Genomic DNA, 144,179 nt, shown 5'->3' with positions numbered 1-144,179 from the left:
ACTGTCCGACCAGATAACCATCCGAACGGGTTATCATCCGCATAACTGACCGTCCGATCGGATTGCCATCCGACCGGACTACCATTCGACCCATCAACGCTTATTTTACGCGTCACTTATCGTTATGCTATCATTCTAATCAGGCTAACCTTACTCTCAAGCGCTCCCTTCAATCCATCCAACCGCTGTGAGTATACTCGATCCCTTTTTGCTTTATGCACTTTTGGGTGTTACATACGTTACTTATACAAAATCACAATCGAACACACTACGCAATACTTTAAACGCTAACCGTTACTGCATGTATTACGTAACTAAATGAATGCTTGTTGTTATGTTTACACGTGGAATGCTGTCTACCTGCCTTAACGACGATAGTACTATAGTTTGGACTCAGCACCCGTTCACACGGGGGTTGTTAAGGACAATTATTTGCATGGATTACGGTGGTGATCATGTATTACGAACTGCCTTGGGCAGTCAACCCGCAGTCATTGGTATCGATAGATCCATGTCAATAATTAACATGCTTCGTTTTCCTCTATGTACGTGCTGGTTACACGTAAACTATTTCGAATTCTATATGCTACTATCAAACGTGTATGCTCACCTTTACACTATGTGTACTGACTTTTATTTTAACGCATGTGACAGGTATTTAGGATGCTTAGCTGCTAGGAAAGCGAGGCTATAATAAGTTTCTAGAGGCCAACAAATAGCTGTCTGTACTAATGTAACCAAGAGTCTCTAGAAGCAGATAAACAATTGCTCTATTTGAAAATCTGAGTTGTCGGAATAGAACTATTTGCCTAGAATTTGTCTGTAATAATTTGTTTACCTTTTGAGGCATGGTATGGGACATGTTACTTTAAATTGAATGGTAATGATAATTGTTATGGAAACTTCTGGATAATCTTTTTCGCTCAGTGCTACGCCCCGATGATTCCGCCATCGGTTGGGGTGTGACATTACACATGCTACGTATATGTCGTGCATGCGGTGGCAACATCATGTTTGTGACAAGTTTATTATTTATATTAATATAATGAATAATTAATCATGATAGTAGTGTATAACACATAGCATAACATTGCACAAGGATGTTTTAAAAAATTTAATGCTTGTAAAATAGTTTGTGAACATCATCAAAATAGCATGTGACTAGTAGTCTAAAAGTTGAGCTACATAACTATTTTGCATTTGTCCTTCATTCATGCCTTTAACATGAACCAGAGTGTTTTCATTTTTTATTGTGAGTTTAGGCTTGGTGGTGTAGAATAAAGTTTTTAGGGCTTTATCACGACACACTAGTATTACATATGCATCATATAAAGGAAAGGCTTTATCGTTAACTCATATGGTGTGAGACAACGCTCCCTTTAAAACAATATAATAAAGAAAAAGGAAATCATAAAAAAGAATAAGTTTGATTGGTAGGAATCAATGGGCCCCACATGTTGGCTCCTTTGGCGCTCGTTTAAGGGTTGACTAACCACCATAGCGCCCCCTAAAATCGCCACAGTGTGGTGTTTGGGGCGTTATAGGACGCTAGCCCACACCTGGTAATCTTAGAAGAACTACGTTGGGAGGTTAGCTGCTAAGAGACCAACTTAAAATTTGTATGTAGTGACTCGACAGTTAAGTTGGCCAAGTAAAGATGTCGAGTTAAGAGCAACAAAAACAAAGGGGTCCAAAAACCAAATGATTATAACTTATTCATATAATAATACTTGTTTAAAATAAAATTCACCTTATTAAAGAGCATTTTATTTTATTTTCTTTAATTTGAATAGACTATTGCTATAGTTTTCTTAATTTTTAGTTTTTTAGGATACGTGATTACATATGTAATATAAATCATTATGTGATTACACATTCAATATGATTTGTTATAATTGATGTTATTAAAGTTATGCTTATTACTTAATTGTTTGTGCTTTATTATTTGATTAAATATGTAATATACTGCATTATGTGTTTATTAGGCCATCCGTAGTCATAAAGCCCCTTGTGGGGCATTATGCGATACGTGTCGTGCCACGTCACAGAAGGGCTTTATGGGGCGTTATATCACTAGAGCCCGTCGTCATAAAGCCCCTACCCATCATTACCTAATTATTAATTTTTGTTTTTATTAATTAATTATAAAAAACAATGCTTTATTTTGATTGGTCAAAGGTTGAAAAGCAAAGCCCATAACACCGTGAAATATATGGCGCCTCCCCCCTTTTTTTCCCCATAACGCCGCCCGTCGCGGTGTGCGGGACGTTATGGATGAAAAAAGCCACATATGGCGCCCCACTACAGGGGGTCTTATTGGTTGATTGGTTAATGTTTTGTATTGCATTGCATTTATACTTAATACTTAATTAAATCTAAACTATTAGGTATTATGTGAAATATTATGTATTACATGTTTGGTTTTTTGTTATTGTTATGGTTAGTACGTAATTACTTAGTGGGTCTTCACATAAATACTATAATGAAATCCCGTAATGGATATTCAAAATAATGTAATCACGTAATAATACATAGTTAACTATTGTTATGTAATTACATACTGATACATAATCACATAACGTTACACTTGTTAAAAAATAAAATGCAAATTACGTAATTACATACCGGAACATAATCACATACTTGTTAAAAAAATAAAATGCAAATTACGTAATTACATACCGGAACATAATCACGTACCCAAACCCTAATTGTTCGACACCCGAAACTCTTACCTTCAATAGATGGCCGGAAAAGACGCAAAGAAGAAATAACAAACACTAACGGCCAGAAGGGGTGGTACCGACGGTGGAAAAAGGGAGTGTGTGGGAGCTTCGGATCAAATGGGTATGTAGACAACCCAAGACAAATTTATATATCAAAAGGGTTTACAACTCAAATAACACAAAATACAACAAATTTAAGCACAAACAACCACTAATATAAGAGGTATAAACAACTTATGCCTAGATGTATTGCTAATTACTAGTCTAAATCTAATAATAGGAGAAGTGAAATGAATAGTAAATGTAATGTGTGGGCCGTGCTTATTGGACAAAAAATTAGCATACATGGCTTTCTCACGCGTGGTAAGAAGGCCACGTGTCTGTTTTCTATCATTAGAAAGATAGGTATTTGGAGATAACAGAGAAAAGAAGACATTAGGGAACGCAGTAGAGAGAGAAAGATAAACGGTGGTGGTTGTTCAGACATCACCTACCACCGCTTACCATACCAACAAAGAGATTATCCTTCACTTTCAAAACCGTTTTTCCAAGTTTCACCCATATAGAAAAACCCTAACATCTTCTCTGGTCTCTAAAACGATAATGTCATCGACGATGAACGCATATCAGTTCGCAGATCTGGTGGCAGGTGACGAACACAGGCAGTGAACTAAGGTTTCTTCACACCCTTTTTTGGAGCTTTGGGCAATCAATGTTGAACCGCTAAATCAGGTACACCATTAGTTGGTACTGTTCTTTGCTTTGATTTGTTGAGTTTTATAAACCTGAAGTCTTCAATTTCACAGTCTGCAAAGTCGACGTTCTATCCGAACCGTTCCCACCGCATGTGCACACGTCATCCTTCGACGGTCTGGCTACTACGGTTGTGACCATCCAGCCGTCATTGTCCACTGCACAAGGTTTGTTTTTTACCTTTTCCAAAATGTTTTTTATTTTTATTTAATTAAAATTAGATGTGATTATGTGAATTCGGTGATTGAATTGGTTATTTAAACTTGAAACTTGATTGAAAATTGATGCTTAAGAGTTGGAATCTTGACCATACTTGATCAAAACTTGAATACAACCCACTTCCAATTACGCAATTACTTTTCGATCAATATTGAAGACCATAGCAACCCAGATCCATTTTGGAATGACCCCTTAATGTTTACCACTACAAAGCTACCTTTTTACTGATATGTTTACCTACGAATTTTCATGGGACAAACCCTTTAACATTCTTTAAAAGATTTCTTTCATATATAGATTGTTTGAATAAACGATATATACCAGTTTGAATTTGGGTAGTTCTAATTGAACTTGATTTGCTCATGTAACTCAATGGCTATAATGTTACACAATTCTTCATTTTAAATTTTCATGCATGTTCTTAACGGTAGGTGTTTTATGTATTGCATCACATCTCAATTATTATAGGCAGCTCCCTGCAACAGAACATCAGTTGTAATATCAATATTGAAAAAATAACTGAGCGATCCAATTATTATAGTGGAACTGGAATGAATAGTTTTATAATACTGGGACCATTTGGAAATAATCTAAAGATTTATTTTTGGATGTTAAACCACACAATGCAGAAAAGGTGAAGAGGATTAGCAACACTGGACAACATCGATCAATAACAATCTGCGGGGTAGTGGAAACGAAAACTTCTACTTGCCGCCCTTGCCCGCGACGCCGGTTGGACCGTTGAACGGTACCACTATTCCCCAATCCCCACCCTATTCTAAATTTGTGGCATAGTATTTTCCTCTTTGAGTTTATATTCATCCATTAGGGTTCTTAATTGTTTTAGTTGAAGCTATTTTATGTTATGGTTATGAATCATCTGTTGAATTCAAATGAAAATTGTTTTCACTCAACATCTCATGCATTTGGAAGGGCGTCAACATTCGACAAAGCAAGCATCTGATGGACAAATGCCGACGCATACCCTCCACCAAACAAAGTATCTGGTGGACTTGCACTAAGTGACACCACCATTTGTAGATCAAAATCTACCCTGTCTAGATAAGTCAGGTTAGTTGGTTAGACGTGCACACCTCTATGCAAGAGGTTTCCAAATGTAATTCATGTTCAGTTTATTTCTTCCCAAAAAAACATTTGCATTCAATTAGGTAAAATAGTGAAACCTATGGACTAAAAACCGTGTGCGCTGTCAACTAGGTATTTGAAATCAAGGGGACACAAAAGATGACCATGCTATGGTAACAACTGGTACAACATTTTTTTCACTAATCATACGGAGAGTCACTAATTGAACCAACTTCTGTATACATACATTTTTTATGTATGTGTGTGCATATATATACACCCACACAACTTTTCATAGCATCGTGCGACAAAATAAGAAAGAACTGGATATTTGGGTTAGGAGCAAAATGTATTGTAGTCGAAAAAATTTGGATCAAATTGAGTTTTTTGATCCATATTTTTATCAGCACTGTAGGGTATGTATGAACTATGAATTATGATTATATAAACACTCCTTGCTTCACATTTGAGACATTGTTATTTTTTGCAGTGGTTGGACAACTGCTAGGCAAGAAAAACTATAGAAAGACCATCTCCAACATTTTATAGTCACTTTGACTTTTTAGTCAACTTTATATAGTGTTACTTCCATGATTCAAACATGCAGTTGGTACTTCAATGGTCTGCTGAGATTACAATCTTATTGTGGATTAAGGTTCGGGCGATCGATGGTGTGAAATGTGATGGTATGGAACAAGGGAACACATCCCGGTCACCTATGGTTCAGGTGTTGAAGGTACCGACGATTAAGAAGGCGATGATGGTGGTTCTGGTTTAATTTGTTAAATGTTATTTGTGGCTGCTGTAAGTTGATTTAATAACTATTAGTACTTTTTTTAAAGTACACCTGATAACAGTTTGGAAGAAATGAACATAGTTGGTACAAAATGCAAAACAAGGAAGTCATATGGCAAGTCGTCAGGCATGAACACTATAGCTTTATGAGACCAAGTGAGTATTTGGGCTATGCCTAGCAACTCACTTTATGTTGACCTTAACATGTTTGTTTACATATTTCTTCTTCCGGCAAAAGTTACAATCTTTATACCTCAATTGTAGTTTTTAGTATCACAACATTTTGAAGTCGAACCTTCTTTATTCTGATTATAGAAGTCATAATATGTGTGCAGATGGATTGATTGATACTATTGTGCAGATTGATGAGAATGTAGGAAGCTGTGAATTTGTCACTTGGGAACCATTTCTCTTACCCTTTCGTTGAAACGACAACGATAATAGAACACTTTCCTACGAATAGGTAAAATCCAAGTCACTTCACGTGAATAATGAAAGAAACAAAATGATATGTGCTTAGAGTAATGTTTTCGGGACAAATTGTATAGGATATATGTAACATCCCGAAAATATAAAACTTTATAATAATATATAGTTTAAATAAATGAGAAATTACCCTCTAGAAATCTGTAACTTAGTTAACTAACAAGTCCAAATTTAAGTTACAATGGGGTTAAAACAAACAAAAGCAATGTTAATAAGTTGAGGGGCCAATATTGTCAAAAATGGAACTTAATTTACTAAAATAGTAAAACATAAATCAAACCTGTCACAACTGAGCAGAACCCGCAACAATCTTGATTTCTCACTTCGTTCCTCTCACTTGACGCTTGTCAAATTTCGGGACGAAATTTCTTTCAAGTTGGGGATGATGTGACAACCCGAACCTTACCGAGCCTTTCAGGTTAGCATCGTCGTCTTAACAATCCTAAGATCCTCATCATTTTATTCCATTATGCACTATTTTGTTGTACGTATTAACTTACACCCAATTCATGTACATTGAGCATTGGGCCGATAATTAACATAGCTGGGCCGAACACTAATTCATTGGGCCGGTAGCTAGTATAGCAATAAACAGGCGCCAACACTTATCTAGTTGGGCCGAACACTATTTCATTGTACATTGGGTCGTTAACTAGCTTGCACACATATTGGGCTTTCATATAACACACTTATGCTAAACCTTGGTAGTCACGTATGGAGGAATCCAAATAGGATTATATTAGATCGGTTGGTTGGGAGCTAGAGTATAAATCACGTATATACTCTAATTCTATCTTTGACTAGTTTAAAACCATAACAAACTCTACCCTATCTCTCTCAAACCTGCGTACGGCCACAGGAGAAACCCCCTCCCCTTCTCGAAGCCTGCTAGTGTATCTCTTACGCTTTGGTTAGTGATGTTATATTGCTTTTGATTGTATTATACATGATGTGTGGGACTGTTTCTTGATTAATGGTTGATAGATCAGGGATATATGCTAATAATATGTTGTGTATAATCGTGAACTATGAATGATATATGCTAATAACACGACTGTTTCTTGATACGTATTATAATCGATGCTTGATAAGGTAATTAATTATATGTTGTGTATGATACGTGATGCTTAGGATCCATGCTAGAACTATGAACGATAAATGGATCAGGATAGGTCACGGTTTCAGTTAGGTTATGGCCGGAATATAACATTAGCTATTCGATTCGATATTCTTTATTCGGATGATTAACATTAATGAGCCAATTATTATCATATAGCATGTCGAGCAAGTGTTGTTTGGATCGATTAGATTGTTCCTGTTAGTGATGATGAACTAAAGTTAATTGTGATGTTCTAAGAATAGGTGAATATGCCACTTATTTGGGCCCTATATGAGTATTTGATGAACTAATTAACTTGTTTGAAAACTTTGGGATATATAATGCGAACCGAGTATTGATGCTGTTATTATTGCGTGCAACAATTCAAGAAAGAAATAAGGGTTAATAGTGGGCTGTTATAAAGAAATAGACTGATGAGTATAAGATGATACATGTCCACATATAGCATAAACAAGCAATAATGATGTATGTGATTTGATAATAGTGGTGTTCATGTGTTTGGTAATATGATATTGAATTACTTGAATGTGGGAAGTTGTTTATTAATCATGTGATATGTTTGACTTGAATTAATATAGGATAATACTAAACCTAACTAACTGATGTGAATTGGACTTTGGTTAAATAAATAGTGGGACTATAAGACACTTGGATGTATTCTGGAACATGATCGTTCATGAAACAAATAGGAAGCCAAGGGGGTTTGGGCTATGTGTTAAGTCTTGGGCTGAACGAATGATATTTGGGCTGCACTTAAATGGGGCAGCGCTTAAAGCATAGTTGGGCCGGGTTGGTTTGGGTTATAGGCTATGAACAAATTGTGGTCAAGCTGACCCGGGTCACACACGCACCTACGCCGGTAAGGCCGGTGGGCCGCACTTTAAATGGATAGACGTAATGAACTTGTAATGGGAATATGCGTTGGATTGAGTTTAATATTGGGCCGGTTGATGTTATATGGATTATTTAGTTCACTGATCTTATGTTGAATAATTATTGTTCTTGCTTGAATTGTGCTTAACTGTTATACGTGCCATACGTGACAACCACTGATGTGGTCTATGTGTAAACAAACTGTAAAACTGATCATTACCAAACACTCTCCTAGGTCGCGAGTATTGAATAAATTAACAAGTGAAATATTCTGCCGAGCAAATCAAGGTGAGTTCATTGCATTTTCTCAAGCATGCGTCCCGGTGGTTTGGGACAACTGGTAAACATTTGGAAGGGAAACATTGGGTAAATAACTTAATCGGTTTTGGTTATTGCCTGGAGGGCAATGGGGGTGATTAGTTGATAGCGCTATTAGGTGGGAAACCTCACACCGGGCCGTAAGGACGGGCGTGAACTAATTATCTGGATAGGGCTATGGTTGTTAGAGGCACACTCCTCGGATACATATGGGCACTCTCCCTAGGGTATCTAACGAAGGCAACATAGCAAACGGTCGTTAAGGGGTACCCACTCCCCGGATACATATGGGCACATTCCCTAGGGTATCTAGCATGAGCAACATTGTATCGCAGTGTTAAATCGTATTAACATACATATGGTAACATAACTTGTTAACAAAACCTTGAACTCACCAGCGTAGTCTGACACACTTGTTTACATGCTTGTAGGTAATTACTGAAGGAACTTGGGAGCTTGCCGTCTGATGCTGCTGGAGTGGTTATGGTCATGATTAACAATTACATTGATTTGGTTCGATACATTTACACACTTATACATTTATGCTTCCGCTCAATACTTTGGTTTTGGTTTAACTTTTCAACGTTACATTTATTTCAATTGGGTATTTCAATACATTATAACTTGTGTTTGATATGATTGGTGGCTCCCTGTTGAATCGTTACACCTCCATTAGGGACACGCCCTAGGTGATAAATTGGGGGTGTGACAGTTTGGTATCAGAGCCACTGGTTATAGAGAACTCGGTTTTAAAAATTGTTTTCATAAAACCAGACTATAACCGAATTGATCCAAACGATGACCATGGCACTCAGCTTCAGACTGCAAGGTTCGTTCCTCCTTAGCTTATGCATTATATGCCTAGTAAACGTAACCATATTTACAGCATGCGCGATACGACATGGTAGGCATCATGACACATTGATAGTGTAACCTAACACTTGCATCTAGTAAATTCTAATCTTGTTGGTAGTGCTTATTTTGTGTTGATTGGGGTGGGAGAAACTTCAAACATAAGTTAAGAAGCATCGAGAGGAGCATGCAAACCGCCTTATTATCATGGGTGCACACATAATAATAACGCGTGGTGCATGTAAATCCCAATGAGGCTTAACGAGTGTAAGAGGGGTTCTTCCCTGTTTGTGTATGAACATGGTAGTTAATCGTCCCTAACATGATAAACCTGAACACTTTTCTCGTTCTCGACTCCTAAATTTGTCCCCTTCCCCTATTATAGAACCCTGAGTGGACGAGGAAACGGACGTAGCGACTGTTGATTGAAACCTTGTGTGCTTACTCTTTCTGTCACTTTTTTTTCCTTTCTGCGTTAATACCCTCTTTTGGTACGTTGTGAGTGTGCATTCTTTCGTTTAACTTGCGTTACGTCACCAACTCGACAGGCATGTCTGCACCGTCCGCATCTTTCGACCAATCCCGGGCGCCAGGGAAGGCACCCGCTGCTACTCACTCACCCCCGCGTCAGATGGAGACGCGTGCTGCTTATAGGAAGAGACTCGCACAGGGCGGGGAGTCGTCCTCCCGACCTACGCATGTACTACCAGTTAACTCCCTCAGCGCTCAGGCCGAGTCGGCTGTGAGTAAGGCCCTCCGAGATTATAACCAGATTCTAATAGGACAAAACCAAGTCTTAATGGAGCAAAATCAGAAATTACTAAGAAAGGTTGATACCCTAGGAGGGCGAGTGGAAGCTCAAGAGAAGCAGATACAGGAACTTAATAGGAGAACTACTGACTTGAAGGCAGAAGCCCTAAAAGGGCGTGAGGTACAAGGTCTGATACTGAGAGACGCTCGAGTGGATCATGAAAGGCTTAACTCGCATGCCGAAAGGATAGGTATGATGGATTGGAGGGTCCATCAATTGGAGGAAGCCCGCTTCGCACCTGAACCCGAGCCAGCCCCAGTCCCGGCACCTCCCGAACCAGAGGCGGAAGAGTCTGATGAAGAGTCGGAAGAGGAGGAAGAAGAGCCAGAGGAAGTCTCGGATAATGACGGAGACGATGATGATGGTAGTGACCTCGGGGATGGTGACGTGGACGACTGACTCATCTTTCAATCGTTTATCTAGTTATTTTTCTTTCAGTTGTTTTCGTATAAACAATCATGGTGATTAAAACTTTTGCGGATATTCGATGTAGTGACTTATATGGTTTAATTTGAATGGGTTTCTTATTTTATCGTTTAAAGGATATTTCTTGTACTGAGTCGTCACCTTACCTCTTTTTACCCTTGCACCACAAGAGTCACATCTTTGACTCTACGATAGTTACCTTAATTATGGTAAACCTCTCGCTGGCCTTTGTACTACCCGGTGCCTATTGGTTGATGCAATGCCTCTTGTTCGAGTTCGTTGGAACTCCCGTCGTGGCCCAGAGTTCACCTGATAACAAGTAAATCAAAGGAAACGCAAGTATCCCCAGTTGTGCAATGAACGTAAGTCTACTACTGAAACTACAATGGAATTTCGGGACGAAATTCCCAATCAACGGGGGAAGGATGTGACACCCCAAGAAAAACCAGGAAACCACGCAACTTAGCTAGCTTCCTTAGTAACCACGTGCTAAATTTCGGGACGAAATTTCTTTCAAGTTGGGGATGATGTCACAACTGAGCAGAACCCGCAACAATCTTGATTTCTCACTTCGTTCCTCTCACTTGACGCTTGTCAAATTTCGGGACGAAATTTCTTTCAAGTTGGGGATGATGTGACAACCCGAACCTTACCGAGCCTTTCAGGTTAGCATCGTCGTCTTAACAATCCTAAGATCCTCATCATTTTATTCCATTGTGCACTATTTTGTTGTACGTATTAACTTACACCCAATTCATGTACATTGAGCATTGGGCCGATAATTAACATAGCTGGGCCGAACACTAATTCATTGGGCCGGTAGCTAGTATAGCAATAAACAGGCGCCAACACTTATGTAGTTGGGCCGAACACTATTTCATTGTACATTGGGCCGTTAACTAGCTTGCACACATATTGGGCTTTCATATAACACACTTATGCTAAACCTTGGTAGTCACGTATGGAGGAATCCAAATAGGATTATATTAGATCGGTTGGTTGGGAGCTAGAGTATAAATCACGTATATACTCTAATTCTATCTTTGACTAGTTTAAAACCATAACAAACTCTACCCTATCTCTCTCAAACCTGCGTACGGCCACAGGAGAAACCCCCTCCCCTTCTCGAAGCCTGCTAGTGTATCTCTTACGCTTTGGTTAGTGATGTTATATTGCTTTTGATTGTATTATACATGATGTGTGGGACTGTTTCTTGATTAATGGTTGATAGATCAGGGATATATGCTAATAATATGTTGTGTATAATCGTGAACTATGAATGATATATGCTAATAACACGACTGTTTCTTGATACGTATTATAATCGATGCTTGATAAGGTAATTAATTATATGTTGTGTATGATACGTGATGCTTAGGATCCATGCTAGAATTATGAACGATAAATGGATTAGGATAGGTCACGGTTTCAGTTAGGTTATGGCCGGAATATAACATTAGCTATTCGATTCGATATTCTTTATTCGGATGATTAACATTAATGAGCCAATTATTATCATATAGCATGTCGAGCAAGTGTTGTTTGGATCGATTAGATTGTTCCTGTTAGTGATGATGAACTAAAGTTAATTGTGATGTTCTAAGAATAGGTGAATATGCCACTTATTTGGGCCCTATATGAGTATTTGATGAACTAATTAACTTGTTTGAAAACTTTGGGATATATAATGCGAACCGAGTATTGATGCTGTTATTATTGCGTGCAACAATTCAAGAAAGAAATAAGGGTTAATAGTGGGCTGTTATAAAGAAATAGACTGATGAGTATAAGATGATACATGTCTACATATAGCATAAACAAGCAATAATGATGTATGTGATTTGATAATAGTGGTGTTCATGTGTTTGGTAATATGATATTGAATTACTTGAATGTGGGAAGTTGTTTATTAATCATGTGATATGTTTGACTTGAATTAATATAGGATAATACTAAACCTAACTAACTGATGTGAATTGGACTTTGGTTAAATAAATAGTGGGACTATAAGACACTTGGATGTATTCTGGAACATGATCGTTCATGAAACAAATAGGAAGCCAAGGGGGTTTGGGCTATGTGTTAAGTCTTGGGCTGAACGAATGATATTTGGGATGCACTTAAATGGGGCAGCGCTTAAAGCATAGTTGGGCCGGGTTGGTTTGGGTTATAGGCTATGAACAAATTGTGGTCAAGCTGACCCGGGTCACACACGCACCTACGCCGGTAAGGCCGGTGGGCCGCACTTTAAATGGATAGACGTAATGAACTTGTAATGGGAATATGCGTTGGATTGAGTTTAATATTGGGCCGGTTGATGTTATATGGATTATTTAGTTCACTGATCTTATGTTGAATAATTATTGTTCTTGCTTGAATTGTGCTTAACTGTTATACGTGCCATACGTGACAACCACTGATGTGGTCTATGTGTAAACAAACTGTAAAACTGATCATTACCAAACACTCTCCTAGGTCGCGAGTATTGAATAAATTAACAAGTGAAATATTCTGCCGAGCAAATCAAGGTGAGTTCATTGCATTTTCTCAAGCATGCGTCCCGGTGGTTTGGGACAACTGGTAAACATTTGGAAGGGAAACATTGGGTAAATAACTTAATCGGTTTTGGTTATTGCCTGGAGGGCAATGGGGGTGATTAGTTGATAGCGCTATTAGGTGGGAAACCTCACACCGGGCCGTAAGGACGGGCGTGAACTAATTATCTGGATAGGGCTATGGTTGTTAGAGGCACACTCCTCGGATACATATGGGCACTCTCCCTAGGGTATCTAACGAAGGCAACATAGCAAACGGTCGTTAAGGGGTACCCACTCCCCGGATACATATGGGCACATTCCCTAGGGTATCTAGCATGAGCAACATTGTATCGCAGTGTTAAATCGTTTTAACATACATATGGTAACATAACTTGTTAACAAAACCTTGAACTCACCAGCGTAGTCTGACACACTTGTTTACATGCTTGTAGGTAATTACTGAAGGAACTTGGGAGCTTGCCGTCTGATGCTGCTGGAGTGGTTATGGTCATGATTAACAATTACATTGATTTGGTTCGATACATTTACACACTTATACATTTATGCTTCCGCTCAATACTTTGGTTTTGGTTTAACTTTTCAACGTTACATTTATTTCAATTGGGTATTTCAATACATTATAACTTGTGTTTGATATGATTGGTGGCTCCCTGTTGAATCGTTACACCTCCATTAGGGACACGCCCTAGGTGATAAATTGGGGGTGTGACAAAACCCCTCATTTGAGAGGCCTGATCGACTAGAACCACCCCATGGGCGACACCCACCCTTTCAAACCCTAGTTCACAAGAAATGCTGCAAATTGAAGGCCTTAATCAGTTAGAAATCGAAATCCAAGCATAGAATCGTGATCACCTCGTCAAAGGGATCCTAAGGTATGTCAAATTAGGTCATTTTGATGCAACTCGAATACTTACATATGAATGAAAATTTATGTTTAGCTTAAATTGGTGGTAGAAATTGTGAGATTGGGAGTAATATGAAGTTTGGGGACAAACCCTAGATAAATTCTTGCCCAATCTTTGCATGATGATAGTATGAATCAAAATCACTAAAGTGGGTGATTACAATGTTAGAAGAACTTGGTAAACACTAGGGTTTAGGTTCTTGCCTAGTGTAATTTGAGATTTTGAAATAGTCTCTAGGATTGTTGATGCTAATAATATGTGTATGTTGTAAAAATTGAGTTAAGTGGAATGATAGATTCAAGTTATGAAATTAAATTAGATCATGTAGAAAGTTGACCCGCTAGGTGTTCGATGAAACGCCTAAATTAGGGTCAAAATGTTAAAGGTTTGATAAAACGCAGATTTGAATGTGTTAATTAAATGATGCGTTAAAGCTTAAGAAAGAGTTCTAAACTTGTTGTAAATTGAACTCTTTAGGCAAGGAATCCGGGACGTCGAGCGGACACGCCGGAGGAGATACACGCGGAAAAGGAGTGCTTTAAAGGTACGCGACTTTATTTTCGTTAAGTTGTGCATATTTGTTGAGTTTAAAGAATAGATAGAATTGAAGCTTGAAAGATACGTTTGATGCATTCTAAAGTGGCGTAGTTCACTTGAACATCAAACGGGTCAATATAAGGATTTGGGAAAGGGTTTGACTTGTTAATTAAGTGATGTTTCACTAAATAGTCAAACGGGTCGAGTAATGGAGTAAATAGTAGTGTTGATGTCCAATTACTTGGCAAAAACGATATCAAGCGTAAGTGTAATAAACCACGGAATTGGTAAGGTAACACGAGTGGTGTTAAGCCCCGGATGTTGGGTGAAAAACGCCTCAAGGTTACTAGTGCACGGTAGCAAGTCCGTGTATTTAAAATGAGCCAAATATCCAAACGGAGCTTTTAGTGACTAAGTCCGTAAACCAAGTTTTTCGCAAAATAATTATGGTAGCCACGTCGGTAATTTAAATACGGTCGTGTAGGAAAAAGAATCACTAAAAACGGACTTACGGGTCAAAAGTTATGGCACATTGAAGTTAAGATTGGAAAATACTTGGAGCTGGGTACATACAGCAATCAGCAATGAACATTCTGTGAAAAACAGGGCGTCGCGCGATGCCAAGGCCCTACGCGTCACGCGACGCCCCTGATCCGGAAAAATTTTATTTTTTTGATGTGTTTGATGTTTGGAACTTGATTATATCCATAATAGCTTCACTAAAACACATGTTTGTTGTGATTTTGACCTTAGGTGACTTGGAACTTATCGGAAGATGGTCGAGATAACTTTTGAAGAACCGAACACTATCTCCAAGCTTCCGCATCAGTTTATCTTTTAATGAATTATGTGTTGGCAAATGTAAACAATTAATAATTAGTTTTCGAATGTTTTAACTTAGTACTAAGTTGTCTAAACTTTTGTAACTTATGAATTCCATGTAAGGAATTTTCGTTATTTAAGTGTGTTTTTACTTAAATGTTTTAAGTTGTTATTATAATTAAGTATATTCAAACGGGGGTTACAATATATGCGTGTAATTGTTCGGTATAAGGTAAATTGTAAAATCGAGAGTTTAACAATTTTGTCAAGATATGAGTCACAGAGTGGGTTTCTCTTGGCTTTTGGATTATGACATAACTATGTTCCTCTAACTAACTGACTGAGTGTTATTTAATTGTAGATGGGTTACAAATATTTGGTTATTCAATTGTTTAGACCCCAGAGAAAAAATGGTGAAGGCGACTGTGATTCTTAGCATCAGTGAGGGTGTTGGTGGCGCTAATTTTTTAGTCAAGTGGCATAAGGTAATAATAGGAATGCACTCTAAATCTTGATGTTGTGTGGAGCTTTAGTTAATTTACTTAACTAATGTCCCAGGTGCTTCTACTACCATTACCGGAGACCTTGGTGGCCTCAAATTTGGACCTCATGATTTCCATGTTCATGCACTTGGTGACACGACCAATGGGTGATGTCAACTGGTATGTGTTCCTCAAGGAAATAATCTAAAAACATTGGCTTATTTCCGTTGATGCACTGATGTCTGTTAACTTTGTCTTTATCAAGTCTTGTATTGTACTAGATAGATCAGGGCACGGAAATCGAGAAATAGTGTTTTAGGGTAAATCCGCACGAAATTACACTTGTGTAATTTCGCACGGAATTAAGGTTTCACACGAAATTACTAATTCCGCACGGAATTAGTAATATCTCATGAACTTGTAATTTTGCATGTACAGTTTCGTGCGGAATTACATCCCCTATAAATACCTGATGTCCCTGATTCATTACGTACGGAATTAGTGTGTGAAGAGCTGAGGTGCTGCCGAATTTTTGTCAGAATTGTTTGTAAAAGCTTAGGAAATCAATCAGAGAAGATAATTAGAAAGGAACAAGCTGTTTGACATCGTTTACATTGATTCCGCCTTTGTATTTGATGATGAACTACTCAAACTGACTGTTTAGGGTCACACGACGATCCAACAAGTGGTATCAGAGCTCAAGACGAGGAGTTCATACCAATTCAGCTTGATTTCACCGGATTCTCTCACTTCTACTCATTCTTTTCTGATTTGGACAAGTTTGAACGGACAAAATGGCCTGAAATTCACATATATCAAGCGAAACATATTTTTAACTAATCCTTGAAAGTATTGGACATTAATTCGAAAAAAAATTAGATAAAACTTGTAATTCCGTTTGAAAACAGAATCAAAAATGATGACGTCACTCTAATTTCGTTTGAACTGAATCATTAATTCCGCACGGAATTAACCATATTGTTCTAATTTCGCTTGAAAATTTCACACAAGATTTAATTCCGCTTGAATCATTCAAACGGAATTACTAATTCCGCACCAAGAGATTAATTTCGTTTGAAAGTGATCTAATTCCGCACGGAATTAGATATTGTTTGGTAATTCCGTTTGAAATCTATTTCCGTGTGAAAGTAATCTCGTTTGAAGGCTAATTTCGTTTGAAGTTTACAATTCCGTGTGAACTAATTTTGTTTGAAATTCAATTTTTCAAAATTCCAAAAATTTTTCTAAGTGTTTGTTGACTGTTTTAGGTACTTGAAAGATTGATGATTTCATGAATCCATTTAGTGACGTGTTTGCATTTACTAGTGGTTCGGGAGATGGTACATCAAGCAACACGAATGAAACTACACCAACACCGAGTGCGAAGAAAATTCTTCAGGACGCTAAGAGTGTAGACAGTGCATACGTAACATACAACAAGCCGCCCAAGTTGATGGCTATTGAAGATTACAACCGGTGGGCTACGAGATTCGAAGAATGGCTTAAAGCATTTGCGTATCCCAGTTGGAGAAGTTTAAAAAATGGATTTGATATGGGGAGAGATGATTATGAGAACTTAGAGGAAAATCAGATTGAAAAATATGTTGCTGAACAGAAGTGTATTGCCCTACTTCACCAATCTGTCTGAGATGACATTATCGCACTGATCGAGTACAAAAATTCGAGAGACCTTTGGGAAAAATTGAAAATAAAATGTATTCGTAGTGCTGAAATAGTTAAGAACAAAAAGAAACTGTTACGTAAAGAGTTTGATTTGTTTGGTTGTTTAAAGAACGAGTCTGTTTCCAAGATGATCGAAAGATTTGGGCATCTGAAGATGGAGCTTGCTAGACATGAAATCATTTACACTCAAGAAGAGCTGGTAGACAAATTGTTTGACGCACTTCCAAATGAGCAAGACTGGCAATATTTTGCATTGATGCTGAAGAATACGATAAAGCCAACTGATTTGAAAGTTGATATGCTTATAGAAAGACTTGAAAGCCATGAATTGGAGATCAAGAAATCCAGCAAAGTCAATAACTCATCTTATCAGCAGAATGTGGAGTTGTATTACAGAGGCAGTGTGATTCCAAAGACTACATCTCCAAAGACAGCCTTTTCAGCAGAAAGTTCAAACATAGTGAATCAAGAAACCCCTAGCAGCGGCTATCATAGTGGTTCTTCATCAAATACTTCAAATCAATCTGCATCAAAGAATTTATTTCAATGCAACATTGCTGTCGATTTGAAGAATGGTCAGAATTTCAGTGAAGAGTCTGCTAAACAACAGATGGTATTTTAGCATCTGTGTTGGAATCCTACGAAAGTCTCGTAGCAGGAAAGATAGGCAACACCAACCTAACAAAAGAAGATTACGATCAAATCGATCCTGAGGAGATGGAGCTGATCGATATAAGGTGGTGTATGGCTAGTGCAGTGAGGAGAGTGCAGCGATCATGGAGATTATAGGAAAACAGTCTATTGGTGGACCTTCTACCAAGTTAGGCTTTGACAAGTCAAAAGTGACGTGTTTCAAGTGTAAACAGAAAGGTCACTTTAAGCGTGAGTGCAGAAATGCTTACACTGATGAGACTGCAAATCCTTTTCGAGAGGATTATTACAAGAGAACGATCTATCATCAGAATAAAGCAGAACCTCCCAGGATGAAGCAGATAGAGGAGGCATCCAAAGAAAAATCCAGGGCACTTGCAGTTTTTCATGACGATGAAGGTTATGATTGGAGTGATGTTTTGCGTGAGGAAGACGCAGTTGGTTATGCCTTTGCAGCAACAAAGATTGTTCCATTTAAAGATAAGAGAACTGAAGAAGTAAAGTATGTGAACAGGAAGGATACAGCTCGATTCATGAAAGCCAAAATCTATCGTATATTTCAGGAAGCAAAGAAGGCAAGGCGATGGGATCCTGATAGATAATGTTATCTTGATCCTAATGGTAACATAGCTGTGGATCCAGATACTGTTGATCTTAAAGTTCTCACCAAACAAATTGTTGATGAAAAAGAAGCCAGACAGAAAGAATGGTGGGGAGGAGGAGAAGCCGTTGAGAAAGAAAAAGAGAAAGAGACAGCAAAAGAACCGGAGCCAAAGAAGATTTATGATGGAATCATTGATACATCACAAGAACTCACCGCTAAAAATTTGAAGAAGATGGCTGACAAGGTTCTTGCTGTAAAAGAACTAGAGGTAGTTTCTGGTTCTGGAACTGAGTCCAAAGATAAGGTCAGTTCAAATGATACACATGTGTCAGGTAAGAATGGTAAATCTGAGAACAACTGCAAAAATTGCATGAAAGAGTGCAAAGTTTGTAGTACAGTTGCTTACCTCAGTGGTAAGAAGGTTGAAGAACTGACTGGTAGAGTCAGAAGTGTTGAGGATCAGATCTTAAACCGTGATAAACTGTTGAAAGCTTCGAATGACAAACTAAAAGAATTAACTGAGAAAATTGAAAACGATAAAAATGACGTAGAAAGAACTAGGAATGAAAATGAAAAATTGATTCTTGAAAATCGTCAGATTTCAGAAAAATTTGAGAAGCTTAAACAAACGGTTAAAGATGCTGATGAAAGAAATGGTAAGACAGACAAAGAAAATCTTCAACTAACAGGTGTTCTTAGAGTTAAGGAAGAGTTAATCAACCAGCAACTGGATGAAATTGCTAAGTTGAAGCTTCTATTTCAAGAAGCTAAAATTGAAAATGAGCGAATCCAGTTGAAATTGAAAAGTTACAACTCCGCAAGCTTTGTTTTCCAACACATTGTTCCCAAACCCATCGGGAAAAACAAAGCAGGCGAAGATGTCTTTTCTGATGGAACAGGGGTGGGGTATCATCAAGTTCCACCACCAGTTTTAAACAATTATTCAAAGAAATAATCAGGGCTGGTTAATGATGAAGATGATCATGAAGTGAAACTTCCGGACACATTTGATGTCACATTCACTTCATTTTTCGATGAAGATAGTGTCCAATCTGAAGTTGTGAAAAGTGTGGTTGAAAAAGTTTTAAAGTCTGAAAGTGATACTACTGAGGAAGATGAATGTTTCTTAGACAAATACATTCCGAAACCAAATTCCAAAAACAACTTAAATGAAGAACCTACTCTTGTCATGTACAAGATGTCGCGATCGGATAAGTTGTATTCGGATTCTGAGTTTCCACTAGAGAATGTTAATGTTGCTAAATTGACAAATGTGTTCAAATTGATTGAAGTTGATCTGTCTGAAGTAAAAAGTTTAAATCAAACAAAGAGGCAAATGAATTTTGAAAAAGATAAAGCTTACTACAAGAAGCCTGTTGTTCCACCGCGTTTTTATAACAACAATCAAAACAGATGGTCAGGTGGTTATCAGGGTGGTAAGAAGTTTCAAAGAAAGAATTTTCAAAACAAGAAGTTTGTTGAGAAGAAAGTGTTTGTGAAAAGGTCAAGTTCGAGTTCACTTTCTGATGAAGAATCCAAAATCTTTTCAAAATCAAACAAAGAGTTCTTTGAGAAGAAGGCCTCACAGCCTCAGTCTGAAGGCACAAGTCAGGCAGTTGACACCCGAACATGCTTCAAATGCAATCAAGTTGGACATATTGCACGAAAGTGTACCAACTTGAAGTCTAAGACTGAAGTTGTTGAGTTCCAGAAAAGGAAAGTTGATAGGAAAGGAAAAGCTCCAATGATTGTTGAGAAAAAAGTTTTGAAAAATGACAGCACTGAAATCAAAACTGAACCTGTTAAGAATGAGGTAACTAAAAACAACAAGTTTTATAAACGGGTTGCATCAACTCAACAAACATGGAAGCCAAAAGTGGTTGAAAAGAAAACAAGTTCTCCAAAACCAAAGGTTTCAGAGTCAGAAAAACAATCATCTTCTACCACACCGGTAAAGATGAATGTTCCTTTGGATTATTATATGAAATTTGAGAAAGAATTGCAAAAGTCTGAGAAGAAAGACGTTCCAAAGAAAGACCAACCATCTGGTCAACCTCAGAAAGATGAGTTTTTCTTATACAAAGAGGTTGAGGTTGGGTCTGAAGAAAGTTTGAAGATTGATGATAAGAATTTTCCACCATTGATCATCAAAAGAACTGTTCTTGATGTCCAGTTACCTGAGTCGATAGAGGCTTGGGTAGCACCAAAATCTAACTAAATATTTTTGATGTGTGCAGGAGCTTCCAAGATCCGTTTCGCGGTGGATTATGGATAGTGGAGCTTCTCGGCACATGACGGGGAAGAAGACCCCGCTGTACGATGTTAGAGGGTTTAATGGAGGTTATGTAGGTTTTGCAGGAAATCAAGGAGGTAGAATTATTGGAGAAGGAACATTATCCAATGGAATTGTAACATTTGAAATAGTTAACTACATTGCTGAGCTGGAGAATAGTCTACTGAGTATTTCACAGATATGTGATAGGATGTATACAACGCACTTCACAGACAAAGAGTGTTTGATCTTGAAACCAGGATTTGTTGTTCCCGAAGAATGGATTATCATGAGAGCACCAAGAGTCAATGATCTGTACGTGTTGGACATGAGTGTTGCTACTACAACCACGGGTCAAGCTCATTGTTTTATGTCTAGAGCAACAGAGAAAGAATCACAGTTGTGGCACAGAAAAATGGGTCATATACATTTGCGAAAAATGAATCACCTGGTGCATAATGATTTGGTTACTTGTGTTCATGTGAAAGGTTTTCATCTTGAGGGGGAGTGCATTAGCTGCATCAAAGGAAAGCAAAAGAAAAAATCACACCCCAGGAAGAAAGAAAATTCAATCTCAAGACCTTTAGAGAGACTACATATGGATTTGTTTGGTCCAGTGAACGTCAAAAGTATTACTGGAGATCTATATTGTCTTGTAGTCACAGATGATTATTCAAGATTTTCTTGGGTATCATTCTGAAGTCGAAAGATGAGACGTTTAATAGTTTGATGGCTTTGTTCAGAAAGATTGAAAATCTGTACCATGCACGAATCAGAAGAATCATAAGTGACAATGGTACTGAGTTCAAGAATATCAAGATGGAAGAATATTGTGATGAAAGAGGTATATTGCATGAATTTAGTGCTCCTTATACTCTGCAACAGAATGGAGTAGCTGAAAGAAAGAACAGGACGCTAATCGAAACGGCCAGAACGATGCTTGCTGATTCAAAGCTGCCAGTTAATTTTTGGGCAGAAGCAGTGTCAGCCACATGCTATACGCTCAACCGGGTTCTCACTGTCAAGAAATTCAACAAGACGTGTTTCGAGCTGATCAATAACCGCAAGCCGAACCTGAAGTATTTAGAATCGTTTGGGTCTCCCTGCACAGTTCTAGAGCCTTTTGGTAAATTTGGTCCAAAGAGTATCGAGGGAATATTTGTGGATTATTCAAGTTGATGTGCGTGAAGTGTGTTATAATTTAGATGTATATTTTAAGCCCTTTTTACACTTTTAGCCAAGTTTTAAATTTATAAACACGATATTTATTAACACTAAACACACATATGGGCAAGTGCACCCATCGTGGACGTAGTATAGTGTTGGTAAGATACCGAGGTCGTCCAAGGACACAAGAGCTTTTAGTATCGGTTTATCCTCAACGTCTAATCAAATCAAAATGTTAAAAAAAGATTTTAAACTAAAAAAATAAAACTAACTAAAATGCTGAAAATAAAAATAAAAATAAAAACAGATAGACAAGATGAATCACTTGGATCCGACTCGTGTGTTAGTGTAACCTTTGATTATTTTTGCACTTTTGCACTTGTTTAAGAGATTATCTTAGTTATTGTAGTAGGCCCCTCTTTTGAAGGCGACGTTACCCTCAACCCAATAGTTTGAGTCAGCAAGGATACAATCCTAAAGGGTCGGATTATTGAAAGATAATTAATTAAGTTATTAATGCATAATGTGGTAGGCCCCTCTTTTGAAGGCGACATTACCCTCAGCTAAGTAGTCTGAGTCAGCAGGGATACAGTCCTAAGTAGCTGGGTTAAAGTTTTAATAGTAGTTTAACTTATGAGGGGATCAAAGAGTTTGGACCCCCGCCATCCAATACCTTTGGGTATTGAAGGAGGTCCTACTAAATTTGACCCAGGTCCCTTGCAGGATCTCTAAACTGAACAATGGCAAGACTCTTACCAAACCGTTCCCTTAACCCCTGACCAGGTAGCCAACGTACCTCCATATAGACCGTGGAGATATGAATGGTGAAAATCTTTTATTTTATATAGACAGTAAAATAATGTCAAGACACCACGGACAAACGATAAGGAAGAATCACCTTCAACATAAGAAACTAGTAACTAAAGTCATTAACACAAAACCAATTAAAAAGTGCAAAAGATTAAAAATAAAAAGTATTACACTAAACACTTGTCTTCACCAAGTGATGTAAGAGACTTAGGCAAACATGGCCTTTAATTGTCAAGAACTCTTACGATCAATCTTGGATCCCGAGACGACTCACACACTCTATGATGGATAATGGATGATGGTGGTGGATGATGGTGTTATGGTGGTGGTGGGTGGTGGGTGAAGTGTGAGAGAGGTGGTGTGCAGCACGGGGCCGTGTTGGGTGGACACGACCCGTGCTGAGCCTACTGTAATGGGAGATCGTTGTTGGATTGCTTTGTTTTAGTGCATGGGGCGATGTTTCTCGTTTCCCTTGTTATCCTTCACCATCCAGAGTGTGTTTTATTTCTTATAACACCATTCAAACCTTAAAACCATCCATTCATTAAAAATCATAGAGAGGATTACATAGTCCTAGATATTACTAAGTTAGATAAGTAAGCACAAGAAGCATAAACCATGGAGTTCTAGCCTACAAGTTATTTTAATTAGAAAAATTTCCAAAAAGCTAATAGTCTTAGTTGGTTGTGGCTTCATAGAACTCCTTCTTCCGGGCATCGACTCCTCATATGTCGGCGAGCCACTCCTCTATCTCCCTTGGGAGGAGAAAAGATGGCTCGTTAGCGTTGGTTTGAGGAGGTGCAACTTCCACCGGGACTTCTTGTAGATCTTCAAGGGGAGGTTCCGTTGGAATGTCATCCCATCCGGTCAGGTTGTTGACTCCAAGTGCTAGGTTACAATCCTCTTGAGGGAGGACGGGTTCCATTGGAGGTGTTACAAGAATGTTTAACCTTTGGTGCAGTAGGTTAATTTCTTGAAAACTATTTTCCAGCCCCACCGTAAGATAGTTTATACGGTCAGTTAGGATTTCCTCAACCGAAGTCATCTCATCGAGAGCTTCCCGAAGTGCCATGACATAGTGTACAAGGGTAGCTTCAATGGAAGGCCTCCTTCCTCTTCTACTGTTTGTTGAATGCGCGGAAGATGTTCCACTGTTTTCACTTGACATTCTACGAAAATAAACCGAAAACAGCTTATTTTTATGAAACAGTATTTTGGACACGGCCCCGTGCTCATTGAACACGGCCCCGTGTTCATCTTTCTGCAGAGTTTTGTAAGAAGAAATTTTGAAGTTTTAAGTTATTCCTCTAACGTATGAAGCCCGGTTGAGCAATATTAACTTAAAACCATGTTGTTCAACTTGTTTTTAACAAGATTTCTTGAACAAAACTCAATAATCCCTTCATCAAAGCTTGAAACCTTAAGCTTTAATGGAGGTTTATGGAGAAAGATGAAGAAGAAGGAAATGGATAAAAGAGGAAAGGACAAGATGTTTGTTGGAACCTTCTTTTAGAACATACCTAGGATGGTAGGAGAGAAGATCCCTTCAAATCTCTGTCCCTAAATGGTCCAAAAGTGCAGAATTCTTGGCTGAATTTATAGAAAACGACAGCGCGCTGGACACGGCCCCGTGTCGGCTGGACACGACCCCGTATGCAGGTAGGATCCTGACACAGTTTGTCCGTATTCTGACGTAAAAGTCAGAAGGGAATCTTTTGGTGGACACGGGGGCGTGTTGGCTGGACACGGCCCCGTGTCGAAGGGCTGTTTATGAAGTTTGTCTATTGTTTTAAGGAACTTATCTGGATCGGGTGGTTCCTTACTGGATGGAACAACCCCAAAGTGCCTAAGATACCTTAATTGACCTAGGTTAAGACGAGAACGCAAGAGGTTGTCGGTGAGGGTGATTCCTATGCTATATGTAGGTGGACAAGTCCAACCCTTTTTCGGGCTCTCGTTAAAGAAGGTGTATGTCGAATCGCTCAGGTCTATGTATGCATCGAACGAAGTCGATGGAGAGTCCTTCACGGCACAATCGACACAGGGACGACTATCGTCCAAGTCTTTGCTAGAGTCGAAGGTATTATCATGAGCAACGAGGTTGTTTGAATGCGATCCCAACACTTCTTCTTGGTTATTGTCTTGAGATGAATTTAGAAAATCCATCCTAAGTTCTTTTAACCAATTAAGAATCAGATCTTCTAGTTGAAATAGTTTATCAAGAAGCATTTCTCCTAAAATATCTGGTTGGGCGCCTTCGAGGGAGAGATAAGGATTATTTTTACGTTCGCCCTTCTTAAGGATACAGGGAAACGATGGGTCTATATAGTGGGGCTTATAGTTTAGAAAATAACATTCTAATTCTTTATGTCCGCCTACACATAATTGACACCATGTACCATAAGAGTGCAGAAAGTAAAAAAAATCGTCATCACTTATTTTTGTGTCAGAATTTACCAACCGCCGGGATCTTACGGTTCTGTTTTCAGCAACTGAATCTTGGGCACGGGGGCGTGTTGAGTGGGCACGGCCCCGTGTTTAGCTTACTGTCTGACTTAAAACAGGATTGCCAGTTTCAAAGATTGGGCACGGGGCGTGTTCAGCGGGCACGGCCCGTGCTGAGTTCTGCAGAAGCTGAAAAATTTAAGAAAATCTAAAACAAATAAAAAAAATGATTAGGCCGTGGATTCCTAACTTTCTTAAAATCCTTGTGTCCCCGGCAACGGCGCCAAAAACTTGATGTGCGTGAAGTGTGTTATAATTTAGATGTATATTTTAAGCCCTTTTTACACTTTTAGCCAAGTTTTAAATTTATAAACACGATATTTACTAACACTAAACACACATATGGGCAAGTGCACCCATCGTGGACGTAGTATAGTGTTGGTAAGATACCGAGGTCGTCCAAAGACACAAGAGCTTTTAGTACCGGTTTATCCTCAACGTCTAATCAAATCAAAATGTTAGAAAAAGATTTTAAACTAAGAAAATAAAACTAACTAAAATGCTGAAAATAAAAATAAAAATAAAAACAGATAGACAAGATGAATCACTTGGATCCGACTCGTGTGTAAGTGTAACCTTTGATTATTTTCGCACTTTTGCACTTGTTTAAGAGATTATCTTAGTTATTGTAGTAGGCCCCTCTTTTGAAGGCGACGTTACCCTCAACCCAGTAGTTTGAGTCAGCAAGGATACAATCCTAAAGGGTCGGATTATTGAAAGATAATTAATTAAGTTATTAATGCATAATGTGGTAGGCCCCTCTTTTGAAGGCGACGTTACCCTCAGCTAAGTATTCTGATTCAGCAGGGATACAGTCCTAAGTAGCTGGGTTAAAGTTTTAATAGTAGTTTAACTTATGAGGGGATCAAAGAGTTTGGACCCCCGCCATCCAATACCTTTGGGTATTGAAGGAGGTCCTACTAAATTTGACCCAGGTCCCCTGCAGGATCTCTAAACGCTGAACAATGGCAAGACTCTTACCAAACCGTTCCCTTAACCCCCGACCAGGTAGCCAACATACCTCCATATAGACCGTGGAGTATGAATGGTGAAAATCTTTTATTTTATATAGACAATAAAATAATGTCAAGACACCACGGACAAACGATAAGGAAGAATCACCTTCAACATAAGAAACTAGTAATTAAAGTCATTAATACAAAACCAATTAAAAAGTGCAAAAGATTAAAAATAAAAAGTATTACACTAAACACTTGTCTTCACTAAGTGATGTAAGAGACTTAGGCAAACATGGCCTTTGATTGTCAAGAACTCTTACGATCAATCTTGGATCCCGAGACGACTCACACACTCTATGATGGATAATGGATGATGGTGGTGGATGATGGTGTTATGGTGGTGGTGGGTGGTGGGTGAAGTGTGAGAGAGGTGGTGTGCCAAGGGATGAGTTGAAATGTCTCCAAGCACTCCTATTTATAGGCTGAACAGAAGCTCGGGCACGGTCCCGTGTCCATCCTTGTCTCTCTCCTCATTAATTGTAATTCGCAATTACAATAAATGCGCCTGCAGGAGTCTGACCACGCCCCCGTGTCCACTGGGCACGGCCCCGTGGTGGGCAATAGAAGCTTCTAAAGGTTTGTCTTTTCTGCTGCTTCTTGGGCACGGCCCCGTGCTCGCTGAGCACGGGGCGTGTTCAGTCTTCTGTTTCCTTGGTTTTGCTTGGGAAGATGCTGTTGAGGGGTCGGGCATTCCACTTTTGTTCCTTTTCTTGTATTTATGTTAGATTTTGCTGTCTTTTTACTTCTTTTGTTAATTTGAGCTTGATGCGTGGTTGAAAACCGGCGTTCGTTAATGTTTAAGTTGATGTTTTTACTTGGATTTTAATCTCGAATAGCCTACTTTTAATTAAATTTGTGTTTTGCAGGTTTAATGAAGTTTAAGGAGCTTTTCGGGAGCTTTACGGGTCACCGGATCGAAAACCAGAGCACTGGGATGCGAAACGGGTCAACCGGACTCAAGAAATGGACGAAACAGAAAACCCAACATCTGGGCACCATCGCCGACGCCCATAGGGGCCGTCGCCGACGGTTTGCACATATGTCCGTCGCCCAGAATCGTCCGTAGACAGCAACATACCCCATCGGCTGAAAACGAAGAAGCAGGCACCGTCGCCGACGGGGCTTCAGGCCGTCGGCGACGGCTTCTAAATGTTGGCGACGCTGTTTTGTTCGTTTGGGGGTTTGGAACAATCAAAAATGGTTGGTGGGACATTATTTCGGGGGTTACACACTATTCTCAAGTTTGAACATCATCTGGGAGCCTAATCTCACCAACCATTCATCTCGAATTCCATCTATCACTATATCCAATCCGGAATCAAGGAATCATCATCACCATCTACACAATCAATCATTCATTCCACAAACCCTAATCTTTCCACCATCATCATCCATCACCAACCTTCATCATTCACCAATCATCCAATTAAGCTTCAAGATGACTCCATCCGCATTCCAAACCTCCGGTGATCAAGTTGCATCAACCATGAGCGGCTAATCATCTCGGTTTCACCCCGGTGTAGGTAGTTGTTAATTTTAGGGTTTCGAATTGTTCTTGTTTTAACTTAGTGACAATTTGTATTTGATTTTTGAAACTCTTGATAATAGTGTTACATTTGTTGCGAATTCGTGAATTGTCGAGCGATGTTAAAAGTTATGACTTCACGAAACGGTGATATGTAATTGTGCATTATCATTGTTAGGATTTACTTGTGTTGATTACAAAGTGTCTTTTTGTCCGTTCTTCGGGGCGTTGATAGTTAGTAGCACCTAAGTCACGGTACACTAAATCCGTTAATCAAATGCATTTGAGTTGAAACTAAAACTTGTAGAAATCCTAGGTTAACAATTACCGAAACCGGGTGTGATTCCTTTTTATTATTATTGTTCTCGTATCCAAATTTCTTGCAATCGTTAAGTGGTAGTTGTTAATTAAGTAATTCAATTTCAGTAGTCCAAATTCACATATTTCTACTAAACAAAAAAATACAAAAATATCTGGCAAGCTTCATAATTGTGACAAGTCTTTATAATTCAGTCAAATCCATACACAAACCACATACTCTTCGTGGATCGACCCCTTACTACCACTAACACATTGTTAAGGGTAATTTGGGCTTATAAATATTATCTTTGACCGGAGCGCGACACTCCGATCAAATTTTGGCGTTGTTGCCGGGGAGTGCGTGCGCTTTGTGTTTGGATATTGTTTGAATTTTTTTTGTGATTAACTGTTTAACTTGTTTAGCTTTCTTTTTGTATTGTCTTTTTCCTTGTTACGCGGGGTGTGTTACTTGTGCAGGTTACAGGTAGTGCATGCGTACACGAAATTCCGGGAGGACTTCACCTTTAGTCTACGAACCGGAAATCGAAAGACTCGCAAGAAGGAACCTAGCAAGCCGGTTAGAAGCAACTCTTGCTTCTAATCAAACCAACCAAACACCACCACTCACACCGACCCTTGAAACCGATTCAATGGCAAACCACAACTCCAACCAAGACTTTAATCCTAACCAAAATCTCCATCCAAATCAATTCCAATCCCGAGGAACTTTTTATCCCGCTCAAAACACCCAACCTATACCTCAAGAGCAACCGGGTGGTAACACCAACGCAAGACCACCCACTCCACCTTTCCGAAACCAAAATACCAACAACACCCAACGAACACCTCAACAACAAACCCTTCACCGACAAGCATCGTTACCTGTCAACCTTGATGATCGGAATGTCAACTCCGATCGTAGAGGTAACCGTGATCGCGGCAATCCCGCAAATGAAGACCCGTTTTTCAACATCGACGATTTAAGGAATGCAATCCCCGATGATGAACCATATAGTGTTCCCGGTTATCAATCGCCGGAACACGTAAGCATTCATACAGAAAATTCGGACGATGGGGGGTATTACGATGATCGGGCTAATGATGATGAAGATTGGGGCTACGTGAATAGGGGAAACGTCTACAACGCTAGAAGGTATGACGATGAGGAATTTGGTTACCAAAACGCCAATTATGTTGGGGACGATGAATCGGTTACGGAGGTGGAAGAAATGATGGTTATGGGAACAACTGTCAACCACGAAACAATAACCAACGGAACCAGAATGATGGGTTTTACAACAACAATAACAACAATGCAAACCCTAACCGGATTCCTCGTTTCGTGGGAGGTGGTAACCCAAGGGATAATCGAAGGGGGGATCAAAGAGGTGAAAGAAGGGATAATCGAAGACTGGTCGATCAAGAGGTTAATGGTCCACAACGTCGTCAACAACCTCCACGGGGAGTAAATGACCGTTTCCGCCCGATAGTGACCGAGAATAATTCTCCGATAGTATGCGAAAGGAGGATGTTTGATTGTAAACCGCATTACATCAACATACTTCCTCACTTCAATGGGAGGTCCAATGATGAGCCGTACACACATTTAACGGAGTTCTCTTCCATTTGTGATACTATTGGGGGGCACAATTTCGCACTAGAGGAAGTTAAGCTTCGGTTATTTCAATTTTCGTTGAAAGACAAGGCAAAACAGTGGTTCCTCACACTTCCGGCCAACAGTATTCGAACTTGGGAACAAATGCAACAAGCATTTTTGGATGAATACTATTCTATGGCAAAGACCGACGATGCTAGAGATGAAATTCGGTCGTTTCGTCAACTTTCGAGTGAGCCTTTACATGAAGCATTCACCCGATTCAAAGAGCTAATGAGGAGATGCCCACATCACCAAATAGAAAAATGGGAGTTGGTAAAATGCTTTGTACGGGGTTTGGATGATGCAACTTGGAATCGTCTCGAGACAACAAGCAATGGTACACTCTTGAGCAATCATGAAGATGATGATTGAGAATTTTTGGAAAGGATGAGCAAACGATCCAAGGAAAAAGAATCGGCCGATAGAGCAAAAAGACATCCAGTTTCCCGGTCACTCCCCGATCTCGATTCCAAAGACCGGATTTCCACCTTAGAACGGGAAATGGCCCAACTGAAAAAGAAGAAAGAGGTAAATGCGGTTCAGTTTGCGGTTTGTGAAGAATGTGGAGATATTGGGCATGCGACCGAGCAATGCTCAATGGGGTCGAGTGGTTACACCGAAGAGGTCAATCAAGTGTATGGAGATAGAAAACAATATGACATGAACTCCAACACTTACCATCCGCGTTTGAGAAATCACCCCAATTTCCGGTATGGCAACGCTTCAAATCAAATGAACCCGAATTTCCAATCGGGTAATCAAGGAGGAAGTGGGTCATCATATCAAAACCGTCAAGGTGGTAACCAAGGAGGTTACCAACGAAATTACAACCAAGGGTACCAAGGTGGGTACCAAAAGAATTACAATAACCAAGGCGGTAACGGAAGTGGGTCGAACAATCAAACTGGTGGCGATGATTTGAGTGCCAAGATGGATGCTTTGCTAAACATGCAAAAGGAGACTCACAGTGATGTTAAAGAGATAAAGAAGGCAAACGAGATTCGAGACAAAGCACACGAGGCATTGGCGAAACAAGTGGGTCAACTAGCGGAAGAAGTGGCCCAATTAAAGGGAGGCATGGGGAAGCTTCCAAGTGACACCACCATAAACCCTAAGCATCAAGGGTCGAGTTCGAGGAACACACGTGAGGTACCAATTAATAAAATTACTTTACGTAGTGGTCGAGTTGTTGATAATGGTGTCAAAACACCACCACCCCAATTTGTTGAAGGGGTGGTGGAAGATGCTAGTGATGAGGAGCTTGAGGATGGTCAAACGGGTCAAAATAAAAATGATTTGAAAAAGAATAATGTTACTCCCGTTGCGTCCATCCCCGTCCCCAAGGCTAAGGAAAAGGGTGTGGAGGCTAATACCGCCCCTTATCCCGAAGCATTGAAGGGACCGATGAAAAAAGTTGTAAACAAAAGAGGTCCACAACAAGAAGAGTTGTTGGAAATTTTCAAACAAGTCAAAATTAATTTACCTCTTTTGGATGCAATTAAACAAGTACCGTCGTATGCTAAGTACTTGAAAGATTTGTGTACCCAAAAACGAACTCACAAATTTCCAAAAAAAAAAATTAGATTTAACCAAAAACGTGAGTTCGATTCTTTCGGGTGCACTTCCACCTAAGCTCCAAGATCCGGGTGCGCCTATCATTTCAATTCAAGTGGGCGATTTTAAAATCAACTGGGCACTTCTAGATCTTGGTGCTAGTGTAAGCATTCTACCGGGTAGTTTGTATGACCAATACGAGTTTGGTCCACTTCAATCGTCAAACACTACCGTGGTGTTAGCCGATTTGACACCTAAACTACCCCGTGGAATTGTTTCGGATCTGATAGTGAAAATCGAGGATTTTTACTATCCGGTGGACTTTCTTGTACTTGATTATGTGGCCAAGGACCCAACCAAACAACCTACGGTGATTTTGGGTCGACCGTTCTTAGCAACTGCAAATGCTCAAATTGATTGCAGAACGGGAACGGTTGACATGACATTTGGAAACCGGAGGTTGAGGTTGCATGTTTTTTCCAGACTTATGAGCCCTCCAGTTGATGATGAATGCTATATGGCAGAAATTGTTGACACGTGTATACCTCTTTGCGACACAGTCGTTTATGGGGAAAACACAATGGAGGATTGTTATATGTTTGACAGGTCACAGGTGGAGGTGGAACAAAGCATGGACGAGGAAGTAAGGAGTTTGGAGGTGCTTGCGGTTAGAGAAGGAAAACCGACATGGACGTACCAAGTTGAAAGCTTACCGGAGAGCATTGATACTAAATTGAAGCCGTCTTTAATAGAGCCTCCGGAAGTGGAGTTGAAAGCATTGCCAAAGCATCTCAAGTATGCTTATGTCGGAGAAGGCAATACTCTCCCGGTTATCATTGCATCAAATTTAACTGCGGAGCAAGAGAAAAAGTTGATGGAAGTGTTGGTCATCAATCGGGCGGCGATTGGATGGACCATTGCGGATTTGAAGGGTATTAGTCCCTCGGTGGTGATGCACAAAATCATCACGGAAGAGAATGTGACTCCCGTTCGAGATGCACAAAGGCGGTTAAATCCGAACATGCGGGAGGTCGTGAAGAAAGAGGTGTTGAAGTGGCTTGATGCGGGTATCATTTACCCAATCTCAGATAGCCAATGGGTGAGCCCAACACAGACGGTTCCCAAGAAAGCCGGTATACAAGTCGTTAAAAATGACGCAGGTGAAGAGGTAGCTACCCGGCCGGTAACCGGGTGGCGAATTTGTATTGATTATAGGAAGTTGAATACTGCAACTTCCAAAGATCATTTTCCTTTACCTTTTATTGATCAAATAGTTGAGAAATTGTCGGGGCAAAAATTTTATTGCTTCTTAGATGGTTATTCCGGTTATAACCAAATTGCCATCCATCCGGAAGATCAATCAAAGACTACATTTACATGTCCCTACGGTACTTTCGCATTTAGGCGGATGCCGTTTGGATTATGTAATGCTCCCGCCACCTTCCAAAGGTGCATGATGAGTATCTTCTCCGATATGGTGGGAAAGTCTTTGGAAATCTTCATGGATGATTTCTCAATTTTTGGATCATCTTTTGAGACTTGTTTGGACCAACTAGATAAAGTGTTAAAGAGATGTGTTGAAACTAGTTTGGTTCTAAGTTGGGAAAAGAGCCATTTTATGGTTCAAGAGGGAATTGTGTTGGGGCACGTGGTGTCAAGTCGTGGGATAGAGGTTGATCGTGCTAAGGTACAAGTCATATCTACTTTACCATATCCCACGACTGTTAAAGGTGTTAGGTCGTTTTTAGGTCATGCGGGGTTTTATCGGCGGTTTATTAAGGGTTTTAGTGATATAACAAAGCCTTTATGTAATTTGTTGCTAAAAGACCAACCGTTTGATTTCAATGAAAATTGCCAAAATGCTTTTAACAATTTAAAAGAGAAGTTAGTGGAGGCCCCAATCTTGCAATCACCAAATTGGTCTTTACCTTTTGAGATTATGTGCGATGCAAGTGATTATGCGGTGGGGTCCGTGTTGGGACAACGGGTTGACAAGAAACCCGTTGCCATATACTACGCAAGTAAGACTCTTTCGGATGCACAATTGAACTACACAACCACCGAAAAAGAGTTATTTGCGGTGGTATATGCATTGGATAAATTTCAGTCTTATATATGGGGTAGTAAAGTGATTATTTACTCGGATCACACTGCATTTAGGTACCTCATGGAGAAGAAAGATGCGAAACCGAGATTAATCCGATGGGTGTTGTTGCTCCAAGAGTTTGATTTGAAGATACGGGACAAGAAGGGCATTGAGAATGTGGTAGCGGACCACTTGTCCCGGTTGATGGTAGAAGATGATCCGAGAGCCTTAGAAATCAATGAGTCTTTCCCAGATGAGCATATAATGAAATTAGATAAATTGCCATGGTATGCTAACATTGTCAATTATCTTGTTACAGGTGATATGCCGGCACATTGGGATAGACGGAAAAAGCAACACTTCATGTCCCAAATCAAATACTATCGGTTGGAAGAACCGCATTTGTGGAAGGAGTGTGCGGATCAAGTTATAAGGAGATGCATTGATGACGAAGAGATTCCGAGCGTGTTGCAGCATCTACACTCGTTTGCATGTGGTGGTCACTTTAGTGGTCACAAAACGGGTCACAAAGTGTTGAATAGTGGCCTTTATTGGCCTACTATTTTCAAAGATGCAAACGAGTTTGCCAAAAATTGCATCGAGTGCCAAAAATTAGGGGGTATCTCAAAAAGGGATGAGATGCCCATGCAACCAATCCTTGTAGTCGATGTTTTCGATGTATGGGGTATTGATTTCATGGGCCCATTCCCCAATTCCTATGGCAATTTGTATATCTTGGTGGCCGTTGACTATGTGTCAAAGTGGGTCGAAGCAATAGCCACCAAGACAAACGACCATTCCGTAGTATGTAATTTTGTCCAAACTAGTATTTTCTCAAGGTTTGGGATTCCTCGTGTCATTATAAGTGATGGAGGATCCCATTTTAAAAATTTTCGGTTTGGAAAACTTCTAAAGCGGTTTGGTGTTGACCATAGGATTGCCACCCCCTATCACCCGCAAACAAGCGGGCAAGTTGAGGTGTCGACTAGGCAAATCAAACAGATTTTGCAAAAGACCGTTCGGGCGGACCGTAAAGATTGGTCAATTAAATTGAACGATGCTTTATGGGCCTACCGAACGGCACATAAGACACCCATAGGCACTACACCTTACCGGTTGGTCTACGGTAAAAACTGCCATTTACCGGTTGAACTTGTGCACAAATCGTTATGGGCTATTAAAGAGGTTAATGTGCAATATGATGATGCAGGTAAGGAACGGAAGCTCAAGTTGTGTGAATTGGAGGAGCTAAGGGAGATGGCATATGAATACGCATCTCAATACAAGGACGGAATGAAGAGAGCGCATGATGCCAAGTTGAGGAAGAAAGAATTTGAAGTAGGTCAAAAGGTGTGGCTCTACAATTCAAAGCTCAAATTCTTTCCCGGAAAGCTCCGAAGCAAATGGATGGGACCCTATGTTGTCACTCGGGTCGGGCAATTGGGTGATGTTACTATCGAGGACCCAAAGGACGGGGTACGGCAAACGGTAAATGGTAATCGGCTAAAACCGTTTCTCGAGGGTAACGAGAAAGTGGATGCAAACAAGGAATCGGTAAGCTTTGTGGCAAGTTTCCCGATTTATGAAGTCGAATGAAAAGGACCGGTAACAATTCTTGTAAAGTTATGTACAATTATTTAATTGTTTGTGTGTTTTGAGGTTAATCGTTTCCATTTCCTACTAACCTTTGTAATTGTGTGAAGTCCGGACATCATAAACGGGTCTTGAAGACAAAAGGTATGTTTACAGACTTATTTGTGTGTATTAGGGACAATACACGACTTTTCGGGGGGTGGTAGGGCCGTTAACGATTTTCGCATTTCAAAATTTTAACTTATAAAAATTTACAAAAAGATGTTTTAATATTTTTTAGGATTTTTATATGTACATAATCCCTTAATAAAAGTTAATAAAAATTCTCTTTTCTTTAAAAAAAATAAAAATAAAAAAAATAAAAATAAAAAAATAAAAAAATAAAATAAAAAATTGCATTTAGGGGAACCGTCGCCGACGGTATACCCTGGCGTCGCCCACGGTCCCTTTAATTCACCGTAGCCACCATTTGTCCGTAGACAGCGAGTTAGGCCGTCGCCTGAGGTCCCAAATTCATTAACCGTCGCCGACGGACTCCTTCACCGTCGCCGACGGTGTCTCAATGTCTGGCCGACGCTGGTTCGTTTTTTGTGGCTCACATTTGTATCCAAACTCTTATTTGGTACTTAAACTTGACCCGAAATCTCTTTTGACCACATACTTGACCCGAAATCAACCCAATATCACTCCCAAATCAGATCTATACGTTTTCCTCTTTCTCTCTCTTGCATTCTAATCTTCCCCAATTCCTCTCTAGAACCCTAAATCTTCTCTTCTTCATTAATTCCTTAAATCTCAACCAAATCACTTGCTTCTTGAGCCTATCCTGAGTGATTTTCAGAGAGGAACAAAACCCCCATAACAAATTTCATTAATTCTTGCTCGATTGCAAGATTTCTGGACGCGTGTTTTAGGGTTCTGAAGAGTGTTCATCCAAGTTTCTTGTTTTACACTTTTCTTTAGTTCTTCTTGTCAATCTTCATCAAAGGTATGACTTTTCACTTAAATTATGCTTTAATTGCATATGTGTTGTTGATTTCTTCCGAAATTTTAAGCTTATTGTTTAAGAGTAGGTTGTTTATCACAATGTAGTATGTGTTAGTATGAATTTAAGGATGTTTGTTTGATTTGGATGGATTTGAGCATGTGTTAGTTTTAGTGGGGTAATTACACTAGAATTTTGGCATGATTGAACATAGTGGTAATGTTGAACATTGTTGAAACCATGATTTTCTTTTAAAAAATCTTAGGATTAAGCATGTTTAATTGATATAGATGTTAAAATGAGCAATTTTGAAAATCTGAAAACGCGACTTTACATCTAAATTTTGATTAACATTCAACATTACGTGTTATGCTCAAAGTTTGAGATTGATAGAAAATTTGGGGTATACTAATTGTTGTTATCTTTGTCTTGTGATTGTAGCCATGTTCCGAGGGGGAAAGAAAGCAAAGACTTCCGGTCAAGGTTCATCTTCGGGAGCCGGTTCGGGCTCCGGGGTATATCAAAGACGTTGGGAACAACTTAGTAACGTAGAAGAGGGTGATGGGCAACTTGAAAGACAAGATTGGAAGTGGGAAGAGGCTAAGAACAGTGGGTCGGCCTCGGCATGGAAGGAAGAGAAAACAAAGGCTCTTTCTAGATACAATAATAAGAGGTTGGAAGCCAAGATGTGGAAGATGAAAATGGTTATGGGCATTTCAAAACCCGTACCCGACAGGGCGGTTTGTTAACGTACGGTGGATGTTGAAGAGTTTAGGAAGATTGGTATAGTGCAAAGGTTTGAGAAACTTGGTTGGGAATGGGTGATTGACTGGTGTGATGACATCACCACTCGCGTATACTTGGGGGCAGTTTGTGAGTGGCTATCCACCCTTCGTTTTGAAAACTCTGATAGACCGGCTCATAGGTGGAAGTTGATTGGTAACATTAGAAAAGCTCAAATGGTCATGTCCTTCGAGCATATGAATGCTATTGCGAGGTTTGATTCACTTGGGGTCGATGCGTATGACTATTATGGGTATGATCAGTTTTTGGACAACAAGAAAAACGATGCGGACCCAGTGAGGCTTTTAGAGGATACATTACCCGGTTCTGGGGGTGCAGGTAATGCAAGGGCAGATTTGTCTCTGATGGGAAAGATATTGCAAGGTATCTCGTTGGAGAACATTATGGTACGGTTTGGAGACCGTGGAACGGTGAAGGCACCCGACTGTCGGGTTGTGCATGCATTGTTATATGGGACGCCTAAGCTCTCGTGGCGTCAAATTGTTATGATTAACACCTGGGACACACGGGAATCATTTAAGCGCAAAATGATTCCTTACGCAAGGTTGATCAGTGCCATGATTCTCCAACAAGATGCATTACCTCAAGACTCACTATGGGTATCCAAGCCCATTGATCAATTCAACTTCGCCTCTATGAGGCGACATTGGAACATAACCGTGAAAGCTTTTGGGCATTTGCACACGGTTGAAGATGAGCAAGGGGATAGTTATCGTTTCAACGACAAAGAGGGTGATGAAGAAGGTGATGAAGAAGGGGGCGATGAGGAGATGCCCGATGTTGAGGAGGACATTGATCCTTCCGGTCCACGGGGACCGAGGCGTAGGTACAGGAAGAAGCATAGGGAAATCTCTGCCAATGTGGCAGATTTTGTGAATCAAAGGCAAATACCGTCGTATCGGTTGTGGAACCGTGGGGATCAAGCGATCTATGACAATGTGTCGGCGGGTATTGGTGAAGCAAGAGAGTACCATGCTAGTCGGAAGGAATGGGAAGAGGCGCAAGGGGCGTACTCACAACAACAATGGGGTTTTCAATCATCTTTCCGCGAGAGGGTGGAAAAGCAGTTGGAGGAACAACAGCTGCAAAATGCGTTGCACCAATCACAAATGGAACGCATGATACAGCTGCAAGAAGAGGAAAGGGCCAGCAAACAAGCATGGGAGGAAGAGGATGCTAGGCGCCGGAATGCACAGGCAGAGTTGGACCAACGCCGATGGGGGGCGTTGGCTTTCTCCAACCAGATGGCGATTAATAATTTCAAGGTGCTCCATGACCAAGAACGCCATCAACGAGATTATCAAGTCGGGCTTCCTTATGCTGAACATTCGGGGTGGACCGATTACCCCAACCTTCCTCACCCGCAAGGGCCATCCGATCCAACCCCTCATTGGCCCGAAGCAGTCAGCTCGAGTTTTGTTCCGATGTCGTACCAACCGCCACCTCAACAAGAGTCAAGCCCGATGGATAACTATAGGGATATGTTTGAGGCCCTTACTGGTTATCCGTACCAGCCAAAGCCGCCCGTGAACCCGAATGAGAGATATCAGCGGTAGAGGCGAGGTACGTTTTTTGTTGTTGTTGTATATTATTACTTTGTTTTTGTTGTTTTTCATTTTGTTATTTAAATTATCGTCTAGTTAAATGAACTTTGTGGGTGTGTTCCCTATATAACCCTCACGAGACCTCTCGTCCTCCCAAGCTATTGGGGGGTTTAAAAGGGCTTGTTGCATAAGCTAAATGCAACCGTGATTCCTACGAAAGTGAGTTAGGTTTGTTGTTGTTGTAAAATTTTTTTTCCACAAAAATCAAAGTAAAATAATGCATGACTTGGTAATATGTTCATAAAAAGGGTAGAACTACGTACTAACAAATTTTGATGGTTGTGAGAAGCATGCTTCTACACAAGGATTAGAATTTGTAGGTACAACATGTTTGCGGGACAACCATTTTTATGAAGAGACGAAGGATATGAGCATCAAGCGATAAAAATCAAGTGCATGTGTTTCTTTTTACTTTGATTGGTAGTTTAGAATAAGTGGATTGTAATGTGTATTTTAATTTCCGGGGTGAAAAGTTGGGAAGGTTAGTCGTGTCACATCCCTTGTGCATTGCTAAAACTCTAGTTCTTACACATTGAGGACAATATGTACTTCAAGTGTGGGGATGGGGGAGTAGTAAAAAATTTTCGATTTTGACCCGTTCATTTAAACACTACACATTAAGGACAATGTTTACCTCGAGTGTGGGGATGGGGGAAAATTTCAAAAAATTTTCAAAATTGTCTTGTTTTCAAAGCAATCTCAAAAGCACAAGTAACCAAATCAACGAGGGATGTCACAACCCATTTGGTCGTTTGTCATGGTCAAGTTCAAATTAATAAGCATAACGGGTATTTAGCGGGTGGTATTTGGGAATAATTCGCCTAAGGAACTAGCAATGTATGCATATCACATATCATACCCTTATACGTGAGGTTTGAGCCACTTATATATCATAGATTCACATTTACATGTTTCTTTGTTTGAGTGGGCCATTAGTCGCGTATTGTAGAACTTGCAACTTTTGATACGTTTGAGACTATAGACCAAATACAAGCACGAGAATGATTAAGGCATTAGGTAAACCTTTTTCTCTTTAAACCATTTTTCTATCCTTACCCGAACAAACTCCTTAGTTGCCCATTTTTGAGCCTAAACCTTTCGTTTGACCACCCTATAGCCCATAAACCTGAAACCTTTTCTTTTTAAACTCGTGTGATGAACATTCGATTATAGGAGCTTAAGTTTGTATAGTTGTTATGATTCGTTCAAAAAAAATGTGAAAAAGAATTGAAAATTGTTGAAGAAAAACACAAAAAGAAGCGTTAGTAGTTGTCGAATAAAAGGGTAAAAGATTATTGCCCATAGTTGATGTTTATAGTTTACTTTTGTTTAGGATAGTCTTTTGTAATAAAAAAAAAATCGAATTTTTCATCACTTTAGCCACTTTAAAAATATCCTATTTCCTACCCTTCGCCTAGCCCCGTTACAACCCTTCAAAGACCTTTTGACTTGTGCTTAGTATTTGTGTTCGATAGTGGAGAATGATTGAGTTGCAAGCCTATGCGGGTACGTGTTCTAATCGGTTTTGAGCGATTAATTGTTGAAATGCTAATACATTATACATGTTAGCAAATTTTAAGCCGAGTGGAGAGCACATTGTGAGGGATATGCATGAGTTGTTAGTTTTACGGGCGGGTTAGTCTTGGATAACTATGAGTATATGTGATTATTCACTTAACCGGTAAATATGTGAAATTTGTAAAGAGTTTGAACTTTTGTATGACAATAGACCTTAACTCTGTCTCGGGAATGGGATGTGCATTTGTTGTTCAACCCACGCGAAAGTGAAAAACAGATTTGCTTGAGGACAAGCAAAAGACAAGTGTGGGGATGTGATGCGTGGTTGAAAACCGGCGTTCGTTAATGTTTAAGTTGATGTTTTTACTTGGCTTTTAATCTCGAATAGCCTACTTTTAATTAAATTTGTGTTTTGTAGGTTTAATGAAGTTTGAGGAGCTTTTCGAGAGCTTTACGGGTCACCGGATCGAAAACCGGAGCACTGGGATGCGAAACGGGTCAACCGGACTCAAGAAATGGACGAAACAGAAAACCCAACATCTGGGCACCGTCGCCGACGCCCATAGGGGCCGTCGCCGACGGTTTGCACATATGTCCGTCGCCCAGAATCGTCCGTAGACAGCAACATAGCCCGTCGGCTGAAAACGAAGAAGCAGGCACCGTCGCCGACGGGGCTTCAGGCCGTCGGCGACGGCTTCTAAATGTTGGCGACGCTGTTTTGTTCGTTTGGGGGTTTGGAACAATAAAAAATGGTTGGTGGGACATTATTTTGGGGGTTACACACTATTCTCAAGTTTGAACATCATCTGGGAGCCTAATCTCACCAACCATTCATCTCGAATTCCATCTATCACTACATCCAATCCGGAATCAAGGAATCATCATCACCATCTACACAATCAATCATTCATTCCACAAACCCTAATCTTTCCACCATCATCATCCATCACCAACCTTCATCATTCACCAATCATCCAATTAAGCTTCAAGATGACTCCATCCGCATTCCAAACCTCCGGTGATCAAGTTGCATCAACCATGAGCGGCTAATCATCTCGGTTTCACCCCGGTGTAGGTAGTTGTTAATTTTAGGGTTTCGAATTGTTCTTGTTTTAACTTAGTGACAATTTGTATTTGATTTTTGAAACTCTTGATAATAGTGTTACATTTGTTGCGAATTCGTGAATTGTCGAGCGATGTTAAATGTTATGACTTTACGAAACGGTGATATGTAATTGTGCATTATCATTGTTAGGATTTACTTGTGTTGATTACAAAGTGTCTTTTTGTCCGTTCTTCGGGGTGTTGATAGTTAGTAGCACCTAAGTCACGGTACACTAAATCCGTTAATCAAATGCATTTGAGTTGAAACTAAAACTTGTAGAAATCCTAGGTTAACAATTACCGAAACCGGGTGTGATTCCTTTTTATTATTATTGTTCTCGTATCCAAATTTCTTGCAATCGTTAAGTAGTAGTTGTTAATTAAGTAATTCAATTTCAGTAGTCCAAATTCACATATTTCTACTAAACAAAAAAATACAAAAATAGCTAGCAAGCTTCATAATTGTGACAAGTCTTTATAATTCAGTCAAATCCATACACAAACCACATACTCTTCGTGGATCGACCCCTTACTACCACTAACACATTGTTAAGGGTAATTTGGGCTTATAAATATTATCTTTGACCGGAGCGCGACACTCCGATCAGAGCTCATTTAATCCTGAAATACAAAAGGAAGACAAAAACACACTTTTTCCAACATTAGTACTAAAAAATGGTTAGTTTTATGTCACATTTGATATAATTTATATGTTGCATTTTGCGCATATCAAACTTGATAAAAACTGAGCCGTATTACTTTAATATATTATTGGTTTAGATTAGAAAGGTAAGTATATGTGTGTAAAAATAAACATTATATATTGACTATATTGTCATAAATTAACCAAATTCGTTATAAGATGTTCATATCATACCTCAAATCATACTAATATTACATTGCCAACAAATGAACTACAATGCAAATGTTGAATTTAAGTGCTTGTTTGATGCATATATGGAGTAGCTTGTGTGTTTGTCATATCATGTCGAAAAAAAAAAACTTTGTGAAATAATAGTAGACATCGGGTATTCTCCATATAACATTACTTTGACGAAATGATTATCGTTAACAAAGCCGGTTAAGATACATGTTCATGCAACATTTTAACTTTTGTTAATCTAATCTAATTTAACTATATAATAAAAGAAATCATTTTTGAGACATTTGTCATCATATTAGGTCATGTCTTATGAATAATTATTATTTTAGTTAATCTCTTCTAATTAATTATAGATAATCCTTCTACAAAATATTATTTAGTTTAATTATTACTTTTATATTTATCTATTTACTTCAAATTTAAACTTAGTTATCTAATTTGATGTTAGAGTAAATTGCGATTTTGGTCATTATGGTTATATCACTTTTATCATTTTAGCCCAAAAAGAAATTTTTTAACATCTGAGCCCTCAAAGTCTTTTTTTCTAACCCTTTTAAACCCCCAACGTCTTTTTTTTAACCCTTTTGGCCCCTGAAAGTGAATGGATGGGGTTAGTATTAGAGGCCAAAAAGGTTAGAAAAAAAAAACATTGGGGGCTCAGATGTTAAAAGATTCATTTATTTTATGATTTTCTCACCTCACTTCCAAACTTATCTTATATTAATTAAACAAATAAATGAATAATGAGCTAATATTAAATTTCATCCTACTTTAAATTTTGAATACCATTCTTCTATTTTTCTAATAAAATATTATTCTAAAATTTAAATTGTTAATTTAAGATATTTTAAATAAAACAAATTATTTATCACGAAACCAAACTTTGTCTTAATATATGAAATATTTTTATTTTCATTACTAAAAAATTATTATATAAATTTTATTACATAATTTATAAATCAATTTGTCGGAATTGGTACCAACATTTTATCACTCAAATAGATGCTAATTTGCTTCTTGAATAACATATATTCTTTTCAAGAACCATCTTCACAATCATCATATCCATCGCGTAATCGAGTATTATCCATTAGCATATTGAAATATATGACTTTTTTTATTATTGGTATATAAAATTAGATTTATTAAACCCGTGTAATACACGTGGTTTTTTAAAGATATACCTTTTTTATTATTTACTATATTGAATTACATTTATTCGACCCGTGTAATACATGAGATTTTTTAAGATATAACTTTTTTATTATTTGATATATAAAATTAGATTTATTTAATTCGTACACTACATGAGGTTTTTTTTAAGATATGTATTTTTTATTATTTAGTATGGAAAATTACATTTATTCAACCCGTGCAATACACATATTTTTAAAAATGTAATTTTTTTATTATTTGGTATATACAATTACATTTATTCAAACCGTGTAATAAATGAGGATTTTTAAAGATGTATTATTTTATTATTTGGTAAACAATATTACATTTATTCAACCCGTGTAATACACGTTGTTTTAAAGATATAACTTTTTTATTTGATATATAAAATTATATTTATTCAACCCGTAAATATGGTTCTTATAGATATAACTTTTTATTATTTAATGTATAAAGTTATATTTATTAAACTCGTGCAATAAAGGGGGTTTTAAAGATATATTGTTTTATTATTTAATATATAAAATTTATTTATTTGACCCGTATAATACATGGGGTTATAACCTAGTATGATTTAAAAATTGTTATATATAAAATTATAGAGCATTCAATACGAGTAGATTTTTAATTTACATATTAAAAGTTATAAAAGAAAAATAAATTTCAGTAATAAAAAATAAAATAATAAAAAACAGCGGTAAAGGTGAAAAAAGTGCAATGTAAACAATGGGGGTTTCACTTTTCACATTTCCCTATGGTTATGGTTTGTTATAAGAATGTGAAATGAAAAATAAAAATAAAATAAAACGATGAAGTGAAGTTAAATGATTTGTTTGTATATTAATTAATAATTTAAAAAAAAACTACACATATCCCAGCAACCATCTTAGCCTTCTTACTTCTAACACCTAGCACCCTCTAATCACGCCCAAGAGGGGCAATGTCCTACGCACACATACCTACCCTTTTTAAACGGCTTAAATTACACTAGCTTTGTCTTTGGCATGGCTCAAACTCTTAACGTCAAAGAGAGCAACACTTTAACTTCAATAACTTTGCCAATTAAACCCAACCGGCAACCCCCATATATTGGCACCACGCTCCCTTTGACATCCCACAAGAGTTGTTTCTCACCATGTGCTAAACAGTGGCGGAACTAGAACATTAATTCAGGGGTATCCCAAAAAAAAAAATTCACTGTGCAATCATACAATATAAAAAAAAACGACAATAAATAAATAAAGTAAAACAAATATCTAAAAGACATAGTTTAACAACGAAAAAAATAAAAGTATAAACATACAATGAGTTTTTTCCCAAACTACTGTTGGCGGAAACAGTATTTACCATTTTGGTGTTCCTTCAAAATTATTTACCAAAATGGTGTTTTTCTTCATTTTGTCTTTGCCTTTTCTTTTAATCAACATAAAAAAACTTAATAGTTTTTTTTTTTCTATTCAAAAGAATAACAATGTTGTTTCTTTCTTTTCCTTGTTAACTCTATTTATTTACATGAATAAAATTATTTCTTTCTTTTTCCTTGTCGACTCTCTGTTTATTTACATATTAATATCACCTTTTAAAAACTTAAACTTAAACATCTACAAAACAATAATTCTTTGTTTTCCAGAGTATATTTCTCATCCAGTGAATATAAATAATATTGTAATTACATTAGTAAGTCAAGAAAACAGTGAAATGACGTGGTAAAACTATGAAGTCTCATTACAATAAAGTCATCAAGTAATCATTTTTTTTTATCATATCACTAAGTTAATATTGAAGAATAAATTCATTGTTCAAAAGTTCAAAACCACGTATTTCTTGACTTCCTAAAAGTAATACAATTTGTAGTATAAGTTTCACTGCATTTTTTAGAATCAACCATTTTGATTTTAAAATTGTTTTTTCTTGCTATCTCAACCTAAGAATGTTAGCATAAGTTTCACTGAGGTTATTGTTTGATTAGTGTTTTTGTATGTTTCTTATTTCATTGTTTAAACTTCACTATATGATCTTCTAGTTTGTCTTTTACATGGGTTGGTTGATGAAAAATTTATAACGAGATGGAATAAGGTTATTATATCGATTTAATAGAAAAAAATTAATAAGTTTTTTATGTTGATTAAAAGAAAAAGGTAAATACAAAACAAATAAAACATTAATAGGTTGATTGAAAAAAAAAACATATTTAGTTGTTTGAAAATAAAAGCTATAATTACAAAATAAAAATACGGACATTGGATTGATTGAATAGAAAATTAATGAGTTTATTATGTTGGCTAAAAGAAAAGTAAATACAAAATACATGAAAACACCATTTTGGTAAATAGTTTTGAAGGAACACCAAAATGGTAAATACTTTTTCTACCAACACTTTTTTGGGAAAAAACTCAATATACAATCTTCAAAGGCTGGGCTATTATTTAGTTATTTGGGCTTATTATTTAGTTTCTAATTGGGCTTATTATTGATTTGTATCATCATCATCACCAGCTGGGCTTATTATTGGGTTGTAAATTTTTTTTTGAGGGGTGTCCTCGTAGTTGTTTAGAGGTGTCCTTTATATAAAAATCGAAAAAAATAAAAAAAATTTACACTACTAGTAAAAAGTTGAACCGTAACCCGGGTTACGCCTGGATATAAGCCAGGTCCGCCCCTGGTGCTAAACCAATACAAGGGTTAGTAATTCTGTTTCGTGTGTGAATCCTATATAACTTGAGAAAATGGTAATTTAACTAACTAGTAATTTCCCAATAATTTTCAAAACTTTATTATCATTTGACTGAGAGGGCTACAAGAGCCTACAGTAACAGTAGGTTACAGCTTTTAGGTAACAGACGCGGCGTATTGGACACACTTCACCCTCCAACATGAAGAATACTTTCTATATTTGCATGCATAAACGATACACCTCCTATTTTCTCTCTCTCTCTCGTACATATTTCCAAAATTCATAAATCCTAACACAATTACAATTCTTAATTTCTTTTCTTTTACAATAATTATAATTATAATAATTTCATAAACCATCTATAAAAACCCACATAATCTTCCTTCTTCGTATATGAAAACCCCAACAAACCCTCCCTATTTTCACTCGCTCAATCTCTCACATATCTTAAAACCCCTACAACAATAATAATAATAATTTCTTTCTTCCTTCCTTCCGATGAACAATCAAAGAAACACCCAAATGTATCAAACCCCACCGTCACCCGCGGCGAGATTAAACAATCTCCGGCAGCCGTCCCTCAATCTCCCATCATCACTCGACATTGATCAGACTCTATACGATTCTTTCTCCAACCTCAATCTCTCCGAAACCAACGATCACCACCACCACGTGTCCCTGCCGGAGACTCTTGATTACTCGTACGGCGGCGAGGGTTTCAATTTCATTAACCCCATTGTTCCCACTAACAGCAGGAGGAGGTTAGAAGATATTGTTAGGGCTTCAAACGGCGTTAACTATAATCAAAGGGTTTATTCCGGTGTGGCCCACTCCACCACTCGTACGGTGGACCCGTTTCTTCATCAGAGAGCATCTTCTTCTGGTCTTGACCCACGGTTTGACTTTGACTTTGACCCATGGTCTTACTTGCTCGCCAAGGAACGTTTATTCCATACACAACAACAACTACAACACCTCAATGCCGTAATTTCTGAAGAAAATAATAATATTAATAGTAATATTAATATTAATAATTTGCAAAACCACCAGTATTTGAGATTGGCGAGTTTGCATCAGTTAAGGGGAATGATTTGTTTTCTTGCAAAAGATCAACATGGGTGTCGGATCTTACAATCGAAATTTGAAGCTCCAACAAAAGAGGACGTTGAACTTGTGTTGTACGAGGTGGCGGGTTCAGTTGCTGATTTAATGAAAGATCAGTACGGAAATTATATAATGCAGAAGCTTGTTTGTGTGTGTAATGATGTGCAGAAAGGGTTGATTGTTCGTGAGTTGACTGAAAGATCGGTTGATGTAATTCTTGTTTGTATGAGTCCCTATGGGTATGTTTTGTTTTGTTTTGTTTTATAATTTGGTTTGTTTGTGTGTTTTGTGGGTAATGTTTGTGTTGGTGGTTTTGTAGGACACGAGCAGTTCAGAAGCTATTGGAGAATTTGAATTCGCGGGTTCAGATTATGATGGTGATCCGGGGGTTACACCGCGGTGCAGCCCAATTGGCGAACGATCCGAATGGTCACCACGTCCTGCAGTATTGTTTGATTCACTATGATTGTGATTTTAACCAGGTATTGTTTTGTTTTTGTGTCATCTTGTTATCTTGATTCTTTTATAATAATAATAATATGTGGTACTGTTTGTTTTTGTGTCAACTTGTTTTCTTGATTTTTCTACTATGCCTAGAATTTATTTCTTTACTGCAACCTAGTAGGATTGTTGTTAATGTGAATATATATAATAAGGGTGAAGAGAAAACATGATATTAAAAAGGGGTTGTAAACTTGTGAAAGATCTTTTCATGTGTTTTTAGATGTATACTTGATTGCAATTACATAAATTAGTACCTTCAAAGCTCTTCATGACTTTTGATTACATTGATCATGATACTTTTATGCGATTTGTCTCGTTTTAATTGTTTTCCATAGATATATAATTTTGTTAAATTTCTGTTGTTAACTAAGTTTATATATGTATATTTTTCGTTCATTTGTTCAATCTAGTTTCTTATTAAAGACATGGTGATTATTTGAGTATTTAAATAATAAAACTGACTTAGTATTTTGCATTTTGCAGCCGATTCTTGATCAGATAGCAAATAATTGTTTCAAAGTTGCAACAGATAGAAGTGGTTGTTGTGTCCTGCAGGCGTGTGTGGAACACTCGCGTGGTGAAGTGAGGAATCGCCTGCTTGCTGAGATCATGGCGAATGCGATCCCAATAGCCGAAGATCCTTTTGGGTATGCATTTTTAAACCCTTGTCTACAAGTTTCTAATTATAGGTGGCAATTTCGACCTTCGGGTTGTTCTTCATTAAAAAAGGCCAAATAAAGAAAGTATTTGTTAAAACTAAAAGGGTAACAAGTAACAGTCCCCAAATATTAACTCACACAACTTTCAAAATTGTTTTATTTGAAGATTACCTTAACATATGATCATGTTTATTAGACAAATAGTTAATTATGATTAGTTAGAGGGTGTAGATGTAAATATATTCCTTATATATTCCTGTAACCTATTCTGATTATACAACAATTGAATACAATACGTCTTTACCAAGTTTATCTTGGTATCAGAGCCAAGAATCCCTAACCCTAGCTGCCGACTTCCTTCTTCATCGGCTACAGCCGATCGCCCTCTTCTTCCACCCTAAATTGATCATCGGCAATCCTCAAACATGTCAACCGATATTATTGCCTTCACTCAAGTCGAGAAAACTGCACACAATTCTCACAAGTTCGGTTTCACATTGTCACCAACAAATTATGGCTTCTGGAAACTCATGATTCAACCGTTCCTCGTTACTAATGGCCTGTTCGGATACATTGATGGTTCAATTCCTTGCCCTCCATCTGTGATCGCAGCTTCTGGAAAAGAAAAAGAGGCACCTGTATCATCCACTGTGAACCCTAATTATGATGCATGGCTTGCAAACGATGCTCATGTACGTATGCTTCTTCTCTCTACAATCTCAGAGGCTGCTTTTCAACATGTACAAGGTACAACTTCACGTGACCTTTGGCTTTCCCTTGAACGTGCTTATGCCCCACACACCTCGTCTCGGGAATTTACGTTAAAAACACAATTGTTGAAGATTCAAATGAAAGGGGATGAATCCTCTGCTGCTTATTTGGCCAGAGCACATGAATATGCTACTGCTCTTGCCAATATCGGCCAGCCAATGCCGGAAAAGGATATTATCATGCTTGTTGTTGCAGGTCTTCGTGAAGAATACAATGGAGTCAAACAAAATCTCCTTGCTAGAGAATTTACAGCCGTCTTTTCAGAGCTTCCTGGTCTTCTTGCTGATCACGAGTTCCTGATTAAGAAACCCGTTCCTGATGTTTCTCCGGCTCAGGCTTTTACGGCTACTACAGCAGCCCAACCCTCTCCAGCATCAAATGACACTATTCAAGCTCTTCAACAGATTGCTGGACGTCTTGGTTTTCAGCTACAACCAACCACTGGTTTGTCTCCGGCTCCTACGCCACAGCCCTTTTACACAAACAGATCGGGTCCTAACAATCGGGGCCGCGGGGGTCGTGGTCGTGGAGGCCGGGGCGGCAACAATCGCTCACAGGTGAACAACAACCGCAATCAAGGTCAGTTTAGTTGGGCTTCAAATCAGAATACAGTTTATGGCACTTGCAACAGGTGTGGTATTGGTCACTTGCCATCTCAGTGTCCAAACCGGGATCCGTCTACCATCAGATCACGACAGCCTTCAGCTAACTATGCTGATTTTCGTTCCCAATCTGACACACCTGCTTGGCTCAATGACACAGGTTCCAACAATCATGTAGCACCAGACATGTCGGGTTTTGACTCAGCTACGCCTTACTTTGGTGAGGATAATCTGCACGTTGGTGACGGTAAATCTCTGCCCATTTTACACATTGGTTCAGCCAAAATTTTTTCACCCTCACGAACCTTTCATCTTAAAGATGTCCTTCATGTTCCAAAAATCAAACGGCACCTTCTTTCTGTTCAAAAATTTTGTCATGATAATAATGTTTATTTTGAATTTCACTCTACTTTCTTTGCTGTGAAGGACAAGTCTACACACACTACCCTCCTCACGGGTCCAAGTGACGGTGGTCTTTATACTATCCGGTTTCCCTCTGCTCAACCACTTCCCAGAGTTGCTTTCTCCACGTATCGGGCTTCGACAACCACATGGCATCAACGCCTTGGACATCCACATTCTCAACTGTTTAGTTCTATGCTTTCTAGCTTTCATTTACCTGTTTCAGACAAGAATTTTGACTTTAATTGTTCTTCTTGTTTAGTTGGAAAATCTTCCAAACTTCATTTGTTATCTTCGGATTATCACAGTTCTCATGTACTTGACTTAGTTTTTTGTGATGTTTGGGGGCCTTCGGGTGTTTCCTCTTTTGATGGTCATAACTATTTTCTCTTATGTGTTGATCATTTTTCCAAATACATGTGGTTGTTTCCTCTAAAACGGAAATCTGAGGTTTTCGAAACCTTTAAACGTTTTGTTACCATGGCCGAGAGACAATTTTCCTCCAAGGTAAAATCCGTACAAACAGATTGGGGAGGGGAGTTTCGTAATCTTTCCTCCTTCTTTGCCTCCATTGGCATCATTCATCGTCTCTCCTGTCCGCACACTAGCGAACAGAATGGGACAGTTGAGAGACGTCACCGCCATGTTGTTGAAACGGGGCTCACTCTCATGGCTCAAGCTCATGTTCCACAACGGTTTTGGCACTTTGCCTATGACACTGCCGTGTATCTCATTAACCGAATGCCCTCTCGCAATAACTCCAACATATCTCCTTTCGAGCACCTTTTTAAACATAAGCCTGATTTTTCCTTCCTTCGTGTCTTTGGCTGTTTGTGCTTTCCTTATCTTCGTCCATACAACCCACACAAGATGGATCTTCGATCCACTCCTTGTATCTTTCTTGGCTACAGCACCTCTCATCATGGGTATCGGTGCTTTGATCCCGAATCTGATCGTATTTATATTGCCCGTCATGTTCGATTCATTGAACATGTTTTTCCGTTTTCAAAACAAACTTCAAACACTTCCCCGGTACCCGACCCCACTCCCTATGTCTCGGCCTATCCTACACCCGATCTCTCTACAACTACACAACCTACCCCGCCACCACAATCATCCCCAACACTCAACTCACCACCACAACCTCCCGATTCTACACCACCGTCGTCCAATCAACCCACTTCTACACCACCTACACCACCACCGCCCCCACCACCACCACCACCACCACCGCCGCCTCCTGCCTACACTTACTCACGAAAGTCCACTCGCTCTTCCACCACCTCGGCCTTTGATCAATATTCTACAAACAAAGCTGCTCCTATCCCTCCATTATCTACTACTCCACCGCCACCTTCTTCCACCACCACTAGAACCCGTCCACCAAATCTTCGTTCCAACCCCAAGCAAACTAAGCCTTACAATGCCTCTTTCCACACCTCCACTGTCGAATCCGAACCTACTACTTTTACCGTCGCTAATGCAGACCCAAACTGGCGTAAGGCTATGGCTGAGGAGTACTCGTCTCTTGTGCGTCATGGTACTTGGACTCTTGTTCCTTATGATCCTCGTTCAAATGTTGTTGATTGCAAATGGGTCTACAGACTTAAAAAGGATCAACATGGTTGTGTTCAACGTCACAAGGCACGCCTTGTAGCCAAAGGTTTTCATCAGCAACATGGTATTGACTACACGGAAACGTTTAGTCCGGTGGTAAAGGCTACTACTATCCGTGTAGTTTTGTCTCTTGCGGTTCAACACAAATGGCCATTACGTCAACTTGACGTCCAGACCGCCTTCTTGTATGGTGATTTGAAAGAAACAGTGTACTTGAAACAACCACCGGGTTTCGTTGATCCACGCTATCCTAATCATGTGTGTCGGTTACGCAAGTCTCTATACGGTCTCAAGCAAGCTCCGAGGGCGTGGTTTCATAGATTATCCTCGGCTCTTTTGGCACTCGGGTTTAAAGGATCAAACACCGATCCTTCCTTATTTATTTATTGCGCCTCTGACACCGTCCTATATATGTTGGTCTACGTTGATGATATTATATTAACAGGAAACAAACCCGAGGCTATTGATCATGTGGTTCGACGTCTTGGCAGCACCTTTGACATTAAGGACATGGGGCCACTGTCTTATTTTTTGGGTATCTTGGTCACGCGTAAAGATGGTGATCTCCACCTCTCTCAACAGAATTATATAAAGGAACTGCTGGCTCGTGCAAATCTGTCTCACGCCAAACCAGTTTCCTGATATCTGTACTTTTCTTTTTGGGATTCCTGCATAAAATCTCATAGTGCTTTTCTTTCATCAATTCCTGCATAAAATCTCGTAGTGCTTTTCTTTCATCGGTCTTATTAATTGTACCTCTTGTCGGTCTCTAAAGTTTAGGTTATTTTCTAATCGGAAAAGTTATCATTTTTATACATACGTTGTCATAAGATACAAATCTACCATATTTATACATAAATTTAACTTTTCATATAAAACTTATCAATTTCGACGGCCATCCTTCGCATTCAAAATTTTGACATTTAAAAAGAGGACATTAGATATTAATCTAACATACTTATACAAAAATCTAACATTTTTATACAAGTATTATCAATTTTGACCGCCGCCCTTTTACATACATAAATACATGTATTATCAATATGGTATGTGTTTGGTGGGTCACGGTTCAAGTTGACTTCAAGTCTTGTTTCAGGCCAAAACCTTTTGGCCTGTTGCCCAACCCGCTCATCTTGCCATCTCAATATTTTTTCCTTATGTCATCTTGGTGTTGAAAGGCTAACTTTTCTCTCTATTTTGTGTAGCAACTATGTGCTGCAGCACATGGTGGGGTTACAGTCACCCGAGTTAACAGAAGTGCTAGTTAGCCAACTGCAAGGGAATTTCGCATATCTCTCGCAAAACAAATACGCGAGTAATGTCGTCGAGAAATGTTTGATTGAATCTGAGCCTGATATAGCAACCAAAATCATTCTTGAGTTGGTTAAAAGCCCAAATGCCCCATCCCTTCTTGTAGATCCCTATGGGAATTTTGTCATCCAGTCTGCACTAAAGGTTTCGAGGGTAAGTTATTTATTCTAAATATTATTAATATTATTTTTTATATGATATTCTAGTTAATTAACGGATTTTGTTCATTAATTAGGGGATTGCAAAGGAGTGCCTGCGCGAGCTGATATTAAGAAACGTCAATTCGATGCAGAGCAATCTTTATGGTAAAAAGATACTGGAAAAGGTTGAAAAGAAGAGAACCATATACAAGTAAAAGATTCAGAGTGCAAGAATTATGTGAATAGTGTTTTGTAATCTGGTCGTAAGCTTTTTGTTTGTTTTATATGTATTTGTTGTGGTTCTTATAGGGTGTAAATCTTGGTGTTTTGAGATTTTGGCTGACTGCAGAGATGATTATTTTAAGGATATATAAATATTGACCTATTAAGGAATATATTGCAATAATAATAATGAGATTGCTGGTACAAGTTTTTGGATTCTCATACATGGTATCAATCAATACATATCTGTTTTGAACAAATATATAAAAATGGTTGGTCTATGCCACAGATTGTTTTTATTTTCTTGTGGATACTGCACACACACACACGTACACACACATATTTCATGTGTGTACTTAAAGAAAATTCTTCTATGTCGTTCTATGTACTTTACATGCCTAATATTAACATGACACTTTTGATGCTAAATAATTAAAACAAGTTAACGCCAACCCACGCGTTGTGGCGGAATATTGATTTAAAAAGTCTTTAGTATCACATGTGAATATTCCTTTGTATAAGCAAAACATTGATTCCTAGCCTACATCGTTGGTCTAAATCAACATACACATTAGGCACAACCCCAATACATAATAATCAACATACATAATATTAGGAACAACCATAAACAATCAATTTGGTTTTAAGTTGAACAAAGATTGAGTTTCAAAAAAAGAGAATATGAATAGAATTTGGAGGAGATTAAAGGGTTTGTTGAGATAATAATATACCAATACGGGGAAATTAAGAGAAATGTTATAACAATTAATTTACATTAAGATTGAAAAGCTAAGTCCAACTATCATCGTGTATTACAACCACGCTATAATTTAGATACAATAGCACCAACCTCTAATTATAAATTCATCCAAATAAACTAACAAAATAAATTAAAAAACACACAATTTACTAATTGGAAACAATATTAGAAATGACATGGATCATTGCTTTGCTTATAATTGTTTAGAAAACACAAAGTTTACTAATGGAAAACAGTATTATAGAATTTAATATCATCCCACATTTCTCATATATGGTCATTGCTATATCCTAATGTTATATCATATATAATACTTAACAATTGACAATCATCCCGTGATTTCTCACCTCAACCTGAATCTCACTTCCTATCACTCTCTCTTGCTACATTCCCGCACCACCCCAAAGCGGCGGCTGAGCCATAGTCGCATAATAATCATAATCATTATTTATCGTCATCATCCACATCGACCCATGACTACAACATTAACACCGGAGCCCCAAAACTTGCTTCTTCTCCACCTTATCCTCCTTATCCTTCTCTTTTGAACCGCCCCCTTTCTTAAAAAAAACCCTGATCTTTATCAGACTTTTTCTATTCTTCAAACTTCCTAAAATAGCGTACACCTTTGTGTTGTTAATCGCTATCGAATCATCATTTCGACTTCCACCTCCCACAATTTTCCTTCAAAAACTCACTACCAAACTTCACCAAATCAATAATCTCAAACATCTAAACAAAACCTCAGGGTTTTGTTATGTTTTATAGGAACTTATGTGTGCCTGTGCAATATACACAATTATGTATTCTAATCAAACTGGTTTGCAATGGTGAATCGCTAATAAAAACCTAATTGGGTTGTTAAGATTTAAGAAACATATAAAAATAGTTAAAGAATTGCCATCAACTACCATGCAAAAGCAAGCACATGCAAGAAATATCTTTTGTATATTTCAAAATACGGAAAAAAAACTTTCAATCTACAGTTAAAAAACTAAAGTAAACTTCTTTTCTAAGTAAAGAGATTTGAATGAGTGAGTCAAATAGGCAGTAAAAATGTTTTGATACAAACACATAAAAACACTGAGTGATCAAAATAAATCATGAGATCTAATTAAAAAAAAACTTCATCAAGAAACACATCATCATGAACATAAGTATAATTGTAGTCTCATAAATAAATATTAGAACATCCTACCCAATCAATAACAATCCCCCACAAAACAGAAACTATAAATCATGTGTAGAATTGTATTAACCATATAAAAGCAAATAGAAACGAAGATTAGATCAATTTACACCCAATAAATAACGATCACCCATAAAGAATTAGAAACCATTTCGTTATGGAAACGTAAACGACATTAATATAAAATTAAATAGTGATGTAAGAAACTAACACACACTTGTAGAAATGACATCGATATGAAACGATCTGGATTATTTTACTGTTCGGGGCAGGTTTTGAGATTATTTAGGAAGGGTTTAGGGGATATTAAAGATGATGGCAATTTCAGTGTTCCGTATCGGTGGAAGTGATGGCAGTTATTAAAAATTACCCCCCATTTGATTTGAATTTATTGTGTCTTATTGATGAAGCAACGCGATGATCAGCCGGTGGTGATCGGATTTTGGAATATTGAAGAAGGGGTTGGGTTAAGAAGATGCGGACGTTTTCCTATTTAATAAAATTTGTTATGTAATATGGGAATATTCAGAATGTGGAAGGAATTGTGAGTTCCGTAACTTCTGTTGGTGAATGTAGAATAAACAAAGAAACGACACAAACCTTAGTATAAAAAAAATTGAAACGACACAACCCTTAGTATTAAAAAAAAAGAAACGACACAACTTAAGTTCATATTTCTATAAGAGTACAATATAGTAAAAAGTCATAACTTTTCATTCTAGAGAGGCACTAAAACAAATTAGTACGTATGTATGATTCCAAAGAGGCAACCTAAGTTGCTTTTTATATTAAGTAATGGGTATGTATGTGTGGTTTTTTAAAAGTCACAACTTTTCATTCTAGAGAGGCAACCCAAGTTGCTTTTTGTAGGGTTATATAATATATGAAACTTAGGGTTGAGATCCTGTACAAACAGTGCTAATTATAAGAACCGTAAGAACAGATCTGAACCATTGTTAATTTAAATCAAGGGTTGATATTGATTATAAATAAAACTCTTATAATTAAAAATTACTACTAACAAATTAGGGGTAATTTTGTAAAATTGCTAGTCATTTGACCATTTTCTATTAAATACAAATTCCACCAAGGTTTTTTAAACTAAAATAACTTTTATATACTTCATTATTTTTTTTAAAAATATATACCATAAAATCAAGTATTTTTTTATCTTTAATATGAGTACCATATTGCTATACCTTTTTGTATTTATAAAAGTGTTTTTTAAAAAAAGTTAACAAAAGGTGTTTTATATTTGTGCTAATAAGGTGCTGATTATGTGTTAATTACAAAATAATACAAACAAACACCAAAAGTAGATATAATCAGCACATCTGGTGTGCTGATAATGGAGAACGATTGAAGATGTTGTGCTAATGTCGTTTATGTTGATAATGGAGAACGATTCGAGGACGATGTGCTGATAATGAAGAACGATTAATGATGTTGTGCTAATTATATAGTGTTGTGCTGATTATATTTTTTGTAATTATTTTTAATTAGTTATAAATAAATATGGTCAAAAAGTCTAAATTACCCCTAAACTAATTTTTTATTGATGGACACTTGTCAATTATGTATTGGTTCTTATGGTTCTTACAAACTTAAGTGTTTGTATTTGATCCCATTCCATGAAACTTATTATGATAACAGACATATAAACGACGATGGTTTACATCAATATTTTCATAAATTACAATGGATTATAAATATTTTATTTCTCAACAACTTTTCATCTGAAGCAACTGATAAGTTTATTTATATATCATGATCAATATCTTACATAAAAATACGATAAACACCAAGGACGAGTTTTCATGGGCATTTGGGGCGGCCTTTAGAATTCTTTTTGTCCCTATAACATGGGCACTCGTCTTTGTTTCCATATGTCCCTGAAGGCACACAGTGACAATCTTTACAACATATCCCACAATATTTGAGACATCTATCCTGTCTTCCTGCCTTTGAACACCTCACCGCACACTTCGAGTCGCAAAAACCTATTACAATACCATATATAATCATGTTATCTATATTGTTACAGTAGAAACAAAACAAAAAATAAGATAAATAAGGTACAAGTTGTTAGGGGAAGGTTCAAATGAAAACCATTAGTTATTGTAAAAACTAGAAAACTAACTAAAACCCATTAAAAAGGAGGGGGAAGACTTTTAATGAAGGAGGGGTAAAATTGGAACAAAAAATATATAATTTTTCAAATATTTCCCATTTCTCCATACGTTATCATTTTAAAACAAAAATGGCACCATAAGATCACAAATTTTCTTATCTTTCATTTAAGTATATTCGAGCGTATTTTTTATGACATAAAAAAAGATTTACGGTGTCGTCTTATTTTCAATACTATTATTATAGTAGTGCACATGTGCAATATAACATGTACTACAATGTGCATTACATGCTTAAAATTAGTTTTTTGATTCTAGTTTAGCTTTTAGGGTTAGTTTTTTTTGGAGGTTTAGGATTAGGATTAGGTTTTTGGGTGTGTGGGGGGGGGGGGAGGGGGGTTTAGGTTTTTGGGGGGTGGGGGTGGGGGGGGGTTAGGTTTTTTTCGGGTTTATGTTTAGGGTTTAGTTTTAGGTTTTCGGGAGGGTGGGGGGTTTAGGTTTTGGGGGGGGGGGGGTTAGGCTTTTGGTGGGAGGGTGAATTTAGGTTTTTTTTTTGTGGGGGGGGGGGGTAGGGGGTTTAGGTTTTTGGGGGGTGTCGGTGGGAGATGGGTTAAGTGGTTTAGGCTTTTCGTATTAGTGCACATGTGCAGTACAACCAAAAAAATTTTTTTTTTTTTTTGAAATTTTTTTCCATATATAAAAAGTAGCGATTTTTCTAAAAAAAAAATTGTAAAAAAAAAAAAAAAAATTTTGTATGTTTTTTAGGTTTTTTTAGGCTTTTTTAGTTAGTTTTCGAGTTTTCACAATAAAAGTGGTTTTCATTTGAACCATCCCCCAAGTTGTTATTATGTTATAGATCAATATAGTAGAGGATCTTACTTGAACCAGCAGCTATGGTAGTTTGAAGGAGAGAAGAGCTCAAGAGTACAAGTGCCAGAAACACAAATGTTGCAACGGTTGGCTTCATTGTGAATTATGTTACAACTTAGAAGTCACAGAATGTTTGTGGGCGAGTTTCGTGGGAGAATGGGGATATATTTATAGGGGTGGAGAAGGTTGGTAAAATAATTTAGAATATTTACATAAATGATCCCTCCATAATTTCCAATCTTAATTTGGCCCTCTGTTTGTGTATGTTGATGTCATTGGTTAATCAAGGGTGTTATAGTTTGTGTATGTTCATGTCAATGTCATTGGATAATGAAGAAAGTTGTACAAAATGTGACTCGCGATAAATAAGAAGCAAAACCTGGTGGCGGATGCATTTTTTTTATAGTTAACTAGTTATAACAATCGTCGTCGCGTTGCGGCGAACTTTTTTTGTTAGTTAGTCTGTGTTTATATGTGTTTGAAATCACTACGAACGCGTTGGACACGGAATCGTTTACAAGAATAAAAAGAAAATGTATAAAAAAAACACTAAAAAATAACCGAAAGAAAATCAACTAAAAAAGTTGTATGGTGATGATGTTATTCGGTAGAAGCCCGTAGTCAGAGATGAGCAAATAGTAATGGGTACCGGTACCGAATTTCCTGACCTGAAAGATCCTAAGTACCAGTTCAATACTGACTTTTGGCGTTCCTAGTACCGGTTCGCTACAGGTTTTTACCTTCATATATCGATACCGTAACCGGTATTTTCGGTATCAGTTGGCACCGAGCTCATCCCTACCCTTGAAACTAAAAAAAAGTTGTATGATACCGTTGGTGTTCGTATGGTACTCGTGATCCCAGGGATGAGCAAATGCTACTGGGTAACAGTACCAAATTTCTCGAACTAAAAGATTATCAAACTCAATCCGGTACCAACTTTTGGCGTTTTATTTACCAGACTGGTGCTGGTTTGTACCTTCATGTACCGATAACGAACCGGTATTTTACCGATAACAAACCGGTATTTTTTATACAAGTACCGATTAACACCAAGCTTATCAGACTTAAAAAGTAAAGAGGATAACAATTATTATAATACTAAGATAATAAAACTATTAAAAATTATATTACAGTTTGTTTACATTCGTAAATTAATATATAGGAGAATTACATGAATTGTTGTGTTTGTTTAGTCAAAATTATGCCACTTTTTAGAGGCGGTTGTAATTTTCTATGAAAATTTGGAGTTGTGGTGGTTGAAGAATGAAGATGGATGTGAGTAATGTAAAGTCGTACCACATGTGACTTGCGATACATATGAAGCAAAATCTAGTTGCGGATGCATTATTTATATAGTTAATTATATAAATTCTTGAGTTTGTTTAGTCAAAATTATGCTACCGTGTTGAGGTTATCTTAATCTTTTAAGAAATTTTTGAATTGTGGTTGTTGAAGGTGGCCATGATAATTAATTGTGGATAAAAACACAGAAAATGTCTTTTTTCTAAAACACAAAAGATGTTTTTTTTTCTAACACGCAATGTACTAAAAACAAAAAAAAATCATTTTATAAACGTAATGGACTAAAAATACAAAGAAATCTTTTTTTTTTTCTAAAACGTAATGTAATAAAAACACAAACGAAGTGTTTATTCTAAAACGCAATTGACTAGAAACACAAAGAAATGTGTTTTTTTCTAAAACACAATGTATTAAAAACACAAAAGAAGATGTTTATTATAAAACGCAAATGACTAAAAACATACAAAAATGTGTTTTAACTAAAACGCAATGTACTAAAAACACAAAGAAATGTCTTTTTCCTAAAGCGCAATTGACTAAAAACACAATAAAAGGTGTTGTTTCTAAAACGCAATGAACTAAAAATACAAAAAAAATGTTTTTTTCATTCATTTGTAAAACGTAATAACTCAATTCAAAAACCCAAATCGTAAAATGCAATTCAAATTTTTCTTAAATAGATCGAAGCCGATTTCTTTAGATTTCTTCAACGATTGACGAAATTTGAATGCTAGAAAAACTTATCAGCGATCGAATCGATGGCATCGAGTGATCGCATCAAAATTACTGGAAAAAAAAATGAGATATTGTATGAAATTAAACTGAGTTTCTTCAAAAAAGTTGAACACGTTGATTGGGTGTTTGAATCATTGATTGATGACGAAAATCGCACTATAATGTAGTGATTATTGATATAGAAAGTGAAGAAAATGTTGAAGATTGTGGGTTTTGAAAATGGTATGTTTTGAAGTTGTAGGGGAAGAAGAAGGGAAACTATTGGATAAAATTGACTAAAATACACTTTTTTTTTATTTTTAAATTTTGTCAAATGTCATAAACTTAATGTTTTCTATCCTTCCTAGCGAGAGTGTACTTTCTATTTGACTATCTCCCTTAATCATAAACAATATTTCATAATTTTAATAAATGATAATGACGATTTTATCTTGTATTTATACAAAGACGGGGACGGTTATAAATGCAATTTATAGTTGATAAGGGTAACAACAAAAGGTTTTGAGGATCAGTTTTAAAAATTCTGGTATGATGTACCATATAAGGTTGTTTGATTCTTGTCGGGAATTTACAACAGAATTTGGTGGACAGCAGAAAACTGTGGACGTTTCGCATTAAAAACTAGCACCATCCACCACTTTGCTTTTCCTTCCTTATCTAGTATTCTCATTTTATCTTTTATATTTTTGCAACCGTGAATTATACATATTTTATTGGTTCATATCAATGCTTTCCTTTTATCTTTTATATTTTAAAAAGTATACATAATTTTATTGATTGATATCAATGCTCTTCTTATCTAATCGGCATATTGTACATGAAATCTAGTTACCAGAAGATTCTATACAGAACACTAAATATTGTGAGAATACATAGAACATAATGAATCATCCTTTTTTAATCTTAAAACCCTAAAATGTAAATGAAAATGTTATTAATGGAAGATTTATTGTTTCTCATACTTGAATTCAAAACAAAATATGGAAAATTTTCAGTTTTTATTTAACCTACACATATATAGGTTAGGTTAGGTTAAATTACCTACATATATGTATGTTATGTGTATGTGAAAATATATGGGTTTTTTATGTATATATAATACATATATGAATGTAAGAATTAAGAAACATAAAATTTTAAAAATATGAACATTAAATCATAAAATTTCGTAATTTAGAGTTGTTTATTTTGTTTTCACAATAATTAGTGTTTTGTAATGGTCACGTTCTATCTAGATACTAAATTACTAATATTAGTAATTTAGAGTTGTTCATGACTGTTTTTGCAGGGTCAGGCATCCAAATCGCACAGTTGTGCAAATCCAAAATCGCGGATAACTTATCGAGTGTAGTGTACAAAATCGTGTGGCGATGAAGCGACTTTTGGATCTCCTGGGTGAGCATAGTAACATGCCACCCGACTTCCTTCTGTTGCTTAATCACACCCATTTCTCTACCAAGATCCCTAGTCTTCTTCCTCAACATAAACTCTCTAACTTTAACTTTCAAGAGCAAAGGTACGAGAGTAACCAAGGTAATTGCGGATGCAAAGGAGACCAAGGCGGTTAGGAACTTGAAGACGGTGAGATGGGTTGAAGGTGGAGGTTGTGGTGGTGGTGGGTTAGAGATGGGGAAGAACAAGATGAGGGGTGGCTCATCTCTTTTTATTTTTTTTATTTTTTAATTATTCGGGGACAATTTAGTCATGTTACAAAGATTTAACTGGAAAATTTAACAACGTTTAGTGTTAAGGACCCCAAGTTTAAAAACTGCAACCACTGGGACCAAGTGTGTAATTAGGTAACCCTTGGGACCAATTCTGCAATTTTCGCAAACCATAGGGACCAACGATACATTTAACTCGAAAATTAATTTAACAACCCATTTATATATATTTTTTTAAATTAATGAACACAAATTATTAGAGAAAATTAAAATTAAATGATAGATAGGATTTTATTAAGAAAAATGTCACACCCCAACCGATGGCGGAAACATCGGAGTGAGACGAAGAAAGATTGCTGATCACACATAATGCTAATTGTGACAATAGAATTAAAGATAAATTGATTTCATTCATAAATAAATGTTACAATACATTAAAAAATACAAGAAAACAATACAACATCAAATATGAAATTTATACAACGTATTTGACCTAAGACGTCTAAGTGAGTATCTATGCATCTTTGCTAGTCCGTTTTCATAGCATCATCAATCCTCAACCTGTAACATGTTTAAAATACAATTCAATGCAAAAGCAAAGGCGAGTATACAAGTTTAGGAATATGTATAAGTATAAAAGTTTAAAACGAATCCACATGGCAACTTAGCTTATACAAGATCAACCTAACATGGCATGCAATATTTCTAGCCAATCCTATGTTTACGCAAGAAAGTTTAGTTAATTCGACATGACCACAAGTTTAAGGGGGGCGGTGCGTTTGTAACACCTCGAAATTTTGCGTCAAATAATGTATTGACACGTGTCTTGAGTTTACACGTGGTGTTAAATACTGAATAAAGGACTAAAGTTGACAAACATTGAAAGTATGTAAATTCGAGGGTTAAAAATGTCAACGAGGGATAAATATACTGTACAGTAACCCTAAATGATGCTCATACCTTCAGACGGATAAATCATGGATCGTACGGAACGAATTGTGGAAGAAAGTGAGGAATTACAAACTGCAGGGGCCAAATGTGTCAACATGTTTAAGTTATACCTCTGAGTGACCTTTGGGCATACCCACGGCTTTGTAATGATAAATTATACTCACTAGAATGCGCGATATAAATTTCGTGAAGTTCCGATTCAAAACGAGAAAGTTATGATCGAATTCGTTAAAAAGGGTTAAAAGCGTCAAACATTGAAAGATAAGACTTTTCGGGTAATAATAAATTAACCAAGGGTTAATATGTTGGGTAGAAGTTCCGAGGCCCTTATACGCAAATAATCGAGGCCCAAATCGCAAAGTTACCCCTTCGAAACCGAAAGGCCAGGGCAATAATGGCAAAAGATTTGAAAATCTTGAAATACAGTCCTCAGGCGGGCCGTGTCGAAGAAAGCAAGAAGCTTACGCGGGCCGCGAGCCAGGTGTAGATTCGTTTGCTGACAACAGGATCCAGGCGACCCGCGTAAGGGAAGCCTGATCCTTCACGCGGGCCGCGTCAAGGCGCCAGATGCAGAATTCGGGGACAGGTTCACTGTTTGCTTGTGCAATTATGGCAGCATGGGCGCCCCCTAAACGACCCCTAGCACCCAGGGACACATGTTGATGATCAAGGAACCTTTGTAGCCTTAGTTGTGATAATCTTGTGCTTCCATTTTCACTATAAAAGGCCATGTAGTGCACACATTGTAACCACACCTCAAACCTGCTTTCTTGATCACTTCTGGAGCTCAAGAGCATTCTTCTAACATCTCTGGTCGTGTACCAAGCTTCTGTAAGTTTGCCTAACCCTTTGTGGTTTAGTTTTTACATAGTTTTAGCTTAAAAGTCAATCTGTCATAATTAACGATTGGCTTTACGATAAATCACAAATGGTCCAGTGGTTTGTCGAATCAAAGGTAGTTATATGTTGGTAATCATGTAGGCTTTAAACCCCTAAAAGGGCACCCTCTGATTCCCACTCTAACTAGTCCGATTGTCGAGTCAAACTTGCTTAGAAAAAGTCAACAGAATGCTATTTTGCGATTTTATGCATAATCGGTAATGTAGATAGCGTGTAACCTGTTTTAACACTCATATAACATGATAATAAGTATATTAACTAGTCTAAGCTTGTTTGACTCGACCATTTACTGTTTTGACCCGGTTCGGAACCGAAAGTCTCAAAACTTTGACTTTTGCTTTGACTTCAGTTCTGACCCGTTTTTGGTATGATTTAGATATGCCTTAGAACTCTCTTAGGACCAGGTTACATGATGGTATAACCCTCTGTGACCGGTTCGTTGATTGTCCAAGTCTTTAGCACATTTCCGTTAAATGCTTAAAAGTTGACCGTAACGCCCTTTTTACTTTAAAACGAGAATTTTGAATATATGAAAGGACAATAACCTTAGTTACTGATTTCTAAGAATGTCCCTAAAATTTCACGTCAATCCGAGGTCTAGAATAGGAGTTATGCTAAATAGCGCAATTACGAAAACTTTAGTAATTAAACGGCGCATTTAGCATAAAGCCTATCTAAACCCAAATTTCGGCACCAAACCTTTTACACACTGATGTAAAATAATATTTTGGAATTTTTAAAGATTTTTAATTATTTTTAGCCTGCTCATAACCTGCGGTTATGGCATCGGTTCGGTAAATACCGAATATACCCTTTTCGAGCATAACTTGAGTTCTACAAGGTATTTTGACCCGATTCCAGTTGCTACTGATTTTAAATAATAAATAGAGTATTTTGTACTTTATAAACTGTTTGGAAAAACTCAGATTTCCTGTAAAACTCAGAAACCTCTTTTATAAACTTTAAAATGACCGAAATACCCCTACGGGGCATATAATGGATTTAAACTCGTTACGGGCATTATGGAAGGTATCCTACTGATACCACAATCTCTTCAAAGCATATTGACTTAGGAAACTTGTGTAGGACTCTTGTGGTTACCCGTTACGCCTTTTGCGCGCACGGTTCAGTTTTTGTAACTAGTTTACATAAACTAGCCGAAACGGGTCAAACCTTATTGTTTTGACCTCAAAATCCAGAGTGCGGTTATATTACTCATATAAAACAAGTCTTCAAACTTTTTGGGTCCGAATCACATTCTATTCCCGGTTTTCGCCTTTCACGCGATTAAACCGTAATTATCCGTTGAAACTGACCGGTCTAAGCTAAGGCTAAATTAAAGACCCATTAGGATTCTAATAGGTTGTTTAAACCTTCGTTCCAGAATAGGAGACCAGTAAAAGAAACTTGCATTTGTTTATTAAGGATATTACTTGCTCAGGTAAATACTTTTAACTTATTTTCCGTTATACGGGCTTGGGTTACGGTATTTAAAATACCGCTTGGTCGGGCAATTGACCCCAACTCATTAGTAGTCGGGTGATTTCAAAGTGATCCGTTTAAAAATTTGTTTTATTGGCTTTACGCCTTTGGGAGCTTAATGACCATGTCCCGGATATCCTTGGCATTATTTTACGAAATGGCCACGACCTCGACACGCGGGTGTAGGCGTACACCCGGCATTGTGTCTATATTAATTAAAGGTATAACCGTTGGTTTTTCCGCCACGGATTTATGCTTTATGGCGTGTCTATTAACCTTTAACCCGGCACGACCCGGGCGACTGAACGCATAGTGAACATGTAATTCTTTTACAAGATTTAATTATAAATTATCCCAAGTTATAAAGAGTTTGTGCCATATGCATTCAAATCAATTTTATTAAACATTTTACAAAAGTGTCGGTTGAATGTATTTACCAGTGTAAACTGACGTATTTTCCCCAAAAAGATTAATGCAGGTTCTACACGTAATAGGCTGGCCACTCCTTAGCATCGTTAGAGTCTCGCAAGCTTGGGATGCCAATATATGTTGAACAATTATTTTTCTATCTTATTTTGATCCCCTGTGGATTATATTTCGACGATTGTGATACTTGGATATTACATTCAATAGTTGAAATATATTTATCTTTATGCTTCCGCTGTGCATTTATATATTGTGTGGTTTGACTATATTGTTGCCAACTACGTCACGGTAATCCCCCACCGGGCCCACCGGTGATACACGTGGAAATCAGGGTGTGACAGCGTTACTCCTATAGCGCTATACATGTCAAATGGAGGCTCGTGAAAGCTAATGACTAAAACATATCACATAAGTATGGTCCACGTAAGCATCAAGTATAACAACATAGTATTCATATATAAGGATTGTTTTCGTGCATTGCATAAATAATAAGTTTAAGTGTAGTTTAATAGGTAATTATGTTACACCCCAAAAGTGGTAAACATAAAAAGGGGGTTGCGAGTATACTCACAAATTTGCATATGCTTTCCGATTATCCAATGTGACGAAGTTGATGAGGTTAGGAGGTTGAATGTGTTTGTGTTTGGATTTAGGAAGTTAAAACACAAGAATATAGGTATTCGAAAGTAATCATCCTTTAACACTAAGTACTTGCTCTTGACACTATGAAACCTCAAGGGTTTAATGTTTTCATGAGTAATATACTCATTAGAATCGTAACAAGTCTTATGTCTTAGATGATGTTATTCTAATATCTTGACGAATGAACAAAAATCCACCATCAAGGGTTCGAATAGTGTATATATATATATATATATAAGTATTATATGTATTATTTAGTCCATTAGTCAAGCATGAGGTAGAAGATAAATCTTCATTTAGGTACCTCTTATTGTGCCATGGAATTCATGTAGGAGGTAGGAAGAACAAGCTTCCATTTAGGTACCTCTTATGGTTCACCACTACACTTGATGTAAAAACATACAAGGAGGGTCATGAACTAATATCATTACAAGAATAAGAAAAACTACACTAGGAGAAATCATCAAGGGATGTGGGGATTTTATGTTGGACAACCCAAGTTAGTCCACAATCACACCTTTATCAAGCTTGAAGCTTGAACACCACTTGTGGGTTAAAAACCCTAACTAAAACAGAAAGTTTGTGAGGTTTTAACCTCTGATTTAACATGTCTCAGCCTTGTTTTTAAGCCCAACTAACCATTCATTCGATTATGAGCATTAGGACATAGGTTTGAGAGATGAAAAAAACTCAAGTTTGGTTAAGTTTAACAATGATTAAATGAAAACTTTGGAGCCTATTTGCCGGAGTTCCAGGGACTTATTTACTGTTAAATACCCATGGAATCGAAGCTAAGGTCGATCCAAGCACATAGGAAAAAGAATGAACAAAATCGGACAAGAAATAAAGAAATTATGCTCATTTTCGTGAAGGATAGTGCTTCTGTCCGAACTTCTGATGTTGCTGCGATTTTAGAGTGATTTGGGAGTGATTAGAGAGAGTTGAGTGTTTAGAAAAGTGAAAAATGTTTGGAGGAGGCTTGGTTTATGTAGAGGATGGATTAGGGTTGGGTTGGTTGGCATTTAATATGATTAGTTGGTGGTTAAAAGTCTTAAATTAAAACAAACCAAACACCCCACATGGGGCTGCGTACGCAGGCTGATCACAGCCATAATATGTTTCTTTTTTTTTGTTTGAGACACTAGATTCAAGTGTAAACATGACATATTATAAAAAAAGGCTAACTTATAATATTCAAAGCAATAATATGAGGTGTGTGAATGCTTTGTAATAAAAAAAACACAACAAACTGCTTTGGCAGTTTCGGTCGCAAGGGGGGGCTGCCCCTTTTCTTTTTTTTTTTTGTGTTTTAATAATAACATATTAACAATATACATCAACGTTATAGTTGATGTTTACCAGTTATTATTATACTTTTATTATTATTATTATTATTATTATTATTATTATTATTATTATTATTATTATTATTAGAGTTAATTACTGTTTTTATCCCTTTGGTTTGTCAAAAATCACTATTTCAGTCCATTGCGATTTCAGTCCCTGTGGTTTCACTTTCGTAACCATTTCAGTCCATGTGGTTTCACTTTCGTAACCATTTCTTTCCATTATTCTGTTAAGTACAGGGACTGAAATGGTTACGAGGTGGACTGAAATGGTTACGAAAGTGAAACCATAGGGACTGAAATCGCAATTTTTAAACTAATGGACTGAAATAGTGATTTTTGACAAAACATAGGGACGAAAACAGTAATTAACTCTTATTATTATTATTATTATTATTATTATTATTATTATTATTATTTAACCATGTATTTTATATTTAATAAGCACGTATAAGTTATGAGTACCAGTATGTCGAGTATTGGTTGCGCGTATGCATTCGAGATTGGTAACGTATAACCCAAGTATTGCAACACGTATAAGCATGCACGAATATGTAACTTGTATGAAATAACGAATTTTATTACGATCAAAGTCTCAGATTTACAACAATACAACGAAAGACGGTTACAAGGAATACAAGGTTCCAAAAATAGAAATAAAAGACAAGCTTTCTAATTAAGGAAAGTTATGAAAAAGCGGAGCCTTACAGTCTCCCCTCCTTTAGGAAATTTCGTCCCGAAATTTATTTAAGAGGAAGACTTGAAAGAGTTTTGGCAATAAGGTGGTTATTAAGAATTGAGACTTGAAAAAAAATTCAAACGTTTTGAAAAGTATGAAGTTTTGGAGAACGACAAGGTCTAGTACTTTGAATAAAGTGATAACGGTCTACTAAGTATGTCTATACAAGAAATAAGAATAGGAAGACGGTTTTTAACAGACTTCATCGTGAACGAGGTTCGTAAAAAAAGAATAATGGGGAATAATGAGAGTGTAAAAGTGAACGATTGATGTTGAATACACGAATGCGAGTATCAAAATAGTATGAGTATCGGATAGACGAAAGTAGTGTGCTAAAAATGAAGTCTCATCGTGGATAATCGGATATAACGCGTTTGTGAGTTGTTTAAAGTTCGTATTAGGTCTAAATAGGTCTGCAAAACACTGAATTTCTCATGGCACGTTTTACAAATGTTTCGTAACATGGTGAAAACACTTATATATAGGAAGTACCAACGGCGTATCCACCATGTTTTGACCACGTTACGGCCGTTTCGTATTCAGTGTCATGTTACGTTCTGTGTCTTACCATACACAGTAGTACACTCTATGGTTCTCATACGCCTATCACTATAATCTCGTGTGCACCCGCGATTATTTTGATTGTCGCATGATCTGCATAGCTTGTACTAGTTGTGTATGAATCAGGGTATACATAAAAAATATAAGAATGTGTACGTATAGGATATAGTATGTAAGCAAGTCCATGCTTAAGTATGTATGGGACCCACGTAAGCAAATCCCTCGGATTCCGCTCGCGTACGGGTACAAATCTATGAGTCATGAGTATGTATGCAAGTATGAGCATAACTATAAGTTTAAGTATGAACATTCACATAAGTATGAGTATAGACATAAAAACGTACGAGTAGTATGAGTATAAGTATAAGCATAAAACGTATGAGTATAAGTATAGGTACGAATAATAAAAATTACGTATATAGTGTACGTTGGAGTATAACGAATTTGGACATATAAATCGCTTGAGAACTTTGAATACGTAAAACGAGTGATATAAGCGATTTCGTCTCGAGGTATCGGTTAAAACGTGTACGATGATATGCATGTATTGTGGTTTACGTGAAATGTGAGTTTATCGAATCAAAATAGATTGAGTTGAATTGGAAGGTAGAATATAGTTTGTAAATGTAGAAGTATTCATTGGTTATGCATAACGTATTTTGTAATGAATGAAATTCTACTTTTGTTTTTTTAAAAAAGAGTTTACGTATGTGAAGATTGTCGGTCCCCATGAAGTCTTCTAGCCCACGTGTTTTGAAATTTGATTGACGAATTATGTGGGGTAGAAAAAGGTTTTCGTAAATGACGGGTTTGTTTTATTTGCATCAAAAAGAAAATTTTGAATTTTGAAGGTTCTTGTGAAAACGTCGATCCTTAGAAAAGAAATTTAGCAAAATGACTTAGTGATTGTTTAAGAAAAAAAAATTCACAAATGATTTGTTGATGTTGAAAACGTCTTTGGTAAAACGTTCGTATAATATCTATAAGATCTTATAAGTATATGAGAAAGTTGATTTGAATTTCGATTGAGAATGAAAGTCTTTAGTATAGTGATATAACGTAAGTATGTGTTTTAGTGATTAAGTCGAATATGGAGTTCATGGGCAAGATATTCATTGGACCGATTGAATTGAAAGGTAGCATTTCGTAAGGTTTTGAAATTCGGGTAATAAAACGTTTTAAGACATGATTAAGAATCTCGTGTATATGAGTTGAGTGAAAATAGATTGTGGAATAAGAAGTACATTTGATAAAACAATGTATTTTGAAATCGGTATAAGTATGTATTTTGAATAATGATAAACGGTTTAGGTACAAACATGATCGGGTTTGCATAGTAAAATATTTTGAAGGAAAACTTTGGTAACGATCACCTAGGTAAGGGAATCACCCCTAACGCGTTGGTGATGTCGTTTTAAGAAAGAGGGAATGGAGTTAATCGTCAAGGTAAGGAAATCACTCCTATCCCGATGATATGTCTCCACTTGTCATTACAAGGAATATAAATTTAAATTATATGAAATCATGCATATGTATAAATGTATGGAAAAGATTCAATATGTTGTGTGTGTGAGAAGAAAATATCGAAAGTAAATTTTGAATTTGAAAGGTTGCATCGTATAAGATAAATCATAGAAACACATGTATGATTAAAATTTGGATGGTTCCAAAACGGAACTTTGACTAACCAAAGTGGTCGAAAAATCTTTCGAGTTTGAGGCGCATGCTTTGGCCTAATAGGTGAAATACTCTCGCCGACAAGTCGGTTAATGGTATTTACCCTTCCGGTTACTACATGTCCCCAAATCAATTGAAATTTCGAGACTTGGCGGGATTAATGAAAATCAAGGAGTGGAACTAGTCGACAAGGTGCGGATTTCACCCCTAACTTGGCGATTTCGTATCCTAAGTGTGGTTGTTACTCGTCGGGTCAAAATTTTCGACACGTTGACGAGGGTCCACTAGAATCTGAAGTTGAAATTCTTCATCAAGAAGAGGACTTCACTCCTAACTTGATGATGAATCTCGTGTGAAAAGAATAGGTAGATTGGGAGTCGTTCACCAAATTGTGGGTTTCACGCCTAGCTTGGTGAAGTTGTCTCGTTTGTGTATTACGAGTGGTTTTGATTTTTAGTATAAACGAGTAAAAGACGTATGCTCAAAATAATAATAACAAGTATGAGCATAATAAGTGTCTCAAGAAATAATACGTAAAAGACATTTCAAGGGTAGCACATAAAGGATGGAATGATACCACAAGTATTAACAAACAAAGCAAGTATTAACACAAAAGTGACATATATGTTTAAAAGGCCAAAAGCAAATAAATAAAGAGTAAATAATGTATCATGCAAGTGGTTCAAGCAAAACATAAGAATAAGGCTCTAGAACTATAGACTAGGTAAAAGGCATGGCAATTCTACCTAATTCCCTATAGTTATGGCTCTGATACCAATCTGTCACACCCCAACCGATGGCGGAAACATCGGAGTGAGACGAAGAAAGATTGCTCATCACACATAACGCTAACTGTGACAATAGAATTAAAGATAAATTGATTTCATTCATAAATAAATGTTACAGTGCATTAAAAATACAAGAAAACAATACAACATCAAATATGAAATTTATACAACGTATTTGACCTAAGACGTCTAAGTGAGTATCTATGCATCTTTGCTAGTCCGTTTTCATAGCATCATCAATCCTCAACCTGTAGCATGTTTAAAATACAATTCAATGCAAAAGCGAAGGCGAGTATACAAGTTTAGGAATATGTATAAGTATAAAAGTTTAAAACGAATCCACATGGCAACTTAGTTTATACAAGATCAACCTAACATGGCATGCAATATTTCTAGCCAATCATCTGTTTACGCAAGAAAGTTTAGTTAATTCGACATGACCACAAGTTTAAGGGGGGCGGTGCGTTACTCCTATAGCGCTATACATGTCAAATGGAGGCTCGTGAAAGCTAATGACTAAAACATATGACATAGGTATGGTCCACGTAAGCATCAAGTATAACAACATAGTATTCATATATAAGGATTGTTTTCGTGCATTGCATAAATAATAAGTTTAAGTGTAGTTTAATAGGTAAATATGTTACACCCCAAAAGTGGTAAACATAAAAAGGGGGTTGCGAGTATACTCACAAATTTGCATATGCTTTCCGATTATCCAATGTGACGAAGTTGATGAGGTTAGGAGGTTGAATGTGTTTGTGTTTGGATTTAGGAAGTTAAAACACAAGAATATAGGTATTCGAAAGTAATCATCCTTTAACACCAAGTACTTGCTCTTGACACTATGAAACCTCAAGGGTTTAATGTTTTCATGAGTAATATACTCATTACAATCGTAACAAGTCTTATGTCTTAGATGATGTTATTCTAATATCTTGACGAATGAACAAAAATCCACCATCAAGGGTTCGAATCGTATATATATATATATATATATATATATATATATATATATATATATATATAAGTATTAAATGTATTATTTAGTCCATTAGTCAAGCATGAGGTAGAAGATAAATCTTCATTTAGGTACCTCTTATTGTGCCATGGAATTCATGTAGGAGGTAGGAAGAACAAGCTTCCATTTAGGTACCTCTTATGGTTCACCACTACACTTGATGTAAAAACATACAAGGAGGGTCATGAACTAATATCATTACAAGAATAAGAAAAACTACACTAGGAGAAATCATCAAGGGATGTGGGGATTTTATGTTGGACAACCCAAGTTAGTCCACAATCACACCTTTATCAAGCTTGAAGCTTGAACACCACTTGTGGGTTAAAAACCCTAACTAAAACAGAAAGTTTGTGAGGTTTTAACCTCTGATTTAACATGTCTCAGCCTTGTTTTTAAGCCCAACTAACCATTCATTCGATTATGAGCATTAGGATTTAGGTTTGAGAGATGAAAAAAACTCAAGTTTGGTTAAGTTTAACAATGATTAAATGAAAACAGAAACGAACAGTGGACTTTGGAGCCTATTTGCCGGAGTTCCAGGGACTTATTTACTGTTAAATACCCATGGAATCGAAGCTAAGGTCGATCCAAGCACATAGGAAAAAGAATGTACAAAATCGGACAAGAAATGAAGAAATTATGCTCATTTTCGTGAAGGATAGTGCTTCTATCCGAACTTCTGATGTTGCTGCGATTTTAGAGTGATTTGGGAGTGATTAGAGATAGTTGAGTGTTTAGAAAAGTGAAAAATGTTTGGAGGAGGCTTGGTTTATGTAGGGGATGGATTAGGGTTGGGTTGGTTGGCATTTAATATAATTAGTTGGTGGTTAAAAGTCTTAAATTAAAACAAACCAAACACCCCACATGGGGCTGCGTACGCAGGCTGATCACAGCCATAATATGTTTCTTTTTTTTTTTTTTTTGAACAGTCAATATATTCTATGATTATAGAACAGGGCCGGCATATGCTGTAAAAACCCAAAACAAACAAGAGAGAAGAAATACGACATACATTGAAACCCCCAAACTAGACTAGTGTATTATGTCTCTTACATTAAAATCCACCCATCTGACCCAGTTTATATTCTCGAACTTCGAACGACTCTTTAGCCAAATGAATGAATCCGCCTTGATTTCCTCCACCACTTTACTACCCGAGACTCGAGTTCCTTTGAACTCCTGTTCGTTCCTTGCTTTCCAGATGTACCAAATTGTTGTTTGCTTTCTTCCAAACTTTAGATCCTTTCCAACTATCAACCTGCTTCAGAAGCTCTTTGCTTGACCCGAACTGCGTGCTAACAGGAAGTTTTACCCAAGCTAGGATGTTCCACCATATTGATTTCGACATCGTACAGCTAAGTACCAAATGTTCCATCGACTCGTCGTAGGCATCACACCTGCAACACACTTGATTTTGAAGTTGTACGCCTCTCTTGATCAGTTCGGTTTTAACAGGAATCCTACCCATAGCTATTCTCCATGAAAACAAGTTCACCTTCGGCGGGACCCAACGATTCCAATATCGCCACTCATCTTCAATCTCCGCTGATCGCCTGATAATTTGATCCCTGATCTCAGCAACTGAGAAATTATTATTTTCATCTGATTTCCAAGTCCATACATCCTCACCATCTCTAAACTTGACTTCATATAAAACTTTCATCAGACCAGACCACTGGGCCCATTCAGATTCACAATTTGGAGGCCGAGAGCAACGAATATTCCATTGTAATTCATTCCGATATTTAACAAAATTTTCTGCCACAAACGCTTTTTTGTTTGATGCGATATTGAAGATAGCAGGGAAACGATTCATCAGTGCGCCCCCTTCAGTCCAAACATCTGCCCAAAAGCCCACTTTGTTACCGGATCCGACATTCGCTATAATATTTTCTTTTAATGAGATACCAAGAATTTCAAGCTCTTTCCCAACCAAATATATATCTTTCCATGTACCAGAGAATATGCTATTGAAAGGAATACAGTTTACTTGTCTTTTTTTCTCATGAATAGCCCTAACCACTTTAGCCCATAAAGTATTTGGATCTACCTTATACTTATACCACCACTTTGACAAAAAAGCAAGGTTCGCGCTTCTTAGATCACCGATACCTAAGCCTCCGTATTTCTTTGGTATGACCAACTTACTCCAAGCTATCCACCTAATTTTATTTGTTCCATCCTTTCTTCCCCATATGAAGTCCCTCCTAATAGAATCAAGTATTTTAATGATCTTTATTGGTGCTCGATACAACGAGAAATAGTAATTTGGTAAGGCACCCATTACTGCTTTGGCTAACAAAACTCTACCGGCAAACGAAAGACATCTAGCCTTCCAAGCCGAAAGCTTAGCATTAAACTTATCGATCACGGGTTTCCAAAATTTAATTCTTTTCATGTTGGCACCAATTGGTAGCCCGAGGAAGTTAAACGGAAACTCCCCGACCTTACAATTTAGTATATTCGCCATGTTTTCCACATCTGAATCATTTACTCCCACCCCATATAAACAAGATTTGCCAAGGTTGACTTTGAGACCCGAACAAAGGTATAAACATCTTAGAGCACGATTGAGATTTTTAATATTTTCTACAGACCACTCTCCTAAAAAAATCACGTCATCCGCATAGCATAAGTGGGAAATGCATGGACCGTCATTTGGTAATTTTACCCCTTTAAACACACCCCTAGATCCCATTCTATTCATTATTACGTCTAACGCTTCCATCGCTAAAATGAATAAGAATGGGGAAAGAGGATCACCTTGTCGAAGCCCTCTTTTCATTTGAAATTCCATGGTAGGAGATCCGTTTACCAACACCGAAGCCCAACTAGATTTAAGGCTAGCACCAATCCATTTCCTCCAAAGTAACGGGAATCCCATGGCCTTTAGATTCGACAATAAGAACTTCCAGTTTACTGAATCGTACGCTTTTTCAAAATCCACTTTAAAAATGAATATCTTTTGGTTGCTTTTCTTTGTCCATGATATTATTTCGCTAGTTATCATAGGACCGTCAAGGATGGAGCGGCCTTCGATGAATGCCGTTTGTACCGGAGCCACGAGACTTGGGATAACCACCTTCAGTCTAGTTGCAAGAATCTTTGCTATCACTTTATATAGAATTCCAATAAGGGATATAGGCCGAAAATCATTGACTGTCTTCGGATCAGGCGCCTTAGGGATTAAAGCAATAAATGAAGCATTACAACCCCGCTCTATAAAAGCTTTCTTATGGAACTCATTTAAGACCCCAACGAAATGACATTCAATAGAAGTCCAAAATCTTTTTATGAACTTAAACGTAAAACCGTCAGGACCCGGGGTTTTGTCGCTACCACACGCCCAAACCGCATTTTTAATCTCTTTTTTAGAAAAAATCGTAATCAATTCTTTCGCCTGCTCGTCCGTCAGTCGTCTAAATCCCCTACCGTCCAAGGATGGTCTCCGTTGGAGAGGTTCTGTGAAACGAGTCACAAAACTCATCTTCATTTCATTTTTTATTACTTTCGGGTCAGCTTCCACTTTGCCGTCGATAACAAGGGTATTTATACGGTTTCTAGCTTTTCTGCTATTAATTATCCCATGAAAGAATTTCGAATTTTCATCGCCTACTTTCGCCCATTTTAGTTTCGCCTTTTGCTTCAAATCATTTATCTTTTTCATTTCATATTTCCTTATTTTCCATTTACCTTGCAACCTTCTTTCTTTCTCATCCACAGTAAGCCTTCTATTTTCACCCACTTTCTCAATTGATTCAACCTCTGCCTTGGCTTCATTCAGTTCTATATCCTCCAAATATTTCAAAGCTTTCCTCCATTCTTTTATGTTAACCTTTAACTTTTTTAATAACCTGGCCAAACTTTTCATATTATTACCTTCAGTTACGTGTGATTCGATAGTCTGGGTTACTACTTCCACGATACCATCAGAAGATAACCAACTGTTGTAAAATCGGAAAGGCGTTGGCCCGTAATCGGTTGTTGAACAAGAAAGCAACAACGGACAGTGATCTGACAAGTGGCGTGGAAGTGCTTCAAACCGCGCCGCCGGCCATTTATTCATGAAATTATCACACACCAACACCCGGTCGATCTTACTGAAACTCGAACCGTCTTCCGGCATAAAAGTGTATTTGTACCCTCCCATTTGATATTCTAAGAGACCCTTTTCAGCGATAAATGAATTAAAGATCGACGCACCGTAACTGTCGAAACGAGTTATCATTCTATCCCCTTCCTCCCTTACTTCATTGAAGTCCCCGGCCAGAATCCACATCCCTTCATAATCAGCTCTAATCTTTTTCAGATCCTCCCACAGGGCTCTTTTTTTCACCACATCTCTTGATGCATAGATGTTGACAATATTGACGATGTTATCAAACCCAACAACTCTTCCACTTATCAGTAGAAACGATTCATGTTTCAACACCTTTTGTTTAGAGAAGGTGCCTGGATCCCAGATCGAGACCAACCCCCCGGATCTTCCATTTGCATCTACATGTTCGCACTCCATATCTATGTTACCCCAATAGCGACCAATCGTCACTAAATCCAGATTTGAAACTTGTGTTTCCTGCATACACACAAAAGACACTTTATTTTTTCTAACCAAACGACTAATCCAAACTGGTTTCTCCACACCCCTAATTCCTCTTATGTTTGTGATTAACCAGTTCATGATGAAATCATTGGCACCAATTCATCCTGGACAAGGTTGCTTATCTCGGTTCTAAACTTGGTGACCCTGATCCCTGCGATTTTCCCAACTTCAATAGTAGCATCGATTTCTTGATGAATCTCGGCAACTGGAGGTTCATTCAAATCGAACGTTCGATCAGTAGAATCAAAAAAATCTACACCGGTAACGCCTCCTGTTTCCACCGCACCCTGATCAGTACGAATCCTTTTATTCGATAATTTATCTTTTCTTAAGAAAGTGACAGATTCAGATTTCTTCTTCCTTTTCAGCGTCTTTTTATGCTTCACAGTACCCCAGATCAACTCATGTAGGTTAAATGGGTCATAATCTGTAGAGTATGTTTTGTCAACTCCTTTGGGCTCCTTACAATTGGATTTAGAATATTTTTGAGGCCCCAACTGAGAACCACTTGGGCCGCATTCACCAGACCCATAATTGACACCGCTTCTTGACTGGAATTTTCCATTAAAGCTAGTCTCACCACCAAAATTCTTTGAGCATTTAAAAGTACCTAGGTCAACGTGCACCTCTTCGTTACCCATGCAAGCAGCAAAAATCTCTCTCCAATTCCCACCGAAATTAATGTCGTCTCCTCGAGTTCCTACCTCCTCTAACGGTAATCCATCCGGTTTGTCCGCTGACTCCGTTTCCTTTTCCGACATGTTATTTCCGGCTATCGAACCTTGATTCTCTCCAATGAATTCGCCTTCTTCAATTTCTACTACCGATTCAGAAGAAGTATCTACATTAGTAACCGGCGATTGTTCAGTCACTGGATTTTTTAAAACTTGAGGCTCTGTATTGACAAATGACTCAGATGGAACGTTAATCATAACAGACTCATCAGAAGTAAAATTCGGAGCCCAATTCCGTGAAGTTTCAGTAATCCAACATTTAAACACACTATCCTTATACTTGACATCAACTTCAGCACTGATACTCAGACCACTATGTACAATAACACAGACATGGGCAAAAGATAGGTTCCCGTCATCAAAGCTGACATCGGCACCTTCTACGACCTTCCCTATATTACCAGCAATAGTGTCAAAAGTAAGATTATCCCATAAATGAACTGGAACACCACTAATCCGGAGCCAGGCAAATCTTTCGAACTGGATGTCTCCCACCTTCCAAATCTTCGCTTCTTCAAACCATTGCCCCCAAACTTCCGCATATTCTTTTAGAAATTCCTCTGCCACCATAGGAGACCCAAGTGTGACCAGGATTCTAAGACCCCCAAGGTATCTAACCTCCATCATCTGCGGGTAAGTATCACGCAATAGCGATTTAGCTTTGCATAGAAACTCAACCGATTTAGCAACTAGTGTAACCGAGGCTTTATTAGGATCCATAACAACCCCATCTTTGATCTCTGGCAAGGTTATCATACCGCCCCCCATGAAGTTTTTCTCCCCCATTAGTACATCTGTGTACGTCCAACCGTTCTTGTCTTTCCTCCTGTCCTGGTACTGACCACCGAAGTAGTTACCTATCGGTGTCACTTTCTGTATCGGAGGCCAGCTAGCTGCCCCCTCCATGTTCGGACCTTGATACACATGCGAAGCCGGAAACGTCTGTCGTTGACTATTCATCTTCTGTTTCCCACCCCGACCCAGCTTGGTATCATCACGCTCGAATTTTGAAACATTGGCTTTTACTTTCCGATCACCTATCCATACGTTATTTAACGCCTGAACAAGCTTCTCGATGTCCCGGATCTTGTTAAACCTGACAAACACGAACCTCTTTCCCAATAAATCTCTCTTCTTTGGCATGTACACGTCCGTGATGTTTCCACATCTCCTACACTCCAACCAAATCTCTTTCCGGGTTACCTCTTCGGGAAGATTGGCCAAGAATATAGTTGTGCTCGGATCCTCTCCAACCTTGTCCTTCCCTTTGTTCCTCCTTACCGTCTCCCACTCATCATCCTCCTCCGATTCTTTTTTTTGTTTGAGACACTAGATTTAAGTGTAAACATGACACATTATAAAAAAAAGGCTAACTTATAATATTCAAAGCAATAATATGTGTGAATGCTTTGTAATAAAAAAAACACAACAAACTGCTTTGGGGTCGAAGGGGGGCTGCCTCTTTTCTTTTAATTTTTTTTTTTTTTTTGTGTTTTAATAATAACATATTAACAATATACATCAACGTTATAGTTGATGTTTACTAGTTATTATTATACTTTTATTATTATATCATCATTACTATTATTATTATTATTATTGTTATTATTATTATTATTTAACCATGTATTTTATATTTAACAAGCACGTATAAGTTATGAGTACCAGTATGTCGAGTATTGGTTGCGCGTATGCATTCGAGATTGGTAACGTATAACACAAGTATTGCAACATGTATAAGCATGCACGAATATGTAACTTGTATGAAATAACGAATTTTATTACGATCAAAGTCTCAGATTTACAACAATATAACGAAAGACGGTTACAAGGAATACAAGGTTCCAAAAATAGAAATACAAGACAAGCTTTCTAATTAAGGAAAGTTATGAAAAAGCGGAGCGTTACAAAAAACATATATTATTATGACAAAGTCATTATTCATAGGCTTTGCTTTTTTTTTTTTTATTAATAATTGATACAATAATATTAAGTTCCTTATGGCTTTTACTAGGGCTGTAAACGAATCGAACGAACACGAACAAGGTCACGTTCGTGTCTGTTTGTTAAGGAAATTAACATGTTCGTGAATTGTTCACGAACGCATACCGAACATAAGTTTATATTCGTGTTCGTTCGTTAAGGAAATTCAGATGTTCACGAACAGTTCGTGAACACTAGTCTCGAACACAAATGAACGCAAGCAAATAAAAATGAATGCAAACGAACATTTAACTTGAAAATAAAAAAAAATAAAAACATTGTTATTCTTAAACATTGGATATAAGTAGTTAAATACAACCATTAAATGATAAATCAAAACACAAAAAGTTTACCACACCACCAAAAGATAAATAAAGTTTATCTAACTTAGACATAATTATCCTCAAAAATGTCTTAGAATGTCCAAATTTTAGGTAACTTAGAAAAAAATAGGGTTTCAAATTTTCAATATGTTTAGATAAAAGGTTTATTATTCATTATTTTTTTAATATAATCAAACGAAGATATTACCGAACGTTCACGAACGCAGTTGAACGAACGAGACCTGTGTTCGTGTTCGTTTGCTAAGCTAACCGAACGAAAATTTTGTTCGTGTTTGTTCGTTAAGCTAATCGAACGAACATAAACGAATTTCCTGCCGAACGATTCACGAACTGATCGCTGAACGTTCGGTTCGTTTACAGCCCTAGCTTTTACCATTTCCACGTATAGAGATCAAATTCAAGATGGTTACGTAGAGGTGGATTTCGTAGTTTGGAAGAACGGTTAAAAACCAAGAAAAACTCTTTTCCTTGGACGGCAAACATCAAGTTAAAAAACCACGTATCGTATAAAGGTTTACTTTCAGTTGAAACCTTTATATTTTATGTTGTTTGTTTGGTTGGTTAAGCAATGCACATTCACTTTTCCATTCACCAATAATTATGTACATTACCTTTCGTAAATCTTTTGACTTTATATACAGTTTACATAAAATCTATCCTAATTCAGCATATCATCCGAGTTTCTATACACCAGAACCCGAGCAAAACATTGCGAATTGTTTTTTTTTTTTTTTCATAAGGCCGTGAAATATTTTATTTTATATTCTACTAGCTTAGAACCTCATGTTTTACACGAATTACGTAAATTTAATTGTATATAACAAGTAATATAATTATATCTTTAATTGTATAGGGGATGGTTCAAATGAAAACCACTTTTAACGCGAAAACTCGAAAACTAACTAAAAAAAGCCTAAAAAACACACAAAATTTTTTTTTTTTTTTTTCAATTTTTTTAATAAAAATCGCTAGTTTTTATATATAAAAAACAAACTTTTTTTCAAAAAAAAAAAAAAAAAAAAAAAATTGTGTAGTGCACATGTGTAATAATACACATGTGTAGTACACAGACACATGTGCAGTATTACACATGTGCACTACACAAAAATTTTTTTTTTTTTTTTTTTTTTGAAAATTTTTTTTTTTTTTAATAAAAAAACCTGCGAAAATTTGATTGAAAAAAAAAATTTAAAAAAAAAAAATTTTTTGCATGTTTTTTTGGCTTTTTTTAATTAGTTTTCGAGTTTTCGCGTTAACTAGTGGTTTTCATTTGAACCTTCCCCTAATTGTATATAACAAGTAATATAATATAAATGGTGAATTTGATGTATTGTTTACTTATTAAAATTTTAATTTGTTTTTTATTTATTGTTAGGTTAGAAACATATGTATACACATATGTATACATGTGGTAGAACCAATGAAATATTATCCGTGAAGTTTGTGATTTAGTATTATTTTCTTATTTCTGTATCCTATTAAATATTAAATAATAATAATATTAATAAATAATTTAACTAAATCTAATTTAAATAAGAATAAAAATTTAAATATTTACCTGGTTCTACAAAGAAAAACAACCTTTCTATCTCCTACAAAGAAAGAGAAATTACAAATTATATATTATTATTAATTCAAAATTTGATTAAAAAATTATTATTTTTATCTAAATTATATTTAGTTGAAATTGAAAAATAAGATGAGGATAAACCAGAAATTGATACGTGTTATTTTTTTTTTCATTTATTAGTATAGAAAAAGTAACGTTTGGCAGTTGGCGGTTTATGGTTTGTTTTGACGGGAAAAAAAATTATTTTTATTTAGTCTATAAACAAAATTCTTATTTTTCTTGACAATGTAACAAAATCTGGCATTTTCTTATTTAGTAATGACGTCTTCACTTAAAAAAAGGATAAGGGGGTCATTCTTAGTTGTTATACTTTCGGTTGGAAAGAAGTATTCAAGAACAATCTTGAAAGACGTTCAAGAATGCTCGAATTGAAAGGTTGCTGAGTTTAATGGAATAGAATTTGGATCAAGATGTATTTTGTTCTTTCTTTTATTTTCTTTAAATTATTTTTAAAGGGTTTTCAAATCTTAGTTTACTTAAGACTATGGGGTGTGGAGGGGCTTGGGTTAGGGGCATTGTTTAACCGTATCAGCCAACCAAAACTAGCCATGTCACCCCCCTCGAGTTCCACGCCAGGCTCAATCCCCACGTCAAAGCGCTTGCCCGGGATAGAGCAGCCGACGTTGAACCTAAACTGCCGTCCCAACTCACACCCTTCTAGTACTTCTGCATTATCTTTTAAAAACAAACACTTGTTTTAAAAAAGAAGATAAAAAGTATAAAGCTGAATACATGAATTGGCTTCCACTCTCATGAAGTTGGTGAGGATTCAGGAGGATGATCCACGTGTCAAAGTGTATACATACATAAGGGTGTAAGGGGCACTCCCCTAAGAGGGGAGTCCCCTCTCTTACGTATACCCAATCCGTTTATGTCACGTCAACTCCCCTCTTAAACTCCTCTAACACCCTAAATTGATGGCGGCACTCCCCTCTTAGGTGACTTGGTTTTTTATTAAAAAAAAAAAGGAAATAATTGATTAGTTTGGAAAGATGATGGCCCCACACTCTCCCCCTACCTTCTTCGGTGACTACACCCCGACCCACCTCCCCGATCACCCTCCACCCGCCTTCGGCGGCACCCTCACCGATCGGTGAATCCGGTCCCCGCATGGGGTCACCGAGGGTGCCCCGGACACCCTAACAGTATAACACACGTACACACACATTCAAGAACCGAGAGGACTAGTGTCGATTGTCATCAAAGCAAATTTTGAAAACTTTCTTTTAACTTTATTTATATGTAAATACACACAAAATTGCATTATTAATTACTGGTTTTGAGAGTTTGAAGTAAGTTTCACTAAGAACCTGATTCTGGGTTAGGTTATAAATGGTTGATTTAAATAAATGAGTTATATTCGGATTCAGTAGTAAATAATTGGGTCGATACTAAATATATAAGAAACATGCTACTAGTAACAACAATTATACCCGGTAAATCTCACTCATAACAAAATTATTAGCAGGGTATAAAGAAAATAGCATGTAGACGTTACCCTTATTCTAAGAGTGCTTCTAGTGAGAGTGTGAGACCTTCGGTCACAAATAATAATATAGAAGATAGGAAGATACTAATAATCAAAGAAATGATGAAATATTAAAATAGAAACATATATAGATAAATATAGCTAGACAATAACTCACACGCTCCTAGAAAAAATCTAAGCCTCTAAAAAAATAAAACGCATTTGTACCGCTAGCTAAAAGTCCATAACCTTAATCCTACTTCTCCGTGAACTTCTATCATGGAGCATGTCCTCAAATAGGTGCAACTCTATTAAATCTCGTCTAATCCAATCATCCCAAATCAGTTTAGGTCTACCTCTACTCCTCCACCACTCCACGTTAAGTGTTTCCGTTGCTCTAACGTTGACTTATGCCTCCTCTTCGTATACCCAAATAAGTCCAACTAAGTTATGACTTTATTACATATCGTTTGTAGCAAATCAACTTATTTACTACATGTTTGCAAGTTATTAAGCTGTTTTAACATGCCAACTTCTTTAGATAACCATGATTACATCATTTCAGTAAATACATATATTATTTTAATGGTGTGAGTTATTCGCGAATGTCGGGAGGTCTAGCATACGTTGTCTTAACTGGGTCCGCGCTAGAGAGCCCCCTCGCACAATAGATCCCCAATTTAAACCCTTCAATGAGAAACCCTTGTCACCCAAATTTGAACTTGAAACCTGGAGGAGAAAACTCACCCGAACCCACTATAGGTATAACTTAAATACCCGTAACCTCATCACTAGTGATGGTTACTAAATAAACATATGTTACAACTTACAACACCTGTAGCTTTAGGAAAAAGTCAATGATACTATTGGTGGTGGAGATTATTTTATTTTTTGATGGAATAGATGGGCCCCTTTGAAGTCAACGTAATCGAGGTGGAGGGCTGAAATGAAAAGACTATCAACACTTGCAGCTTTGGGCAAAAGAAATGGCACTTTGGTTCCATGGCATACCAGATGTGTGGTGAAGGTTTGTAGACCATGGAACAGGTACTAATCTCAGGCTACTATGCATCCATTATTTGGCAGTGGGTTAGAGTTCTTGGTGTGAAATCCTCCACTGTTTGCTTTCATGATCAAAGACTTTTCGTCACATCAGGAAATGGTTAAAGACAACGAGGTTAAAAAGAAGATGTTGCAAGTGGCCATTCTAACTAGAGATGTGCAAAAACAACGGTTTGGATTTCCAAGCCGGTTCCTAAACCGACCAGATACCACACCTGAACCGGTTTGACCCATACCAATTCCAACCTGACCTAAACCACCAGCTTCTATATCGGTTCCTACTTTTGTCACTAAAACCAGCTTGACCCATTTGAAAAATTGGTTTTAATCGGTTTCAACCTGAACCAAGTGATTTGTATAGGGTTTGAATATTTCCCTCCATAATGAGTTTTGCTAAAAAAACCCTGAAATGTACACCTCTTATCTAATTCTAACTACATGCTGTAGAGTGCATCAATGAACTCACATTCTCCGACAAACCAATTTTTTTGGAAGATGGAACAGAACCGGACAAACTTTAGTAATATAAAGAACAATAAATACAAAAGAAAACTTTGGATTAGCCCAAACTAAGCAAGGCCAAACCAAAGCAAAAACCAACTATGGAACCGCCCAAAATAGGCAAACAAAACTCGCCAAACCGGCCCAAATCACTAAGAAACCCAAGAGACCATGCAAGACCCAACCTAGACAATGCAGACCATGCAAGGCCCAATCACAAAGTGGCACATACGACCCAAACCACTGAGCAGCCACAACCAGCCCAAGAAAAATCTAGCAACAAAAAACAGAAAAGAAGAAAGCTTCCTATCAAAAGCCCAACCCGCCACTTGAAGTCCAATCGCTATCCAACAAAGCAGTTTTAGTTAGTGGTGCACAAATCGGGTTTTTTTAAAAACCGGGTTTCGGGTAGGATCGGGTTCGGGTAGGATCGGGTTTTACAAAATCGGGTTTTTTTAAAAACCGGGTCGGGTCCGGGTCCGGGTTCTCTACCAAAAATGTATACCCTATATACCCGGGTTCGGGTAGGGTTCGGGTCGGGTTTTATAAAACCCGGGTATTATAATACCCTATTTCCGGGTTCGGGTCCGGTTCGGGTATTCATCGGGTAGGGTTCGGGTATGCATCGGGTTGGGAAAAAACCCGCACCGGGTATTAAAAAAACCCGACCGGAACTATGCTTATAAAATGTATCAAACATAACTCTCACACATAGACATCAAATCTATTGATAAACAAAGGCACAATTTATAAACAGAGGCACAATTTATAGTTCTTCATGTGGTTATTCTTGAACTTTATAAACAGAGGCACAATTTATTAAATACAAAAACTAATAATGATATTAAACAAACAAAGAAAGGGTAAAGTTCTTGTACAAATAATCTTAACATACTAAACATACAAATTGAAGGAAAACTCAAAAAGACAATGTGGCATTTTTGTAATTATCAATAACTATCAAAGTTACTCTACAAATATACCTAAAAAAACCTAACCACTCCCCCCACCCCCAAAAAAAACCTAAACCCCCCACCCCCCAAAAACCTAAAAAAACCTAACCCCCCCCCCCCACCCCCAAAAACCTAAAAAAACCTAACCCCCCCCCACCCCCAAAAACCTAAAAAAACCTAAACCCCCCCCCACCCCCCCACCCCCAACCCAAGCTAAAATGCTAAAAACTAAACCCCTCAAAAAACCTAAAAAAATCTAAAAAAATAAAAAAAAACACACAAATTATTTTATTTTATTTTTTTAACATTTTTTATTAAAAAATCGCTACTTTTAGTAGCAGCCAAAAAAAATTTTTTTTTTTTTTTTTTTTTTTTGCTAACGAAATGTAGCGATTTTTTAATAAAAAATGTTAAAAAAAAATTGTGTTTTTTTAGGTATTTTTGGTTGTAACTTTGATAGTTGGTGGTAATTACAAAAATGCCACCTTGTCTTTTTGGGTTTTCCTTCAATTTGTATGTTTAGTATGTTAAGATTATTTGTATTTGATCTTTTGCCAACAAAGAAAATAGAAGGGCCAACATATATTGGCATATTTGTTTCCACTTGTAATACTTGTAATGAAATATATTAAATAATTAAGTAGCGGTGGCAAATATCATTAGAAACCTAATAATTAAACAAGATTACATCAAAGTGCATACATAATTTTGTTAAATCATAAGAACTAGAAGTCTTAATGCATACATAATTAAAGAAGATTACATCAAAATCGGGTTTTTTTTAAAAACCGGTTCCGGGTATTTATAAAACCCGGTTCCGGGTTCGGGTTCGGGTATTTATAAAACCGGGTATAAAAAAACCCGGTTCCGGGTTCGGGTTTTAGATCAAATATGCATACCCGGTCCCTACCCTACGGGTAGGGTCGGGTTCGGGTATAAAAAACCTGGGTTTTATAATACCCGGTTCCGGGTTTTTTTTCGAGTCCGGGTCCGGGTTTGGGTTTTTTGTGCACCACTAGTTTTAGTCTCTTAAGATAATAACGGAATAATTGAAGCGATCAAGTCTGCGACACGGGCTTTCTTTGATTAAAAGACAAGAACAAGGTGTTCAAAACTTCAAATCTCACACTTAGGGGTGCAAACGAGCCGAGCCGAGCCCGAGCTTGACCAGGCTTGAGCTCGAGCTCGATTAACTTATGTGAGCTCGGGCTCGAGCTCGGCTCGATTCGAGCTTTGTTTTCAAGGCTCGAGCTCGGCTCGTTTGTATTTTCTTAAGCTCGAGCTCGGCTCGGGCTCGGCTCGTTTATTATCTGTTAATTAATATATTAAATAAAAATAATATAAATAATAGACTTTTTAGGCTCGCGAGCTCGATAAGTGAAGCTCGGGCTCAGGCCCGTTTACTAAATAAGCTTATTTTTAGGTTCGAGGTCGGTTTGTAAACAAGTTTGAATAAGCTCGGCTCGACTCGGCTCGTTTACACTAAGGCTCGATAAGGCTCGACGAGCCTAACGAGCTTTACATGGGAGACTCGAGCTCGGGCTCGATAAACAAACGAGCTTTATCTTGGCTCAAGCTCGGCTCGGGCTCGATAAGGCTCAGCTCATTTCGAGCTTTTTCTCGAGCCGATCTCGAGTAGCTCGCGAGCCGCTCGGCTCATTTGCACCCCTACTCACACTTGCTATCAATATCAATATTTAGATACTCTAACGCTCTGTTCCCAAGTTAACTTAACGAGGGATAAGAAAAGAAAGTAAAAGTAAGAAAGGAAAAAAAGATGTCTTTCCCACCATTTCCTCCCAAATCGGAAGGAAAGAAAAACTAAAGAATTTAGCTTAGTTTTCCTTTCATTTCCTTTCTTTTCCTTCCTTAAATGAAACTCGGGAACACGACATGTTTTATTTTCCTTTATTTTCCTTCCTTAAGTGAAACTCTGGAACACAGAATATTTTTACTTTCTTTTTGTTTCTTTTCCTTTCCTTCCATTAGTAAACTATCGAACACATTGTAAATTTACAACATTTGTATGCATACATGTATGTACCTCATACTTTGGGAGGTTTTAAAAAAACATTTGATTTTTCATTTTTAACCCAAAACAATTTGCTTCTTTCTTACTTGTAACACAAAAACTTTCATCTTTTACAAATTTAACCTCACAACTTTTGTACTTTCAACTTTGGTCCCATACGCTTTTCATCTTACGTAAAATTTCCGTTTTACGTTTCGTTTAAATTTTGCGAGTTAACACGGCACACCGTTTGTGTGGTTCAACGTTTTTACGTCGTCTATTTTTTTTTTACGTTTGACAGATTCCTCGCAACGCACGGGTCCTTGATCAACTTAGATATACTTTTCTACGTTTTACGTTTCGGTCTAAGTTATTCGCATTAACACGCCAAGTTAATTGTTGTGACCCGCCGCAACGCGAGGTGGTTAATAGTAGTTAGTTATGTTGAAATTCTAAAACTATAAGCCAATCCCGGCCCAGTCCGGCCCATGTAGATATGTATCCATCTTTAACAGCAGTAGGTTATTAGTCTCCGATCATTGAGGCAGGCAGGGGCTACTGATTTATAATAATACTCTGCTTTCACTCGTCTGTTAAGTGTTCAGCAACAATGTCTTCGGTTCAACCTATTCCTGCCGATACGTACAAGTTAGGGTTCATCGGAGCCGGTAAAATGGCGGAGAGTATAGCCAAAGGCGCCATCAAATCCGGTGTTCTCCCCGCTTCTCGTATTCAAACTGCTCACAAAGGAGCTCGACGTGCTGCTTTCGAATCCATCGGCGTCAGTGTTGCCCAACACAACAATCAGGTTTAGTATTACTTTATTTCACCAGATTGGGTTTTTAGAGCAAAAGATTCTTTTGTGCATGTCAATTAGATATATTAACTGGAATGGAATTTTTATTAGGCCCTATGTATGTGTGTTTATTGATTCAGTGTTTCTACATCCTTTCAGGTTGTTGAAAACTGTGATGTGGTGATTTTCTCTGTCAAGCCACAAGTTGGTATTTCCCTATTTTTCATTCCTATATTTGTTGTTATATGCAATTCTAGTGCTAAATTATATTGCATATGGTCAAGTACCCTATAGCATTTTATTTATTTTTTTTTTTACTGTTTACTAGATATGATTTGCACTGTTCTATATGTATTTCCTTCTCCCTGTCCCTGAACATTATGTGGATATTAATAATAAGAACAATACAATATAACACACTTACACAGCCTCCACAACATGACCCATTATGAAGATTGAAGAGAGTAGGATAAGGTCTGGTAAATGGCTATAATGGAAAAACTTGCTTCTAAAATTGTTGATTTTGATCAACTTTGCTATGTTGAAACTATTCAGCTATAAATGGCGGTGAAGCTAAGATTTTGTATTAGTGATGATGGGAACACACTAGCTTATAAGTGCGTTACTCTTTTGCCTTTTATATTTCAGGACCTACTTCCTAAACTCACAAAGATAATAAATAACTTAGTTTCTAGCAAGTGATCAACCGTACTGTTAATAACATAAATGTGCTGTATTGAAATGTGTTTATCTTCTTCCATGCTCTCTAAACTGGATGGAAAATATACAGGGATCATTAATAGACTAAATGAAATTGAAAATTAATTGTGTTTTGTTTTTTTTTTTTTGCCGCAGCTAAAGATGCTATTTCGCAGCTGAGACCACTCCTATCTGAGAAAAAGTTACTGGTGTCGGTAGCTGCTGGTATCAAATTGAAAGATCTTCAGGTTTGACGATTGTTTTTTTCTTTACTGAAGTTATGATCTAATATTTGCTGATTATGTGATAATATGTTTTTTACCAAGTGTTTGATTTATCGAGCATGTGCTATATTTTAAATTCTAGTCTTTAAAGGTATTTTATAGTAGTGATTGTGTGTGATGCAGGAATGGGCTGGTCATGATCGCTTCATTAGGGTAATGCCAAATACCCCTTCTGCTGTAGGTGAAGGAGCGTCTGGTATGGGTTTTATCTTTACTTTTTATGTTTCAATATTTTAGTTGGTTTGATACATATGTTTCCATCATGAGGTTGTAATTTGGCTTTACCCAAAAATTGTTTAGCAGTACTAAAATAACATTGTTTTAAATATAGCATTAACCTTAATTATTTAGGGGGCGTTTGGTTCAAGGAATGTTTTGGAATTGGAATTTGCATAGGAATTAGAATTTGAAGGAATTGGATTTGGAATTTAAACATTCCAATTGCAATTGGAATCTCAATTCCATTTTTGTTTTGTTTGGTCGTCAAACGAATTGGAATCCATCACCCCGGCACCCACAACCCTGGTTCAGGTGGAAACGGTACGGGTGAAAACAGAACGGGTCGAAACGGTTTCGGTGGAAACGGTACGGGTCAAAACGTTTCGCGTCTAAACAGTTCAGGTCAAAACGGTTCGCGTAGAAACGGTACGGGTCGAATGGTCCACGTCTAAACACTTCGGGTCGAAACGATTCGCGTCGGAACGGTGTATGGGTTGAAACGCTTTGAGTTGAAACGGCACAGGTCGAAACGGTTTGGATCGAAATAGTACGGGTCGAAACGGTCCGGATCGAAACGGTACGGGTCGAAACGGTCGAAGATTCCAATGAATTTACTTTAATTCCTTCACATATAGGAAGGATTTTGAATTCCTTTAGTAAGGAATTTGAAGGAATTCATGCCAAATTTCAATTCCATCGTCAACCAGACATATAAAGATTAGATTTGAGATTCCAATTCCATCAAATTATGTGAACCAAACATCGTAAGAGATGGAATTCAGATTCCAATTCTCTTAGGTAGCGTTCGTTTCATGGAATGGAATGGAATGGAATTAGGAAGTTTTTCTTTGTAAAATTGATCTTGGTTGGGGGAGGGAGGAATTTGAAATCCCATGAATTTCTTTAATCAATGAAATTTGTGACTATTTCAACATTCCTTAGAAATCCTTCACTCTAATGAAGGAATGGAATGGAATGTTGAAATAGTCACAAAATTCATTGATTAAAGAAATTCATGGGATTTCAAATTCCTACCTCCCCCAACCAAGATCAATTTTACAAAGAAAAACTTCCTAATTCCATTCCATGAAACGAACGCTACCTTAATTTCCATGGTATTCCTGCGAACCAAACCAAACGCACCCTTAGGTATACCATGTGAAGGTGCTTATTTTACTCAAAACAGACCTGATTTCATAAGCTATATTTTTAAATTGAATGAGTTTATGACTGAAGGTGGCTGTCACTGTTTCAACACTTGGAATGATGAGGTTTTTCATGTTTTATAGTATCTTCACATTAGATTCATGGTAATCTATAGAATTATATGATAGTTGATAAGTTATGCAAGCGAAAATGTTTCTGAGGCTCATTAATGTTTCACACGTCAATAAACAAATGACAACCTTCTTGAAATTGTTGGTTTGCAGTATGAAGCATAACCTTAAAGTTGAAAAGATTTAAGGGTCTATGATTAAAAAAATTTCTCAAATAATATGCGCAATAAATATTGTCTAAAACATAGCATGTTGTGCAGTTATGAGTTTGGGAGCAGGTGCAACACAAGAAGATGGTGAAATAATAGCCAAGTTATTTGGAGCAGTGGGTAAAGTTTGGAAAGCTGAGGAGAAACTGTTTGATGCAGTCACCGGCTTGAGGTATGTATGTCTCTTTCATTTTATAATTTATATTAATAACACCAAGGAATAATCTGATTATTTAACCCAAACATTTTTTCTTAATTACAGTGGGAGCGGTCCAGCATATATATATTTGGTGATCGAAGCTTTGGCTGATGGAGCTGTAGCTGCAGGTTTACCACGGGAACTTGCACTTGGTTTAGCCTCTCAAACCGTACGTTTTTATTCATTCATCTTCTTTTAAATAAAAGAAAAAAGGGTGAGTGATTGTCAAGTGTTGATTGTTTCAGGTTCTGGGAGCAGCATCTATGGCTACCCAGACAGGGAAGCATCCAGGTCAGCTTAAAGATGATGTAACTTCACCAGGCGGAACCACCATAGCCGGAGTTCACGAGCTCGAGAAGTCTGGTTTCCGTGGGATACTGATGAATGCGGTTGTCGCTGCTACAAAGCGCAGCCGCGAGCTTTCTCAGAATTAGTTCTTTTATGTATTTCTCGACATGCATTAAACAAGTTGACATTGTCAGCCATTGTTAGTTTACATGGCCACATTTAGTGGAGTTATGCTATTCTGATTACTAGAAATATATTTGTGGATTGAAATAAAAAGAAGTCATTTTATTTAAAAAAATATAATGCCATTTCAAGTGGAACAATTACAGCAAAAAAGGGCATAGGTGTTCACCCTAAAGATCTACAGTTTACATTTACATAACAGTATTTTTAGAAGAATATGAATCTGCAGCTGAAGAGAGCTGGATACATTGACTCAATTCGCCTGCAAATTATGGTTCTTAATTGCTAATGTGGGATCCGGGTGGGTAATGGTTAGACCAGAGCTCCGGTTCAGATCACAAGCACCGTAATTACTGCTGCAACCAAAAAAAGGGATATATGAGCTAATAACACACTAGCCATTTGTCTCTTTATTACAATAACAAAATTATCAATTTGGATTCAATTTTTTTCATGGCAGATTACAACTACGCGACATAATTCATCTCTGCCTATACACTTATCATCCTAAATTTATCAAAACATTGGTGTTTGCAAGCAAGTTCAATAACATATTTACTTCTTAATTCTTATTACCCTAAATTCATCAAAGATATATCAACTGTCTGGCACTATCCAAATCTATGATCATAATAACCTTCATTATGTCAAAGAAAAGCAAACTTACCAAACAAGAAAATCAGAACAAGCGCCCAAAATATCATTTGAGTAGGCCGATTATACTGCACATAATACTGTGATCTTTGAAGTTGTCTTTGTATAGCACCATACCACCCGTAAAGTTGCTTCTGGTAACAATCATCGTCACTCTCAAGGCAGCTCTTACTCCTTTCATAACAACCCTTTAAACAAAAATAAAATATCATCAGTATAAATATAACATTCTGTATCAATATATAACACAATTGCATATGAAACACTTACTCTGCTCACAGGCTGAGTCTCAGGCAATTTGTAATCCACAGGCTTCAGTTTCCTGTAACCATTCTTTGACAGTTGCAATTTCGATGCAAATTCCATGGTATTTAAAAACCCTGAAAGACTTGGTGTTTTCCGAGGCGGTTGTTCTGTTTTTCCAACAACACCGCCAACAGAAACATCATCAGCAACCTCAATATTCCAGGAAACAAGGTCGGCACCCGCACTTGCTGTCCTTCTATGCTTAGAAAACTTGTTTTCGCTAGACTGATTGTTGGAGCATGCGGGTGTTGACCGGTCAGCTACGTCTTGTTTCTGTGTTCGATCACCATTAAAGCAAACTTCCGCAGGTTCTCCCGAAAGAAACGATGCAAGTTCCTTGCTTTCTCTTTCATCTAGATGCACCCACGGCCGAGGTGGCTTTTGTGCGGTAACCGTCGATTCGTTTAAACATTTTTCAACCTTTGAAATTTGGTTCTCCATTGCGGTAATGAATTCGCGATGTCGGGTTTTCGTATCATTGCATGAGGATTTATTGTAACTGTTTTCAACCGCCTTTTCAAATTCTTCCAACTGCAACAAACTTAACAATTAATCTAAAACCAAACAGGTATTATGCAACAAACTATAACTGTCTAACAAAGTGAAAGTGTAATAACATGCTTTCTAATATAACCGTCTAACAAACTAACTGTCACAAACTGTAACTACATGCTCTCTAATATAACCAATATCATAACAAATTCATGTCAAACAGCAAGCTACAAATCCTATATATATGTGTGTGTGTATCAATTACCTGCCATTTAGCAGTGCCAAGGGCGGTTCGTAAATCCCTTCGAAGCTCTTCGGTCTTCCAGACAGAAGGTTCTTTCAATGCGTGAATCAATGTTCTGTATGTAGATTCCATCCTTAAACAACAAACCAATTAAACAATTTCAGTAACAATTAAATAAAGTAATAAACACAGATCTGCACCAGAAACCCTAATTCACAAATCTCAAAAAGCAGATACCTGTCGGCAGATTCCTGAACTTCTTCAGCAGCAGAAAAGAAGGGATCTTTCTCCCAACGTTCGAAATTCGACGCCATTAACAAATCAGAGCGAGATGTATGATCAAACAGTTAATAAAAAAATAAATAAAACAATTCCTGTAAAACTGAAGCAATAGGTATGGATGTTGGAATAGATGAGTAGACAAAAAGGTTTAGAAGATCTGAGACGTGTGTGTGTTTGGAGAAAAGTTAAAGCGGTTTGGATTGAGTTGGTTAATTTTAGAGGCAATGAATTGAAGATGAGGAAGAATTGGGAAAGTGGGAGTTGTTGTTTTAACTTTTTATTATTGAATTGAAGGTAGGGTGGTGGTGGTGTCGTGACCCACCTGATTTACGGAGAAGGTTACCGCGTCGTTGTCGTCGTAGAGGTGCTCGGTCAAACCGAGTGTCTATAGAGAGGTAAAGGTTATAAATCTGGTCGAAAATTGTGTGAAATACCCTGAAAAATGACAACTAATATATTTTTCTTTTTAATTCGTTATAATAATATTTTGTCATAAGCTTATAAAACTGCCCGAGTAATCAATGTTTCACATGCCAATTAATAATAAAATAATTGTTTTTAGTATCAAGTTATTATTTAAGTTTAGGAGGATTTGTTTAGAGTTAAAATTGGAATAGATAATTGATACGAATATGAGGTGTGAGGGGGATAAATTTTTACCAAACCTTATTGAAAAGTTAACAAAAGTTGCTTCGAATTTATATGATTAATAAAAAGGCGTATGGAAGTTGATTGGAAATGGTAATTAGTCATTAGTAGCCATCTTGATGTTAGTGATAACTGGTCACCTCTGATACCTAATCATCAATAGTAACGATGATCAACAACTTGGTCTGTTAGTAGCAAATGAGAGCAATGAGAACTAGGAGTAATAATAACTTCAGACGAGTTTCACAAAGGCTTATGACTCATGCCTCCTTTTTTTTCTAATCACTCACGTCATGATGTGGAAATACAAGTCAAATGCATTTTCAACACAAAACCCTTCTTAACATTGTTTTTTTTCCTATCTTTTGGACACAAGCGACTTTAATACCAACTTCGGAAGAGTTTCATAAAATGACATGATAGAAGAAGAAACATTAGTAGTAGCATAGAAACATTAGGCGAGTGACTTTTTTGAGAGGGCATGTGATAGTGACATTGATAACAGTGGCGGATCTAGAAAATCCTCCAAGCCGTAACGTTTTATAAAAAAGCCGTAACGAAATCGTAAAAACGTTAAATTTTTCCAAAATTTACACTAATTTTACACTACCGCCGAAGCGCCAAGCCGTAGCGGAGGTTGCCCCTTCTTATATGCTAGGTCCGCCCCTAGTTGATAACAAGGTTTCTTTGTATTAGATGACACTTTTATATGCATTTTTATATTTGGTAGTATAATACAAGGCCTATGTTGTATAATCTGGCATCTCACTTGTATATATAGGACTTGTGTATTTTGTCTCTTCATTCAACCAATCATACCAGTAACCACTTTTATGGTATCAAAACTTTAAGACCTTACAAATAGGGATGGCAATGGGTCGGGTTCGGGTCGGGTATTGGTAATCCCATACCCATACCCGGTTATAAAATCGTGTCCCATACCCGACCCAATACCCATCGGGTATTTGTCGGGTAACTACCCATCGGGTATCGGGTATACCCGCGGGTACCGGGTATACCCATTAGTTTGTTAAAATATATACGTTGGGATTTCTAAATACATTTTTTTACTATTATAATTATTATATAATTTTATTTATACAACAACTATTATAAATTAAAAATATACATTACATACATATAAGTTTTATCATAAATTAATAATAACTTTATTATACTTATACACTTACACATATATACTTCACAACATACAAAATATAATACTATTATCAAATGCATATAATAAAAGAAAATTTATTTTTTCACGTTATGATTATACTAAAATAAATCAACAATAGAGAAGTGTTAATGGAAAATAAAAATATAAATTAAAAAATTCGGGTATATGATCGGGTATATAGTTCGGGTAAACGGGTATGTGGTTTCGGGTAATCGGGTCGGGTATCACCTAATCCCATACCCGACCCATACCCGCGAAAATTTTTAAAACTAAACCCATACCCGGCCCAATACCCGTCGGGTATCGGGTATACCCATCCCATTTGTGTCGGGTTTCGGGTATACCCATCGGGCTCGGGTATTTTTGCCATCCCTACTTACAAATAACCCTAACTGTTGAATACGTACAGTCACTACCGCTATTTAATTGAATTTGTCGTTGTCAGTTTGATCCCGATAGCCAAACTATCTCGCTTCCTTATTCCGACTTGATTACAATTAGCATCACTCTCCTCTTCATCAATTATAGTAGAAAATGCCCTTATACTATACCAAATATACAAATGCATATAAGTGTGGTTTTAAGTGTGTTGGAGATGATATTTAATGCATCTAAAAGAAAGAAAATGCAATACTCTAAAATGATGTAAATAAGTAAGCATGTAAATAAATCAAATGTTTAGTAAACCGTTCATAAACTGTTTGTTAAGAAGTTCGTTTATTTGATAAACGAATAAACATGACAAAAGGTTGTTCGCTTAATTAGCGCACATAAGCACATGTCATGTTCCTTCGGTTACCATTTTTTTTTGTTAATTTATTTACGTTCGTTTATGTTTGTTTATTTATATAAACTCGTTTACATATTCATTGAATTTATATACTAGTTATTAGAAATACTAATTGGCCTATTGTATCAACCCAATCGAATTTTAGAACCAAGCCTTAGATAATCAACACAATATGAACTAACATAATCATGACGCTGGCTTCAAAGTTTAGCTTTTTTGGGCGTTTCCCTGGAAAATCATACCGCCGGCTGCCACTTGACAGGCGTTGTGCCACCACAAGAGCAGAACTCTCTGGCGTAACACACGGTGGGACGAAAACCCGGTTGGGCTCGAGAATCAAACTAACAACCTCACACAAGGTCTAGTCCAAATCCTTCATTGCCTATATCAACCCCAATATGACACAAATGAGAACTGAAGTTGAGTCTCCATTAAAGAATCCAAACCTACTACCACTAACCACAAGTAAAAGGATTATGTACTTTTTTTGTTCATTTACGTTTGTTTATATTTATTCATTTATGTTTGCTTAGAATATCAACCAACACGATTATTTTCTTAACGAACAATGTATGTTTGTTTAAGGGATCGTATCCATTCGTTTATTTTGTTTAAGTTACATCAACGAACGATCATTTAATTCGTTAAAAAATAAGAAAAAAACTGAAAAACTATCGGAAACGAGAAATGAATTAAAGGAAATTAAATTAAAATGCAAATGACAGAATAAACTGATGAGATGAATGAGGGATTCAGGGCGGAACGCAGACGTTGTGAAGCTCTTCCTCGGATGTCATACTGGTAACTAACTTCCACCTTAAACTAATTGTCGTTGTCTTTGATTATATCAAATTATCAATTGTAGCTGCTAACCATTGAAAATCATCTGATTTAGTATGGGAATGGGAACCCCTAGATGTCACACTCAAGTCATATATGGATATGCAATTGTACACTAAAGATAATATTTGATATTGTTGTTTTCTTCTCTCCCAAATTATTGATGAAACCCTCACTCACTTTAGTTTAAGATGACAAGTCACTTTATTAGTGGAATCACCATTTAACACTTATCTTAAAAGTTAAAACTGAATAGAATAGAGGCATCTGGAAACCATTCATCTTCTTCCATTGAAAGTGGTTTGAATATTTATTTATGTCTTGTGAGTAGTTAAGCACGTTTTATCTTTTTCTATATGGAAAAAGATCATTTTTAGTTGTGATTAAAAAAAGGTTCAATGTATATATATGAAAAGTATCAACCACATTATGTCTGTTGTTGTACTCTATGCAGTGAACATTTTATCATTAAAATTGGCTTGGCGTAACAACAATTAGGTTATGGATTCAAGCCTTGTTGACAACATTACATAGTGAAGAAAAGCTTCTCATTGTTTATGATACAGTGAGACAAAACAAAAGAATGTTAATCATCCAAACCTTTCACTATATTAGAACCTATTAAAGTATCCCTTACACCTTATTGCCTCCTTTCATATAAATAATAAATAGGTCCCGTTTTAGAGCTTATTTTATAAAGTTAATGTTATACATGTCAACATAAATGATAAAATCTGTAAGACATTTAAGACATCTTTGTATAGGGATGAGCACGGTACCCGTTCGGTACCGAACCGGTACCAGTAATCCGGTACCGAAAAACGGGAAAAGTGGGTACTGGTACCGTACCGAATATACTGGTTCGGTACCTGTATTTACCGGTTTTTAATCCGAAAAACGGGAAAAATGAGTACCGGTACACGGTACCAAATGCTCATCACTTTATAGTAACTAGTTTTTTTAGCTGCAGCAGTTGGTACTTCGAAATATGTTTGCTTGTGAACTTTTTATATCTGCAATTAACATGTATATCATAAAGAAGTATTGCACATTATAATTTATAAAAACTTATTTCATTTAATTTGCGTTGATGGCAAATAATTTGCATTGCTTGATCTAAGCAATATTACAATATACTTTACAGTAATCATACCCAGTTAAACGCTATAGGACTACTTACAACATATTTTCCACCAGACCATACCAGACGACCAAAACTGTTAGTTCCCGATTCCATGGAATTAGCAGTGAATGTCACGGTGTACACCTTTTTCTCGTTTTTCTCAGTAAACGTTAGCTCTTCTGGCTCAACTTTGATCTTTACAGCCCTTGTATTTGACAGTATCGAAACCTTGTAAGTTTCAGGTGGGCCCACATTTGTCAAACTTCTTGTGTACTTAACAATAGTTGCTACACTGCGTCCTCCGCCTTCCCCCGAAGCCGTCGTCAAAGGAACTGAAAACGACGGGTAGTTAAGATCTTCTACTCTGTATTCCTTTCCCGCTTTACACGTGGAGCGTCCACCTGTATACATTTTAATAGTACTAGAAGTGTAGTTCAAAGCACAGAGGAAGCTCAAGTAATCATCAAAAGAGGCGTCATAGACAAGACCAGGATCAAGGGCTGAAACGGGGTCCACGTGTCCTGCACCGTGATCAAATGGTGTTGATGGCATCCCAGTTGCAGCATCCTGCAACCCTTCACCGTTTTTGTATGTGCTATATGCGGTGGTCATAAGTGCCGACTTTATAGCCGCTGGGCTCCATTCTGGGTGAGCTTCTTTGAGTAGTGCGGCTAGCCCACTTACATGTGGGCAGGACATTGACGTTCCAGACACAATGTTAAATTCCGCACGCCGTGGGTCTTCGGTTAAGCCGGTGGGACTTTCTTTATTGGTCCAACCAGCTAAGATATCCACCCCTGGTGCTATGAAATCAGGTTTGAGTATTTCTGGTGTGAGCGGATTTGGACCACGGGAACTGAACCCTGCAACCAGCGGTGCGGGTTGGACGCTTAATTGAGTTCCTCCAGATGTAATCATAGCCGTTGGATTATGATCCGAGACTACGTATTGTTTGATTTCATCACCAGCTTTTTGACCTACAGCAGCGCTTGGTATGAGATGGGGGTCAGCCATAAGGTCTTCACCAACTATGTTGGCTAATATCATTCCGACACCACCAGCCGCCTTCACCACCATCCCCTTTTCCACCCGGGAAGTCTCCCCGCGTTCACATATCACAATTTTCCCAGTAACATGTCCCCGTGGCAACGAACCTGGTACACATTGATGGCCAGTTGTCATGTTACTCAAATTACCAGCAAAAACGAGTGGAATCAATGAACCCGGTAATGGTTTTCCAGTGTAAAGTGACACACCAGATAATCTCTTTCCATTCCCGAGGGTAACGTAAGCCGGGAAATCACGGTCCAGAGTTCCTGCTCCTACTGTAGCCATCCACGGGGCGACATTTGTTAGGGTTAGAGGTTCTGGCCCATCGTTGCCAGCAGAGCATGATACGAATATTCCATGGGATACTGCTTTAAACGCTCCGTAAGCTATAATATCGTTCGGGTAATCAGTAAGTGTACCGACTATCGAGAGTGATAATACATGAACACCATCTGTGATCGCCTTCTCCATTGCAGCTAATATGTCACTGCTAAAACATCCACCGGTCCAGCATGCTTTATAAACTGCCAGCCTGGCACGTGGGGCCATCCCTCGAGCTTTTCCTTTTGCAAAACCGAAAAAACTTGCCCCGGTGACTATAGACCCTGCTGCTGTAGTTGCGGTATGTGTCCCGTGTCCATCATCATCCAAAGGAGACATGGACTCGAGATTTTCATCAATTGACCCGTAAATATCATACGATTTCGGAAAATACCGTGCACCGATTAGTTTCTTATTGCAGCTGGTTACATTAAACCCTGGACCGCTCTGACACTTGCCTTTCCATGAACGGGGAACCGGTCCAAAACCCGTATCATCTAAGCTCTTACTTCCGGGCCACACACCCGTGTCCACCACTCCAATGATGACATCACTACCGGATCCCGACCCAGAAAGCATCATGTCATTCCTTTCTAGCCCAAGAAACTTAGGTGATCGAGTCGTCTGAAGCTTGTATATCACCTCTTCTTGAACCGAAATAATCCCGTGCTGTTTTTTAAGCAAACCCGCTTCCTCGACAGTTAGCCTTGCAGAAAAGCCATGCATAACCTTGTCGTAGGCATACAACATATGTGCGGACTTGGATACCGATCTCATAGACATTTCATACCATTCCAGGTGCTTAGGAAACACCAATGGTTTAACGGATTTGTCCATGTGAACAATATACGTCTTGTGGGGTTGTGCCGCCACATAACGATAGCACAACACCACGACTATTGCCATCAGGAGTACATCATTCCTTGGCTTCATGATCTTCTCAAAGTTTGTTGGCTGGTTTTGAAACAGCTGGTGGAGAACATAAGAGATTAAGATTGGATGTGTAATTATGAAATGATAATGGCATTAGCAATTAGCTACTGTTAATATATATTTACTTTGGGGCATGCATAGTTATTATTATGGATTTGAAGTGAGTGGATCAACTGATTAGACTCCTAATCATGTTACGTAATAAAAAAGTCATTAGGAAAGAATCTAATTCTCCATGTGTGAATAAAAAAATGTTTTAAGTCACATGTTTTAGTGCATTTTTATTGGGTGTCAGTTATAAATACTAAGTAATATTATCTTACAGTTTTCTTTTCTGATGCTAAGAGTGTTCGTGGTCATGAAAAATTAGTTGTACTCATTCGAAACATAATCACGATAGAGATATCTGATACATAAACAATTTTAAGTCTAGAACCGTAAGAACGAGTGTTTTACACATTGTTATACAATGATGGTGCGGTATGACTTTAACTTTTAGGAAAATCAAGGAATTCTGTTGGGATTTTTTAAGATGTTGATACTCCAAATATGATTATTTGAATCTAGTCATATTGTTGTTTCTCTCTCTAATAATTGAAAGGGTTAGGGGTTGATTATAGTTTAGGATGACGAATCAACGTCTTTTTGAAGAAGCCTTTCGGCATTATAACCTCAACAAATACTTGAATTATTGCCTAACTTTTGTTTTAAAAAATTGATATAGTATGAAAAAGAATGCCAAAAAGAAAGAAAGCTCATCTCCACTGAGTAATGGAAAAAGTAATTATAGTCTAAAAGTTAATATTGATCAGCATCTAGCATTTCTTCCTGTTAATCAAATGGACATCCTTACGTTTGATAGTTAATTTGTGTTTTTATCAACAACTAGATTATGGGATTAAATCTCGTTGAAAACGTTACATAGTGAATGGAAACTCTTTATTATTATTGGTGCCCCAAGACAAAACACTAGCAATTTTACAGTTTATTAAATATTAAATGTTTTAGTTGTTAGCATATCCTAGGCCTATTATGTATCATATAAATTTGTGATACATCTTTATATTGGTAACTACTAACTAGTTATTTAGCTGCAGCAGTTGTTTGTTCCAAAGATGTTTGCTTCTGAAGTTTTCTATACCTGCAACTAACATATATATCATACAGAAGACTTGCCTGTTATAATATATAAAAACTTTAGTTGATTTAATCTTCTTTACTTGTATATCAAGGAAGTAAAGGTTACAGATTTGTGCAATGATAGCAAATAATTTACATTGCTTGATCTAAGCAATATTACAATATACTTTACAGCAATCATACCCAGCTAAACGCTATAGGACTACTTACGACGTATTTTCCACCAGACCATACCAGACGACCAAAACTGGTAGTTCCCGATTCCATGGAACTAGCAGTAAACGTCACGGTGTACACCTTTTTCTCGTTTTTCTCAGTAAACGTTAGCTCTTCCGGCTCAACTTTGATCTTCACAGCCTTTGTATTTGAAAGTATCCAAACCTTGTAAGTTTGTGGTGGGCCCACATTCGTCAAAGTTCTCGTGTACTTGACAATATTTTCCGCACTGCTTCCACCGCCTTGCCCTGAAGCCGTCATCAAAGGAACCGAAAACGACGGGTAGTTAAGATCTTCTACTCTGTATTTCTTTCCCGCTGTACACGTGGAACTTCCACCCGTAAACATTCTAATAACACTAGAACTATAGTTCAAAGCACAAAGGAAGCTCAAGTAATCGCCAGCAGAGGCGTCATAGACAAGACCAGGGTCAAGAGCTGAAACGGGGTCCACGTGTCCTGCACCGTGATCAAACGGTGTTGATGGCATCCCAGATGCAACGTCCAGCAACCTTTCACCATTTTTGTATGTGCTATATGCTGTGGTCATAAGTGCTGATTTTATAGCTGCTGGGCTCCATTCTGGGTGAGCCTCCTTGAGTAGTGCAGCTAACCCGCCTACGTGTGGGCAGGACATCGACGTTCCAGACACGATGTTAAATTCCGCACGTCGTGGGTCTTCGGATAAGCCGGTGGGAGCTACTTTATTGGTCCAACCAGCTAAGATATTCACCCCTGGTGCTATGAAATCAGGTTTGAGTATTTCTGGCGTGAGCGGATTCGGACCACGGGAACTGAACGCTGCAACCACCGGTGATGGTTGGACACCCAATTGAGTTCCTCCGGATGTAATCGTAGCCGTTGGATTATTATCCGAGACTATGTATCGTTTGATTTCATCACCAGCTTTTTGACCTATGGTGGAGCTTGGTATGAGATGGGTGTCAGCCACAAGTTCTTCACCGAATGTATCGGTGTTCGCTAATATCATTCCCACACCACCAGCCGCCTTCACCACCATCCCCTTTTGCACCCGCGAATTCAACCCGCGTTCACACATCACAATTTTTCCAGTAACACGCCCCTGTGGCAACGAACCTGGTACACATAGACGGCCAGTTGTCGTATTACTAATATTACCGGCAAAAACGAGTGGAAACATTGAACCGGGTAATGGTTTTCCACTGTATAGTGATACACCGTATAACTTCTTTCCATTTCCGAGGGTAACATAAGCTGGGAAATCACGGTCTAGAGTTCCTGCTCCTACCGTAGCTATCCACGGGGCGACGTTTGATAGGCTTTGAGGTGCGGGCCCACTATTGCCAGCCGAGCATGACACGAATATTCCATGGGATACTGCTTTAAACGCCCCATAAGCTACAATATCAGTGGGGTAATCAGAAATCGAACCGCCTATTGAGAGTGATAATACATGAACACCATCTATGATCGCCTTCTCCATTGCAGCTAATATGTCGCTGCCAAAACATCCACCGAGCCAGCATGCTTTATAAACCGCCAGCCTGGCACGTGGTGCCATCCCTCGAGCTTTCCCTTTTGCAAAACCGAAAAGACTTGCCCCGGTGACTGCTGACCCTGTTGACGTAGTTGAAGTATGTGTCCCGTGTCCATCATCATCCAAAGGCGACTTGGATTCAATGGTTTCATCAATTGGCCCGTAGGCTGCTTCATACGCTCTCGAAAAATACCGTGCGCCAATTAGTTTCTTATTACAGCTCGTTACGTTAAACCCCGTCCCGCTCTCACACTCTCCTTTCCACAAACTGGGAACGGGTCCAAAACCCGTATCATCTAAACTCTTACTTCCGGGCCACACACCCGTGTCCACCACTCCAACGATGACATCACCACCGGACCCTGACCCAGAAAGCGTCATGTCACTCCTTTCTAGCCCAAGAAACTCAGGTGATCGAGTTGTATGCAGCTCATATATCACCTCTTCTTGAACCGAAATAATTCCGGGCTGGTTTCTAAGCAAACCCGCTTCCTCAACTGTCAGTCTTGTGGAAAAGCCGTGCATAACCTTGTCGTAAGCATACAACATAGATGTAGACTCAGATACCGATCTCATAGACGTTTCATACCATTCCATGTGGTCCGTAAACACCGATGGTTTACCGGCTTTGTCCATGTGAACAATATACGTCTTTTGGTGTTGTGCCGCGACATAACGATAGCAAAACACCATGATTACTGTCATCAGGACCACATTCCTTGGCTTCATCTTGTCAAAGTTTATTGTGTGTTTTTGGAGAACATAAGAGATTAAGAGGGGTGGGTTTGATTATGGGATTTTAGTGGTATTAGTTGCTGCTAATATATATATATATATATTATGGGGCATGCATAGATGTTATTATCATGGACTTGAAGTGAGTGGACCAATTGACTGGACTCCTAATCAATGGTATGTGCTAAAAAGTCACTGGAAAGGAATCTAATTCTTCATATGTGGCTAATATTAGAGTGATGCCAACCCAATAAAACTAAAATAATGTTTTAAGTGTACAATTAATTAGTTGAAAACAAAGTAAGTGGTTTACAACGTTTTAGTTCAATGTTATTGGGTGTCAGTGATAGATACTAATTAATATCATTTTTATAATTATTGTTCTCTGATTGTTTACACATGTTGTCATGAGTAATTACATAGAGAGAGTTATTTAATACAAAAACAACTATAATTCCTTTTTACTATTGATTTGAACTTTTAGGACAATCAAGGAACTCTATTAGTGAGTTACATATCCGGAAGTTGATAGAATTGATTAATCAAAATTAGGTAGATGGTTGTTTCTAAATTCTCTCTCTTTAATAATTGAATAAGAAGGGTGGTGATTGGTTTTAGTTTAGGATGAGGAAGAGAAGTCTTTTTGAAGAAGCACTATGGCATTATCACATAACCTTTACATGTATTTGAATTATTGCCTGACAATTGTTATAAAAATAGATATATAGTACGAAAAAGAATACCAAAAAGAAATAAAGTCATCTCCACCGAGTCATTGAAAGAAATTGTAACTCAAAAAGTTGTTTCTCTCATTTTAACTTAGACATTAAGACTTTGAAGAGTGTTGAAACATGAATCTGATACGAATTTCACCGATTTGAGTTTAGCTTAAATGGGTTGCTGTCGTTTTTGTGTAGAACCATCAAGCAAATTGAGCGAAATGGATCAATCTCAAGTCAACCTAACCTAACAAGTTCGTGGATTGACTTAAATGGATCCGTGTTGTTTTATAGACATCTATATGTTGTTTTTGGTGTACATTGGTAGTTCTATAGTAGTAATATACAAAAGCAAAACTAAAAAAGTTTTTAGGTTAACTGGTCGTTTTCGCTTGACCCTCTAAATACGCTATTTGTGGTTTGGTTTGTGTGTCCGTCATGTTTTGGGTGGGTCGTTGTCGTTTGAACCTCTAAATACGCTATCTGTGGTTTGGTTTGTATGCCTGTCACGTTTTGGGTTTGTCGTGTCTAATTGGGTTCAATCAGCCAACCCATGAGCACAACCCATTGAATATTGTCGTTTGCGTGTGTTTGTCCTCTCAAAGTCTCAAATCTCACTCCATTTTCATACTGGGGTTAGTCGTTTTCGTTGTTGTTTGAACCTCTAAATACGCTATTTGTGGTTTGTAAGTTTTGTTTCGTGGTGTTTCATAAGTTTATAAAGGGTTATGTACTTATGTTGATTATTGAATCAAGTCAAATAACTTATAAATTATATTAAAAAATGGTATCTCCGAGGATCCCCCACTGCAATGTATATTCTCTTTCCAGCTGTGTGTAATTGAAATTGAGTATTTAAATTTGTAGAGTTGTATTATTATGTTTTCAATAATTGAATGTATAAAACAATTAGTTAATGGGCTAGTAAAGTTTGATTAGAAGTTAGTTTGGAGTATGAATGTGATGTATGAGAAGAGTATTTAATAATCAATACACGGTGGAGCACGCAAATTCTGTCATTCTTTTAATTTTTTGTTTGATTCTTTACACATCAACATCCATAATCACGTTATCAATTGCCCACCATAATTCCTCGTCACACCATGTCTCCGTTATAATTAAAATAAATAATGATGATAAAAAAGAGGGCCGACCCTGAGAATTCCTGTACCTTGTTCGAGCTTGAAAAAACGTACCCTCGGTTCTTAAGGAAATAAATAAGTTAAACTAGTTTTTCATACAACCGTGAACCGTTGATAAAAATATAGCATTCGATAGACAATGCAATTAACAAGATATAAAATATAGTATTCGAATGAGTGAGATACCGTAAAAATTAATATGCTAATAGTTAATCAATGATTCGTGAAGCCCTCCTTGCATTCTTGATAGCAAACTGGTGAATCAACTCTTCACAATTTAAATCATATCTGAATTTGACCAAAAAAAAATAAGAGTAAACTTCCATTTTGCTCCCTGTGGTTTGGTCACTTTAACGGTTTTGCCCCAAACCTTTAAAAATAGCCATTTTACTCCCTGATGTTTTGATTTTGTTGCCAGTTTGCTCCCTGCGGGGAGCAAAATGGAAACATAAACAATTTGGATGGAGTTAGAGGCGGGGAGCAAACTGGCAAAAAACCGAAACATCAGGGAGCACAATGGCTATTTTTAAAGGTTTGGAGCAAAACCATTAAAGTGACAAAACCACAGGGAGCAAAACGGAAGTTTACTCAAAAAATAAAAAAAAAATAGAGTACGGGCCTGAATTTGACAATCGTTTTTGTATAAATTACCAACAATTTAGTCTTCAACACAACAGAAAAAAGGCATGAATTCGACAATAACTAATCGCCTAAACAAGAGCCTGAATTCGACAAAAAGAAACATAATAATAATAACTAATAAGGGCCTGAATGAGTGAATTCGATCAAAAACAAAACATAACAACTGAAGTACTGAACAAGGGTCGATTGACGGTTGATGATTTGATGTTTACCTGAATACGTGATCCGTGAGACTGAGTTCGTCGAACAGACTCTATGCGTGGTGGCCCGTGGTTGCGTGCAAGACTGAAATCAAAGAACAAAAGAGTGCAGACTCTGTGAGTTCCTCGTCAAACCAGGTCTGTCTTCTACTCTCCTACTATACGACGTTTCAATATCCACAGGGCACTAGTTGCCGCCCAACATGGACTAATTGTTTTTTATTAGTTTTAAATTCATTTGGGTATTGGGCTCACTAACCCAATTCCAATGGGCTAACTAATCTAAACCATATGATTTTTTTCTGTAAGTGGACCTAGGTTATGTTAGTATTTGTTTGACTATACCCTATTAATTTTTTTTACATGTATAATATCGGATTTTAAAAAAGAAAATTACGTGCCCTATGAAATCACGGGCCCTGGTCGGTGGTCCTCCCTGCCCACCTCCAGGGCCGGCCCTGATAAGAAATCTTTAATAATTAAAAAAGATTTACTCTTTTTTTGTTATTTATGTAAATGTAGGATCTTGTTAGTCATTTTATAATTCGGACCGCTGGTATCCGTTTGGTTTGTTACGATACCGGATAGCAACCAAAAGAGAAAAACCAAAAAATAAAATTATGATACCCTAAATGATTTCAGCATCTATTTTACATCAATAAAAAAACCGGCTGGTGTCCATCGTGAATCACATATATTCATATAAGCGAGTAAATAGTTAAATACAAAAACAGTTATTATCTCAACAATGTTACAATAATATCACAAGTGTGGCCATAACCGGATGCAAAAAAGGTGGGGGGATTCGAATTTATTAAACTGTATAGGGGCCAAGACTAATGCAAATTGAGCTAATCAACATTTAGTTCAATTTTCACTATAAAACTTATTTGATAAATGAAGACTCAAAAACCAGTTGGTACGACCTGGTCAGAGTCGAGCTTCAGATGACCCGGCAAGAAACCTGCAAGATCACAAGAGACAAAAGCACACCGTTAGCCTCGTCACAGGGAGGGGGGCCTCTCTGTGACCAAGCTCGGGCGTGAGAATAAGTATTTGTGAGGAGGAAATAGGTCAGGGAGAGAGAGAGGAGAGTTTAGAGAGAGAAAGTAGCGATTACCGGTTTTCGGAGGTTTGAGTAGGGTATTTATAGTCTTTGGGTGAGCTGATGTGGCAAGTTAGTTAGAGTCGGACCAGTCGCTATCATGGCGGTTATGGAGGTGGGACCCAGTTAGTTATGTCGCACCAGCATATCTGTCCGATCCGTCTTATGGTGCAGGGTCCGATCCGTTGTACCAAGCGTATCTGTACGATGATTCGGTCCGGTCAGGGACGTATCCTCATCAAGTCCCCCTAGTTCGTAGCGTTTCTTAGATAACAGCTTCGAACTATGACGGCGCAATTTTGGCGGTCTGAATCCTTGATTTGTTGTTTTGTAAAATTTTTTGAATTTTAAATTTCTAAGCGGTGACCTTAGTTGGGTAACCGACAGTCACTTTATGTTTCCCGCCTGATGTAACGGTTGGTGTACGTCAGCTGTCATGACGTGTCACCGTTTGATTGGGGGTTTTAAGGCGGTTCCATATCCCTATAAAAAGGGGGAGAAAACAATCTTCCGATTTCACCTTTCACTTTTCACCTTTCACCTTCTTCATCTTTTTCATTTTCTTCACTCCTTGTTGGTGAGAATCGACTCGTTTATTCAGGTTAGTAAACTTTTTTCTTGCTATGGCGAATAAGAGTAATCTTTCTGGTTGTTTTAATGTCTTGACCCAAAAGGGCTTAGACTGGTATGTGGAAAGCTATGCGATTCCCACATCGCTACACCCTGTTCTCCCGAAAAAGGACACGCCCATCTATCCCTTCGTTTCGGGAAAGATAAGGATTTACACTCGCTTTTTCGACTATTGTAACTGTCGTCTTCCTTTAACGAAGTTCTTGGTTGGGGTTTTGCTGTTTCACGAGGTACACTTGACTCAGATGAACCCTTTTGGCCTTGCCAAGGTGTGCCATTTCAAGTTGGCTTGTCGTGGTCTAGGGTCCGACCCGGATTTGGATGTGTTCCGGGCTTTTTACAAATTGAACCGGTCCGGCAACTGGTATACTTTTGAAGTCAGGGACAAGAACTCTTGTTGTTACACATGGATTACCACGAGCATAAAGGATTGGAAAGATCACTTCTTTCTAGTTGATGATCGATGCGTTCCGGAGTTCATGACATGGAGGCTAAAAAAGTCGAAACTCCCGTCTCCTCTTCCTAAAGACTTTGAGTATAACAAGAAGCTTTATGCTGACTTGATTAAGGAGGCCGGACGTATACAGAAATATCCGGAACACATTCTTGTCATGGGGAGGATTAGCACGATATGGGCCGAACCAGAGTGGTATCCTACCCTCCGATGGAATAAAGAGGGTCAGTTGTGCGGTGCTCTCTGTATTTTCATTGAGTTGTTCTATTTTTTCTTCTTTTTGTTCGGCATTTCTGTTCGGTGATAGATATTACTTATCGCTTGTCTTTTTGTGCAGTTATGGGTTTAAAGAAGGCATTACGGTTGAAGTCCTTCGACTCCAAAGAGCTAGACATCCGAGCCACCAAGACTCCGGAAGGCGATACCCCATATTTACAACTTGTACACCAAAATCTTTATCAGATTCGTGCGCCCGATGCTCCTGGTGATCAAGGGGGTTCGGCGGTTCAAGCAGACCTGGCAGCTCAAGGTGGTTCCAGCTCTACCCCTGTGGGGAAGGCGTTACCTGCTGCTCCGATTCAAGCGGTAGCTACGGCCAATGTTGCTGGGAGTCGAAAAGATGGTTCGGCAGGGACGAAAGGTTCCGGTTCTAAATTTGTGATTGAGGACGAGGGGATTCATCTTTCTGTTGGGGAAACTGGGATACATGCCGGTGGAGAAAAGGGGAGTGATGGCCGAGATGAAGGCGAGGATGATGGGGGAGATGAAGAAGAGCAACCCCAAGTAAGTTTGAAAAGAAAGCGGGCTGCTTCGACCAAAAATGACCCGAAGCTCAAACAACTAAAAAGGAAGAAATCAAAGTTTAAAACAATTACCCTTGATGACGACGACCAGGTTACCGAGTTTTCCACTGCTGGAGGTGTATTGGCAAATTTAAATGCTCATCTTCATGGGGGTCGCACCCCGCGGGATCATTCAGCAACTCCGTTAAGCCCGTTGTCTTTTGGGGAAGGTGGTGTTAAGGTCGTTACCGACTTGCTGTAACACCCGTTCTTATAAATCAAGGTTTAACGTATATTTAGCGAAATAATCATGTAATTAATAATTACATATACATCAGAAATACGGGTTGTTAAAAACTTTTACAATTTAAGTGATATACATAATGTGATTTAATTCGCCGTTTAGAATAACGACAAAACAACGTTGCGGAAGCTTTGTTTAACGTGTGTTCGGTTCTTGTTCGATGCTTGATCTTCATCCGGGACTCTAGACATTCACCTGTGATCAAAACCAACTTAAAGGTTAGTTTTGATAATTAAATAACTAATACAACAAGGAAATTAGGAAAAATCCAACATTTATATCTTGATCCCAACACAATAACTCATTTCTGGCCTCCACCGTAACTTACGGTGACACCGTAAGTTACGGTGGCCCATGTGTTAACATTTCCCTACCGTACATCAGTAGGCTAGCACCGTAACCAATTCAGCTCCACCGTAAGTTACGGTGGCACCGTAAGTTACGGTGGCACCTGCATCCAACCTTTCCATTTTTGCCACTATTTGACACAAAACTTTCGTATCTTTCAATCCGCTTGTCCGTTTTACGCGATTCTTTCTCCTACGCACTCGTAATTTAATTCTCCATCGAATGGAGTTAAAATCTAACGTCTCACTTCACAAAATTTTAGACTTCAAGCTCTCGGCTTGAAGTCCAATTACGACACTTTTGACCCGTTCACGGTTTCCTCTAACAAACTCGTTTGTGGCCTTTGTTTCTTTTGTAAACATTTTATTATGGTTATTTCCTATTGTACAAGGTTCAATTTACGGGTTACTACACATTTTTAACCCGTTTTGCTATTACTTCTATTTTGACCCGTTAAGGGTATTTATGCACTAAGATCCCATATCATCCCTTTTATACTTATCCTAAGAATTTAATCTATCAAATCACTTATTTCCAACAACCTTTAAAGGTCGTTTGCCCGATTTACCCATCAAGGGCATTTTAGTCGACTTTAGCCCCTCATTTACGACGAAGGGCATTTGCTACTAATTTGACTAAAAAAATATATGTTTAACCACAATCTTATTTATACGTACCTGGCTCGAGTCAACCTAATGACCCGTTTCGACTCCTTGCTTTCATTATCGATATTCTTATGGCGACGCAATTACCCAAATTACTATTCGCCCCTGAAAACACATGACTTGACAACCACATTAGTTGATATTGTCAAATGGCGTTGTTCCCACTGATGTGTGTAAAATGCAACATATAAAACACATCAATTAAGGCATAAAACTAACCCTTTTTAAGTACTAATGTTGGAAAAAGAGTGTTTTTGTCTTCCTTTTGTATTTTCAGGATGAAATGAGCTCAAAATCACAAAAGAAGCAAAAAGACTACTAAATCTACCATAAATACAAGAAAAGGAACAAAAGTGAACTGCCCGGACCCTCAACGGCACCTCCCAAGACAAAGAGAAGAGAAACAGAGTCTGAACACGCCCCGTGTCCAGTGAACACGGGGGCGTGCCCAGGAAGCAGCAGAAAAGACAAACCAGTAGAAGCTTCCATTGCTCACCACGGGGCCGTGCCCAGCGGACACGGGGGCGTGTTGAAAGTACAGCAGGCGCATTAATTGTAATTCGCAATTACAATTAATGAAGAGAGAGAATGTCAGACGGGCACGGGGCCGTGTTCAGCGAACACGGGGCCGTGTCCAGCGTTCTGTTCAGCCTATAAATAGAGGAGCTTGGCTTCATTCTCTCTCATCCCTTGGCACACCACCTCTCTCACACTTCATCCACCACCCACCACCACCATAACACCATCATCCACCACCATCATCCATTGTCCATCATAGAGTGTGTGAGTCGTCTCGGGATCCAAGATTGATCGTAAGAGTTCTTGACAATCAAGGCCATGTTTGCCTAAGTCTCTTACATCACTTGGTGAAGACAAGTGTTTAGTATAATACTTTTTATTTTTAATCTTTTGCACTTTTTATTTGGTTTTGTATTAATGACTTTAATAACTAGTTACTTATGTTGAAGGTGATCTTTCCTTATCGTTTGTCCGTGGTGTCTTGGCATTATTTTACTGTCTATATAAAATAAAAGATTTTCACCATTCATATCTCCACGGTCTATATGGAGGTATGTTGGCTACCTGGTCGGGGGTTAAGGGAACGGTTTGGTAAAGGTCTTGCCCTTGTTCAGCGTTTAGAGGTCCTGCTTGGGACCTGGGTCAAATTTAGTAGGGTCTCCTTCAATGCCCATAGGTATTGGATGGCGGGGATCCAAACTCTTTGACCCCCTCATAAGCTAACTACTATTAATACTATAACCCGGCTATTTAGGACTGTATCCCTGCTGACTCAGACTACTTAGCCGAGGGTAACGTCACCGCCAAAAGCGGGGCCTACCATAATTTGCATTAATAACTTAATTCATTATCTTTCAATAATCCGACCCTTTAGGATTGTATCCTTGCTGACTCAAACTACTGGGTTGAGGGTAACGTCGCCTTCAAAAGAGGGGCCTACTACAATAACTAAGATAATCTCTTAAACAAGTGCAAAAGTGCGAAAATAATCAAAGGTTATACTAATACACGTGTCGGATCCAAGTGATTCATCTTGTCTATCTGTTTTTATTTTATTTTCTTTTTCAGCATTTAGTTAGTTTTTATTTTTCTTAGTTTAAAACATTTTTCTAACTTTTTGATTTGATTAGACGTTGAGGATAAACCGGTATTAAAAGCTCTTGTGTCCTTGGACGACCTCGGTATCTTACCAACACTATACTACGTCCACGATGGGTGCACTTGCCCATATGTGTGTTTAGTGTTAGTGAATATCGTGTTTTATAAATTTAAAACTTGGCTAAAAGTGTAAAAAGGGCTTAAATATACATCAAAAATATATACACACTAACACGCATCACCACCATTTGACCCGTTCGACCTATATAACCCAACATTTTCATATGTAACAAAACATGGGTTTTTAATTACCAATCACATATCCGACCCATTTCGGATTTTCTCACTAGATCTCTTTCTTTCTAAAGTCAATTTCTTATATATGTATATATATATATATATATTATTTTTTTTTAAAACTCATTCGGCTCACGCTATGGGTGTCCTTTGAAACTGATTTTACTTTAGTCGATACTTGACTAAATTTCCATTTTTACCCATTTTCCATTACTAGTTACGCTATAAGGTAACTTTAAGAAAAACTCACTAATTCTTAACCAATTCGTGACTAATTTACCATTTTGCCTTTTTCACCATTAATCATGGTTTAAAACATTTTTGTTGGTTCTGACTCATTTCGTTTTGGGTCGGAACCCATGATTTAAACCAAATCCTTTATTGTATTCATCGTTATGAAATAAACACATATACTACAAGTGGGTGTAAGTTTTACTTACAGTTTGCGTCCGTTCGAGCTTTCCTTGTGCACTTGACCCGTTTGATCCATTCCTTGCCAGCTCCCACTTAGCTTGACGGGATCAAACTTAACACAATACCCACAAGATTTGTTAGATTTGTCATTATATAAAATGACCACAACATCTCATGGATTCACACATACTCATTTATCAAGACAATAGTTTAAACTGTCCTTGTGTTTGTACCTGTGCACTAACTTAGAACATGTTTGGCATACAAGTACATATTACTTGCATAAATCATTTGTATGTATTTTAGATGCCTTTAATACACCCATTTTCATAAAATTTGTTTGAAGCAATTACATGGTACACACAACACCATTCAAGTATGGAATAAAAGCTACTACGACATACCTCTTACCAAGTCTTACAATCAAATTATATTTCCACAATAGACACATTGCCTCAAGCTAATTTATTAGAATGCCATCATTATCACATTTCTCACAATTCATCCTTTTCTTGCATACAATTTTCTTAGATTAAGTTTATCAATACAATGTGCAGCAACTTTACAATGTAGCTACTGAATCGACTCTTTTGACCACTTTACGGTTTTATTTAGCCTTTCGTGATCAAAGATGAAATGTAGAATACTAAAATATCTTTCCAGCGCAAAAAGAATCAGCTCAATCCGAGCTTCCTAGAATTTATTATGATTTTCGCAAAATCAGCTCAGAAGTCAAAATGCTTCCAATCAGCTTGCTGTCAAAACAGTTCAGCCGACTTCGGACACTGTTTTGACCCGTTTAACATCAGAATTTAACAAACATATTCAGACATAAAACGTAGTATGTTTTAATAGCTTTCTGAGCATATAAGGCTCGTTGTCTAACTCCTAATAACGAATGAGATACGGCCTTTACAAGATGACTATCTAAGGCTGTCAAAAGTGACGAATTTCAAACTATTTTACACAAACTTGAATCAATTCAAGTTTCATGTAGGCATTTTATCAAACACTTAATGTGCAACCATTTAACACATGATTCTTTAACATGTCAAGATGGTCCTTAACCCTTTAAAACTTGTAGTTTTCACTCGGATTTTCACCAATTCTAAGCACCCTAGTAATTGCTATCATCAATTGACATCAACTAATATAGATTCAAGCATTCAACACAACTTTGTGATGTAAGCCATGTATAACATCAAATTTTCGGATTTCATAATACCCATAAAGTCAAAACCCCAAGTCTTTCACTACCAAGGGTTATTTAGGTGAAATTGAAGTAGTTACTCACTATTTATTCGTATAACATCATCAATTTCATAAATCTTTTACAAATCATCATCAATTATGATGATTCTAAGCACATGCATATCATCATTTTTACTATTTAGTCAAAAACTCACTTAGCTCATACTTGATTAATTGACTATCACTAGTTTATGGCACAATTTTACAAGTTTGCATCTAGGGTTTGTTCCTAGACATATACTCACACCAATTTCTCTAAAACATTAAATTTCATACACGAATTTCATTCATGCATGATTATCAAAATTCCAAAATATCACCATATCATAATTTTCGACATACCTTACAACCCCCTTGTCTTGGTGATCGCGAATTTAGTAAAAGCCCCAAATTCCTAGCTTGTTTTCCCTCTGATTTTGATCAAATAGTGAGTTTAGGGTTCAAAAGAAGGAACCCCTTTCTTGCTATGTGTAAACATCGACCAGAACACACACCTTGTGTGTGTTTTGAGTCAAATTTTCTTTTTATTAATTTCATTTTCAGTTTTGTCCATTATAGCCCCTTTATTTTCCAAAGTTTATAAAAGAAAGGTTAATTAGTCAAGTTCCTTTATTGTCTACAACATATAATTAACTAGGTTAACTATTCCTAGTTACTAAATGGGTTCGGGAAGTTATAACCCATTTTACTTTAAGTCCCGTTAACTCGGGACTTCTATATACTTTGTTTTTCCCAAAGTATTTATTCTCTCTTTTTTTTTTTAACATCCAGTTTATTTAATTAAATCCTAATATTTACCGGGTTAACTTTTACCACTAAAAGTATTCTACCCGCTCTTCGACGTTAACGCGGTTTATCTACTAAACCCGTTTTTGGGGTGTTACAAGTCTACCCCCTTAAAGAGGTTTCGTCCCCGAAACCGCTCTTAGTCCCTTATCTTTATTTATTACCAATTACCCGTAGGTTCCTTGACTTAACCTCGTAGGCTATTTTCCTTAGGCTTTCACCTCTTTGAGGCGAGGCCCTTATGATCCTTTTGCTTCAATTTATGACCCGTGGGTCAATTTGGCCCCCGTAGACCCTTGCTCTAATTAATATCCCGTAGGTTATGATGATCCCGTAGATCATCTTTTATTCTAGTCTTTATTCAATTGTCTATTTATATATATATATATATATATATATATATATATATATATATATATAGCTTTAAAGCATCCTTTGTTATGTTTGGAATCATTAAATTTTACTTTTGAACTTTAGTTGACCTTGACCGTAGTCTAAGGTTTCATTTGTTTACTTTCGGACTATCCTTCCGGCTTTACGACTTCTAGCGTCATTTACATGTCGGTTTGTCTTACGCTTACCATTACACGGTTCATACTTATACTCCTTTACAACCCATTACTCGGGTCCTTCTATCTTATTGTTTTTAGCTTTCCGGTGTCACCGGTTTGCGTTTTCCTATTATATTAAGCGTTATTCCTTAATTGACTCGTTTGACTCATTTTGGGTGAATTTTCATCACTTAAGAATGTCAAACTTCATTCTTTATTTGACCCGTCCAACTTTGAAATGGTTGAACGTAATTACCAAAATTTATGTTTGCGAAAATTCTCGTCATCTTTTAGTCATGACTCATTTTCCGAGTCTTTTGACTTTCTATTTCGCGTTCCTGTTTCTCAGTCTACGCATGCGTTTAAACCCTTACCCACCAACCGGGTGTTTTATCAAAGTCGTTATTATTGCAACCCTTACGGTATGCATTATGACTTCGTTTCGCGTTTATATTCCGACTTTGTCCTTAAGTTTGACGTTTTACAAAAACGACTCATTAAGGGACATATCTGCATTTTCCGGGTTCGAGTGTAAGTACACCCCCTCCCAATACTTGTCTAAATCATTTTTCATGTTTGCGTTTTCCGGGTTCGAGTGTAAGTACACTCCCTCCCAATTCTTGTCTAAATCGTTTTACATGCTTGCGTTTTCCAGGTTCGAGTGTAAGTACACTCCCTCCCAATTCTTGTCTAAATCATTTTACATGCTTGCGTTTTCCGGGTTCGAGTGTAAGTACACTCCCTCCCAATTCTTGTCTAAATCATTTTACATGCTTGCGTTTTCTGGGTTCGAGTGTAAGTACACTCCCTCCCAATACTTGTCTAAATCATTTTACATGCTTGCGTTTTTTGGGTTCGAGTGTAAGTACACTCCCTCCCAATACTTGTCTAAATCATTTTATATGTTTCTTTGTCCCTTCACTCGGGCTCATTATCCTAATGTAATACGCTTCCGTCACTCGGTTGTGCGTTTACATTATTATCAAATATTTTGCTTATCTGATTCATTTGGGTACTTTTTAATTAGTCCCATTCACCCCGCCCTTACTACATCGGATGTAAACGTGTCCGCCATAAGAAGTTCATGGTACCATATGCCACTACTTACTTGGCCAGAGTAAGCGATTAACACATGACATACATGACCTTTTTATAGTTTTCACATCACGCCCTATGTAAGTAACGCCTCTATTTGTTTCTCTTGGAAACAATATCCCGAATACATTTTCTATTCGGGTTTTTTTTTAATCTACATATGCAACTTTCAATTTCTACGTATTTGTTGCATATTACTATTTGTGCGATTATTTAAAATGTGCACCTGGTAATGTTTGCCCCGACGGGCGTTCCTTGCCATTAACCTTGTTCGCGGTCGTTACGCGATTTAGTCCTCGGTGAGCATGCTCCTCTTGTCATACTTCAGACCGTTCCATCATCATATCCACAATTTGTTTGACTCTCGTCGTCTTCAAACGCGAGTTTCCTTCAATTAAAACATTCACAAAAGTTAGTAACGTCAACTTCAATAATCGCCCGTATTATAATACAAGGCTTTTTCTACTATACGCGTCAACGCGCGTATTTTCGTCAACTATATCAATCATTTTAATTGGGGTAACGTGTACCACACGATAGCCCAATGTGACGTTTACAAGACTTTAGCATACTAAACTATTAACATATACGTACCTACCGGATTTGCGATCAAGCCTTGAACCGAACACTTTATTCTTTTCACCTTGAGCTCTGATTACCAACTTGTAACACCCGTTCTTATAAATCAAGGTTTAACGTATATTTAGCGAAATAATCATGTAATTAATAATTACATATACATCAGAAATACGGGTTGTTAAAAACTTTTACAATTTAAGTGATATACATAATGTGATTTAATTCGCCGTTTAGAATAACGACAAAACAACGTTGCGGAAGCTTTGTTTAACGTGTGTTCGGTTCTTGTTCGATGCTTGATCTTCATCCGGGACTCTCGACATTCACCTGTGATCAAAACCAACTTAAAGGTTAGTTTTGATAATTAAATAACTAATACAACGAGGAAATTAGGAAAAATCCAACATTTATATCTTGATCCCAACACAATAACTCATTTCTGGCCTCCACCGTAACTTACGGTGACACCGTAAGTTACGGTGGCCCGTATGTTAACATTTCCCTACCGTACATCAGTAGGCTAGCACCGTAACCAATTCAGCTCCACCGTAACTTACGGTGGCACCGTAAGTTACGACGGCACCTGCATCCAACCTTTCCATTTTTGCCACTATTTGACACAAAACTTTCGTATCTTTCAATCCGATTGTCCGTTTTACGCGATTCTTTCTCCTACGCACTCGTAATTTAATTCTCCATCGAATGGAGTTAAAATCTAACATCTCACTTCACAAAATTTTAGACTTCAAGCTCTCGGCTTGAAGTCCAATTACGACACTTTTGACCCGTTCACGGTTTCCTCTAACAAACTCGTTTGTGGCCTTTGTTTCTTTTGTAAACATTTTATTATGGTTATCTCCTATTGTACAAGGTTCAATTTATGGGTTACTACACATTTTTAACCCGTTTTGCTATTACTTCTATTTTGACCCGTTAAGGGTATTTATGCACTAAGATCCCATATCATCCCTTTTATACTTATCCTAAGAATTTAATCTATCAAATCACTTATTTCCAACAACCTTTAAAGGTCGTTTGCCCGATTTACCCATCAAGGGCATTTTAGTCGACTTTAGCCCCTCATTTACGACGAAGGGCATTTGCTACTAATTTGACAATAAAAAATATGTGTTTAACCACAATCTTATTTATACATACCTGGCTCGAGTCAACCTAATGACCCGTTTCGACTCCTTGCTTTCATTATCGATATTCTTATAGCGACGCAATTACCCAAATTACTATTCGCCCCTGAAAACACATGACTTGACAACCACATTAGTTGATATTGTCAAATGGCGTTGTTCCCACCATTTGACCCGTTCGACCTATATAACCCAACATTTTCATATGTAACAAAACATGGGTTTTTAATTACCAATCACATATCCGACCCATTTCGGATTTTCTCACTAGATCCCTTTCTTTCTAAAGTCAATTTCTTATATATGTATATATATATATTTTATTTTTTTTTTTAAAACTCATTCGGCTCACGCTATGGGTGTCCTTTGAAACTGATTTTACTTTAGTCGATACTTGACTAAATTTCCATTTTTACCCATTTTCCATTACTAGTTACGCTATAAGGTAACTTTAAGAAAAACTCACTAATTCTTAACCAATTCGTGACTAATTTACCATTTTGCCTTTTTCACCATTAATCATGGTTTAAAACATTTTTGTTGGTTCTGACTCATTTCGTTTTGGGTCGGAACCCATGATTCAAACCAAATCCTTTATTGTATTCATCGTTATGAAATAAACACATATACTACAAGTGGGTGTAAGTTTTACTTACAGTTTGCGTCCGTTCGAGCTTTCCTTACGCACTTGACCCGTTTGATCCATTCCTTGCCAGCTCCCACTTAGCTTGACGGGATCAAACTTAACACAATACCCACAAGATTTGTTAGATTTGTCATTATATAAAATGACCACAACATCTCATGGATTCACACATACTCATTTATCAAGACAATAGTTTAAACTGTCCTTGTGTTTGTACCTGTGCACTAACTTAGAACATGTTTGGCATACAAGTACATATTACTTGCATAAATCATTTGTATGTATTTTAGATGCCTTTAATACACCCATTTTCATAAAATTTGTTTGAAGCAATTACATGGTACACACAACACCATTCAAGTATGGAATAAAAGCTACTACGACATACCTCTTACCAAGTCTTACAATCAAATTATATTTCCACAATAGACACATTGCCTCAAGCTAATTTATTAGAATGCCATCATTATCACATTTCTCACAATTCATCCTTTTCTTGCATACAATTTTCTTAGATTAAGTTTATCAATACAATGTGCAGCAACTTTACAATGTAGCTACTGAATCGACTCTTTTGACCACTTTACGGTTTTATTTAGCCTTTCGTGATCAAAGATGAAATGTAGAATACTAAAATATCTTTCCAGCGCAAAAAGAATCAGATCAATCCGAGCTTCCTAGAATTTATTATGATTTTCGCAAAATCAGCTCAGAAGTCAAAATGCTTCCAATCAGCTTGCTGTCAAAACAGTTCAGCCGACTTCGGACACTGTTTTGACCCGTTTAACATCAGAATTTAACAAACATATTCAGACATAAAACGTAGTATGTTTTAATAGCTTTCTGAGCATATAAGGCTCGTTGTCTAACTCCTAATAACGAATGAGATACGGCCTTTACAAGATGACTATCTAAGGCTGTCAAAAGTGACGAATTTCAAACTATTTTACACAAACTTGAATCAATTCAAGTTTCATGTAGGCATTTTATCAAACACTTAATGTGCAACCATTTAACACATGATTCTTTAACATGTCAAGATGGTCCTTAACCCTTTAAAACTTGTAGTTTTCACTCGGATTTTCACCAATTCTAAGCACCCTAGTAATTGCTATCATCAATTGACATCAACTAATATAGATTCAAGCATTCAACACAACTTTGTGATGTAAGCCATGTATAACATCAAATTTTCGGATTTCATAATACCCATAAAGTCAAAACCCCAAGTCTTTCACTACCAAGGGTTATTTAGGTGAAATTGAAGTAGTTACTCACTATTTATTCGTATAACATCATCAATTTCATAAATCTTTTGCAAATCATCATCAATTATGATGATTCTAAGCACATGCATATCATCATTTTTACTATTTAGTCAAAAACCCACTTAGCTCATACTTGATTAATTGACTATCACTAGTTTATGGCACAATTTTACAAGTTTGCATCTAGGGTTTGTTCCTAGACATATACTCACACCAATTTCTCTAAAACATTAAATTTCATACACGAATTTCATTCATGCATGATTATCAAAATTCCAAAATATCACCATATCATAATTTTCGACATACCTTACAACCCCCTTGTCTTGGTGATCGCGAATTTAGTAAAAGCCCCAAATTCCTAGCTTGTTTTCCCTCTGATTTTGATCAAATAGTGAGTTTAGGGTTCAAAAGAAGGAACCCCTTTCTTGCTATGTGTAAACATCGACCAGAACACACACCTTGTGTGTGTTTTGAGTCAAATTTTCTTTTTATTAATTTCATTTTCAGTTTTGTCCATTATAGCCCCTTTATTTTCCAAAGTTTATAAAAGAAAGGTTAATTAGTCAAGTTCCTTTATTGTCTGCAACATATAATTAACTAGGTTAACTATTCCTAGTTACTAAATGGGTTCGGGAAGTTATAACCCATTTTACTTTAAGTCCCGTTAACTCGGGACTTCTATATACTTTGTTTTTCCCAAAGTATTTATTCTCTCTTTTTTTTAACATCCAGTTTATTTAATTAAATCCTAATATTTACCGGGTTAACTTTTACCACTAAAAGTATTCTACCCGCTCTTCGACGTTAACGCGGTTTATCTACTAAACCCGTTTTTGGGGTGTTACAAGTCTACCACCTTAAAGAGGTTTTGTCCCCGAAACCGCTCTTAGTCCCTTATCTTTATTTATTACCAATTACCCGTAGGTTCCTTGACTTAACCTCGTAGGCTATTTTCCTTAGGCTTTCACCTCTTTGAGGCGAGGCCCTTATGATCCTTTTGCTTCAATTTATGACCCGTGGGTCAATTTGGCCCCCGTAGACCCTTGCTCTAATTAATATCCCGTAGGTTATGATGATCCCGTAGATCATCTTTTATTCTAGTCTTTATTCAATTGTCTATTTATATATATATATATATATATATATATATATATATATAGCTTTAAAGCATCCTTTGTTATGTTTGGAATCATTAAATTTTACTTTTGAACTTTAGTTGACCTTGACCGTAGTCTAAGGTTTCATTTGTTTACTTTCGGACTATCCTTCCGGCTTTACGACTTCTAGCGTCATTTACATGTCGGTTTATCTTACGCTTACCATTACACGGTTCATACTTATACTCCTTTACAACCCATTACTCGGGTCCTTCTATCTTATTGTTTTTAGCTTTCCGGTGTCACCGGTTTGCGTTTTCCTATTATATTAAGCGTTATTCCTTAATTGACTCGTTTGACTCATTTTGGGTGAATTTTCATCACTTAAGAATGTCAAACTTCATTCTTTATTTGACCCGTCCAACTTTGAAATGGTTGAACGTAATTACCAAAATTTATGTTTGCGAAAATTCTCGTCATCTTTTAGTCATGACTCATTTTCCGAGTCTTTTGACTTTCTATTTCGCGTTCCTGTTTCTCAGTCTACGCATGCGTTTAAACCCTTACCCACCAACCGGGTGTTTTATCGAAGTCGTTATTATTGCAACCCTTACGGTATGCATTATGACTTCGTTTCGCGTTTATATTCCGACTTTGTCCTTAAGTTGACGTTTTACAAAAACGACTCATTAAGGGACATATCTGCATTTTCCGGGTTCGAGTGTAAGTACACCCCCTCCCAATACTTGTCTAAATCATTTTTCATGTTTGCGTTTTCCGGGTTTGAGTGTAAGTACACTCCCTCCCAATTCTTGTCTAAATCGTTTTACATGCTTGCGTTTTCCGGGTTCGAGTGTAAGTACACTCCCTCCCAATTCTTGTCTAAATCATTTTACATGCTTGCGTTTTCCGGGTTCGAGTGTAAGTACACTCCCTCCCAATTCTTGTCTAAATCATTTTACATGCTTGCGTTTTCTGGGTTCGAGTGTAAGTACACTCCCTCCCAATACTTGTCTAAATCATTTTACATGCTTGCGTTTTCTGGGTTCGAGTGTAAGTACACTCCCTCCCAATACTTGTCTAAATCATTTTATATGTTTCTTTGTCCCTTCAATCGGGCTCATTATCCTAATGTAATACGCTTCCGTCACTCGGTTGTGCGTTTACATTATTATCAAATATTTTGCTTATCTGATTCATTTGGGTACTTTTTAATTAGTCCCATTCACCCCGCCCTTACTACATCGGATGTAAACGTGTCCGCCATAAGAAGTTCATGGTACCATATGCCACTACTTACTTGGCCAGAGTAAGCGATTAACACATGACATACATGACCTTTTTATAGTTTTCACATCACGTCCTATGTAAGTAACGCCTCTATTTGTTTATCTTGGAAACAATATCCCGAATACATTTTCTATTCGGGTTTTTTTTAATCTACATATGCAACTTTCAATTTCTACGTATTTGTTGCATATTACTATTTGTGCGATTATTTAAAATGTGCACCTGGTAATGTTTGCCCCGACGGGCGTTCCTTGCCATTAACCTTGTTCGCGGTCGTTACGCGATTTAGTCCTCGGTGAGCATGCTCCTCTTGTCATACTTCAGACCGTTCCATCATCATATCCACAATTTGTTTGACTCTCGTCGTCTTCAAACGCGAGTGTCCTTCAATTAAAACATTCACAAAAGTTAGTAACGTCAACTTCAATAATCGCCCGTATTATAATACAAGGCTTTTTCTACTATACGCGTCAACGCGCGTATTTTCGTCAACTATATCAATCATTTTAATTGGGGTAACGTGTACCACACGATAGCCCTATGTGATGTTTACAAGACTTTAGCATACTAAACTATTAACATATACGTACCTACCGGATTTGCGATCAAGCCTTGAACAGAACACTTTATTCTTTTCACCTTGAGCTCTGATTACCAACTTGTAACACCCGTTCTTATAAATCAAGGTTTAACGTATATTTAGCGAAATAATCATGTAATTAATAATTACATATACATCAGAAATACGGGTTGTTAAAAACTTTTACAATTTAAGTGATATACATAATGTGATTTAATTCGCCGTTTAGAATAACGACAAAACAACGTTGCGGAAGCTTTGTTTAACGTGTATTCGGTTCTTGTTCGATGCTTGATCTTCATCCGGGACTCTCGACATTCACCTGTGATCAAAACCAGCTTAAAGGTTAGTTTTGATAATTAAATAACTAATACAACGAGGAAATTAGGAAAAATCCAACATTTATATCTTGATCCCAACACAATAACTCATTTCTAGCCTCCACCGTAACTTACGGTGACACCGTAAGTTACGGTGGCCCCTATGTTAACATTTCCCTACCGTACATCAGTAGGCTAGCACCGTAACCAATTCAGCTCCATCGTAACTTACGGTGGCACCGTAAGTTACGGTGGCACCTGCATCCAACCTTTCCATTTTTGCCACTATTTGACACAAAACTTTCGTATCTTTCAATCCGCTTGTCCGTTTTACGCGATTCTTTCTCCTACGCACTCGTAATTTAATTCTCCATCGAATGGAGTTAAAATCTAACATCTCACTTCACAAAATTTTAGACTTCAAGCTCTCGGCTTGAAGTCCAATTACGACACTTTTGACCCGTTCACGGTTTCCTCTAACAAACTCGTTTGTGGCCTTTGTTTCTTTTGTAAACATTTTATTATGGTTATCTCCTATTGTACAAGGTTCAATTTACGGGTTACTACACATTTTTAACCCGTTTTGCTATTACTTCTATTTTGACCCGTTAAGGGTATTTATGCACTAAGATCCCATATCATCCCTTTTATACTTATCCTAAGAATTTAATCTATCAAATCACTTATTTCCAACAACCTTTAAAGGTCGTTTGCCCGATTTACCCATCAAGGGCATTTTAGTCGACTTTAGCCCCTCATTTACGACGAAGGGCATTTGCTACTAATTTGACTAAAAAAAATATATGTTTAACCACAATCTTATTTATACGTACCTGGCTCGAGTCAACCTAATGACCCGTTTCGACTCCTTGCTTTCATTATCGATATTCTTATAGCGACGCAATTACCCAAATTACTATTCGCCCCTAAAAACACATGACTTGACAACCACATTAGTTGATATTGTCAAATGGCGTTGTTCCCACCATTTGACCCGTTCGACCTATATAACCCAACATTTTCATATGTAACAAAACATGGGTTTTTAATTACCAATCACATATCCGACCCATTTTGGATTTTCTCACTAGATCCCTTTCTTTCTAAAGTCGATTTCTTATATATGTATATATATATTTTATTTTTTTTAAAACTCATTCGGCTCACGCTATGGGTGTCCTTTGAAACTGATTTTACTTTAGTCGATACTTGACTAAATTTCCATTTTTACCCATTTTCCATTACTAGTTACGCTATAAGGTAACTTTAAGAAAAACTCACTAATTCTTAACCAATTCGTGACTAATTTACCATTTTGCCTTTTTCACCATTAATCATGGTTTAAAACATTTTTGTTGGTTCTGACTCATTTCGTTTTGGGTCGGAACCCATGATTCAAACCAAATCCTTTATTGTATTCATCGTTATGAAATAAACACATATACTACAAGTGGGTGTAAGTTTTACTTACAGTTTGCGTCCGTTCGAGCTTTCCTTATGCACTTGACCCGTTTGATCCATTCCTTGCCAGCTCCCTCTTAGCTTGACGGGATCAAACTTAACACAATACCCACAAGATTTGTTAGATTTGTCATTATATAAAATGACCACAACATCTCATGGATTCACACATACTCATTTATCAAGACAATAGTTTAAACTGTCCTTGTGTTTGTACCTGTGCACTAACTTAGAACATGTTTGGCATACAAGTACATATTACTTGCATAAATCATTTGTATGTATTTTAGATGCCTTTAATACACCCCTTTTCATAAAATTTGTTTGAAGCAATTACATGGTACACACAACACCATTCAAGTATGGAATAAAAGCTACTACGACATACCTCTTACCAAGTCTTACAATCAAATTATATTTCCACAATAGACACATTGCCTCAAGCTAATTTATTAGAATGCCATCATTATCACATTTCTCACAATTCATCCTTTTCTTGCATACAATTTTCTTAGAATAAGTTTATCAATACAATGTGCAGCAACTTTACAATGTAGCTACTGAATCGACTCTTTTGACCACTTTACGGTTTTATTTAGCCTTTCGTGATCAAAGATGAAATGTAGAATACTAAAATATCTTTCCAGCGCAAAAAGAATCAGATCAATCCGAGCTTCCTAGAATTTATTATGATTTTCGCAAAATCAGCTCAGAAGTCAAAATGCTTCCAATCAGCTTGCTGTCAAAACAGTTCAGCCGACTTCGGACACTGTTTTGACCCGTTTAACATCAGAATTTAACAAACATATTCAGACATAAAACGTAGTATGTTTTAATAGCTTTCTGAGCATATAAGGCTCGTTGTCTAACTCCTAATAACGAATGAGATACGGCCTTTACAAGATGACTATCTAAGGCTGTCAAAAGTGACGAATTTCAAACTATTTTACACAAACTTGAATCAATTCAAGTTTCATGTAGGCATTTTATCAAACACTTAATGTGCAACCATTTAACACATGATTCTTTAACATGTCAAGATGGTCCTTAACCCTTTAAAACTTGTAGTTTTCACTCGGATTTTCACCAATTCTAAGCACCCTAGTAATTGCTATCATCAATTTACATCAACTAATATAGATTCAAGCATTCAACACAACTTTGTGATGTAAGCCATGTATAACATCAAATTTTCGGATTTCATAATACCCATAAAGTCAAAACCCCAAGTCTTTCACTACCAAGGGTTATTTAGGTGAAATTGAAGTAGTTACTCACTATTTATTCGTATAACATCATCAATTTCATAAATCTTTTGCAAATCATCATCAATTATGATGATTCTAAGCACATGCATATCATCATTTTTACTATTTAGTCAAAAACCCACTTAGCTCATACTTGATTAATTGACTATCACTAGTTTATGGCACAATTTTACAAGTTTGCATCTAGGGTTTGTTCCTAGACATATACTCACACCAATTTCTCTAAAACATTAAATTTCATACACGAATTTCATTCATGCATGATTATCAAAATTCCAAAATATCACCATATCATAATTTTCGACATACCTTACAACCCCCTTGTCTTGGTGATCGCGAATTTAGTAAAAGCCCCAAATTCCTAGCTTGTTTTCCCTCTGATTTTGATCAAATAGTGAGTTTAGGGTTCAAAAGAAGGAACCCCTTTCTTGCTATGTGTAAACATCGACCAGAACACACACCTTGTGTGTGTTTTGAGTCAAATTTTCTTTTTATTAATTTCATTTTCAGTTTTGTCCATTATAGCCCCTTTATTTTCCAAAGTTTATAAAAGAAAGGTTAATTAGTCAAGTTCCTTTATTGTCTACAACATATAATTAACTAGGTTAACTATTCCTAGTTACTAAATGGGTTCGGGAAGTTATAACCCATTTTACTTTAAGTCCCGTTAACTCGGGACTTCTATATACTTTGTTTTTCCCAAAGTATTTATCCTCTCTCTTTTTTTTTTAACATCCAGTTTCTTTAATTAAATCCTAATATTTACCGGGTTAACTTTTACCACTAAAAGTATTCTACCCGCTCTTCGACGTTAACGCGGTTTATCTACTAAACCCGTTTTTGGGGTGTTACACTTGCGTACATCCGATCTTAAGAAAAACGAACCTTCTCCTTCGGGTAAGCTCACTACAGGGGTCGCAGCTAACGTTTCTAGGCCGAGCCCTTCGCCGATTGATGGTGGGGACAGTGCCTCTTCTTCCCCTTTGTGGTATGATACTGAAGCTGTGTTCTTATCCCGGGAACTAGGTTCGGGTGGTTTTGAAGATATGGATTCGGCTCATGCGTTGGAGAAGTACGTGCCGGAGTGGTCGTTGGCAAACAAAGACAGGATTGTAGATGCTCTTACGGCCAAGATGTCTCTATTTCATTTGGGAACTCCTGCTGAACATTCCTATTACCGTAAGATGAGTGGACCGGAGCTTGGGAATGCCTTGATGCTGAACCAAGCTCAATCGAACTCTTTGGTGGTAGAGACGTATAAGCGTTGGGTCGAGTCGGAGTCGTCGTGCCATAAGCTTAAACGTGAGATCGCCCATTTGAAGGGTGAGGGTGACGCTCGATCGAAGGCGAAGCAAGAACTGGTTTCCCTCCGATCCCAGGTTGATCGATTGAAGAGGCAAGTCTCGGAGGCAAAAGAGGTCAACAAATCTTCTCAGGCTTCGGCTGCGGCTGCCCACGAGGCTCGAGACAAGGCTCTCCAGGACTTGGAAGCTTTTAAGGAAAAATTTGCCGTTCTGGAGAAAAAACAAGTTAGCTCGGAGGAGAGGCACGCAGCGGAATTAAAGGAGATGCAGAAGTCGTAAGACCAACTCTTGGCCGACTACCATCGTATGATAACTGGTACGTCTTTTAGATTACTCTTTGTGTGTATACTTTTCTCTATCTTACTGACTTTTACTTTTTCTCAGCAAAAGGTGAACTCGAGAGGGCTCGTGACAGGGCCGTCGAGTCTCATAATTCGTTGATTGACGAAGCAAAAGGTATGCTATTCCGTTGGGATACTGAGATGGTTGAGCTTTACGCCCAAACGTCGGAGCTAATGCTAATGAAACAATGGTTCCTTACGGAGGGGGTTGCCTGGGTCGTCAAGCTAGTTCAGCAAAGCCCTGAGCTGGAGAAGGTTGTTGCTGATTTAGTCAACAGTGTTAATGCGGTAGGAGCGAACGAAGGAATAAAGCAGGGTTTCAAGGCTGCTCATGACTCGGTTCGTTCTACGGAAGAGGTTCCGGGCTATGATGCGGGGGCTCAAGACGCATTGAACGCTGCGGTGAAGGCCTTCGATGAACTTCAAATCTCTGTGCTTGACAAGGTGGCAGATTTAATGGATAAACCGTTATCAGTCATTCAACAAAGGAGCAAACTTCCTATTGTTGGAGAGGACGATGATGTAGTTTAGATTTGACGTTTTTCTTTGTAGTCGTGCAAACTTCTTACTATTTGACAATATTGTTTGTTTGAAACATTTTGGCAACACATTATGCATGATTTTGTGATTTTTGTTAAAATCAGTTATTTAACCTTAGCTACTTAGTACTTAGCTTGCGTCCAAACTTTTACTGTTCACTAGAGATTTGTTTCTCAATTTGGCGGTCGCACCGAACGGGGTGTGTTTCGCCTGCTTAATAGATTTTTTATATTTTTAGAACTATTTAAGCCTTCTCGATCGGCGCGAGGCATGGGTTGAGGCCCGTTTGTGCACATATAGGGAGTCGTTCGAACTTATGCATATGCTATTTTTATATTTAAAAGTACGGATCGCTTTATTCGTTACTTTGCTAGCTATCGGTCCGGGGAAAAAACATCCCGGTTACACAGAAAATGGAAAATTATCGGGGCATTACCCTCCCGAATTACATATGGAAATCGGAAATAAAAGAAAACACAAGATAACGATCCTCTTTTAGCCGTAGCAGGCTATTCATATGAAGCACTTTTTTAAGTGTACCCCGTTCCATGTCCGGGGTACAGGAGTTCCATCAATCTTCTCCAACACATACGAGCCCTTATCGCTAGCTTCTTTGACCCGGTACGGTCCCTCCCATTTTGGGGTTAGCTTGCCGGGAGCTTCGACGCGGCTCGCATCGTTGTTTCGGAGCACGTAATCACTTGAATTTGTAGAGTTTAGCCCGGGCGTTATAGTATTTCTCAATCTTCTTCTTGTATCGAGCTTCCTTGATTGCCGCGATGTTCCGGCGTTCTTCTAACAAATCAAGGTTGGACCGGAGTTCATGTTCATTTTTCTCCCAATTCTTGCACCTCTGATTTGGGAGTCCGATCTCAGCAGGAATCACTGCTTCGGTACCGTAAGTAAGACTAAACGGTGTTTCTCCGTTGCTAATCTTGTGCAATGTTCGGTGCGCCCATAAAACGTTTGGCAACTCGTCCGCCCAGCCTTTTCCCTCGTAACCAAGCCTCCTCTTTATCCCATCGACGATTCGTCGATTTATCTGTTCGACCTGCCCGTTACCCTGAGGGTGAGCTACCGAGGAGAAGACTTGATTAATTTTCAGATTTTCGCACCAGCGTTTGAATGGATTCTCTGCAAACTGCTTTGTATTGTCACTTATGATGTAGAGTGGAAAACCAAATCGGCATACTATTTGTTCCCAGAAAAAGCGTGTCACATTGTAGCCGGAGATGACTGTAAATGGTCGAGCTTCCACCCACTTGGTGAAATAATCCACCGCGACTAACAGATATTGAGCGCTTCCGCTTGATCTTGGAAAAGGCCCGACGATATCAACGCCCAACTTTTGGAAGGGCCATGCAGCGGTTACTGGTATCATTTCGTTCTTGGCTCGAAGGCTGATTGGTGCGTGCCTTTGGCACTCGTCACACTGTTGTAGCTCTTTTACGGCGCTTTCATGCATCCCGGGCCAGTAGTACCCTGCGTTTTTGACTTTCGTCACAATCATCTTAGGTCCGGCATGGATGCCACAAATGCCATAGTGTATTTCCCTGATGATATAACTGGCTTGCTCCAGATCCAGACACTTTAGCAGCGGTCCAAGAAAAGTCTTTCGGTATAAGCCTCCTTCTTGCATCTGGTATTGAAGAGAGTTGACTTGGATCTTTCTTACTTCCGCTTTATCGGTCGGCAAAACGTCATGCACCAAATAGTTAATTATTGGCGTCATCCATGTTTGTGACGGTGCTTCGACCTGCATAACTTGCGGAGCTGCGATTGAAGGCGCAGTTAAAACTTCCACTCTTACCTCCTTGGCTAGGTGACTGAACGATACCGATGCCAACTTGCTCAAAGCATCAGCCTTCTTGTTCTTGCTACGGGGAATATGTTCGACCTTACATGCTTCAAATGATGCCATAGCTTGCTTTACCTGTTCGAGATATTCGACCATGTTTGCTTCCCTCGCCTCATATTCTCCGTTTACCTGATTTGCTACGAGCAACGAATCTACATGGGCTATGACATTTTTTGCTCCGACTCTCAGCGCTAGGCGTAGGCCAGCTAAGAGGGCCTTGTACTCAGCTTCGTTATTTGAACTCTTGAATTCTAGCCGGTGCATACGTCATATCCGTTCCATCTGGATCGGTGAGAATGAGGCCCGCCCCTGCTCCTTCGGCACTAGAAGCTCCGTCGGTATACAAGGACCACGGCTTTTCTGGAGCTTTTTCAACCTCTTCCGTTCCTTTATCTTCCGGTATTTCGACTAAGAAATCCGCTATTACTTGTCCTTTCAACGGTCCTTTAGTTCGGAAGGTGATGTTGAATGCGCCCAATTCAATCGCCCATTTTGCCATTCGACCCGAAACCTCAGGTCGTCGGAGAACGTGTTGGATTCTCTGGTCTGTTCGTACCTCAATTGGATGGGCCTGAAAGTATCGGCGAAGTCTTCTTGAAGCATGGACTAGAGCCAGGGCTAATTTTTCCAGGTTTGAGTACCTTGTTTCGTAATCTTTTAACGTTCGGCTTACGTAATAAATGGGGATTTGTTTCCCAGTACGGTGAGCGACTAACACTGCACTGATAGCTCCGAACGATGCGGCTAAGTATACCGTTAATACCTCATCTTCTTCCGGTACGGTGAGAGTTGGCATGGTGCCCAAACAAGTTTTAAGCTCTTCGAAAGCTCGTACGGCCTCTTCCGTCCATTTAAACTCCGATCTAAAGCTTTTTCTGAGAACATCCATGAACGGGAGCGACCGATCTGCTGCTTTTGACAAGAACCGATGGAGAGCAGCCAATCGTCCGTTTAAGGACTGAATTTCTTTAACCGACGTCGGAGGCTTCATTGTAAGAACAGCATCAATCTTATCGGGGTTGGCTCGCAAGCCTTTTGACCCGACCATGACTCCCAGAAACTTACCTTCTTCTACCCCGAATGTACATTTTTTTAGATTTAGCTTCATGTTGATGCTTCGGAGTCGGGTAAACGTTTCGAGTATGTCTTTTAGCATGGCGACCTCATCGTGACTTTTGATCACGATATCATCAACGTATACCTCTACGTTTCGCTTGATCTGATCTTTAAAAGCTTTGTTCATCAGACGTTGGTACGTAGCGTCGGCGTTTTTCAAACCGAACGGCATCTTAGTAAAGCAATACACTCCTTCATTGGTGACAAAGGCCGTCTTATCCTCATCTTCGACCGCCATTTGTATTTGATGATATCCCTTGTAAGCATCCAAAAAACACTTTAACCTGAACGTAGTGACGGAGTCAATCTTCTCATCAATCTCTAGTAGAGGAAAACAATCTTTCGGGCACACATTGTTTAAATCGGTGAAATCGATGCACATTCTCCATGAATTATCTTTCTTCCGTACCATAACGGGGTTTGATACCCACGTTTGATACCGAACCTCTCGAATGATTCATGCGTCTAGGAGGCTTTTAACATCTTTTGCAATGGCTTTGGCTCGATCCGGCGCCATGTGCCTTTTCCTCTGCGCTATTGGTTTGATTGATTCTTTTACGTTCAGGTGATGTTGTGCCATAGATCTGGGGACTCCCTGCATATCGGAGTGCTTCCACGCGAAGACGTCTATCGAGTTGCTTAACAATTCCCACAGGAGTTGCTTTGTTCGTTTTGGAAGCTGTGCGCCAATAGCTACTTGCTGTTCGGGAAAATCCGGGTTAATTGCCCAAAGTTCGGTACGTACTTCAGACTTTTTGGAGCTTGTTTCTGCTGCATGCCTTACTTCGGCGACAAATGAATTTGACTCTGACAGTATGGTGGCAACGCCCGCTTCGGTGGGAAATTTAATGGCACCGTGTATTGTAGAACTGATTGCTCCGAGAGCTCGCAATCCGGGTCGCCCAAGTATTATGTTGTGTGAAGAATGAGTTCGAACAACCAAGAAAGTTTGCGGTACTGTTCTACTCTTGTTACCGTCTTTGAATGTGGTCGGGAGAGTAATCTGTCCTATCGGACGGACTACCTCTCCTGAGAAACTTATCAAAGGGGTAGATACTTCGATCAACTTCCTTTTTGTTTGGGGATTCAGCTGCTGGAAACATTGGATATACATGATCTCAAAGGCGCTTCCTCCGTCCACATAAATTCGTCGGACCAGGTGTCCGGCGACAACAGCTGAAATTGTAATCGGTCCGTCCCGAGCATCATCGAGATCGACCGGAGGGAAGTACGTTGGTTGGTGCATTCATGCCGCCATATGCTGGTTCGACCGCTTTACCCCTCTTGGTTCGGCTGACCGGATCATATTGATTCCGGGCTCGGTGTTCGAATTATCAACTGTTGTTGCTGGCTTCTTCCCATCTTTTACTTCTTTTACAAGGTGTGAGAGTTTACCGGATCGAACGGCCTTTTCGATTTCTTGCTTTAGAGCCCAACATTCATCAGTTGTATGGCCCTTGTCTCGGTGATATTCACAATATTTCTTGGAGTGCTTATCCGAGGTGGGTCGTTGCTTCGACGGCGTAGGGAAACGAGTAGTCTCCGTGCTGAGAATTTCGCTCGGCGACTTTGTTAACTCGGAAAACTGTTGAATCGCACGTTTCCTGTCCGGAAACTGCTTCGATCGGACTTTTGATACGGGCCACGGCTTCTGTTCCAGTTATTGTTCCTATCTTTTGGTGGTGATGCGTTTCGTCTCCACGATGTGGTTCGTGCTTTGGAATTCCTGGCAGTTGTTTCACTCGGCTGGCCGCAAGCACTCTTCCCTCGAACAAAAGCTCGAGCTCTTTCCATGAGTATCTCCATGGTTTTTGGGAGATCTTCATGAAGTTTTTCCACCAACTGATTGTTCCGCACCCCGTGACAAAATCCCGAGACTCGGAGCTGATCAACTGCTCCGCTTATCTGCATGCTTTCTCGGTTGAAACGGTCTATAAAATCTTCTACGGATTCTCCGTCGCAGCGCTTTATGTGATGTACCTCAGTAATGTCTTTTTTGCAACGACGCTGCTGACAAAATTTTTGCAAGAATATACGTCGGAAATCCTCAAAGTGGTCGATCGACCCCTCTGGCAACCCATCAAACCACACCCTAGCCGATCCGGTGAGAGTTTGGGCGAACATTAGGCACCAAGCCGGCATAGGCCACTGCTCGACCTTAGCCGCTCCGGCAAACGCAAACATATGGTCATCCGGATCGGACGTACCATCGTAAAACTTTAACGTGGGAGGCATCTTCAGCTTAGCTGGGAGTGGAGCATTGACGATCCGTAACGTAAACTTCGATTGAGAAGTCATAGACGTGGGATGGTACGGCATGAGCAGCTCTTGGTCTTGGGGGTTTAAACCCACAGATCCCTGAAGAAACAGGTCGTTTAGACCGTTATTCATCGGAGCACTTGTTACCGAGGAAAATTGTGTAACGTGTGGTATAGGAGTAGAGATCATAGAACTTACCAGAGATCCGGAAACGAAGGGTCCGACGGAGACAGGGTTTCCCCCTGGATAGGCATTGGTAAACAAGTTTGCTCGGAGACTTTGCAGCATCTCATCTCGTTGTTGCTGCTGCTGCAACTGACGCAACAGATCGGCGTTCCTCAAAAGAAAAGCGTTGTCGAAACTAGGTAATGGCGTGACAACTGGGGCAGTAACAGACAGCGTGGTGACAGAACTTCCGCCTACAGGATTTGCAGCTGGAGGAACCGACGCAGAGCCTATCGAAGCTGCTGAGGCGACAACTGCTGCTGAAGCAATTGTGGAGTTAGCGTTTCCTTCCCATATATCATTGTAAGATGGGAAAGTACTGGTGGAGACTGCTGTCGTTAATTCTGCCATGACTTCGAAAAAACGAGAACAAGGAAACGAATTATGTGAATCGGAGGGGATGGCGCCACTGAAGACTCAAAAACCAGTTGGTACGACCTGGTCAGAGTAGAGCTTCAGATGACCCGGCAAGAAACCTGCAAGATCACAAGAGACAAAAGCACACCGTTAGCCTCGTCACAGGGAGGGGGCCTTTCTGTGACCAAGCTTGGGCGTGAGAATAAGTATTTGTGAGGAGGAAATAGGTCAGGGAGAGAGAGAGGAGAGTTTAGAGAGAGAAAGTAGCGATTACCGGTTTTCGGAGGTTTGAGTAGGGTATTTATAGTCTTTGGGTGAGCTGATGTGGCAAGTTAGTTAGAGTCGGACCAGTCGCTATCATGGCGGTTATGGAGGTGGGACCCAGTTAGTTATGTCGCACCAGCGTATCTGTCTGATCCGTCTTATGGTGCAGGGTCCGATCCGTTGTACCAAGCGATCTGTACGATGATTCGGTCCGGTCAGGGACGTATCCTCATCAATAAACAAGTAAAGGATTATGATCAAATACAAAGGATTCTAATTGTAAGAAGTGTAAGAAGGATTTATAGAGTGACAAGTGTCCAAGAACCTAAAAAAACCCACTACACAAAAAAACCCCACTACTATAAAAAAAAAAAAAAAAAAAAAAAAAAAAAAAAAAAAAACCTTAAACATCCACCACCACCAAAAACCTAAACCCCCCCCCCCCAATCACCCAACCCCCCACCCCCCCCCCCAAAAAAAAAATTTTTTTTTTTTTGCCGAGTGGGTGGGGGTGGGGGTTTAGGTTTTTGGGTGGGGGTGGGTGTTTAGGTTTTTTGTGGTGATGTAGTGGGTTTAGTTTTAGCTTATTGGACACTTGTCACTCTATAAATCCTTCTTACACTTCTTACAATTAGAAGCCTTTGTAGAATAACTTGACCTAACAAGTAAAATATTAAGAACAATCTTCATGCTTTTTACTAGTATGTATAAGCTTCCATAGTACACTGACCGTAATAAGAAAATTTTCCAAGTTCTACTAGCATCTAGTTTAATTATATGTTTTCACATTTCATGATTTGTTTGTGTGTTTTCATATCTGTTTGGGGTAGCGCGCCATGCCACGATGGCGTCTCAACACCGGCCTGTTTCCGCTAAAGGAGGACGCTATAGCCCGCTTCACGATCTGCTTGGGGAGCGCCAAAACTTGAAAAGTGGTGAGTTTGATGGTGATGACCGTTGCCAACGGTCATAATTTAAAAAAAAAAAATCTTTATATATTTAAACATAAATAATTCAGCCAAATCTCATTCAACCCAATCACAAGTCACAAAACATTCTAAACCTTCAACACTTTCAATTCTCTCTATTTTTTTTGTAAGAATGTCTCCAGACTCGTCATCCGACTCATCTCGTGAAAACGCGGGAGTGCTCAACAACTTGATTATCCAAGCCACTATGTAAGGTCACCTAACCTCTAATAATCGGGTTCGAATAAAAAAACCTCGATATGATGTGTGGAATCCATCATACGAACACTGTAAACAATAGAATGAGTAAAAGACTGAGAATTCACCAACAAACATGCACTTGTATCAAAACACCTTGAAAATACACAGTTTACAATATAAAAATGCTCAAAAGTCTATCAAGTCTACTTACACCCACATATTTATAGACTAGAAATCATTTCCGGACACCCACACCTTAGACCAATGGGTATGGGCTTCGTGAAACCCTCCCCCCCCCCCCCATTAGGAACGTCCCACACCGCCCTCTAGGGGCCCGGCGCGGCAAAGGCGTCGGATTTCAGACGGTGGAGACGGGGCAAAGTGGTGGGCCCCCATCTGACTTCTCTCTCCTCCTTTATATATATATATATATATATATATATATATATATATATATATATATATATATATATATATATATATATATATATATATATTAATATATTATTAATGGTGGGGTAGTCTTGGCTAGTCCTCAAACCCTTGGGTAGTCTCCAAAGAGACTATCCTCCTCCCGTGATTATGTGGCGGGTAGCCTCTAAAGAGACTATCCTCCCCATACCCACCGGTCTTATCCGGAAATGTTCCTACTAATAATACGGACTAACATATGATCATGGAATAACATATTCTCTGACTAAACATAGCACACACACATGCTAACATTTCCGGACATACATCCCCCTTATGTTTACAAAGGTGTCTGGAAATACTAAATTTCCTGACCAACCAAATATATATACATAATATTTCTAAGTGTTGAATGTTCGATGCGTTCATCACCGGCTTGTGCACTTACACGCTAAGGAGGCGGTTCAATTTTTAAGAGACGAAGTTAAATCGTCCGAGCCACGTATAAGACAAAGACCCCTTGAACGATATTGGTTGGATGCCTATCAACATTGTTAGATGATTATTTTGCTCAAAGCCCTTTGTATGACGATACACACTTCCTACGTTGCTTTTGTATGAGTCGCCGACTTTTTTTGAGAATTTCGGGTGATTTAGAACGCGAGTATGCATTTCGTTTAGTTATCGAGCTCGAGCTTGAGCCTGAAATACAAAGCTCGTAGCCTAAACAAGCCCAAACAAAATTTTAGTTTTTTTTGTATATAATATAATAATAATGATGATAAATTTGACGAGCCGCTCGTTTAAGCGATATTGAAGCGAGCTCGAGCCGAGCTTTTAGCTTGTTTATTCTCAAAATAGCTTGAGCCGAGCTCGAGCTTCATAGAACATGACGAGTCGAGCACGAGCCTAGTCGGGCTCGGGCCGACTCATTTACACCCCTACTTTATTGTAACATTTAATTATTACGATTCACTCAGTCATTTACCTCCAATTGACAAGAGAATTGATTTTTTTTTTTTACTTTCACAAGTACTACTTGAATGACTTTGACGTTTATTTTGAGAATGTTGTTAGGAAATATGATCTACACACCAAGAAACGTAGGATATTTCAAATCAAGTAATTTTATGATCCGTATGTTACCTCTCCAACTTTAATGATTTTGGTACTTTAGTTAATTTATTTTTTCCTAATTGAATGATAGTACAAAAAAGTCAAGTAAGTAGGTCTAGTCATTGTCCCATGATAAGCTAAGCAAACTAACATGCATTAGGTTTATGTCAATTCAAATCCCGGTTGTTAGATCTAATTATCTTAAATAGCTTTTATATTTCTAAATGATAATTAAGAGATGGAATATTGGATTTTAATAATCCCAACTGTTCGTCATTGGCCGCCAACAGTTTCAACTTTAAAAATAACCACTGACAGTCCCAAATATTGACATATTGGCCACAATGGACGCTGATTAACAGAACCCTAACGTCGTTAGTCTCTGATCGCCGAAAATCCGTTTTTGTCCAGAAAAAGGTTTCTAAAGGTCCGATCTAAGGTTACAAAGTGGTTTGGGATGAAAATGTTGAGTTTTCCGTCGAAAAAGGAGTTTTCCGGCGACGTTAATAACTGGGGCTTTTACTAGAAAAAGGTTCGCAAAGGTCCATAATAAAGTTACAAAGAGGTTCGGGACAAAAATGTTGAGTTTTCTGGCCAAAAACGTTTTTCCGGTGACCGGAGACTAACGGCGTTAGGGTTGTGTTAGTCAGGGTCTATTGGAGGCCAATATGTTAAAAGTTAGGACTGCCAATGGTTATTTTTAAAATTGGGACTGTTGGCGGCCAACGACGAATAGTTGGGATTATTAAAATCCAATATTCCTTAAGAAATTATGTGGTGGTTGTAGGCTTGTAGCTAAAAATATCTCGTACTCTAGCAGGGATGTTTCTAACAATAAGGCTAGTGGTGTGGACCCAAATGACCACAATCACCTTCTACATCAGCGTCATGTCACCCTACTCTCATCCACCACCTTATTGGGTGTGGACAATGACCCCCACTATCATCCAGTATCATCCCCGACCAATCAAATTTCCCCAATTAATTTAAAGACTGTCATGGTTGCCATTGATTAAACCATGTGAACCACCATGGCTTGCATATGAGGTGTAGCGGTGGTTTCATGGTCCTACGTGACAATTATAACCCCAAACCACCATCACTATACCCCATAGACTAGCGATAATGAATTGGCTTCAATAATAAACTATATCTTTTTATTTTTCTGAATGATAATTTAAAACTATATGGTGGTAAAACTTACGCTTGCATTATTTAACCGAGGTTATTTAGGGGGTGTTTGGCCTAGCTTTTTTATCTAAGTTTATAGCTTTTTTATCTAAGCTTATTTTTATAAAATAAGCACATGTTTGGTTTAGCTTTTTAAGCTTATGCTTATTAGCTTATATAAGTTAATTCCAAAAAGCTTATGGGAACATGGTTTTTTAGCTTATTTGAAGAAGATGGTTTTTTACTCATTACACACAATGATATTATACCCCTTCCCATAATACAAAATAACTTAACAAACAACTAAAGATTAATTATTAATTATCAACTTGTAGAATATAAGTTAATCCAAACACTTAAAAATAGCTTATCAAATGATAGAAAATAAGCTATAAGCTAATTTAAAATATAAGCATAAGCCAAAAAAATAAAAGCTAGGCCAAACACCCCCTTAGAGGGGTTTCTTTTTTTAATTTTTTGAAGGACACCAGGTTTTTTTTACTTACTATATGTAGTTTATAATTAGGATCAGACTAAACTATACAAATCTTTTGTAACTTAGTCTATAACATGGATCATGTTTATATTGAGGTTTGGTAACACTTTGGATGAGTTATATATAATATATTAATTAACATCATGAAAACTACAATGCACTTTTTTACTTTTATGTTTTTACCACAAGTATTTTGTTACTTATATTATTTACCCCTCAATTAAGGAATTTACAAGTTATTTATGCAAAGAAATTTACAACACATTTATATGCATGAAATCAATATTTTGGATGGCTTACCTATACTTGTCAATATAATTGAATAGGATGAAATACTCTAAATTTACACATTTATGTTTTTACCACAAGTATTTAGTTATATTATGTGTTTAAACCGACAAAAAAATGAAGAGAACGAATACATACCTCTTATAAAACCCCAAAACCTCTTTCGAAACTAAATTTTGTTTTCAAAACTGATAGTAACATCAACATTTCCTACATATATAACCATATTAAATATTTAAACCATCCATATGAATTTCATATTCTGAAAGGAAAAGATTTATAACATTTGCCACACATAAAAATATAATAAACTTAACATTCGCCACACATAAAAACCTGATAAACTTTATATTGAAAAGAGTTGAAAACCTGATCACTTTGGATAATTCCATAAACTTTTTCCAGCCCCAGTAATGCTCTTTCTTCCAAAAGCGATGTAAAAAAAGTCAATGCAAAATATTTTAAGAGCAGGATAAAAAAAGGTAAAACATGCAGCTTTGTTTATCGAGCATACCGGGAAGAAGCATGTCGTGCTCTGCAACACAAAGAAATAACGACAAAAAGTTGCAGACATCACATCCCTGTGGGTAGATCAAGATGTACCTAGAGGGATACAAACAAGCTTAAATGTCGCATGAATTGAAAATCTAATAATATACCATCAACGTGCGTTCTGACAACACAAATGACGAATATGAAAACAGATTTAAAAAACTAATATAACATACCATATGTAGCCACCAACCGCAAAATCATTGCTACGAAGTTCTCTCTTATTAATCTGTGAGAATTTGTCGATTTTCCATGTATACGTTCGGTATAGGTCAGACGGTCTCTTTTCTCCGCATTGATAAAAAACCAGAATGGAAAAGAGCAATTATATAAAAGTTTTGTAACGCTAAATGAATATAATCTGCAAAAGCAAAACGTGCACCAGTGAATATACATAATTCGTCCGACTTCATTAAGAGCTCTATGTGTTTCTATTGCATATGCATTGCTCTCCAAACATTATATTTAACTATTTTATGTTACCTATAATGAACATGACCATAAGAGCATCCACAATAATACATTTTTGGGTGTTGTTTTTACTCATTTTTCCACATCATCCATTTTTTCTTATTGTGGACCTTGTTTTTGTACCTCATTTTTTAGATACGTTTGTCTGCAAAAACGACTAAAAACAATAAAATGGTGGGACCCATGTACTTTTAATATATATAATATAGAGAGAGAGAATAAGTGTGTAAATGTGTGGTTAAAAATTAAAAAAGGTGATGATGATGTGGTAATGTTTTTAAGTGTTTTTGTGTTTTTTCTTATTGGGTGGGTTTTGATATTTTTGAAGGGTGAGTGTTTTTCTGATGTGTCAGCTGACTGAACATGTTTTTAGGTGTTTTTAATGGGCCTTATTGTGGATGCTCTAAGGATTTCAATGTTCAGCTCGGCAACGAATGACGTAAATATATCTTTCAGACATAGTATAAGACAGTATATGGGCGAGTAAAAGCACGTCTAAAGTTGACTTTTCTCAATGAAGCATACATAACGTGACTCTTAAAAGTTAAACTCGCGAACACACTAACGATAAATTACTTCCGAAAAGATTCTTAACTTTCTAAAGCTGTGTAAACTCTACCTTATCTCTAAATTTAAGGTAAACCGTAAACAACAAAACTAAAAAAAATGCATACCAAAATCTCGATCGTCATCAGTATCCCAATATGGCGGTGAAGTCGACGTAATCCCATTCTCCACCTGCTCAGACGATCGCCATTCCGCCAACGCTTCCCCAGACCGCTGCTACCCCGTTCGACAATCCCTCAAATGATCTGCTAACCCCGGACTCTTCACTCGAACACCCCACCATTTTCCCACTTCACAACTCCCTAAACACTCCTCCAGTTGCACCTACAAAAGTAAAACACACACACACAACAACAACAACCATCAAATTCAGCAATCAAAAACATCAATCTCCATATACCAATTCAAATCACCCAATGATTAAAAAGATTAAAATCTAAACACTAAGCGACAACTGATTCAGGATTAAATCTAAACAACAATGAATCAAATCAAAGAATAACTGAAGATGTCAAACCTTAACTTAGTGGGATCGTTGCCATACCATTATTTGAAAGAGACCCTGTTTCAAAATAACATCATAAAACAAAATTGTCAATCGAAACCCTAATGCTATCAGATTCCAATAACCAATCTGAAAAAAAAAACCACCTGATTTGAAACTCTAAAAACACTCTGTTCCCGAGTCTTATTTAACATGGAATGGGAAAGAAAAGAGATAAAAATATGAAAAAACCATCTTCTCGAGACTTTTTAAGGATAGAAGGGAGAGGAAATGAGGGAAAATGGAAGAAAATTTGTTAATATATTTATCCTCCCAAATCGGAGAGATTAGGAGAGAAAGTCTTATTAATTACTAAATTACTCTAATATCTAATTAAAATGTTTTATGTTTAAAGGGTATAATGGTAAAATTGTCCTTTCTTTTCTTTTACTCCTAACTAACTCAGGAACACGTAAAATACTTGATTTCTTCTCTTTTTGTTTACTTTTCAATTAAACTCGGGAACACAAAAATTATCACATCCTATGCAGTTAATGCGGAAAAATATCGGTTATCGGTCAAGTACCGATATTTGAGATATCGTTTATCGCGGTGAGATATCGGTGAGATGTCAGTAATTTATAATATCATGCATATATATATATATATATATATATATATAAAGGGTTAGGATCATAAGTGAACAACCCTCTTGGTTGTGAACTTAATGAACTCATCTTGGCCCTTGATTTGTTTTTATGATTATAAGGATAGGATGGTAATTAGCCATTTAAACTTAATTTTTTATTTAATTATAATCTAAATTGCTATTAATTATCAAGATTAGTTTCCATATTTTAGGTAACTTCTCCTATAATCTTGCGATCGTAATTTTGAATTCATGATTCACCAAAAAAAATGGATAGTCCCCTTTTTCGAAAATTAGATTGAAATTCAAAACTTTTTTTCCCTAGATCCAATATTTTTTTCCAAATACAAGAGCATCTACCATCTTCAATGCACTGTTAGATCGTCATCGTTGATCATCATTGATATCTATCATGAAAAATGAGCAAAACATTTTTAATCAAATCAACAAATCAAATGGAATGTGTGATAACTACGAGCATTCTGACCCAATCAACAATCGGAATGCAATGTTGGATCATAATCAGCCTTTGTATCAAACAAGTGTAGAGTAACAAGGTAATTCCTAGTGTCCAGTTTGTGTGTTGTTTTTCTTTTTTTTTTTTTTTTTTTTTTTTTTGCTTTTACAAAATATCTTTTTTGAGTGGTTAAATCCAACTTTCTATCTATATGTTCGCTTATATATTATGATTTTATCAAATAACATTCAGCAAATGTAGTGTTGTTAACTTTGTTTTTTTTATTACATCCAGTCACAAAAGTTATGATTGATTTCATATTATACACATATGTATATTGCATATTAGTTATCTTTAGTGCTATTTTTTGCATTATGTGTGTATACACATGTGTATATTATTGTTTTGAATGTTTCGGTTTAATTTTAGAAACAAATTATCCATATTGTACATATATGTATATCACTGTTTTGAATGTTTCGGTTTAATTTTAGAAACAAATTATCCATATTGTACATATATGTATATCAGTGTTGTATGTACATATATTATTATGTATTGTATTTATGTACACAATTAGTGTCTTATACTTCAATAAGCATTTTGCCAAACTGATGATTTACTTGATTTTGTACAGATTGCAGATCCGTGGCTAATAACGTATATGAATCATCAAATGGTAGGTATTGGACCCCCACTTTTCCAGCTGATTCAAGCCCTATGTAGGAGCCAAGTTTCGATCACTCGATGGAGTTATTATCATGTATGAAGACTATGCTGATCAAGCGAGCTTTTGCACGCGTTTGAGTGCAACAAAAGTAGATAAAGGAATAACTAAAATTAGGTATTTTTGTGCTCAAAAGCGAATAAACCAAAGGATCAAGATGGTGAGCCAACTATAGAATCTTCAACTTTGGATTTATCAGACGTTATACATGTGTGTGCATGGGATACACGCGCGTTGGATATCTTTATCGATATCTGCTTTGTGTTTTCAGACATCATAATTTACAAAAGATCCCTTTAAAGTATTTTTATCATTTTT

At 37.7% G+C, this 144,179-nt stretch overlaps 6 protein-coding genes and 4 long non-coding RNA genes across 11 annotated transcripts; 3 read left to right on the top strand and 7 right to left on the bottom strand.

Annotated features, from left to right (window-relative positions):
* Nucleotides 1–46,352: 46,352 nt before the first annotated feature.
* Nucleotides 46,353–53,482, top strand: LOC110879318 (pumilio homolog 12). The gene is made up of 5 exons (XM_022127762.2): nt 46,353–47,289; nt 47,370–47,532; nt 48,038–48,201; nt 52,811–53,069; nt 53,152–53,482. The coding sequence occupies exons 1-5, from the start codon at nt 46,445–46,447 to the stop codon at nt 53,269–53,271; spliced, it is 1,551 nt and encodes a 516-aa protein (XP_021983454.1). The 5' UTR covers nt 46,353–46,444; the 3' UTR covers nt 53,272–53,482.
* Nucleotides 53,483–56,854: 3,372 nt separating this feature from the next.
* On the bottom strand, nt 56,855–58,376 carry LOC110879319 (peamaclein). The gene is made up of 2 exons (XM_022127763.2): nt 58,236–58,376; nt 56,855–57,227 (listed from the first exon to the last, which is right to left on the bottom strand). The coding sequence occupies exons 1-2, from the start codon at nt 58,321–58,323 to the stop codon at nt 57,043–57,045; spliced, it is 273 nt and encodes a 90-aa protein (XP_021983455.1). The 5' UTR covers nt 58,324–58,376; the 3' UTR covers nt 56,855–57,042.
* Nucleotides 58,377–88,283: 29,907 nt separating this feature from the next.
* LOC110879321 (pyrroline-5-carboxylate reductase) lies at nt 88,284–91,982 on the top strand. The gene is made up of 7 exons (XM_022127766.2): nt 88,284–88,563; nt 88,711–88,759; nt 89,407–89,498; nt 89,658–89,730; nt 91,291–91,411; nt 91,502–91,607; nt 91,684–91,982. The coding sequence occupies exons 1-7, from the start codon at nt 88,366–88,368 to the stop codon at nt 91,870–91,872; spliced, it is 828 nt and encodes a 275-aa protein (XP_021983458.1). The 5' UTR covers nt 88,284–88,365; the 3' UTR covers nt 91,873–91,982.
* Nucleotides 91,983–91,990: 8 nt separating this feature from the next.
* Nucleotides 91,991–94,276, bottom strand: LOC110879320. Of its 2 annotated transcripts, none has more exons than XM_022127765.2 (5): nt 93,843–94,276; nt 93,627–93,738; nt 92,834–93,400; nt 92,577–92,751; nt 91,991–92,262 (listed from the first exon to the last, which is right to left on the bottom strand). In XM_022127765.2, the coding sequence occupies exons 1-5, from the start codon at nt 93,917–93,919 to the stop codon at nt 92,240–92,242; spliced, it is 954 nt and encodes a 317-aa protein (XP_021983457.1). In that variant the 5' UTR covers nt 93,920–94,276; the 3' UTR covers nt 91,991–92,239. The 2 variants fall into 2 exon arrangements, with proteins under 2 accessions (XP_021983457.1, XP_021983456.1); XM_022127764.2 differs by having other exon boundaries at nt 91,991–92,265; nt 93,843–94,274.
* A 2,882-nt stretch (nt 94,277–97,158) lies between these two features.
* LOC110879324 lies at nt 97,159–105,521 on the top strand. Its single transcript, XR_002558606.2, has 2 exons — nt 97,159–97,306; nt 105,299–105,521. It is a non-coding gene; the product is annotated as an uncharacterized LOC110879324 (long non-coding RNA).
* LOC110879323 (subtilisin-like protease SBT1.7) lies at nt 98,403–101,519 on the bottom strand. The gene has a single exon (XM_022127768.2). It carries the CDS (start codon nt 100,770–100,772, stop codon nt 98,493–98,495), a length of 2,280 nt encoding a protein of 759 aa, XP_021983460.1. The 5' UTR covers nt 100,773–101,519; the 3' UTR covers nt 98,403–98,492.
* Nucleotides 101,958–105,139, bottom strand: LOC110879322 (subtilisin-like protease SBT1.7). The gene has a single exon (XM_022127767.2). The coding sequence runs from the start codon at nt 104,373–104,375 to the stop codon at nt 102,090–102,092; it is 2,286 nt and encodes a 761-aa protein (XP_021983459.1). The 5' UTR covers nt 104,376–105,139; the 3' UTR covers nt 101,958–102,089.
* A 12,543-nt stretch (nt 105,522–118,064) lies between the features above and the next one.
* Nucleotides 118,065–121,516, bottom strand: LOC110879327. Its single transcript, XR_002558609.2, has 3 exons — nt 121,331–121,516; nt 119,121–119,849; nt 118,065–118,289 (listed from the first exon to the last, which is right to left on the bottom strand). It is a non-coding gene; the product is annotated as an uncharacterized LOC110879327 (long non-coding RNA).
* A 2,572-nt stretch (nt 121,517–124,088) lies between these two features.
* Nucleotides 124,089–127,543, bottom strand: LOC110879328. Its single transcript, XR_002558611.2, has 4 exons — nt 127,350–127,543; nt 125,783–125,868; nt 125,145–125,237; nt 124,089–124,313 (listed from the first exon to the last, which is right to left on the bottom strand). It is a non-coding gene; the product is annotated as an uncharacterized LOC110879328 (long non-coding RNA).
* An 8,479-nt stretch (nt 127,544–136,022) lies between these two features.
* Nucleotides 136,023–140,994, bottom strand: LOC110879329. The gene is made up of 5 exons (XR_002558612.2): nt 140,683–140,994; nt 140,469–140,557; nt 140,324–140,376; nt 140,093–140,164; nt 136,023–136,560 (listed from the first exon to the last, which is right to left on the bottom strand). It is a non-coding gene; the product is annotated as an uncharacterized LOC110879329 (long non-coding RNA).
* Between the last annotated feature and the right edge of the window lie 3,185 nt (nt 140,995–144,179).

Source organism: Helianthus annuus, chromosome 9, assembly GCF_002127325.2.
Source record: "Helianthus annuus cultivar XRQ/B chromosome 9, HanXRQr2.0-SUNRISE, whole genome shotgun sequence".
NCBI classification, from domain to species: Eukaryota; Viridiplantae; Streptophyta; class Magnoliopsida; order Asterales; family Asteraceae; genus Helianthus; species Helianthus annuus.
The sequence above is the reverse complement of the archived record's forward strand: the minus strand, read 5'-3'. Positions and strand labels throughout refer to the sequence as shown.

Bases quoted from the DNA above. Each gene is read 5' to 3' on its own strand.
- LOC110879319 (XM_022127763.2), bottom strand. From the start codon at position 58,323: ATGAAGCCAACCGTTGCAACATTTGTGTTTCTGGCACTTGTACTCTTG. The intron at 57,228-58,235 runs GTAAGATCCTCT...GTATTGTAATAG, and splicing joins TACCATAGCTGCTGGTTCAA to GTTTTTGCGACTCGAAGTGT.
- LOC110879318 (XM_022127762.2), top strand. From the start codon at position 46,445: ATGAACAATCAAAGAAACACCCAAATGTATCAAACCCCACCGTCACCC. The intron at 47,290-47,369 runs GTATGTTTTGTT...GTGGTTTTGTAG, and splicing joins GTTTGTATGAGTCCCTATGG to GACACGAGCAGTTCAGAAGC. The intron at 48,202-52,810 runs GTATGCATTTTT...TATTTTGTGTAG, and splicing joins ATAGCCGAAGATCCTTTTGG to CAACTATGTGCTGCAGCACA.
- LOC110879320 (XM_022127764.2), bottom strand. From the start codon at position 93,919: ATGGCGTCGAATTTCGAACGTTGGGAGAAAGATCCCTTCTTTTCTGCT. The intron at 93,739-93,842 runs GTATCTGCTTTT...TTGTTGTTTAAG, and splicing joins GTTCAGGAATCTGCCGACAG to GATGGAATCTACATACAGAA. The intron at 92,266-92,576 runs GTAAGTTTGCTT...TTTTGGTTGCAG, and splicing joins TGTTCTGATTTTCTTGTTTG to CAGTAATTACGGTGCTTGTG.
- LOC110879322 (XM_022127767.2), bottom strand. From the start codon at position 104,375: ATGAAGCCAAGGAATGTGGTCCTGATGACAGTAATCATGGTGTTTTGC.
- LOC110879323 (XM_022127768.2), bottom strand. From the start codon at position 100,772: ATGAAGCCAAGGAATGATGTACTCCTGATGGCAATAGTCGTGGTGTTG.
- LOC110879321 (XM_022127766.2), top strand. From the start codon at position 88,366: ATGTCTTCGGTTCAACCTATTCCTGCCGATACGTACAAGTTAGGGTTC. The intron at 88,564-88,710 runs GTTTAGTATTAC...ACATCCTTTCAG, and splicing joins TTGCCCAACACAACAATCAG to GTTGTTGAAAACTGTGATGT. The intron at 91,412-91,501 runs GTATGTATGTCT...TCTTAATTACAG, and splicing joins GATGCAGTCACCGGCTTGAG to TGGGAGCGGTCCAGCATATA.